Source organism: Budorcas taxicolor, chromosome X, assembly GCF_023091745.1.
Source record: "Budorcas taxicolor isolate Tak-1 chromosome X, Takin1.1, whole genome shotgun sequence".
Lineage (NCBI taxonomy): Eukaryota > Metazoa > Chordata > Mammalia > Artiodactyla > Bovidae > Budorcas > Budorcas taxicolor.
In genome coordinates, this window is record NC_068935.1 from 85,767,550 (window position 1) to 85,910,391 (window position 142,842).

Below are 142,842 nucleotides of genomic sequence, written 5' to 3' on the forward strand. Positions count from 1 at the left end.
GTGAAAAAGTGCTCTATTTTACTGACTGAGAGACTTCACTTTCACTTTTCACTTTCATGCATTGGAGAAGGAAATGGCAACCCACTCCAGTGTTCTTGCCTGGAGAATCCCAGGGATGGGGGAGCCTGGTGGGCTGCCGTCTATGGGGTCACACAGAGTCGGACATGACTGAAGTGACTTAGCAGCAGCAGCAGCAGGGACATTGTCAATTAAAACCATAATACAATGCCACTACCCACTCAAGATATTGTCAAACATTTTAAAGTTTGATGGAACTGTAAAAACCGTACCTTTATCTAATGACTTTATGGATATATACTCCCTATGACACAGAGATATAAACACATCTCTGTCAGAGTCATTCATAAGGATAAAGTGCCATAGGCTGGCTGCAGCAGTTTAATCCATGCAAGTGTAAGGATTTCCCTAAATAGTTCAACTGGTGTACATTTCCTGAACCCCAGTAATTTGACCATTGAAACCCTATTTCTAACATCCACAAACTAATAACAAGCACTTGTTTTGCAAATGAAAAGACATTTTAAATATTCATTGTGCAAATTAGTAAAGCCTCAAATGTTGATCAGAGAGACTATAAATAACCAGTAGTAGCCTTCCAGAGTGAGGCCTTCCTGAACAAATGCTAGCTCACTCTCCTTGCTCTGGGAATGCTCAATTAGAATAACTTGCTGTTCTAGGTGTCAGTTAAAATCAACCCACCTAAGGAATTCCTTGTGGTCCAGTGGCTAAGACTCAGTGCTCCCAATGCAGGGGCTGAGGTTCAATCCCTGGTCAGGGAACTAGATGCCACTTGCCACAACTAAGAGTTTGCATGCTACCAGGTGAGATGTATGGAGAGAGTAACATGGGAACTTACATTACCATATGTAAAATAGATAGCCAACTGGGAATTTGCTGCATGGCTCAAGAAACTCAAACAGGGGCTCTGTATCAACCTAGAAGGGTGGGATGGGGAGGGAGATGGGAAGGAGGGTCAAAAGGGAGGGGATATATATATACCTATGGCTAATTCATGTTGAGGTTTGACAGAAAGCAACAAAATTCTGTAAAGCAATTATTCTTTAATTAAAAAATAAGCAGATTAAAAAAAAAGATCTTGAATGCCGAAACAAAGATCAAAGGTCCCACATGATCAAAGGTCCTGGATGATCATGAAAGCTATCTTAGGAACAGCTAGACTTGTCCCTCTGTCCAGTCTGGCCTCTCTGCTTCCCCTACACATGCACCAATAACAAGAACATTCTAGTATAAAACATCTGAACATTAAACTCCATCATGGGTTGGGACTGCTTGTTAGAGAGCCACACCTGCAACATCAACTTCTTATCTTGCATGCTGTCAGGTTTTAAAAGAAATGACAAACATTGCAACTACCAGATCAGATGGATGAGTCTATGGCTTCAAGGGATATGGTTTCAACAAACTTGTGTATATAACATAGCTATATTCTAGAATACACCTCAAGTTGCAAAGCTTCAGCCTACTGTGAAATGTGTGTATTTTGAAGACATAAATGGAAAAAAATCATTTAACTTAGCTTAGATTTCAACTAGTTTTACAAATGCTAAGGTATTCATATTTTTGGATTAAACCTGAAAATCTTCCCATTAATTGTAAAAAAAGAAAGAAAGAAAAAGAAAAAAAAAACTGATGTTCTAGAAATACAAGAATTTTATCTGAATTAAAACTTCATATTGAAGGTGAAATGGTTTTTACCATCTTAGCCCTTTTTGTTTCTTATATTTTAGTGTGACATAAATTTCAAGATTAATCTGAACAGAAACATTTAAACTCAGAGTAAAAATTTGCAACTTTTTACAATTTTATGCTAATTTCAGGTATACAGCAAAGTGATTCAGTTATATATATATATGTTCAGTTATATATTAATATATATTCAGCTATATATTATTTTTTATTTTAAAAAATTTATTTATTTTTACTTGAAGGATAATTTATTTACAATATTGTGTTGGTTTCTGCCATACATCAACATGAATCAGCCATACGTATACATATGCCTGCTCCCTCTTGAACCTCCCTCCCTCCTCCCTCCCCATCTTACCCCTCTATGTTGTTACAGAGCCTTGGTTTGAGTTCCCTGAGTCACACGAAAAATTCCCATTGATTATTTTACGCATGGTAGTGTATATGCTCCTGGAGGAGGGCATGGCAGCCCACACCAGTATTCTTGCCTGGAGAATCCCCATGGACAGAGGAGCCTGGCAGGCTACAGTCCATGGGGTTGCAAAGAGTCGAACACGACTGAGCAACTAAGCACAGCTCACGGCACAGTGTATATGCTTCCATGTTGCTCTCTCCATTCGTCCCACCCTCTTCTTCCACTCCCCCAGACTTGTCCTTACGTCTGTTCTTTATGTCCGTGTCTCCATTGCTGCCCTGCAAGTAGGTTCATCAGTACCATCTTTCTAGATTCCATATATATGTGTTAATACACGATATTTGTTTTTCTCTTTCTGACTTACTTCACTCTGTATAATGGGCTCTAGGTTCACTCACCTCAGTAGAACTGACTTAATTGCATTCCTTTTTACGGCTGAGTATTATTCCATTGTATGTATGTACCACAACTTCTTTATCTGTTCCTCTGTCAATGGACATCTCGGTTGCTTCCATGTCCTAGCTATTGTAAATAGTGCTGCAATGAGCATTGGGCTACATTTGTCTTTTAGAATTTTAGTTTCCTCTGGGTATATGCCTAGTAGTGGGATTGCTGAGTTATATGGTAGTTTCATTCCTAGTTTTTAAAGGAATCTCCATACTGTCTTCCATAGTGGCTGTTAGCAATTTACATTACCACCAACAGTGCAAGAGGGTTCCCTTTTCTCCACATCCTCTCCAGAATTTAGTTTGGAGATTTTTTTGATGATGCCCATTCTGACTGGTGTGAGGTGGTATCTCATTGTAGTTTTGATGTGCATTTCCCTAATAATGAACGATGTTGAGCATCTTTTCATGTGTTTATTAGCCATCTGTATGTCTTTCTTGGAGAAATGTCCTTTTAGGTCTTTGTCCATTTTTTGATTGGGTTGTTTGTTTTTCTGTTATTGAGTTATATGAGCTGTTTGTAAATTTTGGAAATTAATTCTTTGTCAGTTTTTTCATTTGCTATTATTTTCTCCCATTCTGAGGGTTATCTTTTCACCTTGTTCATAGTTTATTTTGTTGTGCAAAAGCTTTTAAGTTTAATCAGATCCCACTTGTTTATTTTTGCTATAAATTATTCAGTTATATATTAATATATATTCAGTTATATATATCATATATATTCTTTTTCAGATTCTTTTCTATTATAGGTTATTACAAGATATATTAATAGAATATATTTCCCTGTGCTATATTTATCTGTTTTACATATAGTAGTGTGTATCTGTTAATCCCAAACCTCTAATTTATATGTCCCTTCTGCATCTTTTTGAAATAGACATTTTTTTGTGCAATATAAATGCCTAAGTCTTTGTTGAAATTCAATCCCTGGGTCAGGAAGATCTCCTGGAGAATGAAATGGCAACCCACTCCAGTATTCTTGCCTGGAAAATCCCATGGACGGAGAAGCCTGGTGGGCTATAGTCCATGGGGTCGCAAAGAGTCGGACACGACTGAGCAACTTGACTTACTGACTTACTTACTAGAGGGCCTGCACCTTAGGAACACTTGGTATAGTAGAGATTGCTAGGTTTAGCAATTGATGGTTTTAAGAGCCTTAAAAACTTTAAGACAGAAAATAACCTGCATGAAGTAAGTAAGAAAGAGAGAGATACAGAGAGAGTTAGATAGTGACAGCAAAGGATTAGGTGTTGATGGGTTACAAAGTGTGTTAATTGCTCAGTCGTGTCCAACTCTTTGAGACCATGGACTGCTGCCTGCCAGGCTCCTCTGTCCATGGGATTTTCCAGGCAAGAATACTGAAGTGGGTTGCCATTTCTTCCTCTAGGGGATCTTCCCGACCCAGGGATTGAACTTGGGTCTCTTGCATTGCAGGCAAATTCTTTACCCTCTGAGCCATCAGGGAAGCTGATGGGTTACAGGAAGGATCTTAAATGTCCTAGGGCCTAACAATGCTAATAGTGCTCTTCAGAATTAAGAAGTACCATTTCTCATGGGAGCCTGAAATTTTAAAGAAAAAAAGGTTAAAAGAAACTCACCCTTGGGGACTTCTCTGCTGGTTCATTGGTTAAGACTCCACACTTTCAATGCAGGAGGCTTGGGTTTCATCAGAGAACTAGACCGACATGCCACAACTAAGAGTTTGCATGCCACAACTAAAGATCCTGAGTGCAGCAACCAAGATATGGTGCAGCCAAATAAATTAAGTATTTTAACAAATAAAATGTAAAAGAAACTCACCCTTCTTCGGCATCTTAGAAGCTTTGGCACTGTCTCTAGCATCTGTTAGAATTCTCCTAATATTATAATGCAAATTACATTAAGAGCAAGATTGGGAATAAAGAAGTGGACACAGGTTTAGAGAGCTAGGCTAGGCCCTGCTGGGAAAGGCAGATCTAGGCCCCCTCATTTAGTCCCTGGGAAGTTTGGCCTCCTCATACTTAGGACCAGGGAGGGAAGAAATGGGATCTGATTCTTCTCACTTGTTCCAACTTCATGTTTGCCAGCCTCTGCCTAGACTGACTCCAACTTAGGACACCTCACTCTACATTAGTGCCTTAAGACATCACTTTTCTCTTTTGCATTGAAAAAGGCTTCCCATGAGGTAGAATAACATTTAGACTAGAAAATTTGGCATCATCTATAAAATTGTAAAGATTTTCAAATGTGTGTGCATTTGTGAATGCCAAGAATTGTTATTTTTCAGTGATTTCTCAAGGGAACACTGATAAGAAGATGTTTTGAATATTTTCCTTCCATGCCCTTCGCTAACATCATCTTTGCTCACGCATTTGCTGAGAACATGAAACAGAGACAAAAATGTTGTGCAATTTAGAGGAAAGAAATGTTCCCAGATCCTTATCCTTGAATGAGAAATATGGTGTATTTAGCTTCTGGAGTTGCCATAACAAAATACCACAGACTAGATGACTTAAACAACAGAAATTTATTTCTCACAGTCCTGGAGGCTGGAAGTCCAAGATCAACCTGCCTGTGAAATGAGTTCCATTCTGAGACCTCTTCTCTTTGTTTTTAAGCAGGTGCCATCTCACTGTGGGCTCACATGACCTCTTCTTTGTGAAGAGGAGGGGAGTAAGAAGAAGAGAGATAGGAAGAGAAGGAAGGAGGGAGACAGAAGAGATAGAGGGAGAGAGAAAGCTCATGAGCACTTTCTGATGTCTCTTCCTATAAGGACACTAAACCAGCAGATCAGGGTTCCATCCTTATGACCTCATGCATGCTTGCTAAGTTGCTTCAGTCGTGTCTGACTCTTTGTGACCCTTGGACTGTAGCCCACCATGCTCCTCTGTTCATGGGATTCTCCAGGCAAGAATACTGGAATGGGTTACCATACCCTCCTCCAGGGATTTTCCTGACCCACCCAGGGATTGAACCCACGTCTCTTAGTTCTCCTGCATTGGCAGGCCGGTTCTTTACCACCAGTGCCACTTGGGAAGTCCCCTTATGATCTCACTTAACTGTAATTACTGCCTTAGAGGCTGCATCTTTAAATATAGCACATTGGGTATTCAACATGTGAATTTTGAGGCAACACAACATTCACTCCCTAACATATGATGAAGATGCCTTCATTCTCTTCCATGAATAAGGAGCTGAATGTACTTGATATACTTGTTCCTAATAAGTATATTGGTAAAATCTCTTTAAATATTAAAGCTAAGAATGGAATTTTACAGCATAGTAAAATTTTTTTCAGAAGGCTCAGAGAATATTCTTTCTATGCCTAAAGGTATTTATGTTTCCCATAAAAGAGCTGATTAACAGAACTATTGTGCTGAAGCATGTTATATACCTAGACTATTTCTATATTAAGCATTTAACTGCTAACCTAGAATTAAACCCAAGAATAACAGACAGGGCTTTTCAAGAGGAAAGATGCTGTGTGTAGCAAAACTTCTCCTGTCAACGTGAAAAAAAAAAATTCAGGGAAACAGAGCTTTTAAAGAGACTTTAACTGGACTTATATCATTATTTTGGGGAAAGCTCCAAGATTTTAATTTAGGGGTTTACGTGAAGCCACTAGGAAAAGGAGCAGGCACTTCTTATTCCAGCCAAGATGAAGTAACTGGTAATAGATATAACCTTCCATCTAACAGAACCAGAATAAATGAAACAATATACATGAAAATGGATAAAATAAATAAAACAATGGGTTTTTAAGACACTGGCTATCAGGCAATGAAGGAAAATGATCCATGAGATATGGAACATAAGGTGAGACCTGTGATTGCCCTACCTTACTGCCTTGAGAGAGCTTCCATGCCCAGCAAACCATCAGAGAAAGAGATGAAGCCCAACAGACTCCTTGAGTTGAAAAGATCTCCTGGTTGTGATAGTGTACTACAGTTTTGCAAGATATTACTATTGGGGGAAATTTGGAAAAAGGGTACACAGACTTCTCTTTATTATTTCCTACAACTGCATGTGAATCTACAATTATCTCAAGATAATTTGTCTTAAATTTTAAGTTTTAAAAATCTTACCTTTAAAAATAAGAGAAATAAAGGTGCTTCAGATATAGAAAAAATTAATCGTAAGTAGACCTGTAGTATGAGAAATGTTAAAAGCATGTCGTTAAGGCAAAAGGCAAATGATGTCAGATGGAAATCAGGACCTACACAAAGGAATGATGAACACTGAACATGTAACTACATATATAAATATATAAGATTTTGCATATTCAAATCTCTTTAAAAGACAATTGCCTGGGCTTCCCTGGTGGGGGTGGCTCAGTGGTAAAGAATCTGCCTGCCAATGCAGGAGACATGGGTTCAATCCCTGGTCTGGGAAGATGCCAGATGCTGCAGAACAACTAAGCCCCTGCATCACAGCTATTAAGCCTGTGCTCTGGAGCTCGGGAACCACAACTACTGAAGCCTGCGCCCTAGAGCCCATACTCTGCAACAAGGGAAGCCACCACAGTGAGAAGCCCACACACTTTAATGAAGAGTAGTCGCTGCTCACCACAACTAGAGAAACCCCTTGAAGCAACAAAGCCCCAGCACAGCCAAAAATAAATACATAAATAATTTTTTTAAAGACAACTGCCTGTTTAACCCGGAGAAAGCAATGGCACCCCACTCCAGTACTCTTGCCTGGAAAATCCCACAGGCAGAGGAGCCTGGTAGGCTGCAGTCCATGGGGTCGAGAAGAGTCAGACACGACTGAGCGACTTCAGTTTCACTTTTCACTTTCATGCATTGGAGAAGGAAATGGCAACCCACTCCAGTGTTCTTGCCTGGAGAATCCCAGAGGCGGGGGAGCCTGGTGGGCTGCTGTCTATGGGGTCGCACAGAGTCAGACACGACTGAAGTGACTTAGCAGCAGCAGCCTGTTTAAGCAAAAATATTAATACATGCTGAGGTTTATAACAGTTGTAAAAATATAATGCATGACAACAATAGTATAAATTTCAGGAGGGCAGAGATGGAAGTATACTGTTGTAAGGTTATGGAAGTATACTGTTGTAACATTCTTATACTCTATATGAAGTGGTATATTGTAACTTGAATGTAGACTATGATAAGTTAAATATGTTTACTGTGAAACCTAAAGCAACCACTAAAATAATAAATAATTATAGCTGGTAAGTCCACAAAGGAGATAACATGGAATCATCATAAAACTATCAATCCAATAGATGGTAGAAAAAGAGATAAAAGGGCACAAAGAAAAAGAGACAAATAGAAAATGATTAGCAAGAGGATAGACTCCAACCTAACCGTGTCAATAATCACACTGAACATAAATGGTCTAAACAGCCAAATTAGAAGGCACAGATTGTCAGACTGGATAAAAAGGCAAGACACTGCTATATGCTTGCTACAAGAAACACACTTTATTTTTTAAAATTTTTTATTTTTTTAACACCAAAACATTTGTATTGGGGTACAGCCAATTAACAATGCTGTGGCAATTTCAGGTGAATAGTGAAGGGACTCAGACAGACATATACATGTATTCATTCTCTCCCAAACCCCACTCGCATCCAGACTGGCACATAACACTGGGCAGAGTTCTATGTATTATACAGTATGTCTTTGTTGGTTATACATTTTAAATACAGCAGTGTGTACATGACCTTCCCAAAGTCCCTAACTATCCCTTCCCCCTTGGCCACCATAAGTTCATTTTCTAAGTCTGTGAATCTCTTCTGTTTTGTAAGTAAGTTCATTTGTATCAAGAAACACACTTTAAATATAAAAACAGAAATAGGTTAAAAGTAAGAGTGGGGACAGATGCACTGTTCTAACACTAGTGAACACGAGTGGAGTGACTATATAAATATCACACAATGTAGATTCCAGAGCAAATACTATATCACAGAAAAGGTCATTTCATAATGATAAAGTAGTCAATCAAGAGAACATAACAATCCTAAACATTTATGTACCTAATGACCGTGGATCAAGACACATGAAGCAAAAACTGACTGAAATGCAAGAAGAAATAGAAATTTCAATATGTTTCTTTCAAAAGGTGATAGAACAAGTAAGCAGACAATTAACAGGAATACAGTAGATGTGAACAACAACTGTATTGTTCTGTTCAGGCTGCCATAACAAAAAAAGACTAAGTGACTTAAACAACATAAATTTATTTTCTCACAGTTCTAGGAGTTGAAAGTCCACGATCAAGGTGTTTGGCAGGTCTGATTTTTCCTGAGGCCTCTTTCTTTGGCTGCAGATGGCCATCTTCTTTCTTACTGTGTCCTCTAAATCCACTGTCATAGTTTGGAGATTTAAAACACCTTTCTTTCAGAAATGGACAGATCCAATAGGGAGAAGCCAGTAACTAAAAGATCCTTGGAAAATCCCCCAATATTTGGGAACCAAATAATACACTTCTAAATAACCCATGGATCAAAGAGAAATCAAGAGGAACATTTTTTTAATCTTAGAATTTGTGGGATACTGCAAAAGCAGTATTTAGGAGGAAATAACCTATATTAGGAAAGAAGAAAGATCTCAAATCGATGAGCTTAGCTTCCACCTTAAGCAACTAGAAAAAGAGGAGCAAGTTAAACCCAAAGTAAGCAGAAGGAAGAAATTTGTAAAGATCAAAGGAGAACTCAATGAAACAGAAAACTGAAAAATTAGAAAAAAAACACAGTGAAATCAAAAGTTGTTTTTTTGAGATCAATAAACTTGATAAACCTCTAGATAGACTGAGAAAAAAAAGGCACCACTTACAAAAATCAGGAATGAAAGAGGTGACATAACTACAGGTTGTACAGATATTAATAAAGATAATTAGGCAATATTATGAACCATTCTATGGCAATAACTTTGACAACATGGATGAAATGGGTTAATTCCTTGAAAGACATAAACTACCAAGGCTTATTCCAGAAGATAACCTGAGTAGCCTTAAAGAAATCGAAACTGTAGTTAAAAATGTTTCTATAGAAAAATGAAAATCTCCAGGCCATGACTTTACTGGTGAATCGACTAAATATTAAAGAGGAAATAACTCTTCCAAAAAATTGAAGAGGTGACAATACCTCCCAACTCATCCTATAAGGTCAGCATTATCCTCATATTAAAATCAGACAATGACATTACCAGAAAAGAAAACTACACACTAATATCCCTCAGTAATATAGACACAAAATTTGTAAACAAAATTTTGGCAAATAGAATTCCATAATATGTTAAAATCGTATTACCTTGTGGCCAAGTGGGATTTATCCCAAGAATGGAGAATTGGTTTAACACTTGAAAAGCAATTAATGTGATTCACAGTTACCACAATGACAAAGTAGAAAAGAAAACCATAATAATCTAAATAAATGCAGAAAAATATTTAACAAAATCTGATACTTATTTTGATAAAAACTCCAAGAAAATTAGGATAACAGGAAACTTTATAGGGTATCTGGGAAAAGGAAAGGAAAGGGAAAGAAAGGAGCAGAGCTTCTGAAGGCCATAGCACTGGCTAAGCAGGGTAATTGCAGGCCACCAGGATTGCTAAAACACCTATCAGTGCTGGGAATGAGCCTTCTGAAATGAAACTAGCCTTCGTACTGGATTCTTGGAGATATTTAATCTATTGTAATCCTGTGAGAATCCTTGAACTTGGATCATACGTCAAGTTCTGCCAAGGGACAAAGATCTTTGCTTTGATATTTTATTAATATCAGCAGTGATGATAGTGATAATAGGAATAGCTAACAATTACTGCACAGCCAGTATGCACCAGGCACTTGATATAGTTTGATATAGATTAGTTCACAGAATTTTACAACAACTCTATCACGGAAGTACTTTTTAAAAATATATTAAAGATAAGGAAACCGAGACATAGAGAAAGGAAATAATTCATCCAAGGTCACACTATTACTTACCAGGACATGGAGATACTCACACACTCCGATTAGACAAAAGGTCAACTCCTAAGGCATTCTGGGTAACTTCACAATTGATTTTCTCATATCACATGATATGACACAACATTTATATGGGTAGCACAAAAACTATGAGGAATATTTATATACACGTGTGTGCTAAATGGTTTCAGTCATGTTTGACATTTTGCGATCCTATGGGTTGTAGCCCGCCAGGCTTCTTGGTCCACAGGATTTCCCAGGAAAGAGTACTGGAATGGGTAGCCTTTCCCTTCTCCAGGGGATCTTCCCCACCCAGGGATCGAACCCAAGTCTCCTGCATTGCAGGTGAATTCTTTAGTCTGAGACACCAGGGAAGCCATCCCCTTTTATATACACAAATGACTAAATATAATACATATGTCAAGAATGATATAGCAAAGACCACATGTTGGTCATTTATGCAGAAATAATGAAAATTTATTTGGAGCATATTTATCTGAAATCTAATTTACAAAGGTTTTACAAATTGAATAAAAATTTATTGAATAACTGTGAGGTAAACCTACAGATATTAAACTTTTTTTTTTCACCCTTGATGGGCCTGTGGATCAGCGTACATGCGTTTGGAATAAATATGCTAACCTTGAGAATTTTTTTACCAAATGCATTTCTGATCAAAACCAAAAGCAGACATTTCAGGACCACTTCTTTTTGGGAAATTGCTTTTTGTTTGTTTAATTAATTGATTAAAATAAAAAAATAATTGCTGACAATATTGAATTGCAGTCCCTATGGAGGGAGCTACCATGGAGGGTCAGAGGTGTGTGTCACTGTTTATGGCATCTCAAAGATGGCTCCACTGATCAGTTTGTAGATTTATATTGATCCCTTTGCTCAACTATTAAGTAATTTTCATATTTGAGTTTTGCTTTATTTCTGAGAAATAAACATACCCACCAAAGGATTTCCTTATCAGAGTAAACTTAAATTACAAGGCTGTTATTTGGTTTATTTTTTTACCCAGCTTTATTGAGAAATAATTTATCTTTTTAAAAACTCATCTGATCCTTGCGTTTGGAAATTGGAAATATATAAAACTGCACGTTTGATTTTACAAAAACACAGAAGTGTATATATATATATAATATAAAGAACTTAAAAAAAATTAAGAACCCTGTCTGTTGGTTTAATAGTGTGGTTTCCATCAATTTGGTTCACAGAGATAGCAAATTAAAATTACCACCCATTGCATTTTGTAGGACATTGTAATAAGGAATATTAATGTTACAAGTAGCATTTCGGTTCACTTGTAAATTTCCCACACCTCTGACCCCAACGTTGTACATTAAAAAAATCTCTTCAAGGAATGTTCAGAAGTGGAAATTTCCATACTCTGCTGTAGATGGAACAACTACAATTGCATTGGCACTCATTTAAAAGCAACATTAAATTGCTGGTTAGTAGCAAGTCTCAGTCCAGCACCACCTCCCATTGGCTGGGACCGCCCCAAACCCACCTCTTATGCCTAACTACTGGTCTGTCAGTGGCTCCTAGGTCTGGATGGCCTCTCTCTCTTTTCACTCTTAAACGCTGGCGGTGAGGTAGGGCCTATCAATGGCCCGCGGCATCCCAAAGCCCGCCCCCCACTCCATTGCAATTAGTTGATCTCGCTGCCTGTCGGAGGCCTGGGGCTCAAAGTGACTCCCTTCAGAAGAGCCAACAGTTGAGGGCGCTGAGTCAGGGCTTTGGGACACCTAGCAAATTTTGAATTGTCGCTCAGCAAAATGTATACGCAGTCACATGTGAGGTACATGACTGAAGTCGTGTTAGTTTGGGATGGGTTTTCAGTGAGCCTACGACTCTTTGGAGAGAAAGGATTACCCTTGAGTGAGCCTACCCCCCTCCTCCTCCCTACACAGCACCTGTGCCAGTGAGCTTACCCTGGAATTTTGCTCATCTTTTTGTAAACGTTGAGCAATGGAGTCAGAAATCTGTGTTCAAATACTGCCTAGAAATTAAAGATTTTAAACAAAGTAAATAATATTTAGATGAAATTAAATTTAAAATACACTCTCCCCATCCATGAAATTATTCTTTCTCTTGGTAAGCATTTTGGAGCCCTTCACTGAGCTCCAACTGAAGTTGTTCCTGACCCTATGTGGTGCTGAGGTTGCCACCAGGGCTCCTGCACTGGGAAATGGGGTGCCTGGTCCAGGGATTCAATTTCATAATGGAGAATTTTTTTAAAAAATCCTCTAACCAATTAGAATTTATAAGAAATCAAATGTTTAGAATTACGTTGAAGCCTTTTTTTTTTTTGCTGTGAATTTTCTAAAATCAAGGTATATTTTACATACAATAAATATGCCCATTTTCAGGGAATTCCCTGGTGGTCCAGTGGTTAAGAATCCCTCTTCCAATGCAGGAGATGTGGGTTCTGTCCCTGGTCAGGGAACTAAGACGCCACATGTGAGGGTCAACGAAGCCCACAGGGCCACAACTACTGAGCCTGCAAGCCACAACTAGGGACTCTGTGTGTCTCAACTACTGAGCCTGCATGCCCCAACAAAGTTCCCATGTGCAGCAACTAAGACCTGATGAAGCCAAAAATAAAACTAAAATATAATAAATAAACATGCCCATTTCCAGTACAGATTTCAATGAGTTTTGACAAATACATACTGAACAGCCCAATCACTTCCAAAAGCTCCTTCATGCTCATTCCAATCATTCTTCCCCAAGACAACGAGTTTGATTTCCTTCACTACAGATTACTTTTCCTGGCTTAGAATTTCATACACACAGAATAATAACAGCATTTCTCTTTTGTCTGTGGCTTCTTTCACTCAACTTTATGTTTATGAGCTTCATAGACATACGAAGTAGTTTGTCTCTTTCATTTGGTAAATAGTATTCTATGATCCCATTGTTGTGTTTGTCAGTTCTTAAGTTGTTGGACTTCTGAGATGTTTCCAGTTTTTTGCTATCATGAAGAAAGCTAATGTGGGATTTCCCTGATGGTCCAGTGGCAAAGACTACGCTCCCAATGCAGGGGGCCCGGGTTCCATCCCTGGTTGGGGAATTAGATCCCACATGCCGCAACTGAGAGTTCAAATGCTACAACTAAAGATCTCGCCTGCCACAATGAAGATAGAAGAACTCACGTGCTGCAACTAAGGCCTGGCACAATCAAATTAATGTACAAATTTTTTTTTTTAAAGAAAGCCAATATGAACATTTGAGCACAAGTTTTTTGTGTGTGTGAACATATTACAGTAGTATGCTGTGGCTGGCTCACCACAGTCAATTTTGCCAATCTCTTCTCAACTCTGGTTCTGTGATGTTATATTAGTACACAGCTTGAAATAAGCCAAGATGGGAGTATTTATACCATAGTTGGCAATCGCTACAAATTAGAGCTTTATTCCCCTGGAGAGCTGGTTGGTAAACATTTACCAGCACACCATCAGACATATTTGTTTTCACTGTTTTTTCCTTTTTTTTGAGTAAATACCTAGGAGTGAAATTGCTGGACTGCATGATGTATCTATGTTTGACTTTATATGAAGCTGCCAAACTGCTTTCAAAGTGGTGTAACATTTTACACTCCCAAAAGCAACGTATGAAAGTTCCAGTTGCTCCACATTCTCATCAGTGCATGGTATTGTCAGTCTTAATCTTAGCCATTGAATGGAGAAAGCCCTCAAATAAATACAAGTAGAAGCATGTTGAGATCCCCTCACATAATACCCTTTTTCTGATGTTCCCATTTCACTGCAGAGGAATGTTGATGCTACCAAGGGGAGAAGGTGGTCACTTCAAACATAGCAGGCCATGTTCATGATGTGGGGGAATAATTAAAAATGAAATCTCGTGCCAACTCAATGAATTCTCTCCACAAAGGTAGAAAAGAATGAACTCGTTTTATTATCGAGTAAGCATTAAAACAGACAGTGAAGTGTATCACAAACAATTCACTAAACTGATTTAGGAGAAAGTAACCTCATCCTTTTATATAGCCAGGCAGATACAACCCATTTCATACATGTTCTTAAGACATGATAACTTGCCTTCAAGAGAACTGGACAGCACTATTTGCTACACAGTTCATCTCAAATTTACCTGGTTATTGGTGTAGCCATCTGCCTTTAGGCAAAGGAAAAACAAAACACATATCTCTCTGACAAACAGCGACTTGGAGCCAGCCGGCTAGGTCAAATTCCTAGGGACCAGAAGATAGGGCGCTATCTCCGCTGACATTTACATTTCAAAGAGATGGCTCCCAGGGCCTCAAGAACGACATTCCTGAGTTGTAAAACTGGCAGGAGGCCCATTTAGCTTTTATTAAAAGGAGTTACATACATCTTGAAGGGAGGGAGAAAAAATTTACAATTGAAAGTTTTCTAAGGGAACTACACCAAGAAAAGGGAAGATGGAAAGTCTCATTTGTGACACCAGAGACAATTTGACTTTACCTCCACATGCTTCCCAGCGTTATGCACCATTCCAGGTCCACAATTCCCCTACACGTCTAGGATTAGTCTTTCAAAACCCTTATCAACTCCATTCCTAAAGGAAGGAAGCCTCCTCAAACAGCAGACCACAGCTCTTAGGGTAAGACCTCCAGCCCCGGCCACACTAGAGACTCGCTGTTATCAAAAGCTTATGACTACAGTCTCTCAATTGGGAAACGTTGCAGATGTTTGGTGTGATTCCAACCCATTTCAAAGACGGTAAAACTGAGACCCAGGAATGGTACTTAGGGCGCTGGGTCACTGGAGCAAAAAGAGCGCTTAAGGATCCCCCACCCATTTTCGGGAACCCCTAAAGTCAGCCCCAAGTGATCAAAAAAATAAGAGCCCTGCCTTATTCCATTACGGCAAGATTGGGGTTAAAGCCCTTGGCACGCAGGTCTTTTCCCGACTGCGCCTGCGCGAATCCGGACGAGCGAATTTGCCCTAGACCCTGACGTTTCAGGCAGCCTCTCCTAATCCGGAACACGACCCACATTCCGCCAGCCCTGCCTTGACAGGCGTGTACCTAATCCAATAAGGATGGAGGGCTGAATCCTCCGGAGCCAATGGCTAAAGTCCGAGGGGCGGTGGAGGTGGGCTCTGTAAGGAAACAAGAAGACAGGCCCAAGATGGAGGCGGCGGCGGCTGTAGCGGCGTGACAGGTGAGGGCGGGCCCGGTAGGGTTAGGTTTCTGGAGCTACTGTCGGGCACGGGTAGGGAGCCGGGAACGAAAGCTCAGCTCCAGGATGACTGCGCCTGGGCCCTGACGCCCCCCACCCGGAACCGGAGGAGTGGTTTGACCCGGGGCGAAACCATTGTCGACAGCGGTGGGGGGGGGATTGGAATGGGTGCAAGGCTGCGGGGGATGGTTTCGCCCGTCGCGTGTGGCAGCGCGCCTGCGCAAAGCTGGAAGGCCCTCGGTGGGCGGAGCCGGGCCAAATGTACCTTGGGTTGTGGTATCTGTCTTGTGGAGTTCTTCTTAATCTCTTTAAGGTATCTGATGCCCATTCCTTACCAACAACGGGGAATGCGTGAAGACGCGGCTCATTCCTCGCTTTCCTTATTCTGGATCAATGTCTAACCCAATAGGAGAATGTTTGAGGATTCTCACATTCCTCCTCTTTAACCCTCTCCAGCCTCCATCCATTATCACTAGTAATATGTCTGCGATCCTTTCATTAGCTGTCAAGGGGAATTTTGGAGTGCCCTCTGCCTCATCTATGCTTTTACTCCTGCTTATCTCACTTCAGCCACATCTGGTGATGCTCCATAACCCTCATTTACCCCATTACAATGTCTGGTGGTACCTGTTATCCACTCTTCTTCCCATTACAGTCTCTCAGTTCAGTTCAGTCTTTCAGTCGTGTCCGACTCTTTGCGACCCTATGGACTGCAGCATGCCAGGCCTCCCTGTCCATCACCAACTCCTGGAGTTTACCCAAACTCATATCCATTGAGTCGGTGATGCCATCCAACCATCTCATCCTCTGTCGTCCCCTCTCCACCTGCCTTAAATCTTTCCCAGCATCAGGATCTTTTCAAATGAGTCAGCTCTTCGCATCAGGTGGCCAAAGCATTGGCGTTTCAGCTTCAACATCAGTCCTTCCAATGAACACTGAGGACTGATCTCCTTTGGGGTGGACTGGTTGGGTCTCCTTGCAGTCCAGGGAACTCCTTACAGACTCCTTACAGTCTCTAGTGATGACTATTACATCTCCCCTCAGCATAGTGTCTTTGAGCCTTTATGAACTCCCCATCACAGTCTGGTGACTCCCATTAGGCACCTAGTACAGTACCCGTGAACCTACTGTCATTACAGTCCAGGGCTTTGGGATGCCCACAGTGTCCTTACAAACACTGTTTGGTGCAATTCCCATTTTCCCCAAGCTAAGGGCAGTGTCTGATGATCCTCGGTTAGTTCCCCATCACCCTGTCTGACTCCTCCCACACCACAGTATCTGGTAACCCCCTTCTCCATTCAAAAGCCAGGACAGCCTGTTCATGTCCATTATGTACTTGACACGCCCCAGTGTAGTGCGTGCTGACTTCCCCATTAGTCCCCAGCACAGAGACTTATGTACTCCTATGCCCTGCGGGACAGTGTGTGCTGCCTCTCACTATGTCCTACCCCCACCCCACCCCACCCCGCCCTGTGCAGTGAATCTGAGACCTTGGCACTTAAGCGTGAGACAAACAACTGGAGGGGCTGAGCAGAGGAGGAACTGGATCCCTTGAGCGGTGTGGAAATTAGGCTACAGAGGGTGACGTGAAGTCTGGAGATTGAATTTTTTGTCTTCTGCCACTTTGCTTCCATACTATCATTATAGGACCTCTGAATTCTTCCTCTGTCTTTTAGGAGCCCCATGGCACCTGCCCAGCCCCACCTTAGCCCGTCTTGACAAAGTCCTAGGCTCCATGGAGCCACCACGGGGCCCCCCTGCTAACGGGGCCGAGCCCTCCCGGTCAGTGGGCACCGTCAAAGTGTACCTGCCCAACAAGCAGCGCACGGTGGTGAGTCTGATGGGAGCAAAACTGGCCGGGGGTGGGCATGGACCTAGTTGTAAATCTGGGATAAGAAAGGTGACAAGGGCTGGGAGAGTCCACTGGGGACCCCTCTGGGTGCTGACTCCTTACATGTGTGCACACACACACAGGTGACTGTCCGGGACGGCATGAGTGTCTATGACTCTCTAGACAAGGCCCTCAAGGTGCGGGGTCTCAATCAAGATTGCTGTGTGGTTTACCGGCTCATCAAGGGGTAAGTGTGGCTCTCCCACCCTCAACTGGGTGCCCAGCCTTCTACCCCCTTCTCAGAATCATCCAACTCCTCCACTCTGCTGTGCAGTCTCTGTTAGTCTTCCCTTCACTTAGTGAATCCATGAGTCCATCCAGCTTTTGTCTTATTGCTTCATTAGTTCATTGGCCTGTAAGGTCAGTGATTCATTTTCTTCTTAGATCCCGAGTCCTCACCATGCTCCATCGTCTCCTCCTGGAATTCATCTGTTTCATTCTTTCACTGTTTTATCAACTTGTCAACTCCCTCCTTCCTCCGTCTCCTCATTCTCTGTCTGCTGTGTGGGCCTTGCTGACCTTCCATTTGTTCCTCTGTTTTAGAGTTCCTGAACTTTTGTATTCAGTTCACACATTGTTTTTTTTTCCCCCATGCATTGCTTTTTATTTGTTGTTTCAGTGCCTCACCAGCTGCTTTGTCAGGGGCTTGCTTAGCACCTCGGAGATTTAGTTGTTTCTTCACTGTCTCATTTCCTCCTCCTCTTGTAGCTAAGAACATGGACTCTTCACACTGTCCTTCCACTCACAGTCCCTTGTGGCTCTGGGCAAATCATGTCATCCCTCTTTGCCTCAGTTTCCCCATACATAAATAGGGGTAAGGATAGTACTAGTTCCTAGAGTTGCCATACTAAAAATGCAAAATGTCATCTGTTATTCCATGGATGGCAGGCTTGGAAGGACTTTTGGTGGATTTCCTTTCTCCTTGTGGCCCCTGGCCACCCTCCCACTCACTCCGTTTCATGCCTTCTGCAGGCGAAAGACTGTCACTGCCTGGGACACAGCCATTGCCCCGCTGGATGGCGAGGAGCTCATTGTGGAGGTCCTCGAAGACGTCCCCCTGACCATGCACAATTTTGTGAGTGGAGAGTGGGGGCAGACCGTGGGCATGGCGGGAGGGTCCGTGACCAGGCTTCAACCTTCTCTACTCTGTGGCAGCAGGTACGGAAGACATTCTTCAGCCTGGCCTTTTGTGACTTCTGCCTTAAGTTTCTGTTCCATGGCTTCCGCTGCCAAACCTGTGGATACAAGTTCCACCAGCATTGTTCCTCCAAGGTCCCCACAGTCTGTGTCGACATGAGTACCAACCGCCGACAGTGAGCCTGGCCTGGGGTGGGTGGGCAGATGGGGAGAACAGAGGCCCAGCCACAAGGCTTTTACAAACAGCTGACCCATGTTCCCTTGCTTTATACCCCAAATGCCCTCAAGGTTCTACCACAGTGTCCAGGATTTGTCCGGAAGCTCCAGACAGCACGAGGTTCCCTCAAACCGCCCCCTGAATGAGCCGCTCACCCCTCAGAGTCCCAGGTAGGGGATGCCTTAGCTGAAGGGCTACTGTCGGAAGGAAAAGATCTGGAGGCCTCGGTAGAGATCAAGCCATACTTAATTCTTTTGTCTACTCAATGAACATTTAGTGAGCACCTGCAAGTGTAAGTAAGGGCATGGAGCTGTGGGGCCTCAGGCAAGTTCCCTAGTCTCTCTGGACCTTAGTTTTCTTATTTGTAAGGAAAAGATAATGATACTTTTACCACATAGGGTTCTGGTGTGGATTAAATAAGTTAAGGTGGGTCCAATGCTTAGAACATGATCTAGCACAGGATAAGTTCTTCTTATTAATTATATATCTATGTATATATTATCTAACTACTTTGTTAATTCTCAAAGCCTTTCCACTTTGGAATACATATTATTTTTCTCATAAATTCACTTTTACCTCTCCTTTAAGTATAATAATACTATTATCACTCTAATATATCATGTTTATATGATAATGCATTTTATATGTATATGTATTTTATAATGTCAATATTTATATGATATGCTATCGTATTATGTGTTATGTTGATAATATTTTCATACAATGTAGAATATTAAACATTTTTATGTAATATATAAAATAGTAAAGTTAGGGCATTATGTTATTTTTAATTATGGGCACATGTGAATTAATTACCTATGAATTGCATTTCAGGATAGTGAAGGAAACATTAAAACTATTTTTATGACATAATATATTTAATATATATCATATATCACATGTATATATGTAAAATTAACATTATTATATGTACATGTAAAGCATTGCCATTTTAATATAGATAACATTGTGTATTACATAATCCATAATATATTTGAGTACTGCATATAGTTATACAATATTACATATTGCTCTTCCCCCACTATTTGTGTGGCTTGCTGTCCTTCCTTTAAGTCTTTGCTCAAATGTCACTTGCTCAGAGAAGTCTTTCCTGACATGATCAGGGACACTTCTTGTCTTCTTATGTTGCTTTATTTTTTGCTTTATTGCTTCTATGAAATATTATTTGTTTTTTATTTGTCTCTCTCCCTACTGCAGTTAGTCCCATGAGGGTGAGAACTTTTGTTTTTCATTTCTTTTTTTTTTAATTTAAAAATGTTTAGTACAGTTCAAATCAGCATGCGTGTAGAACCTTTATTTGTTTTGTCCAGTTTTATTTCCACTGTCTAGAACGGTATCTGGCACACAGCCGGCATTTAGTCAGTGTTTCTTAAACAAATGCATAATGTAATGACAATGGACATTTACTCTATGTGAGCTAAACACATACCTAGGAAGGGGCAGTGGGTTGGGGGAGGCATTCTACTGGTTCTCTCATTCACTCAACAGTGATTTCACAGCCTTTCCCCTGCCAGCTCCTGCACCCAGCACCGCGACCCCGAGCACTTCTCCTTCCCTGCCCAGGCCAACACCCCCCTCCAGCGCATCCGCTCCACATCCACCCCCAATGTCCACATGGTCAGCACCACAGCCCCCATGGACTCCGGCCTCATCCAGGTTGGTGTTGAGGCAGGCAGTCACCAGGGAGCACGAGGCAGAGGGGAGGGCCATTCCTGTTGTCCTCCATGTCCTCTCTCTGACTCCCAGCCCTCTTCTTCCAGCTCACTGGCCAGAACTTCAACACTGATGGTGAGCCCCCCGCTGCCCGTGCCCTGAGTCCCCAACCCCACCCCACCCAGCTCCACTCACATCCTCTCTGTAACTGCAGCTGCTGGGAATAGAGGTGGTGGCGATGGAGCCCCCCGGGGGAGCCCCAGCCCGGCCAGCGTGTCCTCGGGAAGGAAGTCCCCACATTCCAAGTCCCCATCAGAGCAGCGGGAACGGAAGTCCTTGGCTGATGACAAGAAGAAAGTGGTGAGCTCCAGGGGACACCTTTGGTGGGGGCACCACAGGCTAAGTGATGAGGGGTGTGGGCAGGCCCCTGAGATGCCGCCCATGTGGCCCACAGAAGAATTTGGGGTACCGGGACTCGGGCTATTACTGGGAGGTGCCACCCAGTGAGGTGCAGTTGCTGAAGAGGATCGGGACGGGCTCGTTTGGCACGGTGTTTCGCGGGCGGTGGCATGGCGATGTGGCCGTGAAGGTGCTCAAGGTGGCCCAACCCACAGCTGAGCAGGCCCAGGCCTTCAAGAACGAGATGCAGGTGCTCAGGTGAGATTGCTCGTGTGTGTGGATGGGGCGGGGGCGGCAGGCATGGCCTCCGTGCCTCTCTGGGGAAAGGCCCTGCTGGGGGTGCTTCCTCACATCCCCCATGTTTATGTTGTGTTATAACCATAATAGTAAGTTGTTTCTTTATCAGAGAAGTGCCTTTCCCCTCTGGGAAACGGGTATGTTTAAAGGACCTCTGATGAGGCTGTTGTTTGTGTAAATAACTGATATTAATTAATGGCCCTGCCTCCAAAATGTGACTCTTTTTGCTTGCCTGTTGTGAAATGAGTATCACTGCAGTGTTATTGTATGCACTGACATCAATAGCATAATGTTAGTTAACTGCATCGCCCGACAGGCTGGCAGCCTTCCTTCTCCTCTGCTTGTTCTGCACCATTACTATGTGTTTACTGTGTTATATTCTTGTTATTGATTATAATAATACTATTCTTTAAAGAACAGTATTAAAACTATAATCAGAAGCATAATGTAATCATTGTTTGGTTAATGATTGTGATTGCTCTACTTAATATATTATTCCTACTATATTAATTCATTCACACCAAGAAGCCCTGGTGCTCCCTTTTGTCACCCTAGTTACTACCACTCTTGGGGTTGCTGGTGTGGGCTTTCCCCTCTTGACAAGTGGACACAATTATGTTGCAGAGTTGATGTTTTCAGTCTCTGTTCCTTTCTGTCAAATGGCAGTGATTTGAACAGGCTGTGAATTTGCATTGTGTTTGTACTGAAACCGTAACCTAACTACTATGAAGAACTCATGTGCTATTATCCAGTCTGATGTGTGCAAAACTGTGGACCATCATTGATGCTCTTTGCATGTATGTTACCATTGTAACTATAGTTAATCCTTCTATAAGGAATGAAAATTTTCTTCTAAATGAGGGTGGCTGTTCGTACATGGCAGAGTTTCTATAAGGTAGATCCAGGTACCCAGTAGCAATAACAGCAGGGACAGTGGTGTTTTTAGGGTGCTTGCTTGTGTTTGGCCATTCAGAGCACCGTACAGGTTATTCTGTAGTCCTCCCCAAACCCGTGCCAGGTATCTCATAGAATAATCAGTTTTTCAGTTAAGGAAAATGAGGCACAGAGAGCTTAAGTGTCCTCCCTGAGATTGCACAGTGAGTATCTGAGGAAGCCCGGATTAGAACATAAGTTTAGTCCAAACCCCAAACTCTTTACCTCTAAGCCTCTCATGGTTAACAGGACATAGTCACACATCACTGATGTTTTTACCCAGCAGTTATCAATGTTATGTTGATATATCACTGATGAAGGTTGGCATTCCACTTTCTCATCTTATCTCAAATGGTCACAGGCTCAGGCCATGGTCATGGTCAGAGGTATGGCAAGTTTGATCATTAAGATGCTCCTGGTCAGTAGGGAGTGAAGGGTTATCCCTCCCTCCTGCTTTTGTTGGGAGATTTGGATGAGGACGTTCAGGACATAAATGCTCAGCCCAGTAAACATCTCACAAATTCACTGAATTTGGCCATCTGAGCCTCCTGAAAGACAGGGTGGAAATGATGGCAGAAGGCAGCAGTGAATAGCACCCTTCCAAAGGCTCAGAAAGTTGCTGTTTGCTCTCCCTGCCCTGATACCGCCTGCCCCACCTGCAGGAAGACACGTCACGTCAACATCTTGCTGTTCATGGGCTTCATGACCCGGCCAGGATTTGCCATCATCACACAGTGGTGTGAGGGCTCCAGTCTCTACCACCACCTGCATGTGGCTGACACACGCTTCGACATGGTCCAGCTCATTGATGTGGCCCGCCAGACTGCTCAGGGCATGGAGTGAGTGTTCTGGCTCAGGGACTAGGGAAGGGGCTAGGGGGCTGGGGGTAGGGAGATGAGGTAGCCCCCAGACAGTCTGACACCTGCTTGTACCCCTACAGCTACCTCCATGCCAAGAACATCATCCACCGAGATCTCAAGTCTAACAGTATCTACCTGTCCCTCTGGGGCTGGGCTGGAGCAGACGGCATCACACAGGATGAGGACTTGGAGGGATGGGTCTTGTGGGGGGCCTTTCTGGGGGCAAACAGGGAGGGGCACCTGTTGCATTTCCCTTTGCCAGGTGCCAGAGTTGTGGCTGGTTCAGGTGGTGTTCTTTGGGACTCTGGTCAGGGTCTGAGGAGTGACAGTGGTGGAAGGCATTATGGGAGTTCCTGATCGGTGTCACAGGCATGGTGAGTGTGGGTGCCATGAGAGGAGCTTCCTAGTCAGGAGTTGCAGGGGAGCCAAGTATAGGGAGTGTTAATTAGAGCTCCCCTCCAAGTCAAGATTGTAGCTAGTTTGTGTGACACTGGGGGGCTTCCGGTCAGGGTTAGAGGCAGTGACTGGTGTGGAAGCGTCAATGAGAGCCTCCCAGTCAGGGCAAGAAGCATGGCTATTGGGAGACCCTGTAGTGGCCCTTAACCCCAGTGGACATCTTCCTGCACGAGGGGCTCACGGTGAAGATCGGGGACTTCGGCCTGGCCACAGTAAAGACGCGGTGGAGTGGGGCCCAGCCCTTGGAGCAACCCTCGGGCTCTGTGCTATGGATGGTGAGTTGGACCAGGCTGGACTGGGGGTGTATAGGGACATGGGCTGCTGGGCTAAGATGTGGAAGGTGGAGTGGGGCCAGGGTTTCCTGCACCAGGTGTGGGTGTCTGGATCACTCATGCTTCACCTCGTGGAGGTGGCTCTGAGTTATACTCAGTGTGGCTGGTGGGATCTGGGCCTGCAGGTCAGTCACTTGCTGACCTGTACATTCCTCCTGCCCGGTCTGGTCTGCTGAAGGCAGCTGAGGTGATCCGTATGCAGGACCCGAACCCCTACAGCTTCCAGTCAGATGTCTACGCCTATGGGGTTGTGCTCTATGAGCTCATGACCGGCTCACTGCCTTACAGCCACATTGGCAGCCGAGACCAGGTGAGCCCCATATCTCACCCACTTTATCCCAGGCCAAGGGATCCCCTTAGTCTCCAAGCCTCAGATCTCCTTTGCACAGACCACGAATACCACTCTGCCCCCAGAAACCCCAAATTTTCAGAGCTGAGGACTCCCAGACTCCTCTGGGTCTTCTGTACCCAGAATTATTTCCTTCACTCATATCTACTTCTCTGGGTCCTCAAAGTCCAGAATCTCCTGAGTCCCCTATACCCAGAATTCCCCAGGTCCCCAGAAGTCCCCCTAGACACATACAGTCCTCTGACCTGGGTACTCAAAATCCTCAAAGCCCAGAATCCCATTTCTCCCAGAAACAATCCCTTTGTGCTTCTGGAATCCCCACAGATACCCACAATCACTGAGGCCTTGGGATCTGTCAAGCTCCAGGGCCCTTGAATGCACAGTACTCTAGGCCCCAGACTCTCATATTTCTCCAGGTTCAAAGACTAGAATCTCCCAGGCCCTCAGAAACCCGAGATCCTCTAGGCTCCAGGTACCAATAGTCTTTGGTTCTTGAACACTCACTGTCCTACAGGCCACTTGGACCCATAGTCCTCTCAGCCCTGGACCGCTACAGAAATACAGGTTCCTGAGGACTACCAGCCTTTAACTCCCTCCAGACCCAGAACTTCATGTTTCCCCCAGGCTCAGTTCTTTCCAGGCCCCTAAGCCCCCTAGAAACCTGTGGACCCATAATCCCCTGGGCCCCAGACACTTAACCATCTTTGATTCCCCCAAGCTTAAGTCCTTCTGTTCTGTTAAGCAGAGAATCCTTCCAAGTCCTCAGGGACCCAGAATCTCTAGATCCACCAGATACCCACAGTCCTCTGGGCCCCAATACTCAGAATACCCCAGTTCTCCCAAAAGGAGTCCCCGAGGTCCCTCAAGACCCAGAATTCCCTGGGCTTCCCAGCCCAGATCACCCCATTCCTGTCCCCTTTCCCAGATTATCTTTATGGTGGGCCGTGGCTATCTGTCCCCGGACCTCAGCAAAATCTCCAGCAATTGCCCCAAGGCCATGAGGCGCCTGCTGTCTGACTGCCTGAAGTTCCAGCGAGAGGAGCGGCCCCTTTTTCCCCAGGTGGGCTGAGGAGGAGGGCTGGACACCCTGGGGAGGGAGCCTCTGAGGAGCAAATGTGAACTGTGTGTGTTCAAGGCTCCGAAGTGTACAATGTGTGTGTGTGTGTTTCCCCTTTAGACTGGGGTTTGGGGGTGTTTGGATGCCCACGTGGCTCTGGACACCCCCTCCTCACCTGCCCCTGCCCCCAGATCCTGGCCACGATTGAGCTGCTGCAGCGGTCACTCCCCAAGATTGAGCGGAGTGCCTCCGAACCCTCCTTGCACCGTACCCAGGCTGATGAGTTGCCTGCCTGCCTACTCAGCGCAGCCCGCCTTGTGCCTTAGGCCCCACCCCCAGCCACCAGGGAGCCCATCTCAGCTTCCCGCCAAGGAGCCCTTCCCACCAACCAATCAATGTTCTGCCTCTGCCCTGATACTGCCTCAGGATCCCCCATCCCCATCCTGGGAGATGAGGGAGTGCCCATGTACTTTTCCAGTTCCTCTGGAACTGGGGACCCTTGAAGACCAAACCCATAATTTGGTTTCCTCTTGGCTTTGGGGATACTTTTAAATTCAGGAGCTCCTTCATCTCCAATGGCTGGGATTTGTGGCAAGAATTCCACTGAGCACCTCTCTGTAATTTGTGCCTGATGTGCCTTCCACTGGATTTTGGGGTCCCAGCACCCCCTGTGGATTTGGGGGTCCCGTCTGTCTCCTTTCCACCATTCAAGGACTCCCCTCTTTCTTCACCAAGAAGCACAGAATTCTGCTGGGCCTTTGCTTGTTTATTTTGCTTCCCGACTCTTCTCATGGGGTTCAGAGCTGCTGAGGGGTGAGGGTGAGTCCAGGCAAGGGTGGAGTTTGGGGGGAGGTGCGGATCACACAAACTGCCACTGCACGCATCACCACAGGCGGCACGATGAACGAGGACCACATATGCCAAGCACGGGCACGAGAGGAGGCCACGTCAGTCACAGACACAGACATCACGGCAAAGGTGGGGAAGTGGGAGACCACTGGCCTTCTGTGTGCACAGGATGCTGGGAGGATGGGTGGAGTTTGCATATTTAAAGACAGCTTTCAGAGGCAGGAAGGTGAGGCAGGGGTCCCTGGGGAATTGAGGGGTCCTAGCAGTGGGAGGAGCTCTCAGTGTGTTGAATAGGGTTGGTGGGGGGAGGACTGAAGGGAAAACCTTAAGGGGCTTGGTGGGGACAGTTGTACAGGTGGATCCCCAGAGATGGGAAATCCAAAGAAAGGGTATCAAAGGGAGGAGTTTCTTAAGGATTGGGGAAATTTTGCTGGGGAACAAGGTGTGCTGGAGAGATGTGGGGGCAGAAGTGGGGTTTTCCAGGAATTTCAGGGCTCCAGGAGTGGTTGCCTGGTGTTTGGAAGCTTTCAGGAAGGAAAATGCACTCAGAGGGCACCAGGGGTTGAGGTCTTCAGGGATCTGGAGGTTCTAAAACTGAGAAGTAGTTCTTGAGATGACTGAGAGTGGGTTTGTCAAAGGACGTGGGAATTCCAAATGTGAGGACTGGATTTAGGAGCAGTGAGGTTTCCCCAGGGACTTGAGCATTCTGAGGAGTGAGAAGAGGGATCTTGACGATCCAGGAGAGGACTTCTCAAGGGATGAGATTTCCAAAAGTGAGAAATAGATTCAAGGCCCAGACAGGGGTTGCCCAGGGATTTGGGGGTTCTCAGAGTAAGGTGTCAGTCGGAGAAGAGGCTCGCGAAAGACTTCCTCAGGCTGCGGATGGTCTCAGCTTTCACCTCGTCCTGGCTAAGGCTGGGCCTGGGCGGGGCTGGCTCTGGAAGGTTGAAGGCATTGGTCAGAGACTGGGATTTGCTAGAGAGAAACAAGGTGGAGGCGTGGGAGGAAGGGGGAAGAGGAAGGGAGGAGGGGGAGAGAAACACAACGTTACCCCAGGCCCGGCCCCAGCCCTGCCCCTCTGGTCCTGGGGCTGTGCCTGTTACCCTCCCACCCAGCAGCACAGGCCTGGACCCTGAGGGATTCTCAGGAGGAGTGGGGGAGTCCTGGGCTGGGTGGGAGGATCTGGAGCCAAGGTGAGGAAGCCTGAGATGTATGGGAAGAGTTCTGGGCTGAATCTTCTCAGAATTCTAGACCAGATTGGGAGGTATTTGATATAACGTGATGATGGGCAGGAAGGTTTCTAGTCCAAGGGTAAGGAGTCCAGAAAGAGGGGTGGTGTAGGGCTTGGACCAAGGACAGGCTGGAAGGGGAAGATCTGTTGGGGGAGCAGTTGGATGGGGCAGGGAGGGCTTTTGAGGTAACGGAGGAGGTCTGGAATGGACCAGAAGAGGCAGAGAGGATAGTGTGATTTGGGAGGAGACTCAGATGGACCAGAAGGGAGCCTAGACTCTAGAGAAAGTAGGAGGACGACTGGAAAGTGAAGTAACTTAGGAGGATTGTGGATTGGGCTGGGAGGAGTTTGGGGGTTCGGTTGCAGGGAGGTTGGGTAGGAGAAAAATGAGTTGGGCAGGGAAGTACTGAAGAAGGGTTAGCAAGGCTTCTGGGGTAGGCCAAGAGGAGCTGGGCTGGGGGGCTTTCCCAGGGCCTACAGGGAGGATTCTGAACTGAAAAGGGGATTCTCTGGGATGGAGGGTAGGAGCCTCTGAAGGGGGAAGGGTCTGGCTCAGACTAGAACCAAAGAGAGAGCTGTTAGGATCCTGTGCAGGACCAGGGTCTGAGGAGCCGGGGATCCCAGGGTTGCCCTCCACGTGCAGGAGACCATTTTGTGAGCAGCAAGGTGAGGGCTGCTGTGGGGTCCTCTTACTTGAGCTGGGGGTGTGGGGGTCCCCCGGCAGCAGCAGTGGCAGGTGGTGGCACATCCTGGCTGGGTTTCTGGGCCAGTTGTGGCTTGGTGGGACGTCCAGCGGGGCCTGGGCCACTGGGTCGCGGCTGCTGCGTAGTGGGTGGCCCAGTGCGGGGCATGGGACCAGCCTGGCTAGCCTGGCGTGTGGGGCCAGCAGGGCCTGGGGGTTTCTGGGGTGGGCCCTGGCGCTGCTGACCACCCGCTGGAACTCCTGAGGCCTTTGGTGGAGCCTGACCAGAGACTGATGTCTGACGAGTAGCCTGTGGGGGGCCCGCCTGGCGCTGGGGAGATGGGGAGGCGGGTGGGCGGGTAGCTGGAGGTGCCCCAGGTCCTCCAGCCACTGGCCGGGATTGGCGGCCTTGACCCTGGGTCAGCGGTGTGGCCTGGGATGCAGGCTGCTGGGGCACTGATGTGGGACTTGGTAGACGCTGGGGCAGGGGGCTGCCAGCTGGGGGTCCAAGGCCCGAAAGGTGCTGCTGGCCCTGTGGGGTCGGGCGCTGCTGCAACGGGGGTCCCTGGCGTTGGGGGCCTGGGCCCGGCTGTGGAGGGCCGCCTGAGGGACAGAGAGAAAGTGCACATGTGAGAGAGAACCAGTGAGAGGTAGGAGGCTGCCAGGCAGAGTCGGGGCCCAGGAAGCTGGCTCCTCACTTACCCTGTGGCGGGGGTCGTTGCTGAGCTGGGGGCCCCGAGGGCTGCTGGGAGATCTGGCGGCCCAAGGGCAGGGCCCCTGGGGACGGAGTCTGCGGCAGAGGAGTGGAGCAGCAGAGGTTAAAAATAGTTACCAGCCAGTGGGGCATCAGCCAATCAGAATGACACGGGTTCCCTGTATGCTGGGTGTTGCCGCATTTGTGGCTGAGCTGAGGGATGGCAGGTTGTGGGGTTGGGGGGGGGGATTTCTTCCCAGGGGAGGGGTCAGGAGGTATTCAGGGAAGTCAGGGTAGCAACTATTTATCAATTTTTAAATTATTGGGCAATTTTTAAAAGTTGTTCATTGCCACAACACATGCGTGTCCCTGTGTTACTCTTAGCCTGCTGGTTATCAGCTCTATGACACAGCATGACCAAGGGCTGGCCTGCCCACATCTAGCCCCTGAGGGCCAGAGCCAGGGGCCTGACCTGGCTGTGGGAGCCCCTGCCAGGGGAGGCATCCCGCTGCCGCTGCCGGGGCAGTGCCTGGGCCATCTTGTTGACCACGAGCTCTACGATGAGCTGCTTGTCTTCATCCTGGTGGTCACCGATGAGCGGCATGGAGGAGCCCACCACCTGGGGGAGGAGAGGGGATCCGGTGAGGAGAGAAGCAGGAAGTGCATGGGAGGGCAAGGATGACAAAGTTCTTGAAAAGCTGGAAAGAGGCATGACTGGCAGCTGCCCAGGAAACAAACCGGTTTGAGAGGCACTGATTATGCAGTGTGGGAAGGCTTGTCTTTTACAAGATACCTTACAGCTTAGGATATACAAATGGGTGAGCAAATGAGGGCTTACCTACTGGCCAAATCTGGCCCAGCACCTGTTTCTGTAGAGTCCCCTCTGCCCCTCTGCCTCCTGGGCTAAGGGTGGGTTTTATATTTTTTAATGGCTGAGAAAAAAACCCAAAAGATTTCATGTCCTGAGAAAACTATATGAAATTTAAATTTCAGTGTCCATAAACCAAGTTTCATGGTAACACAACCCCCTTTACTTTCTTGCCATATTGTCTGTGGCTGCTCTTGTAGAATTGAGGAGCTGCAACAGACATTATATGACCCACAAAGCCAAAAATACACACTGTTTGGCCTCGATAGAAAAAGTTTGCCAATGCCTGCTTTATAGTTTGCTAGGTGCTTTGTCCTTTACAAAGAACTTTGTGGTTTATGTGCTGCTTTACAGTATACAAAGCTCCTTGTCTTTGACAAAGGACTGTTGCATATATGGTGTGTTTAGGCTTTAGAAAGTACTTTGCAAAGGGCACCACTGTTTACAAGATGCTTACCATTTATAAAGCGCTACCATTTACCGTGCACTCTGAACTTTCAAGGTATTTTACAGTTTACGAATTGCTTTACTGTTTACTGGGGACACTGCTGCTTACAAAGAGCTTTAGAATTTTAAAAGCACTTTGCTATTCATGAAGCAGTACCTTCTCAAGGTACTTTACAGTTCACAGAATGCTTTAGTATCAGCCACCACTCTCTGTGAAGTTTTTTATAGCTTACTAAGTTCTTTGCTGTCAGCCAAGTAAAAGTTCACAGAATACTTTAAAGCTTACTAAGTGCTTGGTCATTCACCATGGTGTCTCAGTTCACAGAGGACATTATAATTGAACAAATATTTTGCTATTCACTAAAGATGTCCAAGTTTCACAGAGCAGTTTAGAATTTACTAAGAATTTTGCCACTTGCCAAGGAAATCCCAGTTCACAAGGCACTTCACAGTTTTACATATTGCCATTCATTCAGGGCTTTCTGGGCCCTGGCATGCTTCAGAGTGTTGCTGCCCTGCACCTGCTAGTGTGTCTGTACCCCTACCAAATTCTGGGGTGCTCCCACCTCAATGATGTGATCTCGTCCATCCTTGCCATGCAGCGCTTCCACTGCACAAATGTCCAGTCCCCCAAAAATCTCTGAGCACGTGTCCACCCACAGCTTGTACCTGCCAAAATGCAAGGCAAGGAAGCCTGTCAGTACCTGTCTGGGCAGCCACACTTACACTCTTCCCCCCATCAGCCCCCACCAAGGTCAGGCCGCCCACCTGTCAGACATAGCAATCTGCTCAAGCATCGCAGAGCCAGTGTTGGTCTTCCAGTTTCCTGACACTGATGTCCTCCTGGAGAACAAAAGGAGACAGGAGAGAGACTCAGGGGGCCTGGACTGCACAAGGCAGGGCAGGGGGACCCCCTCCCCAGGCCTTGGTCTTTCCACTCACATGTAGGCCTTGTAGTTCTGCCCAATCTTCTGGATGCGTACATCGTATTTGGCATCAATGAAGGGCTCGGTGGTGGCATACGTCTTGGTCAGTGCCACGACACTCGCGATGTCCTGGAAGTCATGCTGGTTGTCCACCTTGACCTGTGGGAGTGGGGTGGGAGTCAGGGCCCGGTTAGGATGGGGCGGTAGTGGGCAGTGGGGGTGCCTTGGGGCAAATGACACAGGTGAGATGAGTGCACAGAAATTCAGTGGATACCCCCAAGGCAGTCAAGCATGTATTAATTCTGGGTCTCCTGGTTTTTACATGTGCATGCAGATACCTCATGGGATATGAGTACATACAACCTGATTTTTAGACTCTTACTTTAAATGGGTCAGTTTATGGTATGTGCATTATATCTCAATAAAGCTGTGAGAAAATTGTGTGTATATACAGTATATGAATATGGGCACCCAGACACAAAATCCATTGTATATACAATATGTAAACAGAGAAGCATGGACACAAACATAAAAATTACAAGTCTGCTTTCTATGGACATACAGACAAAATCAGATGGGTGGCCAGCACACAGGACCCCGAGACCCTTGAATGTAAAAGATGACATAGTGTGTGTTCAACAGAGGCCTGCCCACATACAAACAGTGCTGGAAACACTAACAAATAACAAGACACACAAAACTGGCTGAATGCAGGATAGAAAAATGGGCCAACAAATGTAAGCATATGTGGAAAAATACAAATAGATAAAGGGCACACATACAAAATTATTTTATTCACTGAATACACTCTATACTTCTTGGAGATACTGTGGATTTAGTTCTAGACCACCGTGATAAAGTGAAGGTCATAATAAAGCAAGTCACAAATTTTTTGGTTTTCCAGTGCATATAAAAGTTGTATTTATACTGTATTCTGTTAAGTGCAATACATATCTAAAAAAACAATGTACATACCTTAGTTTTAAAATACTTTATTGCTAAAAGATGCTAGCCATCATCTGACAATGCAGGGTTGCCATGCACCTTCAATTTGTAAAAAAAAAAAAAAAAAAAAAGTACCTGTGAAGAGCAATAAAGGGAAGTGCAACAGAACGAGGTATGCCTGTACTTACACCTGCACAGTGCCGGGAACATGCATCAGTTACAAGCACACAGGTCCAAACCCCACCTGGGGACTTACCTTGCCCATCCCAGAGTGTGCGTGCCCCATCTTCACAACCACAGGGTACGTTGTGCTGCTGAGCTGGTAGGGTGGAAAGGCGGAGTGTGGTCAGTGGTCAGGGCAGGGGTGAGGGGAGCCCATCCAGTGGGAGCCACACAGAGCCATTCACAAGAGGTGGGTCAGAGATAGCCAGCTAGCAGCTGGGGTCACACAGCACTTGGGAGCTCAGACTCCAACTCAGAGCCCTGGCTGCCTGTCCCTCCCTCCACCACCCCCAAGTCCCAGACTTCCAGCCTCTGCTTTCCCGGGCAGAGGCATGGGTAAGGGGTGGGGGACTTTTCCGGAAAAGGGAAAGTTTATTTTTACAGTGAATGGATGGATGATAGAGGAGTGAGTATGTGCATGTGTGTGTGTAGGGGTGTGGTGGTGAGCATGTAGCAACTGGACCCCTCAGCCAGGAGGCCTTGTGTGTGCATCTCCTCCACACACATACACAACCCAGAGACACACAAACCCTCACAAACCCTCAGAACTCAGATCTCCACTGCCACACCCAGAGGTTCCCACACACACTGAGACCCAGGCAATGGAAAGACCCACCGCCAACACAAGCTCTGGAGCACGCCTTGCTCTCTGGCCACACAGCCAGCCAGCCAGCCAGCCCAGCAGTATACACTCAACACTTGTAGACACGCTGTCCATACTTTTGGGCACAGACGTACACACAGCCCTCCTCACCCAAAGCCATGTAACAGAGGACACATACGGAAAGACCCACCCTACATCCAGAGGTACACACACTTCTAGGTATTCACAGAAGCACTGAGACCCACAACAGAGACACACCACCCTCCTGGACACAAAATGTATCTAGGGATACACATACATACAAAACGTGCCTTGCCATACATACAAACAGGCATGTACACAACCAGGGACACCCACAACCTCTTAAGTACATGAACAACACTCTGGGGTGTGTATGTGCACGCACACACACATTTAGGTGTGGAGATACCTCAAGTCTCCCCCAACCCTGGGCAGGGTAGAGGGAACTGAGTTAGCTGACCCCAGCCTCACCACACATGGATGCACGCGCAGGGTTGTGCCCTCCCTCCACTGTGTAGACGGGCGACAGGGTAGGGAGCAGCATTCCCGGAGGGGCTGCTGGGGTGGTGGTGGTTCTCAGTTCCCGACACAGGCACAGGAAGCCCGCAAGGTCAGGGTGACCGACTGACCTTCAGGCTTCACCCTCTCTGCACTGCCCCCCACCTTCCTCATTTCCCAAATGAGTGGCGTCACGATGGGGTGCTGAGAAGCACGAGTCGTTATCTTGTTGCCAGGATGCTTTAGATAGCGTTCCAGGCAAACCAGGCAGAAATGGCAGGTGATGTAACACAGACGCACACCCAGCTTTCAGAGGTGACCGCAAACCCTTAATTCCATGTGCAACCCAGACCTGCTTCACAGAGGCAGATACAACTCGAGAAGCAACACAAACATAGTGGGCTATCCAAAGCATTCAGGTACACACCGCACACACAGCACACACATACCGCACACCACACAGAGGAGCACATGCCACCTAAAACCACACACACAACCCTCAGAAGCAGACACAACAGGATGCTTTGTGTAAGCGCATATGCACACTCCCCCCTGAAGTCTTTAGGCCCCTTTTATAAACCTTGTTTTCTCTGGACCTGAGCCTGAACACAACACTGTGTGTATGTGTGTGCCCACACATGCTGTGCCTGTAGGGATCTCTGAACACTGGGGTCCCCGAGCCAGCCCTAGGTTTGAATCTTGGCCTCTCCTCTTCCTAAGGCCATGTTTAACCCCAAGCAGGTCACTAAACCCCCTCCAGGCCTCAGTTTCCTGATCTGTACGTAGGGCACAATCAGGCCCAAGCACTCGGTGTGTGGGAGGACTGTCAGGTGTCTGCACAACCAGCTGAACCCCACACCCCCCACACCCATCTCACCAGGTGGCTACACCAGCTGGACTACCCGTCCAGGAAACCCCACTGGTTTTGAGATCTGCACAATAACCCGCATCCACACAACCCTTCACATGTAGACAGTGGGCAAAACTCTGTGCTGACTCTGGTTTCAGACTAACAGCTGGTGTCAGAAGCAGGGTTAGCGAGGGGCTGCAGCAGGACTTCCCCTGCCCTCACTTCTCCCTTTGCCCCACGACCAACTTACTCAGCCCCTGTCTCATCACTCTCACTCCCCACTTTCACAATCAGCTTCTCCAAATTCCTGGTTTATGTCTCTTCCCCCTTATCTAGTCCCCCTACCACCACCTCCCCCCTAACCCAAAGAGTCATTTCTTCACTCTCATTCCTGGGCAGATCACTCGACCCCTTTGTCTGTTTCCTCATCGGGATAATGAGAACATGAACAGTCTCTAACTCACAGATTTTGTGAGGAAACACAACAGCTATTTCAGACAAAACATTTAGCACTGGCATGCTAAAGCCTGTGCTGGCTTTAGTATCTGGCACACAGGAAGCCTCCATCCTCAAAAAGTGTTGAGCACTATTATTATTATTGGTTTTAACATCCCTAGGTTAGCCATTATTAATTGACAAGGAGGTAATCGGGATTGATGACAGATAGAGTAGCTACAAAGATTTCAGAGCAGTGTTTGATGTGTAGTAATAGTAAGAACTCCCTAGTGCTGGCAGTAGTTTCTGTTGTGGTGGTATTGGTGATGGTGATGGTTGTGCTAACCTTGCTGACATAATCAAGCTTAGTTAGCAAGGAGGTAACAGAGATCTGATGACAGAATTACACGAAGGCTTCAGGGCACAGTATATAGTAAGTGCTCCGGAAGAGGCTGCTATCATCATTATCATTGGCCTGTCCTCCCGGGACTAACCAAGGATGTTAATTGGCCCTCAGAGCCCTTTCCCAGGACCCCAGGGAAGATCCAGGCAGCATCTGGAAGCTGTTGGACAGATTGTCTCACCCCACCCCCCACCAGGGGCATGGGAAGGTTGGTGGGGAAGGGGGAGGGCAGGATGGGAGGGGATCTGTTTTCTACTGACTCACTGGCCTCTTTCACCACCTTTCAGCTCCCCCCACCCCAATGCTCATTCATTCACTGGCAGCTTCCCTGCTTGCCAGGACTGTGCTCTGCCTGGGTTAAGATCCTGGCACTAGTTAGCCTAGGTTCAAATCCCAGCCATGCCCTGTGGTCCTGGGAAAGTTCTTCAGTTCCTCTGTGCCTCCTCTGGGAAATGGGAATAATATCAATAACCATCCCAGAGGCTTATCATGAGCTTGAAGTGAGTTGTGTTAGTTGTTCAGTTGTGTCTGATTCTCTGTGACCCCATGGACTGTAGCCCGCCAGGCTCCTCTGTCCATGGGATTCTCCAGGCAAGAATACTGGAGTGGGTTGCCATTTCCTTTTCCATGAAGTGAGCTGGTGCTATATAAATGCTGTTTGCCTGTTTTTGTTTTTGTTTTTGTTTTTTTCTGAGAGGGGTTAAGATCCAGGCTTTGGCTCTATGACCTGAGTTCAAATCCCAGTTTTGCCACTTATTAACTGTGAGCTTGGATAAATCAGTTAACCGCCTGTGCCTCAGTTTCCCCACTGTATTCTTCCTCCATTCATCTGCCCTATCTCCCTCCACTGTTTCTACTTGTTTGCTCTCTGCCTCCCCCCACAGTAGTTGCATACCAAAGTGTTTATTGAAGGAAGGAACCATTTGGGCTTCACCCATGAGGGGTTTTGGAGGATGTGGGTGATCAGATTCTGGAGACTTTAGGGAACTGCATTGGGCGGAATCTTGCCTGTAACCCTTGGCTGAGACCGCCTGGAGGGATGGTGCCTGACGTGGAGACGGGGGAGGGGGTGGTCAGGGCGAGGCTCTGGGGGAGGGAGAGGAGAAGGATGCATCTCCTTTTCGGCAGCCCAGGGCCCGCCCCTAGGCCTCCACGGATGGTGGGCGGATGAGTAATGCATCCAGGAAGCCTGGAGGCCTGTGGTTTCCTACCGCTGCTGCTACCCCGCCCTCGCGTGGATATTTATCCTCCGCAGCTCAGGCCCTGCCGCCATCGCCGCAGACCCAGCGCCCAGAGAGGCTACACCAGAGGTAGGCAGGGGCTTGGGCGGCCCGCGGGGCCTGGAACTGGGCTGGAGCTTTCCTGCCTGATACTCGGCTGCTCATCCTGGCCGGCGGGTACCAGGACCCTGGGCTGGAGCAGGAGAAAAGGGTGGGGACGGGGGAGGGGGGCTGGAATCGCTCTTTCAATCCCAACACCCCCAACTCCTTTGAACCCTTGACATCCATCCCCAGCTCCCCGAAAGCCACGAGCCCCTAAAGTCACAGCTGCCTCCCAAGCTGCCAACTCCCGTAAATTCCCTCTTTGTCCCCCAGCAACCCAAACCCCCGAAGCTCCCTCAGCCCCCACAATCCCCAGCCTCCCAAATTCCCAACTCCCTAAACTCAAAGCTTTCTCTGCACCCTAATTCCTCAGGCATCCCACCCCCTTAAGCCCTCAAACTCTGTCAACTCCTTAATACCCCAAGCTCCTCCAAATTCCTCAACTTCCTTCAACTGCCCCACCTCCCCTACCACTCAATATGCACAACCCCCAAACTCCCAACCTCCCCGCAAACTCCTCCAGCTCCCCTAACCCCAAATTCTTCAGCCCCAACTCCTCAACCCTCCCACTTCTTTAACACCCCAAAATTCTCCAACTCCCCCAGCCCCCTAAACACTGCAGCCCCATAACTCACCCACTTACCTAGTGCTCAAAGTTTAAATTGCTCAAATTCCACGACTCCTAAACTCTCCTGACTCCCTATCCCCCTAAACTCTCCTGGGTTCTCAAATCCCCAAGCCCCTTAAAATCCCCACTGTGTGTGTGTGGAGGGGTGTGGTGTAGAGTGGGGTGGGAGGCCTGCCCAGGTATGTGGATCAGCTGGGCTGGGGGCCCTCTGACCCCTCCTCCCCACCCCCCACAGAACCCACCATGGCCCTCTTTGCACCCATGGCCTCTGGCATCCTGTTGCTGCTGTGGCTCACGGGCCCCAGCCGAGCCTGTACCTGCGTCCCACCCCACCCACAGACGGCCTTCTGCAACTCCGAAGTCGGTGAGTGTGCCCACCTTGCCCACACACTCCCAGCTTTGGTTTCCCTCTCAGTCCAGTGGGGTGCACGAGGGTGCCCACCTCTAGAACAATTCCACTGAGCACACTGACTCTGCTTTAGCTGCTCTGCATCCTCATGCTTTCTTGATTACTCAAGGCCCAGACCAACCTCAGAGCCCTTGTACTGGCTGCTGCTTCTGCCTGGTATACCCATGCCCCCAGGTATCCACATAAGTGGCTGCCTTAAATGTCACCTTCTCAGGATGACCTTCCCTGACCACCCTATTCAAAACTTGAACCCCTGTCCCCTAGTACTCCTGATCCCCCTCACCCAGCTCTGAAGTTCCCTATCACACTTACTACCTTCTAACTTCCCATATACTTATTTCATGTGTGTTTAGTCTCTCTTCTCCTAGCTAGACTGTGAGCTCCACAAAGGGAGAGATTTCTGTGTTTTGTTCCCTGCTGTGTCCCTGACACCCAGAACAGTGCCTGGCACGGAGCAGGTGCTCTAAAATATTTGTTGTGTGAACGAACACAGGATGAATATAGGACAAAGGGTTGAAGCAGTGCTTGGCCAAGAATAGGCATTCAACATACACATGAAGCAATTAACAAATATATAAATCTCTAGGGTGCTGTCTGGCATCCAGCAATCCCTATTTAAGTATGTGCTTTGCTAGTATTTTTGTGATTATTTGTATTGGCCCCTTGCAGTCCCTTTGACTTTTTTTAATTTCCCCTCTTCTTTTGCAGTCATCAGGGCCAAGTTCATGGGGACCGCAGAAGTCAATGAGACTGCCTTATACCAGCGTTATGAGATCAAGATGACTAAGGTAACCCTTCAGTTCTTGCCCCAGCAGTTCCTAACATCTTCCTCCCCATCAGAATAAAAGCCTCTGGCCACCAGTTTAGCGGGGAAGTTAGCTGTGATCTCAGGATGCTATCTGACTTCAGGGAAGAATGTGGAGTGGGAGGACTGTGTCAGTAAAAGACTCTTCCCCTCATCCACTGACAGATGTTCAAAGGGTTCAGTGCCTTGAGGGATGCCCCAGACATCCGATTCATCTACACCCCTGCCATGGAGAGCGTCTGCGGATACTTCCACAGGTCCCAGAATCGCAGTGAGGAGTTTCTCATAGCTGGTGAGGTCCCACCCTATCGTCCTGTGCCACGCCAACCCTCCGCTGCTGCCTGGCAACTACGCAAGTGCAAGGGAAGGGAGGCTCTAAAAGAATGGTCCCTGTTGAAATGAGGAATGCCCCAATTTCAGCCTATCAGAAGGCTGGGGCTTTGCTCAGCGGGTGTCAGTGGTCCTGGGACACCAATCTGGTGCTACTCTGTCCCTGGCTCAGCCAATCAGAAGCTGCCTGTTGACCCCCCCCCCCCAGGACAATTGTCGAATGGGCACCTGCACATCACCACCTGCAGTTTTGTGGCTCCCTGGAACAGCATGAGTTCTGCTCAGCGCCGGGGATTCACCAAGACCTATGCTGCTGGTTGTGAGGAATGCACAGTGAGTGCCTGGAACCTGCCCACCTCCTGGAGAGCAGTCCTTGGGCTTGTCCCCAAACCATGGCTTGTTTCTTGCTCCCTCTAGCTATTCCTTGTCCCCATGGCTGCTCCCCAAACCCTAGGGATATTCCTGATCTCTCTTGCTGTTCCCTCAAGTCTGAGACTGTTCCTCTGGACATTCTGCTTGTTCCTTTGCCCTGTGTCTGATACCTGGGGATTCACAGTTCCCTGGACTGTCTGCCTGCTTTCTGTCCCTCTCACTCCCCCTTGTGACTGCTCTGCCACTCTGAGGGTTCCAGGATTGCTCTGATGGCCCTGGAAGTCCTCTGACCCCAGTGACTGTCTCTGAGCCCCATGTTTCCTTCTTAGGTTTGTTTCCTGCCTGCCAGCTATTCCCCATCCAATGGGACGGGTCCCCCCAGGTGACCTGCCTGACTGCTCCCCTACCACCATTCCAGGAAACTGATCTTTGACACGGATTGCTGTCATCTCACCAAGCCCTGACTGTTCCCCACAATGGGAGGGACTGTTTTTGAGTCTGTACCCACGTTGGGTGACACCAGGTCTCCCTAGCAGCTCTGTGTTAACAGCTGAGGAGTGGAAAGTTCTCTGGAGGGGCAGGAGGAGAAGCCCTCAGAGCTGTTCCGCCTTCCCCTCCTCCAGGTGTTTCCCTGCTCATCTATCCCCTGCAAACTGCAGAGCGACACTCATTGCTTGTGGACGGACCAGCTGCTCACAGGCTCTGACAAGGGGTTCCAGAGCCGCCACCTGGCCTGCCTGCCCCGGGAGCCAGGGATGTGCACCTGGCAGTCCCTGCGGCCCCAGGGGGCCTGAACCCTGCGCAGCAGAAGCCGAGCTTGCACAGTGTTCACCTGTTTCCACTCCCACCTTTCTTCAAGAGGATGAAATAAAGAACTACCACCCAGCAGGCAGTCTCCCTGTGTAGTGTCTGGGGACAAACCCACGTCACTTGACCTGGTGGGGGTACCCTGGGACCAGTGCTGAGGAGTGACGGGTGTCCACTGCTTTTTATATTTTATATACAGTTTGAGGTATTGATAATTATTCTCTACATTGGCATTAGCACTGCTGTCATGTAGCCTGCCTTACCAACCATGACTTACTGGATTATCTCTCTACTCAATACTTTAAAGTATTTTACCAGACTAATTTGTAGTTCCTACTGCATTGAGCTTTCTAGTTCAGAAATTATCCTACTGCTGCCACATGGCAGGGGCTTCCCAGGTGATGCTAGTGGTAGAGAACCTGCCTGCTAATGCAGATGTAAGAGATGCAGGTTCAATCCCTGGGTCGGGAAGATCGCCTGGAAGAGGAAATGGCAACCCACTCCAGTATTCTTGCTGGACAATCCCATGGACAGAGGAGCCCGGCGGGCTACAGTCTATAGGGTCGTGGAGTCGGGCACGACTGAAGTGACTTAGCACACATGCGTGCATACCAAATGGCAACCTCACTGGCAAATTCCCCTATTCACAAATCCCTCCAGTGGACCAGCTCATTGACAAATGCCCTATCAATCATTTGTATACAGCTCTCCTCGCTTCAGGTGCTGTCCTGATGTCATCCAGGGAGGACGTTTTACCCCATCCAAGCCTGTGGGTGTCACTGTTGCAACCTTAGGTTTTGTACTGTGAGTCTGACTTGAGTGAACAGGAAGACTTCCAGTAGGCCCAGAGGTCCCCCCCAATCCCTGTCAACATAACTCAGCCAGGGCCTCTGGAAGAAAGGGCAGCCCTGCCTCCCACCCATGGCCTATGGGAGATTCCTTGGAAGTGTTCATCTGGGGACAAGGAGGGAGGGGGAGAAGGCGTGATCTGAAAATCCCCAAGTTCTGCCCTTCTTCCCTCCCCCCTATTTCTGCTCCCCTCACTCTTTTGATCAACTGAAGCAGTGAAGTGCAGCTAGGGTCCAAAATCAGGACCAACCAGGTGCATTAGCTCACCCGCACCTCCACCTTCCCCTACACAGCTGTCCATTCACCAAAACTTAGGCCTCTAGACTCAAGCCTCAGCTTTCTGGTTCATCTTCCTTCCAAAAACCTGAGTGAGAGGCCTTCCAAACACTCCCTTCCTCATGACTCCTTGCTTACACAGCTTGACCCAGGCCCTTCTCAGTCCCTAAAACCTGCCCCTTACACTCCAAAGATCCAACTGAAGTGAGGCCCCTGGGAACTGGGCTTTCAGATTGGTGCAGACATTCAGTAGAACACTCAAGTGTCCTGTTGACCAGAATCTGCTTTACGTAGATCTTTGTCAAAGGAAGGGCTTCCCAGGTGGCCCAGTGGTAAAGAATCTGCCTGCAATGCAGGAGACCCAGGTTCAATTCCTGAGTCATGAAGATCCCCTGGAGGAGGAAATGGCAACTCACTCCACTATTCTTGCCTGGAGAATCCCATGGACAGAGGACCCTGGCAGGCTATAGTCTATGGGGTCGCAAAGTTGGACACAACTAAGTGACTAACACTTTTACTTTGTTGAAGGAAAAGACTTCCAAATTCCCTCCCATCAGACTACCTACTGGTGCTACCAGTAAGAACCCAGGTCTCCTCCAGGACATTCTGGGTCATCTAGTATGGCCCCCTGGATCCTCTTGGTCCATGTCCTTTTGTACTCCTGGAAGGTTCTACCAGGTCTCAAGGTATGTCCCAGGGATGGATGTGCAGATATTTCCAGCAACAATTTTTGTCTTAACATTTACATGTTGGTTATGCCCTGGGAGGATTGAACCCTGTCCACCAAAAAGGGCAAATGGCAGCCTCTGCTGATGGTTACAAAGAAAGGACCTGACAGTTCACTAAACCCTAGTACCAGCTCCCTGCACTCTTACACTGTTTCCTGACCCCAGGGCCTGTTCTCTGCATGTATGCATGTGTGTTCAGTCATGTCCAACTCTTTGCAACCCCATGGACTATCACCTGCCAGGCTCCTCTGTCCATGGGATTCTCCAGGCAAGAATACTGCAGTGGGTAGCCATGTCCTTCTTCCAGGATCTTCCCGACCCAGGGATCAAACCCACCTCTCCTGCATTGGCAGGCAGATTCTTTACCGAGACACCTGGGAAGTGCCCTGAGCTCTCCATTAGTTTACCCCTGGGAAGAAGGTGAAGTGGAAAGTGGCAGTAGAAGGATGAAGCCTATTGTGGAAATGGTTCTCCTGCCAACCTGCCCACCTACAGGTAGTGCCCTGGATCAGGACTCAATACTTTATGGGATAACCACCAGGCCCTACTGCAGCCCTTTTCACAGTCTCAGCATACAAGATCACCTCCCCCAGACCCCAGCAGGAGCTCCAGGCAAGATACATGTAGTCCTGGGGTCATTACACCCCATCATTCTTCTGGAAAATCAACTAAAGGACTTCTCTGGTGGTCCAGTGGTTAAGACTCCACACTCCCCATGTAGGGGCCACAGGTTCGATCTCTGGTTGGGGAACTCAGAACCCGCATGCTGCACTGCACCGCCGCACCCCCCCCCCCGCCGAAAAAAGAAAATCCACTAAAGTGAGTAAACTGAGTTGCCCTTCACCCCTAGCATTCCACATGTCTGTGTGTGAACCTCTGATTGGAAGAGACTCTGATGGCTGAGAAGAAGCAAGTCAGGGCGGGTGGCAGTCTGGAGAGGTGTGCAGCATGGGGTCCAGCTCCACGGGTAGCCTGGGGGCTGGCCCTTCTCACCCAAGCCTCAGTTGTTGTTCAATCGCCCAGTTGTGTCTGACTCTGCAACCCCATGGACTGCAGCATCTGTCCCTCACCATCTCCGGAAGTTTGCCCAAGATCATGTCCATTGCGTTGATGATATCATCCAGCCATCTCATCCTCTGACACCTCTTCTCCTGCCCTCAACCTTTCCCAGGATCTCCCTGAAAGATGGGCCTTGCAGTCCCTACCCAGAATCCTTCTGAAGTCTGTGCTAGCGTTAGAGGATGATTAATGAGTGCATTCACCCACTGGGTATTTTGGGGGTGTCAAAACACATGAAACTCTCATAACAATAACTTCCTGTATAATGTTACAGTAATTTAAATTTCTAGACCGGTAGACTTCACTTTCGCCTTTCACTTTCTTGCACTGGAGAAGGAAATGGCAACCCACTCCAGTGTTCTTGCCTGGAGAATCCCAGAGACAGTGGGCCCCCGTCTATAGGGTTGCACAGAGTCGGACACGACTGAAGTGACCTAGCAGCAGCAGCAGCAGCAGTGTAGTGTAGTGATTAAGAACCTAAACACTCAAGCCAGGTCATTTGCATTCAAATCCTGCCCGTTACATGTACTAGCTCTGTGACCTTGGGGAAATTACATTACCTCTTTATACCTCAGTTTCCACCTCTGTAAGATTGGTATAAAATGAATGCCTAACTCATAGGCATGTAACTTTACGTGTAAAGTGCCTGGAACACTGCTAGGTACATAGCACTTGTAAGTATTAATTAGGAGTAGTATGATAAATGTAATTTGCTGTTTAATAGTGATTATCTGTATCACTAATGATTATTTACAATATTTAAAATCATGTTTAATGTTGGGAATGATAATTTACAATATTAGAAATAATGTATATTATCAGTAGTAATAATTGAATGCACCCTGGAAACCTTAGTTTAACTCATCATCCTGATAATCTTCCCCAGAGATGTAACAAATATTTAATATGCTCATGTGTTACTTTTGCTTATTATATGAGACTTTTACACTGCTTCCCAGTGTCCAAATCACACTTACAAATACTGACATTTTCAAAGACTTCTGAGGACAAGCCCTCCCCTCAGTGATAACGTTGCCCACTATGAAGTCCTCACTGTGGACAAATCATCACATTTATAAATCTCTATTGCTGCCAAAACTATAGGTGACAAGTCTCTAAGCCCTTGGCATATTTCTCCTTTGAAATGTCCCCTCTCTTCACTGCACAAATTCCCTTTTCCACAAATATCCCAGTAACGAATACCTCTGTTGAGCTACCTTCTTTATTCATAAACATCTGATTGATGTATCTCCATTGATGACCTCCAACTGACAAATCTCCCCATTCACAAATACCCAGGAGCAATCTATCATCCACTGATGGACTCTAGTGACAAATATCTCTCTTGATGATTACCCAATCCGTTGGCACATCTCCTATGACCACTTAGTTGACAAATCTCTCTATTCATGAATACCTTTCTATGACATAATTCTCATTGACAACTTCTATCAACCAATCTTCCCAAGAATACATTCTACTGGCATATCTCCCCATTCAGGCATGCCTATCAAAATGCTCTCATTGTCAAATCTTACCATTCAGAACCATTCGGAAATACTCACCATTGATATCTACCTCATTGCTAAACTCACCTGAAAAGTCTTTCTATTCATAAAGCCTCATCCATCCATATAGCCCCTACTGAGTGACCACCCTTCCCCACTGACACATTTCCCCATCCTTAGATATCTCTAGTTGGAAAATCTCCCTGCTGAAACAACTCTCAATATATTACCCTATATGTTGAAACATCTCTCCATACTCCCAATGACAGATGAAGAGGTAGAACAATTCTTCCCTTTTCATCAATACTGACTGACACTTAGGTCTCACTCTCCAGCCTGGGACACCTCCTAAGCCAGTAGTGATGAAATCTGAGGACCAACCCTAGTTATAACATAGAGCGTCCACCAAAGGAAATGATTAGGGTACACATACTCTCTGGATGTAGAGGTGAAGGTGGAGCTTGAAAAAAGAGATTAGTTGAAAGTCTGCATAGGAAGTTGTTAGAATCCCAGACACTCCCCAAATACCAGTCCCCACTGCAATAGAAGGCTGAAGATATGAGCGCTTTAAAAAGCAAAATAGAGAGTTCATGTGGGCAGGAACGCCCAGGCCACACCTCTTTGTTGTTAACTATTTATCCACCACTGAGCCTGGGCCTCCTGCTGAATCTTTGTGAAGAGTTACAGCTCTGATGGGTGGAGGTGGGGCCACTGGTACCAGAGGGCAAGTCTCAGTGTCCTTTCCCACCATCACATCATGAGGGCCTCCTCTGACTCCAGGCCCCTGGAAAGCAGTAGTATTAATTAAATGTTCCTTGAATCTTCTCCTGATTGAGGGTGAGCTGGGCCAGGAAAAGCTCATGCTTCAACTCCACTCACCCTCACTGTGTCTCCAGGTCCCTGCCATGAGTCCCAACTTCCTGCTGGTCCCTGCTTTGTTCCTGGCTCTGTCCCTGACCAGCCTCAGGCTGGCCCTCAGGTGCTACCAACCACACCCCCACACTATTTATTGTAACTCAGATGTGGGTAAGTCTGGGCAGACCTCAGGAAGACCTCTAATGCAGGGACTCACAGTGAGGTTCCAGAAGAGTGGATAAAGCCCTGTGAGGTGGTTGAACCTAAACAACAGTTGTTCCGCCAACTTTTTTTTTTCCCAAGTCTTGGGACAGGGAAAATCTTGAATGTTTAAAACTCAAGGGATCCCCTGACACATTTCTCCCACCGTTTATCCCTGTGGCTTAATTCCTGGGTCTTCTTACTGAGACCATGAAGCATCATGAGTTCAAAACATCAAGGCACCCTGCTCACCTCCTTCCCCATATCCGTCTCCTCACCAAAATACAGGCCCCTGACCTTGTTCTGGCTGAGGGAATAGGGTGGGTCTTTGAGGCCCCAAAACTAGGGGCGTGATACTAAGACACAACCCCTCATCCATTAAGTATTCTTCAGTCCCAGGGTCCCTCTCCTTTCCCCCCCCTCACAGACAATCAATGTTCTAAAAAACCCAGAATCAACGTTTCTGGGTCGTGAAAGTACTCAAATATAAAGAGCAATATGGTTATATCTATCTATCTACACACCACAGCAGTGGTAACATCCCTGGGGAGAAGTTTTCTTCTAGGAATTCCTTATCTCAGGCCAGCCTGCATGTCCCTACCCTGCATGGATGCCTCATCTTCAGGCCTCTCTCTGTCCCAGCCCTAGAACAAACTGTCCCCTCCCTGGAGCATTTTCCACCAAGTACTCCTAATCCCAGCATGCTGTGCTCCTGATTTCGGCCATCCACAGAAAATTCTGTCCCCAACCCATGGTGTCCTGGATCTTTGGGACTGAGCACTTGGGGATCACAATCTGTCCCAGCCAAGGGACATCTGGTCACACTTTACTGACCATCAGGGAATGGCATTCACCCCATTTAGGCTCTCTGATGGATGAGAAAGTGCACTGAGTTGTGTAGTCTTGGAAGGGGCTCAGGGAGGAGTATATCAGGGAGGGGTCCTGATCATCTACAGATATGCCTGCAGGAATTCCAGCAGAGCTATTTAAAATCCTAAAAGGTGATGCTATTAAAGTGCTGCACTCAATATGTCAGCAAATTTGGAAAACCCAGCAGTGGCCACAGGACTGGAAAATGTCAATACTCATCACAATTCCCAAGAAGGGCAGTACTAAAGAATGTTTAAAACACCAGACAACTGTACTCATCTCCCATGCTAGTAAGGTTATGCTCAAAATCCTTCAAGCTAGGCTTCAGCATTATGTGAACTGAGAACTAACTTCCAGATATTCAAGCTGCATTTAGGAAAGGCAGAGGAACCAGAGATCAAATTGCCAACATTTGGTGGAACACAGAGAAAGCAAGGGGATTCCAGAAAAACATCTACCTGTTTCATTGACTACACTAAAGCCTTTGGCTGTGTGGATCATAACAATCTGTGGAAAACTCTTAAAGAGATGAGAATACAGGACCATCTTACCTGTCTCCTGAGAAACCTGTATGCAGGTCAAGAAGCAACAGTTAGAACCTTGAATGGAATAACTGATTGGTGCAGGATTGGGAAAGGAGTACAACAAGACTGTTTATTGTCACCCTGTTTATTTAACTTATATGCAGAGTACATCATGAGAAATGTTGGGCTGGATGAATTACAAGCTGGAATCAACATTCTGGGACAAATACCAACAACCTCAGATATGCAGATGATACCACTCTAATGGCAGAAAGTGAAGAGGGACTAAAGAACCTCTTGACAAGGGTGAAGTAGGAGAGTGAAAAAGCCAGCTTAAAACTCAATATTAAAAAACTAAGATCATGACATTTGGTCCCATCACTTCATGGCAAATGGAAGGGGAAAAGGTGGAAGCAGTGACAGATTTCCTCTTCTTGGGCTCTAAAATCACTGTGGATGGTGACTGCAGTCACGAAATTAGAAGAAGATTGCTTCTTGGCAGGAAAGTTATGACAAATTTAGACAATATGTTAAAAAGCAAAGACATTACTTTGCCGACAAAGGTCTGTATAGTCTAGGCTATGGTTTTTCCAGATGTGAGAGTACTGTACATAAAGAAGGCAGAGCACCAAAGAATTGATATTTTTGAACGGTAGTGCTGGAGAAGACTCTTGAGAGTCCCTGAGACAACGAGGACATCAAACCAGTCAATCTTAAAGGAAATCAACCCTGAATATTCACTGGAAGGACTGATACTGAAGCTGAAGCTCCAATACTTTGGCCACCTGATGGGAAGAGCTGACTCACTGGAAAAGACTCTGATGCTGGGGAAGATTGAAGGCAGGAGAAGAGGGTGATAGAGGATGAGACGGTTGGATGGCATCACCAACTAAATGGACATGAACTTGGGCAAACTCTGGGAAATGGTGAGGGACAGGGAAGCCTGGTGTGCTGCAGTCCATGGGGTCACGAAGAGTCAGACACGACTTGGCGACTGAGCAACAAAATGCCTGCAGACACAGATCCAGCTCTTCCCTGTTCTTTCTGTTCCTTGCTCTTGTTTGCTGGTCCCTTGTTCCTCTCCTGGTCCCCTGCTCCTGCTCCTTCTCCACGTTCTATCCTTGTCTTCACTCCTGCATCTTCTCCTCATGCTCTTCCTTCTTTCCTGATTCACACTCTTCCTTGTTTCACTGCTGTTTGCTAATTCCTTTCACAGGTCCCTGGTGTCTGGGCCTATCCTTCATCCTTGCGGCCCTTCTCTTCCAAAAGCAGAAGCTATGTAGAGAAGCACATGGAGCAGTGTTCTGCCCAATCACCCCCAGGTGCCTCCCTGCCACCCCTGCAAAGTCACATACCTGAGTATCAACTTTGCACAATCCCTGTGGAGGGACCCTGAGTACAATGATATGAAGGCATAAACTTTGCTGTCTTCCTTGGTGACCTGATATCTGCTATTGAATCTTCATGTACAACAGCCTCTGGCCTTGGACCCAGACTTCTACTCAGCCACAGTGGGCTGGGGATGCTTCACCTTCTTCAACATCATAAACCAGTCTAAGCCCTTCAACCTCCAATCACCACCTCCTCAAGCCTCCGAAAGACTCCCAGCTCCTAACTGTGCTGGGGCTCTATCTGGTTCATGTTCTGTTTCTTGATCTGGATGCAGAAGAGAGGACTATGTTCACTGTGTGAAAATTCAGTGAGCTATATACTTATGATATGTTCCCTTTTCTGAACTTGTTACACTTCAATGAAATTGGCCCCTCAAAAGAAAACCCTGCAAACTACAAAAATATACTGTGCAGCACAGAGAACATAGCCTTATTTTATTATTACTATAAATGGAATATAATCAAGAAAAATTGTGAATCACTATGTTGTACACCTAAAACTAATATAATACTGTAAATAACTTATACTTCAATTAAAAAATAAGTTAAAAAAGAAAGGGAATAAATGAAGTCCCCCACCCTCTTAACATATCTCCCTGGCTTTTTCCTTCAATTGCTCCCTCACTCCTGCACTCTCTCTTTCACACAATCCCAAAGTCACTTACCCTGCTGATTCTGACCGTGAAGCACCCTCTCTTTCCTTATATCACAGGGACCATGAATCCTGGGCCCAGAGAAGGGACTGGATCCAGAGAGGCCTTGGGTTCAGACTCTGCCTGTCACATCATGAACCCTCTACAAACATTTGCTGAGCCATAAATCGCCTGGAGTGCAGGTAGCAAGGAAAGAGAAGTCCCTATTCCCATAGCAACCCACCCTCTAGGTCTGCATAACCAAGTTGATGTAAGTAGATCACCAGGCTAGGGAAGTTTGGGTGAAGAGAAGTCAAACTGTACCCCACACTTGACTAGTAAATATTTAGACACACTGAGCTAAGCATCCTAGAGGATTCCTGGTGGTCTGCAAACTGCATGGAAGTAGATAAGGTAGCGGGGACAGAGTTCTGATGTGTCTGCCATCTCAGCTTCCAAGTGTGGGGTTGGGCAAGCCTGTTCCCACAAATCCAGGGCCACCTTTTACCCCTCCATGTTGTACAATGTTGTTGAGAAAAGAGGAAATAGGGCAGGCAAGCTGGCTGACAAAATGTCTAATGCTTCTGCCATCACCTGCCACCATTACCCACCATTAACTGTCTTCCTCTGAAGGCCCGTTCTTTCTGTCCCTGACAAAAATAGCCTTTGTATAGCTATAAAACAGCCAGGAGGTACTATCAGGAATTAATGAGAAAATATAGCTATTAAGATAGCACTGAATTGGAACAGGTATAAAGAAAGTGACCAGTGGACTAGAACAGACTCCTGAACTTGCCCACACATACATAGGCATTTAGGATATGATGGAGGTGGCATACCAGATCAGTGGGGAAAAAGGGTTATCTATAAAGGAAAAGATGAAACTGGATCCCTACCTATCTCATACTGTATACAAAAATCAATTTTAAAGAACATATGTAATAAAGATGTTTGGAAGACTGCTAGGATTGCTATATTGAGAACAGCATTATGTAAGTGAATGGATGCAACAGCCATTCCGTAATGCATGTAGAGAAGTGTTAAAGAAATGTAATAAAGACGTTTGTAAGAATGCTAAAAAGAGAAAGGAAACCAATTTCAGATGGATGAAGAATTTAAATGTCAAAAACAAATCTTTCTCCTTGTATCATCTACTAAATTTCCATTGTACATGGATCTAAATCTGGACTTTGCATTTTTCTTCCTTTAGCCTGTTAGTTTGTCTATCCATGTGTGTCATATTGTTTGAATTAGAAAAGCTTCATAAAATGTTTGCTTGCAAAAGCATTAAACTCCTTGTAGACTGGAAAGGCTAGTCCCCCCTCAAAGCTCTTTTTTAGGATTTTCCTGGCTATTCTTGCATGTTTGCTTTTTCATATGAACTTTACAATCAACTTCTCCAGCTCCAGATAACAGCTTATTAGGGATATTTGGGGAGATCATATTACATTTATAATTAAAAAATAGAGACCTAAGAAGGGAAACTGATATCTTTATGATCTTAATTTATCCTATCCACAAAAAGGAATGCCTTTCCATTTGTGTAAATCTACCTTTGAGTCTTTCAGGAGTGTTTTAAATTTTTCTTCATAAAGTTTGCACATATCTGTTAAACTTATTCTGAAGCATTTTATCTTTTTTGTTGTTACCTCAAATGGGGTTTTCTCTTCTGTCTGGTTAGTTGTATATATGGAAACTACTGACTTCTGTATGTTGATTTTATATTCTGCTGTTACTATTATTGTTTGAATTTGTTATTGAATCTCCAGGGAATTTCTAGGTATACTATCATGTAATCTATAAATAGAGATATTTTTACATCTCATTTACCCATTTTTACATCTATAATTGTTTTGCCTAGTCTAATTGCATTGGTCTAATACCTCTAAATGCAAAAAGGCAAAATGGTTGTCTGAGGAGGCCTTACAAAGAGCTGCGAAAAGAAGGGAAGCTAAAGGCAAAGGAGAAAAGGAAAGATATAAGCATCTGAATGTAGAGTTCCAAAGAACAGGAAGGAGAGATAAGAAAGCCTTCCTAAGTGATCAATGCAAAGAAACAGAGGAAAACAATAAAATGGGAAAGACAAGAGATCTTTTCACGAAAATTAGAGATACCAAGAGAACATTTACTGGCAAGATGGGTACAATAAAGGATAGAAATGGTATGGACTTAACTGAAGCAGAAGGTATTAAGAAGAGGTGACAAGAATACACAGAAGAACTATACAAAAAAGATCTTCATGACCCAGATAACCATGATGGTGTGATCACTCACCTAGAGCCAGACATCCTGGAATGTGAAATCAAGTGGGCCGTAGAAAGCATTACTACAAACAAAGCGAGGGGAGGTGATGGGATTCCAGCTGAGCTATTTCAAATCCTTAAAGATGATGCTGTTAAAGTGCTGCACTCAATATGCCAGCAAATTTGGAAAACTCAGCAGTGGCCACAGGACTGGAAAAGGTCAGTTTCCATTCCAGTCCCAAAGAAAGGCAATGCCAAAGAATGTTCAAACTACTGCACAATGGCTCATTTCACATGCTAGCAAAGTAATGCTCAAAATTCTCCAAGCTAGGCTTCAACAGTACGTAAGCCAAGAAATTCCAGATGTTCAAGCTGGATTTAGAAAAGGCAGAAGAACCAGAGATCAAATTGTCAACATCTGTTGGATCATGAAAAAGGCAAAAGAGTTCCAGAGAAACATCTACTTCTGCTTCATTGACTACACTAAGGCCTTTGACTGTGTGGATCACAACAAACTATGGAAAATTCTGAAAGAGATGGGGATATCAGATCACCTTACCTGCCTCCTGAGAAACCTTTATGCAAGTCAAGAAGCAACAGTTAGAACCAGACATGGGCCAAAGGACTGGTTCCAAATTGGGAAAAGAGTATGTCAAGGCTATATATTGTCACCCTGCTTATTTAATTTATATGCAGAGTACATCATGCGAAATGCCAGGCTGGATGGAACACAAGCTGGAATCAAGATTGCTGGGGGAAATATCAATAATCTTAGATATGCAGATGACACCACCTTTATGTCTGAAAGCAAAGAGGAACTAAAGAGCTTCTTGATGAAGGTGAAAGAGGAGAGTGAAAAAGTTGGCTTGAAACTCAGTATTCAAAAAACAAAGATCATGGCATCTGGTCCCATCACTTCATGGCAAATAGATGGGGAAACAATGGAAACAGTGACAGACTTTACTTTCTTGAGGTCCAAAATTATTGCAGATGGTGACTGTAGCCATGAAATTAAAAGACGCTTGCTCCTTGGAAGAAAAGCTATGACCAACTTAGACAGCATATTAAGAAGCAGAGCCATTAGTTTACTGACAAAGGTCCATATAGTCAAAGCTATGGTTTTTTCAGTAGTCATGTATGGATGTGAGAGTTGGACCATAAAGAAGGCTGAGTGCCAAAGAATTGATGCTTTTGAACTGTGGTGTTGGAGAAGACTCTTAAGAGTCCCTTGGACTACAAAGAGAACAAACCAGTCAATTCTAAAGGAAATCAATCCTGAATATTCATTGGAAGGACTGATGCTGAAACTGGAGCTCCAATACTTTGGCCACTTGATGCAAAGAGCCCACTCATTAGAAAAGACACTATGCTGGGAAAGATTGAAGGCAGGAGGAGATGGGGACGACAGAGGACAAGACAGTTGGATGGTATCACTGACTCAATGGATATGAGTTTCAGCAAGTTCCAGGAGATGGGGAAGGACAGGGAAGCCTGGCTTTCTGGAGTCCAGTCCATGAGGTCACAAAGAGTTGGAGAAGACTGAGCGACTGAACAACAACAACAATACCTCTAAATACAGTACTGAAAAGGAGTAGAAAGAGTGGGCACCTTGCTTTGCTCCTCTCCTTAATGGAAACGCTTTCAATGTTGTCCTATTAAGTTGACAGTAACTTTTAGATTGAGGTATACAAATTTGATCATGTTAAGAAGGCATGAGTTGATTTCTATTTTTGAATGATTTTATTAGAATGGGTGCTAAACTCTGTTAAAGGCTTCAAAAATATCTATGAAAATGATCATATGACTTTCTCCTCAGATCAATTAATATGTTGCATTATATTGGGTTGGCCAAAAAGTTCATTCTGGGTTTTCCATAAGATGGTACAGAAAAACCCAAATGATCATTTTGGCCAACCCAGTGTATTATCTATAACAAATCATTCTTGCATTCCAAGGGGGAAACTTACTACACAGTTATATTATTTTCTTAATATAGTTTTGGATTTGTTTGCTAACATTTTCTTTAGGATTTTGCATTGATATTCATGACTGAAAATTGCCTATGATTTCTTTTTTCTGTTGTCAAAGTTATAACTGCTTTAGAAAAGTAATGTGGAAGTTTCTCTTCATTTTATGTTCTTTGGAATAATTTATGTGCCATTGGGATTAACTGATATCTAACAGTTTGGTAGAATTCCCCTTTGAAATCGTTTGGGCCTGATGCTTTTTTAAGGAGGTAGTTTCTTAATAACTTTCTTCATTCAGTTCAGTTCAGTTGCTCAGTTGTGTACGACTCTTTGCAACCCCATGAACCATAGCACGCCAGGCCTCCCTGTCCATCACCAACTCCCAGAGTCCACCCAAACCCATGTCCATCGAGTCGGTGATGCCATCTAACCATCTCATTCTCTGTTGTCCCATTCTCCTCCTGCCTTCAATCTTTCCCAGCATCAGGGTCTTTTCCAATGAGTTAGCTCTTAGCATCAGATGGCCAAAAATTGGAGTTTCAGCTTCAATATGAGTCCTTCCAATGAACACCCAGGACTGATCTCCTTTAGGATGGACTGGTTAGATCTCCTTGCAGTTCAAGGGACTCTCAAGAGTCTTCTCCAACACCACAGTTCAAAAGCATCAATTCTTTGGCAGTCAGCTTTCTTCACAGTCCAACTCTCACATCCATACATGACCACTGGAAAAACCATAGCCTTGACTAGACGGACCTTTGTTGGCAAAGTAATGTCTCTGCTTTTAAATATGCTGTCTAGGTTGGTCATAACTTTCCTTTCAAGGAGTAAGCATCTTTTAATTTCATGGCTGCAATCAGCATCTGCAGTGATTTTGGAGCTCAAAAAATAAAGTCTGCCACCGTTTCCCCATCTATTTGCCATGAAGTGATGGGACCAGATGCCATGATCTTCGTTTTCTGAAAGTTGAGCTTTAAGCTAACTTTTTAATTCTTCTTTTTCACTTTCATCAAGAGGCTCTTTAGTTCTTCTTCACTTTCTGCCATAAGGGTGGTGTCATCTGCATATCTGAGGTTATTGATATTTCCCCCGGCAATCTTGATTCCAGCTTGTGCTTCCTCCAGCCCAGCGTTTCTCATGATGTACTCTGCATAGAAGTTAAATAAGCAGGGTGACAATATACAGCCTTGATGTACTCTTTTTCCTATTTGGAACCAGTCTGTTGTTCCATGTCCAGTTCTAACTGTGGCTTCCTGACCTGCATATAGGTTTCTCAAGAGGCAGGTCAGGTGGTCTGGTATTCCCATCTCTTTCAGAATTTTTCACAATTTATTGTGATCCACACAATCAAAGGCTTTGGCATATTCAATAAAGCAGAAATAGATGTTTTTCTGGAACTCTCTTCCTTTTTCCATGATCCAGTGGATGTTGGCAATTTGATCTCTGGTTCTTCTGCCTTTTTTAAAACCAGCTTGAACATCTGGAAGTTCACAGTTCATGTATTGCTGAAGCCTGGCTTGGAGAATTTGGAGCATTAATTTACTAGCCTATAGCAGATTGAAAAGCAGAGACATTACTTTGCCAACAAAGGTCCCTCTAGTCAAGGCTATGGTTTTTCCAGTGGTCATGTATGGATGTGAGAGTTGGACTGTGAAGAAAGCTGAGTGCCCAAGAATTGATGCTTTCGAACGGTGGTGTTGGAGAAGACTCTTGAGAGTCCCTTGGACTGCAAGGAGATCCAACCAGTCCATTCTGAAGGAGATCAGTCCTGGGTGTTCTTTGGAAGGAATGATGCTAAAGCTGAAACTGCAGTACTTTGGCCACCTCATGCGAAGAGTTGACTCATTGGAAAAGACTCTGATGCTGGGAGGGATTGGGGGCAGGAGGAGAAGGGGACGACAGAGGATGAAATGGCTGGATGGCATCACTGACTCGATGGACATGAGTCTGAGTGAACTCTGGGAGTTGGTGATGGACAGGGAGGCCTGGCGTGCTGCAATTCATGGGGTCGCAGAGTCGGAGATGACTGAGTGACTGAACTGAACTGAACTGAACTGAGATGAGTGCAATTGTGCGGTAGTTTGAGCATTCTTTGGCATTGCCTTTCTTTGGGACTGGAATGAAAACTGACCTTTTCCAGTCCTGTGGCCACTGCTGAGTTTTCCAAATTTGCTGGCTTATTAAGTGCAGCCCTTTCACAGCATTGTCTTTCAGGATTTGAAATAGCTCAACTGGAATTCCAGCACCTCCACTAGTTTTGTTCATAGTGAAACTTCCTAAGGCCCACTTGACTTCACATTCCAGGATGTCTGGCTCTAGGTGAGTGATCACACCATCGTGATTATCTGGGTCATGAAGATCTTTTTTGTACAGTTCTTCTGTGTGTTCTTGCCACCTCTTCTTAATATTTTCTGCTTCTGTTAGGTCTCTACCATTTCTGTCCTTTATCGAGCCCATCTTTGCATGAAATGTTCCCTTGGTATCTCTAATTTTCTTGAAGAGATCTCTAGTCTTTCCCATTCTGTTGTTTTCCTCTATTTCTTTGCATTGATCGCTGAGGAACGCTTTCTTATCTCTCCTTGCTATTAGTTCTATGGAAATTGTTGTGGTAAGCTCAAATGGGGTAAATTTTGGTAAACTATGTTCCCCTAGAAAATTATCCATTTCCTGTAGGCTTAAATTTTTATCTGGGAATGCCTTTTTATATTTTGACTTTTGGAATCATGCTAACATATTACATTTAAATACATAAAATTAAGTCAGTATAGATAGTAAAAAACCTAAAATTTAATATAAAGGGAAACAAACTATATTTGAAATAAAATAAGTAACACAACTGTTTTGAATGACAAAATGAACTAAACCATGTAGCATTTAAATATAGTACTTTGTATATTCTCATCTAAAGATATAAAAAGGGCAAACAAATCTCAAGTTATACCTTACTGTGGTTGTTTTTTTACAGTGGTAAGGGTGTTGAAATTCTAAAAATATTTTTTGTGTATTGTAAGATTGAGCAAATGAGTAAATATGTTGATGATGTTGGAAGCTAGGGCTCTCAATGTTAGAGAAGAGAAATATAAATATGGAATGGGGAAAGGCTAGAAGGAACCTTATATTGTGTTGGATTAGAATTGAAAGTATCCATGGAATTCCCTGGTGGTCCAGTGGTTAGGACTTGGCACTTTCAGTGCTGGGGGTCTGTGTTCGATCCCTGGTTGGGGAACTAAGATCCGAGAAGCTGCGTGGCATGGCAAAAAATAAAAGTATCAGTATGAGCACACTGCATACAATTTCATATATGTGTATATATAAAATTTCATATGTATATATGTCATAAACCACTCCAATAATCTTGCCTGGAAAATCCCATGGACAGAGGAACCTGGTAGACTACAGTCCATGGGGTCACAAAGAGTTGGACATGATTGAGCAACTAAACAGCAACAAAAATATATTTCCTAGCTCGGCACAATGAGACAATTTAGAAGCAAGGGCGTTCCAATAGCAATGATCTAGCTTAGCTCCCAAATCCTGACTTTGAAATACCATTATCCTAGGGCAGCAAAAGAACAAGATATACCTGGAGGAGAAGTCAGCAGAAATGCCAGAGTAAGTGCCTATAACAGTCCTCTCCTCTGTAAAAGCAATGAGAATACTGGCAAAAGTGGTCACAATGAACTTTGTCAGAACTCTGAAAATTGAGCATAGGTTTACAGTAATTCAAGAAGTATTTATTCAAGAAAAAGGCTGAATCTCACTAAGAACAGTTAAGTTTTGTGACATTTGAACATTTTCTGTTCTTATTCTCTTCTTTCCACCTCCCGAACAGATTTGAAAATCAACAGTCTTGCGATGCTGAAGAAAACCGGCAGGCTATCAGTCAATGGAAGAAGCAGAACAGGGTTGGAGTCCTCCAAAGCCCCATTCCCAAAGAACTATCTTTATTTGACCTGTCTTGGACTTCCCTAGAAAACTTCACACACAGGACTTGTCTATTTGACCTGACTCAGAGTTCACCTGATGTGAGGAGTTTTTTGTGGGGATGCTTTTCAAAAATAATCAGCAGCAATTATTTAACACAGCAGCTGCTTGAGGCAACAATTACAGTTAAGACAAACAACAAGGTGACCAAAAGACTTAACAGAAAAATTTGGGGACTAAGACATCCATAGGAGTCTTTGAAAAGTTCTGACATATTCCTAGGAATCTAAAAAAACCTAAATATGCTTAAGGCTGTGTGCTTGAATAGGATCTCTGGCTGACCCCAAGGCTCTGCACAGGCAGGAAGTGAAGGCTAAGCAAAGTTGTAAAAACATGAAGAAATGAGCACCTGTAACGGTATGAATGCATACCGTTATGTTTTTTTTTTGTTGTTGTTTCTGACACTTTCCCCCACCTATCTGATTTAAAACACAACTGCATCAAGCAATAATTCATAAGTCTATATTCATGGGCATATGATGTGTAAAGATGTAATTTGTATGGCAACAATAGCACAAAGGCAGAGTGAGTGAATAAAGCTATAAAGAGGCAACTTTTTTTTAAATACTATTGAAATTAAACTGGCTTTAATTGAAATGAGAGTGGTATAAATTAAAATGTTAATTGTAATCCCCAGGGAAACTACAAAGAAAAAATTTTTTAAAAAATATGGAAAAGAAATATCAAGAAAATTATAATGGCACACTGGAAAATATCTATTTAACATGAAGGTATGCATTAACAGAGAAATACAGGAACAAAAAAAGGCACAAGAAATATAGAAAACAAATAGCAAAATTATAAACATAAATTTTACCTTATCAGTAATTATATTAAATGTAAATTAATTAAACACTCCAATTAAAGGGCAGAGATAGGCAAAACAGATGAAAAACATGACCCAATATATGCTATCTACAGGAGATACACTTTAGAAACAAGTTGAACTACACTTTCAAATAAGTTGAAAGTAAATGAATGGAAAAAGATTTACCAGGCAAACAGTAACCAAAAGAGGACTGGCATGGCTATACTAACATCAGATTAAATAGACTTTAAAACAAAAATTGTTACTAGAGATAAAAAGGACATTTTATATTGATAAAAGAGTCAATCTATCAAGAAGATTTAACAATTATAAACATAAATGCACCTAACAGCAGAGTCATATTGAAACAAAAAAAACAGGCATAACTGAAAGGGAGAAATGGACAATTCAGCAATAATTGCTGGAGATTTTAATACCTCACATTAAATAATGCATAAAACAACTAGACAGAGGATAAACAAGGAAAGAGAAGACCAGAACAGCACTATAAACCAACCAGACTTAACAGACGTCTATAGAACACTCCATCCTACAACAGCGGCATAAATATTCTTCTCAAGTATACATAGAACATTCTCTAGGACAAACTATATGTTAAGCCACAAAACAAATTTCAATAATGTAAAAGGACTGAACCATACAAAATATGTTCTCTGACTACAACTGAATGAAATTAGAAATAAATAACAGAAATAAATTTGGGAAATTCATAAATATGTGGAAAGTAAACAACATACTCTTAAATAAACAATGGGTCAAGGAAGAAATCATCATGAAAGTTAGAAGATACTTTGAGACAAAAGAAAATGAAGACAACATACAAAAATTGCTTATAGGGAAATTCATAGTTGTAGATTTTTATTCTTAAAAAGAAGAAAAATATCAAATCAGTAGCCAATAATCTTCCTAAGAAATTAGACAAAAAGCAAAAACAAAAACAAACACCAGAGCAAGCAGAAGAAAAGAAGAGATAAAGATTAGGGTGGAAATAAATGAAGTTGAAAATAGAAAAAAAAAATAGAGAAAATTGGTGAAACCAAAATTGATTCTCTGAAAAGATCAACAAAATAGACAAACTTTTAGACTAAGATTTCAGAAAAGAGAAAACTAGCTACTAAAATTAGGAATGAAAGAGACATAATTACTAACCTTATGGAAATAAAAAGGATTATAAGAGAGTACTATGAACAATTCTATGCTAATAAACTAGAAAACCTAGCTGAAATAGACAAATTCCTAGAAAGACACAAACTTCCAATACTAACTCAAGAGGAAATGAAATATCTGAATAGACCTACAATAAAAAGAGATTGAATCAGTAAATAAAAAAAAACTTCTTCACTGGTAAAGTATACCAAAAATTTAAAATAAAATTAACACCAATCTTTCATTAACTCTTCCTAAAAATAGAAGATGAGGGAACACTGTCTATTTCATTGTATGAGGTTACTATTACCCCAATACCAAAACCAGACAAAGACATCATAAGAAAACTACAGATCAATGTCCCTTATGATTACTGACAGCATAATTTTCAACAAAATACTAACTGAATCCCACAGCATATAAAAAGGATTATATGCCAGATCAAGTGGGATCTGACCCAGGAATGCAAGTGTGGCTTAATTCAGATAAAAATCAATTAATGTAATACACTATATTCATAGAATAAAGGCCAAGAGCCATATCATATTAACAAACACAGAAAAAACATTTGACAGAGTCCGACATCCTTCCATGATAAAAACACTTCAAATTCAGAAGGGACAACAAACAGTGTTCATCAACACTAGGTAGCAGTTAGTACATATGCCAGATGCACTGTTCTAACCACTTTATGTTTGTTAAATAATTTAATTCTCACATTAACTCTATGAGGCAGGAACTGTTATTACCCACATTTTACAGATGGGAAAACTGAGGCGCAGAGCATTTAACTAATGTTTCTTATGTTCAGAAGTTAGTAAGTTGTGGAGCTAGGATTACAACACAGAAATTCTGACTTCAGGGTCTGTGTTCTTAACCATAGTTTCTCAATGAATATAAGATAATAATAATGATGAACAAATTTGGTTTCAAAGTAATGATTTGATTTTCATCTACAAGTAAGCTTAATTCATGACACTGCTGATTTGTATCAGTGACCATAATTTGTAATACTTGTAAGAATTTTTACTACTTTAATCAGTGTTTATTTAAGTTGATAAACCTGAGTCAATATTGATATTTAATTGTAATTTAATTCATAAAACTGGTGATGATAACTTATATAAGTAAACATAACTTGTAAAATCATAAAAAATTTGTAAAATTAGTTATAAAATTTGATGGCACTAGGCACAGTGACTCAATTTCTATTTGGAACTAAAATTTGATTAATAACTGCTGTATTCATAACATATTAGTAATCATAACTTTAATATTAGTAACTATTTATGATATCAATAGGATTATTAACCATATTAATAGTGATATTCATAATTTATATTAGTAATATTAATTTATAACATTGGCAATAATTTATAACAGTATGTTACAATGTTTGTACTAATAGGTTAATTTCTTTTAGTAATTATACCTTAATTCACAAAATAGGTTCTAATCACATATTGATAACCTTAATTTATAATACTGGTAATAAATTATAATCTTAGTTATAATATTTGATGATATTAGTAATGATAATTTAATTTTTATTATTAAGTATGACATAATTCAAAACAGGGATTATAATTTGTATTAGAGCATAATTTATATATTGATAATAATTTAAATAATAGTTATAATCTTCAGTGATACTAGAAACGATTACTTACTTCTATTTGGAACTATAATTTATAACACTGGTACTCATAATTTACATCAGTAAGAATAGTTTGAAATAATGGGTATAATTTATGATGTTAGTGATTATATTTGTGATAATAGTAGCCAACAGTCAAATTTGCTATTTGAATACAATTTAATTTATAACATTGCTACTGATAATCTTTATTGGCAACCCTAATTTGAAACACTGTTAACATTTCTATAAGGAGGAATATTTGATAATGTTAGTAACAATGCCTTGATTTGTATATGTAACATAATCTGAATCATTACATTAATTCTGTTTACATTGGAAATCAGTTTCTTAATACTGGTGAGAATAGACACTATAGCAGGATCAATGATTTAAATCATACTTGTAACTACATACATAAATGTATGGTATTAATAAGCCCTATCACAAAGCAACATCGCCCTCCATGTGCATGTGTCAGCTGTACTCTCTGATGGCATTCCACCAGCAACACATCCATTGGCAATATTATTGCAATAGGCATGATGCTTTTCCCTCCTGCCCACTCCCTTCCCCTAGACTCACCATCTCTTTGTGATTGGGGTAGAAGGTCTGATCGATTAGAGGGAATTCCTCTGTTCCCAGTTTCTTGTGCAGTCGAACCATCTGGGCAAACTATGAGAGCCAAAAGAGATGAGTCAGCAAGTCCCTTCACCTGGAGGGAGTCTGTAAGCTGGGACTTCAAGGCTCCAAGCTTCCTCCGATCCCCCAAATCACAGTGGGTTCAAGCTCCCACGTGCATGTATGAGCTATTCCCTCTGCCAGTAGCACCCTTCCTGTCACTTACCACCCAGGGTTTGTCACAGAAGTTGTAGACAGAATGCAAAGAGTTAATGCTGGGGATCCCAGCATACTGCAGCCCAATAACCAAACTGCGGTAGTCTCCATTCCGTGCCATGCTGAAGGCATGCTGGCGGATCAGCACGAAGTCTGGCTTCAGAGACCTGGGGTGGCAAGGGTAAGAGTGTTGAGGGTCCCCCCAGAAGCTCCCCACCACCTTTAGAATAAAGGTCAAGTTTTGAAATCTCCATGGCTCCTAGAAATGGCATAGTTTCTTACCTCAGCCATATACACAAGCTATTCCCTCCACCACATTCACCCTTCCTAACCTCTCCTCATCTGGTGACCCCCTTTTAAGCCTTTCCTGCCTGCTCTTTTACCTCACCAAGATAAGCTTGCAGCTTGCCTACTCAGCTCTCACACTTTCCCCATCACTATCTCTCAGACTACCACTGTACACAAAGGATGCTGCCCAGAATAAATTGCAGCCTCAGGGCTCTACATGGGCTATTCCCTCAGCCTGAAATGTAGCCTCCCTAGGTTTCTGCATGCACCACTCTTCTACCTCCTTCAGGTCTTTCCTCAAATCTCTCTCACTCTTTTGGTCTACACCAACCAAACTGCAGACTCTTCACCATCCAACAATCACTACAGCCCTTTGCTGACATACATATATATTTTTTTTAGCACTTTGACGTTTTCTTCTTTGTTTATTATGTGTATCCCACAGTAGAACGTAAGCTTCATGAGAGCAGAGGATTTTTTTTTTGGTCTTTTTGGGGTCTGTTTTGTTCACTTCCAGGACCTCAGCATGAAGAATAGCTCCTGGCACACAACAGATACTCAGTAAATATTTGTTGAACGTGAAATCCTGAGAGTAGCACCCAGTATGCAGTAGATGCTCAAGAAACGCTTGTGGAATTAGTCGCTGAAAAATTTGGCTTGTTGTCTTCTGAGATCCTTGGCTCTTCTTCAGAAGAGAGGCTATCTCCTTTCTTCAGAAGAGAAGCTATCTCCTTTCATTCTGTCCCTAAGTTCTTAAAAAAAATTGGAATATAATTGACATGTTATATGTGAATCATAATATAAGTATAAGATGTATTATTTAGTTGCTAGGTTGTGTCCAACTCTTTTGCATCCCCATGGACTGTAGCCGGCCAGGCTCCTCTGTCCATGGGATTTCCCAGGCAAGAATACTGGAGTGGGTAGAAAATCCCTTCTCCAGAGGATCTTCTCGACCTAGAGATGGAACTCGGGTCTCCTGCATTGCAGGCAGGTTCTTTACCACTGAGCCACCAGGGAAGGTGTATAACATGTTATTTGATACATTTATATTAATATATTATAACATGACTGCCATTGTACCATTAGTTAGTAACCTTACCATGACACATAATTATCATTTCTTTTTTTCATAGTAGGAATAATTAAGATCTAGTCTTTTATAATAGGAGATTTGCTGATTATGATACAGTATTATTGTCTTTATCATGCATACTGTGAATTAGATCTCTCGGACTTATTTATCTACCAGTTGCAAACTTGGACTCTTAAACATCTCTCCTATTCTTACACACCCTCCCCCAGCCTCTAGCAATCACCTTTCTAGAAAGGTGATTTCTATTAGTTTGGGTCTTTTAGACTCCACATATAAGTGATATCATACAGTATTTCTCTTTCTCTGTCTGATTTATCTCACTTAGCATAATAGCCTCAAGATCCATCCATGTTGTCACAAATGGCAGGATTTCCTTCTTTCTCATGGCTGAATAATATACCTTTGTGTGTGTGTGTGTGTGTGTGTGTGTGTGTGTGTGTACCACTTCTTCTTTATCCATTCATCCATTGATGGATACTTAGGTTGTCTCCATATCTTGGCTACTGTAATGTGCCTAAGTCTTGTTCACAGAAAGATAGGAGAGGAGGTGGGGAATCTCCCTCAGCTCTAAGGGAGCCCTTATGTCTCTCCGATAATACCAAGGTAACCTTTTTACACTCACCGCACAACTTTTACCCCATTCCGAAGAACTTCCATGTCCACAGAGAATCCACCATTGGCATGAGCCACAAGGTTGAGATCAGAGAATTCAGCCTAGGAAGGAAAAAAAATCAGGGATTCACTCACAGTACACACAAAAGACCACTCAGTTTACAGTATGGACAGTTGACCCCCCAGGTCCACCTGCCCCAACTAACCTGTTCTACTTTAATGTCAATTTCTCCATGGATCTTTTTCCCTTTGAAGTATTTCGCCCTGGAGAGGAAAAGCAGAGCACATCTGTCAATGCTCAAATCTCAGAAAGACAAAACCCAGACTGGTCCTTTGACCCCTTTGCTCCTTCAGTGCCACTACAGAAACTATAAAGTGATTTATTATGGTTGAAATATTTTGAAAAAACCTAACAGTTGTTTGTGAACAATGAAGTCTGTTATAATCCTTGTGGAGGTATGTAAATATCAAGGTACTAAATTGCTCAGTCGTGTCTGACTCTTTGTGGCTCCATGGACTACATAGTCCATGGAATACTGGAATCGGTAGCCTTTTCGTTCTCCAGATCTTCCCAACCCAGGGATCAAATCCAGGTCTCCCACATTGCAGGCGAATTCTTTACCAGCTAAGCCACAAGGGAAGCCCTGTAAATGTCAAAGTAAAAGTGAAGTTGCTCAGTCGTGTCCAACTCTTTGCGACCCCATGGACTGTAGCCTACCAGGCTCCTCCATCCATGGGATTTTCCAGGCAAGAGTACTAGAGTGGGTTGTCATTGCCTTCTCCAGAGGATCTTACCAACCCAGGGATTGAACCCGGGTCCCTGCATTGTAGGCAGACGCTTTACCGTCTGAGCCACGAGGGTGACTTAAATGTCAAAGGACACTGCAAATTATAAGTTCTTAAAACAGAGTGCAGGCATTTGCCAAAGTATGGTTTGCTTGTCACAGTGCTATTTGAAAAACTTCTCAAAACAAGGAGTCCTTTGTACACTGTAACATACTTTGAAATAGCATGGAGGTTTGTAAAATGGCATAGATTCTTAGAGGACATATCTATATCTGTGTGTGTGTGTGTGTGTGTGTGTGTGTGCATACTCAGTTGTATCCAACTCTTTTGCAACCCAATGGACTACAGCCTTCCAGGCTCCTCTGTCCATGGGATTCTCCAGGCAAGAATACTAGAGTGGGTTGTCATTTCCTTCTCCAGAGGATCTTCCCAACCCAGGGATTGAACCTGCGTCTCTTGCATTTCTGCATTGGCAGGCAGGTTCTTGACCAGCTGATCCACCATATATATATATGGTGCCTGTCTGTGTGAGCTGCAGCATCTCTTTGCTTGGGTCCTTTCCCAAGGAGGAACACATTTACCATGTGTTGTTGTGCACCGAGAGGGACACAGCAGCCATGAGTGGGCAGCTGCATCAGAAAAGGAAGAGCAGACTAAGGGCTGCAAGCTGGTGAGGGATCAATAGAAGCCAGAGTCAACCATGATAAGGGTGGAGGGAAATGCCGCTGAGGATAAGGGGAAACTACAGGAGGGAAGAGGGGTAGGAATGGCAGTAGACATATCACGAATTGCTAAGTCACTGTCCCTGGGCCCATCCCCAGCTAGACTCCTCCACCAGGCCCAGGATTCCTGTCTGACAGGCTTGTCCACAAACAGAAGCTCATCACCAATCAGGTTTTTCATAGACAGGGATTGAGGGGAGGAGCCACTCCTGGGATTGCCTACATGCATACCATCAGGGTCTCTGATATACATGCTGTACAACTGGACTCTGGTGATTTCACTGACATACCCCAAAGACCACAAGCTATTTTCTTCTCTCTTTCACTCTTCCCTCCTACCTCCCACCTCATCTCTGACACTGTCCCCTCACAGATGTTGGAAGAGAGTCTCTTAGACCTGTGCATTTTTCATTTAGAAAATGATGATGAGTGTAGACTATATCATCACTTTCTTTTTCAAACTTTTTTGACCATATATGTAGTGGATACTATGGTACTCTTCTTGGGTCTTCTCTTCAGGGCCAATGCACCCTGACTATCAGCTGTTGACAGATTGCAGCTGTGTCCTTTGGGGAATTATCTTCTACCACAGGGAACTTTCCTGCCCAAGGTTATACCTATTTTGGACAGCCCATGGATTATGTCTGGTCTGTGAGTGAGTATGAAAGCCAGCCTCTTAGCCTCAATTATAGGCTGACTCTGAAGGACTAGCCTAGGATCTCCCTAGAAGCTCTCCCTAGGATCAGCAGACGCCTCAGAGGCAACTGCACTGTGGACCCGCTTCTCCAACTGCTCAACTCTGCCTTCCTTACAGATGTTGATCCCAATGCATGTATGCTAAGTTGCTTTAGTTGTATCTGACTCTTTGCGAGCCCACGCACTATAGCCTACCAGGCTCCTCTGTCCATGGGATTTCCCGGGTAAGAATACTGGAGGGGGTTGCCATGCCCTCCTCCAGGGGATCTTCCTGATCCAGGGATTGAACCAGCGTCTTACATTTCCTGCATTGGCAGGTGGGTTCTTGACCACTAGCACCACTTGTTGATCCCAAAGGCACTCCCAAATAAGCCTATGCATGCAATTCTCTGCCTGGAAAATCTGTTTCAGAGATCCCAACCTAAAACAGTGGGTCAGAGAAGTCAAACTACAAAGAAAACTCTACTGCCTTTCTGGAGCTGGGCCACCCAGCAGCCCGCAGGCAAAAAGGAGCCATCATTTGTGCTGGTGGAGCATAGATGAGGGCTTTCCTGGTGGCTCAGTGGTAAAGAATCCACCTGCAATGCAGAAGCCTCAGGAGACATGGGTTCGATCCCTGGGTTGGAAAGATCCCCTGGAGGAGGGCATGGCAACCCACTCCAGTGTTCTTGCCTGGAGAATCCCATGGACAGAGGAGTCTGGTGGGCTACAGTCCATGGGGTTGCAAAGAGCTGGACATGACTGAAGTGACTTAGCATGCATGCATGCAGCATAGATGGCCTCTGACATGCTGTAGTAACACAAAGTGCCCTGTGGCATGTCTGGGCTGTGGTACAAGCAGGATGCCACTTGCACCATAAGATGTAGCAAACCCTATGATGCTGGAGATGTCTTCAGGGAGAAGATGTGGCATGGAGTGGATTCTCCTGAGTGGGAGAATTACAGTGCAGGCCCATTGGGTTTTGAAGCAGCAGTAACTTAACTGATGGTGGACTGTAATGAGATACTAGTGGAAGGGAATGCACCAGCTGGTGAAATATTGCTGGTACTTGACAGGTATGAGGGAAATGATAACCAGACTCAGGGGACTAAACACCATTTGATTAGCTGAAGAAATATATGACATGCTTAGGGTGAATAATCAACAATTCAAAGCAAAATGTAGGGACGTGCCTGTGGTCCAGTGGCTAAGAGTCTGTGCTTCCAAGACAGAGGGCCCAGGTTCAAACCGTGCTCAGGGAACTAGATCCTACATGCTGCAACTAAAGATCCCATGTGCTGCAACTGAAACCTGACACAGTCAAATAAATAATTTTTTAAAAACAGCAAAATGTAAAAGACAAAAGACCTCCTTGGGTGTATTTAGTTCAGTCCAGTCGCTCAGTCGTGTCCGACTCTTTGTGATCCCATGCACTGCAGCACACCAGGCTTCCCTGTCCGTTACCAACTCCCAGAGTTTACTCAAACTCATGCTCATTGAGTCGATGATGCCATCCAAACATCTCATCCTCTGTTGTCCCCTTCTCCTCCTGCCTTCAATCTTTCCCAGCATCAGGGTCTTTTCAGATGAGTCAGCTCTTCACATCAGGTGGCCAAAGGATCAGAGTATCAGCTTCAACATCAGTCCTTCCAATGAATATTCAGGACTTATTTCCCTTAGGATGGACTGGTTGGATATCCTTGCAGGCCAAGGGACTCTCAAGAGTCTTGTCCAACACCACAGTTCAAAAGCATCAGTTCTTCAGTGCTCAGCTTTCTCTATAGTCCAACGCTCACATCCATACATGACTATTGGAAAAACCATAGCCTTGACTAGACGGACCTTTGTTGGCAAAGTAGTGTTCCTGTTTTTTAATATGATGTCTAGGTTGGTCATAACTTTTCTTCCAAGGAGTTAGTGTCTTTTAATTTCATGGCTGCAGTCACTATCTGCAGTGATTTTGGAGCCCAAAAAATAAAGCCTGCCACTGTTTCCCCATTTATTTCCCATGAAGTGATGGGACTGGATGCCATGATCTTTGTTTTCTGAATGTTGAGCTTTAAGCCAACTTTTTCACTCTCCTCTTTCACTTTCATCAAGAGGCTGTTTAGTTCTTCTTCACTTTCTGCCATAAGAATGGTATCATCTGCATATCTGAGGTTATCGGCATTTCTCCTGGCAATCTTGATTCCAGCTTGTGCTTCTTCCAGCCCAGCATTTCTCATGATGTACTCTGCATATAAGTTAAATAAGCAGGGTGACAATATACAGCCTTGACGTACTCCTTTTCCTATTTGGAACCAGTCTGTTGTTCCATGTCCAGTTCTAACTGTTGCTTCCTAACCTGCATACAGATTTCTCAAGAGGCAGGTCAGGTGGTCTGGTATTCCCATCTCTTTGAGAATTTTCCATAGTTTATTGTGATCCACACAGTCAAAGGCTTTGGCATAGTCAATAAAGCAGAAATAGATGTTTTTCTGGAACTCTCTTGCTTTTTCAATGATCCAGTGGATTTTGGCAATTTGATCTCTGGTTCCTCTGCCTTTTCTAAATCCAGCTTGAACATCTGGAAGTTCATGGTTCACGTATTGCTGAAGCCTGGCTTGGAGAATTTTGAGCATTACTTTTTACTAGTGTGGGTGATGAGTGCAATTGTGCGGTAGTTTGAGCATTCTTTGGCATTGCCTTTCTTTGGGATTGGAATGAAAACTGACCTCTTCCAGGTCATGGTGGAGAGTTCTGATAAAATGTGGTCCATTGGAGAAGGGAATGGCAAACCACTTCAGTATTCTTGCCTTGAGACCCCCATGAACAGTATGAAAAGGCAAAGAGATAGGACACTGCAAGATGAATTCCCCAGGTTGGTAGGTGCCCAATACGCTACTAGAGATCACTGGAGAAATAACTCCAGAAAGAATGAAGAGACAGAGCCAAAGTAAAAACAACACCCAGTTGTGGATGGGACTGGTGGTGGAAGCAAGGTCCAATGCTCTAAAGAGTAATATTGCATAGGAACCATGAATTGAGGCAAATTGGAAGTGGTCAAACAAGAGATGGCAAGAGTGAACGTCGACATTCTATGAATCAGCGAACTAAAATGGACTGAAATGGGTGAATTTAACTCAGATGATCATTATATCTACACTGTGGGCAAGAATCCCTTAGAAGAAATGGAGTAGCCCTCATAGTAAACAAAAGAGTCTGAAATGCAGTACTTGGATACAATCTCAAAAATGACAGTATGATCTCTGTTTATTTCCAAGGCAAACTATTCAATATCACAGTAATCCAAGTCTATGCCCTGACCAGTAATGCTGAAGAAGCTGAAGTTGAATGGTTCTATGAAGACCTACAAGACCTTCTAGAACTAAAACCAAAAAAAGATGTCCTTTTCATTATATGTGACTGGAATGCAAAGATGTCCTTTTCATTATAGGGGACTGGATGGGACTAGGAAGTCAAAAAATACCTGGAGTGACAGGCAAATTTGACCTTGGATTACAGAATGAAACAAGGCAAAGGCTAACAGAGTTTTACCAAGAGAACACACTGGTCATAACAAATATCCTCTTACAACAACACAAGAGAAGACTCTACACATGGACATCACCAGATGGTCGACACCGAAATCAGATTGATTATATTCTTTGCAGCCAAAGATGGAGAAGCTCTATACAGTCAGCAAAAACAAGACCGGGAGCTGACTGTGGCTCAGATCATGAACTCCTTATTGCCAAATTCAGACTTAAATTGAATAAAGTAGGGAAAACCGCTAGACCATTCAGGTATGAACTAAATCAAATCCTTAACGATTATACAGTGAAAGTGAGAAATAGATTTAAGGGACTAGATCTCATAGACAGAATGCCTGATGAATTATGGATGGAAGTTCATGACATTGTACAGGAGACAGGGATCAGACCATCCCTAAGAAAAAGAAATGCATAAAAGCAAAATGGCTGTCTAAGGAGGTCTTACAAATAGCTGTGAAAAGAAGAGAAACGAAAAGCAAAGGAGAATAGGAAAGATATAAGCATCTGAATGCACAGTTCCAAAGAAGAGCAAGGAGAGATAAGAAAACCTTGCTTAGTGATCAGTGCAAAGAAATAGGGGAAAACAATAGAATGGGAAAGACTAGAGATGTCTTCAAGAAAATTAGAGATAACAAAGGAATATTTCATGCAAAGATGGGCTCAATAAAGGGCAGAAATGGTATGGACCTAACAGAAGCAGAAGATATTAAGACGAGGTGGCAAGAATACACAGAAGAACTGTATAAAAAAGAGCTTCACGATCCAGATAATCACGATGGTGTGATCACTCACCTAGAGCCAGACATCCTGGAATGTGAAGTCAAGCGGATCTTCGGAAGCATCACTACAAACAAAGCTAGTGGAGGTGATGAAATTCCAGTTGAGCTATTTCAAATCCTAAAAGATGATGCTGTGAAAGTGCTGCACTCAATATGGCAGCAAATTTGGGTGTATTTAAGGAAACCTCAATCTTCTGTGACCAGAGGGCAGACGGAGAAGATCAGACTTAAGACTTAACTGTAAGGGTAGCAGAACTTCAGAGAAGGTTGAATTCTCAGGCCCAGTAAATCCCCTGTTCCATGCTCAGGGCCCTAATAGGATATGAGTGGAGCCCTGAGATTGGGATGGGGCTATCTGGGAAGATGCATTTAACACCCTGACCTTACAGATTCACCTGAACCCACTGGGTCTGCAGAAGTAGCCCACTTGTCTTTGTTAGAATATAGACCTTCCCTTTGCCTGAAGATGATGCACAGGCCTTGAGTGAAGCATGTGCCTTATAAAACAATTCTTCCATACAGAATCAACTTCCCTTCCCCTCATGGCAACCAGATCAATAACCAGGGTCAAATCCTAGCACAACCTGACTGGAGAGGTTCTCAGCTTGCAAAGAAAGCAAAGGAATGATATGTGGAAGCTAAAGAATCTGGCTAACATGTATCGGCAGGAACTGGGAAAGCAAGCCTGAGACTGGATGCTGAGGACAATGGATCAAGGGAATGAAGCATGAACTTGGAGCACTGTCCCAAGACACAGAACTTAAAACCATGGTAAGGACTCTAGGAAATGTTGCTGATACAATTTTTGGATGACTTGTGGAAGCCTGGCAAGAACAGTGGCCCACATCAAGTGAAGTAGAAATACCAGACTTCAATGGCAGATTGTGGAGGAAAGGATCAAAGGGCTCAGAGAAGCTGATGTGTTAGAGAAGATACACTACTCCAGTCTGGAAAACCAACTAGCTGACTATATTCTATGGGAGGGCCCAGAGCGTATACCCAAATTACAAATGAGGAATACGCTGGTGAGAGTAGCAGCAGACATGTTGAGAAGCGCAGTGGAGGTAAGGTCATAAGTGAAGTCCCAGCCCAGGTCCTGCTCACAGTGGGTCCACTGGGTCCACAGGTCCACCTAGTGATCACTTCACCAGCCCACAAACACCTAATTGGAATGGACATATCTGTAGTTTTCAGAACCCCTACATGAGTTCCTTGGCCTGTGGGGGAAGAGCTATGGTAGCTGGGAAGTTCAAATGGATGCCTTGGAAACTATTCCTGCCTTCCCTGAGCAAAGCTATAAATCAAAGACAATACTGTATCTATCCTAAGGGTGATGGTAGAAATTAGTGTCCCTCTGAAAGATCCAAAGGATGCAGGGGTGTTAGTCCCACCATGTATATGTGCTTAGTTGCTCAGTCGTGTCTGATTCTTTGTGACCCCATGGACTGTAGCCCGCCACTCTCCTCTGTCCATGGGGATTCTCCAGGCAAGAATACTGGAGTGGGTTGCCGTGCCCTCCTCTAGGGGATATTCCCAACCCAGGGATCAAACCCAGGTCTCCTGCATTGCAGGTGGATTCTTTACTATCAGAGCCACCAGGGAAGCCCAAGAATACTGGAGTGGGTAGCCTATCCCTTCTCCAAGGGAACTTCCGGACCCAGAAATCGAACAGGGGTATCCTGCATTGCAGGCAGATTCTCTACCAGCTGAGTCACCCGGGAAGCTCAGTCCCATCATATCTCTGCTGAGTTAACCAATTTGGGCCCTGAGGAGGCTGGATAGATCCTTGAGAATGTAGACTACTGCAAGCTCAACCAAATGGTAGCACTGATTGAAGCTGCAGTACTAGTCATGCTGACATTGCTGGAGCAAATGAAAAGATCTCAGGTATGGCAGGTGGCCACTGATATAGTGAATACCTTTTCTATTTTGATCAGAAGATCAGAGACGTTTCACATTTATCTGGGACTGACCACAATATACATTGATGGTCTTGCCATAGGGCTAAGTTATCTTTCTCACCCTATGTTATCATATAGTCGAAGGAGGAATGGACTATCTGGACATCCCAGGGACTATCACATTGGACTACTATAACAATTACACCGTATTGATAGGCAAGATGAGCAAGAGTTGGTTAGCACACTGCATTGATAAGACACATGCACTCCGGAGGGTGGGAGGTAAACCCTACAAACACTCAAGGCCCTGCCATATTACTACAGTTTTTAGGGATTTGGGGGTACAAGGTATGCCAGAACAGCCCCTCCAAATCATAGGGCAAAGCATCGCATCACACACCTCCCACTATGATGAATAAAAACACGACAGATGGGAAGATTCCTCAGGTTCTGGAGGCAGCATATTCCACACCTGGAAATACTGCTCTGATCCATATTTCAGGTGACATCTAAGGCTGCTAGCCCTGAACAGGTCCAGGCTGTGGTGCAAGCAGTCCTGCCACTCAGGGTATATGATCCAGCAGATCCTACGATACTGCATTGTGGGGGAAAATGCAGTGTGGAGCTTATGGGATGCCTGACTGGGAGGCCCCTGGGGTTCTGGAGCAAGGCCATGCCATCTGCAGCAGAGAATTACACAGCTTTTGAGAAACAAATCCTGGTACAGTACTGGACCCTGGGTGAGACAGAATGCTTGACCACAGGGTACCAAGGAACCACGTATCCTGGTGCCTGTTATGAGCTGGGTCGCACCAGGCCCACCAAGTAATGAAGTCAGGCCCAGCAGCCAGGATCGATCCCAGATAGGACCAAGCATGCTGTCTGAGCAAGTAACCCGGATGCCTGTGTCATCCACACTGTTGTGTTAGTGCCTCCCTCAGCTCACTAAGAGAACTCCTTAGAACCAGCAGATGAAGGGAGAAAAATCTTAAGCTTGGTTCACAAATGGGTTGGCTTGCTATGTGGGTGGAATGGACAAAAATGAACAGGGGTGATCCTATAGCCCCTTTCAGAGTGGCCTTGAAAAACTGGCAAAACTCTCAAGGGGCAGAGCTTTGGTCTGTGCACCTGGTCATCTATTCTGTTGGGAAAGAGAAGCAACCCAAGATTCAAATACATATTCACTGATGGGCAGTGGTAAATGGCTTGGCTGATTAGGCAGAGGCCCTGAAGGAACAATATTGGAAGATCAGGAAAAGGAGGTCTGGGACACCAAAATATGGCTGGACAAATGGGATTGGAGATGAAATGGAGTGAAGATCTTTGTATTGTGTGTTAACACCCACCAGATAGCATCCACCCTGAAAGTGGCACTAAGCAACCAGGTAGGTAGAATGACTCAGCCAAATGCTGTCAGCCAGTTTCTAGAATCAGCTGCCCCAGCACTGGCAGATGGGCACACATATGAAGTGGCAAGGGTAACAGAGATGGAGGCTGAGTGTGGGGCCTATGGCATCATTGCTGAATGTCCAACCTGCCAGCATCAGAGACCAATATTGGGTCCCCAACACAGCACCATCCCTTAGGAAGGAAACCAGCCACTCTGTGGTGAGCTGACTACACTGGGCCTTCTACTCTGGAAAGAGTAATGATTCATTTTGACTGGAATATTCTATATATGAGTTTGCTTTTCCTGACTACCAGACCTTAGCCAGCATCACTGTCCAAGGGCTTACATAATATTTGATCCACCAGTATGGCATTCCACACAACAGTGAAACAAACTGAAGGACACACTTGACAGTAAAGGAGGTGTAATCAACTGACATTTTATACTGCTGACATTCTATACCACACCATGCAGAAGCTGCTAGTCAGACAGAGTGATGGAACAAATTGGTATATCCACAGCTAAGATTTCAGCTTGGAGGTGACACTGTGCAAGATGTGGGGTACCATCCTCCAAAACACAGTATACACCCTAAATCAATGAACATTGTTTGGGCTATGTTCCTTACAGGTAGAATACTCTGGTTTGGGAACTCAGAGGTGAAAGTAGGAGTGGCCTAGCTTACCATCAATCCCTGGATCCACTTTTGGAATGTGTGTTTCCTTTTTCCTTAGGGCTCTGCAAGGTTAAAGGTCCTGATTCTCCAAGGGGGAACACTGCTACCAGGGGACACAGCATTACATTCTAAGCTTTGACTGTTACCTGGACACTTCAGGTTTCACAAGCCAATGGATAAGAAGATGAGTCTGTCTCAGCAGGTCCATAGACCCTGATCATCAGAAGGAGATAGTTGCTGTTGTTTAGTTGCTAAGCCGTGCCTGACTCTTTGTGACCCCATAGACTGTAGCCCACCAGGTTCCTCTGTCCATGGGATTTCCCAGGCAAGAGTATTGGTGTGGGTTGCCATTTCCTTCTCAAGGGGATCTTCCCGACCCAGGGATCAAACCCAAGTCTCCTTCATTAGCAGGTGGATTCTTTACCACTGAGCCACCAGCGAAGTCCAGGAGTTGATAGGGCTGCCATTAAACAATGGGGGCAGGGAGGAATATCTCTGACCCTCAGGCTGTCTGCTTTGACATTTTGTTGGTATTCTTGTTCAACACTGAAGGCAAATGGACAAGTACAGCAGTCATAGCCTGAGCAGATGGGGACCAGGAGCTCAGGGATCCCTCAAGGATGAGGGAATGGATCACTCACCAGGTAAGCCACTGTGACCAAGAGAGGTGCTAGCTGAGGGTAAGGGGAATCTAGATTGTGTAGTACAGGAAGGAAACAATGTATCATTTATTTATGCCACATTTATCAAACTACAGTGGAGGCTGTAGTTTGTCCCACTAACTGTGCTCTTTCAAGTGCACCCCAGAAAACAAGACCAATTAGAATCCTAGAAACGCTGTTCCCAGATGGAATGAACTTACTTCTGAAAAGCAAGTGAATCTGAGAAGTCCTGGGGGTTGCCTATGTGCTCTACTCAGATCTTCAAGCCCCTCCTTCTTGTCATAACTGTCCTCCAGCTTCCGGGAATATCTGCTGCTGAAGGCTCACAGTGCTGTCCATCATTGGGAACTGCCCCCTACAGCAGGGACTCACCTTCTGCAAGATTATGCCTCCTCCCAGAGGGCAACCTGTAGTCACTGACTGACTAATGCAGGACTACAAAAGCCTGGCCATCCCATCTCAATTGGGACAACTCTGAAGGGTCATCCCATCTCCAGAGCTCCCCAGATGATTGGCTGGAGCAATTGTTGCACAGCATCACAGCTGCTCAACCTTTCCATCTGCCAAGTCCTGCTTCCCCCACTCCTCCTCTGCAACACGCGTTGTTCCCAAGAGCTCTCCCCGATCAATCTGCACACAAATCTCAGAGTCTCAGGGTCTGCATCCAGGGAAGTCTAAGAAAAGAAGCCACAGTAAGAATGTTCTATATATATAACATATATTATATAAGACACATATACAGAAAATTTAATATAGGATGTCTTATATAACATATTGCATGTTATATATTATGTGTTGCAGTATCTAGAATGTATATAAATATGCACATAGTGGAATGAAAGTTTCAGTAAATAATTACCTTTAATATGTACAGTGGGGTCATATTTCCTATTCTATTTCATTTCATGAAAAGAAACATTCATTTCATGAAAAGAAACATACACATATATATGTATGTGGTATTATAAACCCATTGTATAACAAATATATTACAGATACATATAATATGTATTAATACATATTACATTAATACATATGTGATACATATTACATATAATATGTAATAATACATATAATATGTATGGTACACATTAATGATTATATTTCTTATTGGAGTAAGTTTCACTAAATAATAATTCCACTTACTATGTACAATGTACTCTCATTTTTTATTTTCATGTATCAATATTATCATTTATCATAGTTTTATTTTCATTTCATGAAAAAAATGAAACACTGGTCACAAGCCAAGAGGTGACCTACAGCTGGAAAAACACTGGATTAAATGATCTGTAAAAAGAGGTGATGAGTCTCAATTCTGAGTTTTCAGCTTTAAAGCACACAGGACTCAAGACCCAGGAAGGAAGGAGAGGGGTGAGGTTTGGTGGGGAAGGCACCAAACTGTACTTAGGTGTACAACCCCATTACAGAATTTGTATGATTCCTTTTATTCCAGGCTGAAATCCCTAAGCTTGTGTGGTTCTGAATGTCTGCAAGCTGGTGATGCAGAGTCTCTGTTCCTCGCACTAAACCTGGTGTACACAGGCTCTCTCCCTTTACCCATCCCACCCCATCTATACCAGGCACTAAATAATTAGTTGCTAGGTTGACTGGAAGAAAAGACTGAAGCAACTGCTGGGATAAAGGAAGGTTTTCGGGATACAGAAGTGGAAGGGAAGAATATTTCACAGAATTCAGCAGGTGCTCAGTAAGTGCTTGCTAGACAAATTAGAAGAAAAAGTAGAAAATACAGGAGTTGTGATTATGGAAAGGGGAAGGGTCTTGTCAGTGGTCTGTAGATAATTAATATATGTTTAATGGAATGAAGGAAAAGGCAGCAGCAACCTGCCTGGAGGGTTGGAGTGAAGAAGGTAAGTCGAAAGGAGGGTGGTTACTAAAATATTCCAGTGGATCTTTCCAAACCAGGGATCAGAACCGCATCTATTGCATCTCCTGCATTGGCAAGCAGATTCTTTACCACTAGCGCCACCTGGGAAGCCCCCAATGTACAGCAAGGGCTTCAATAAGGTTTGTTGACTTCAATAGAGTAAATTTAGCCAGGAAGATGGCATCTGTGCGAGTGGGTGTTGGTGAAGGAATTAAAACACGTGTTCAATAAATGCTTTATGGATTGAAGGAGAAAAGAGTGGAGGAGTCTGCTGCAGGGATAGGAATGTTGTTGTTTGAGCAGAACACAGTAAGAGAGGGATAAATCCTTTTTGGATTAATTGGGGGGAAAGGGCAGTGGGGAAGATGGCTACTATATGGGAGAGGGTTCCTAGCCAGAATGCAGTAGGTACACATCGTGAGTTTTTGAGATTGTGTCATGTGAAAGGCAGGATGTAGATTGTTGAAGGAGGAATTAGGGCTATAGGAGGGGGAGAAGAGGCACTGACTATGGGTTCTCAGAGTATAGAATAAGTGCTCATTAAAAGATTGTTGGGGCTGAGTAGAGGAGAAGGTATGAAGAATCCAACTAGTGGTTGGGATTAGAAGGAAAAGAAACTGAGGGAGGCTTCTTCCTAACGTATTGCAGTGCATAATAAATGCCTCCCATAGTTTAACACATGAAAAGTATGCAACAACTATCTGTAGAATGAACAAATGGCTCTGAATAGAGAGAAAGCCTGCTGGGTAAGGGCTCCTGGCAGAGGAGAGGTAATTAACCAGTAAAGAGCTGGTACTCCATATATTTAGGCTGAAGGGGACCCCTGGAGAGAGAGCTCTTGAGACAAGGACAGGAACTGCCAAGCTTGGAAAGGGGAAGTTGAGAATGTCTCTTATGTAGTAAGTCCTCAGTTAAGTGTTTATTGGCTTAAATAGAAAAAAAGCCCTTCGGGGTCTTAAGATTGGGAGAGGAAATCCTAGGGAGACTGAAGAGAGTGAGAAAAGGGTAACTCTTCTAAATTTAGTTCTAGATTTATCGAAGGAAAGGACTCTGTGGAAATGTTGTATGACTGGCACAGGTTATCCTAAGAGTAAAGAAGGGGAATCTACTTCCTACACACAACAGGTACTGCAAATGTGCTCATGCACCCACTGGAAGAAAAGCACTTTGGGGAGGAGGTGTGAATATAGAGCACACAGGAAGCACTACACAAATGCTCACAGGAGCTGCTGGAGGAAAATGCCTTTGGGGGAAGGTGATCTAGAATCAAGCACCTGGCAGACAGTGACCAAATGCTCACTGCATCCATTAAAAGAAAAGGTCTTTGGGGAAGATTGGTGGCGGTGGGGGGGGGGGGGGAGGCTATGGAAGAGCATATCATCACCAGATCCATTGGAGGAAAAGTCTTTGGGGGAAGAGAAATGGGGATACAGTAACTTGATTTATGTGAGCTTGATTCTCCATCTTTGGGAAGAAAGGCTTTTATGGAGAAGGCACAGAATCGGCACACAGTGGGTACTCCACAAATGCTCCAGGAGTGATTTTTTAAAGAGGTATTTGGAAAGACAGATTGAAATGTTCTACACAGTAAGTGCAGATATATGATCACTGTATTAATTGGAGGCAAAGGTCTTTATGGAGAAGGTCTGAGGTTGAGTCAGGCAGATGGTGCTCAATATATACAGACTGAAGCCACTGGAGGAAAAGGCATTAGGGAAAGGGTCTGGGGTGACGTAAACAGTGGGCAGTCAATAAATGCTTGCTGAATACACTGAAGGAAAGAGTCTTTAGAGAAGGCTCACACCTTCAGATCAGGCAGTTAGTAAAGGCTTGGTGGGTCCACCAAAGGAAAGATCGTTGAAGAAGTAGTTGAGAATAGGCTGTAGGGGAGGCACTCAAATGAATGCCTTCTAGATCCTTCTGCTGTAGGAAAAGGATTTAGAGCAGAATGTGAAGATAAGCCTCACACAGTAGGTTTAAAAATGCTCATAGAACTCATTTAAGGAAAATATGTTTGAGGAAAGGGCTTGGGGATGGGGCATACACCAGGCCCTTAATAAATGCTTCTTAGATCCTTTGGAGAATTAAGCCCTTAGGGGGACTGAATTGGGGCACACAGAAGGAATTCAATAAAAACTCATAGGATCCATTAAAGGCAACGCTTTTGGCAAGAAGCTGGGGTGGGATACACAGCAGGCACTCAATGTTCAGTGAATAGTTTAAAAGGTTTTTGAGGTGAGGGCTGGGGTAGGGCACATAGTGCACTCTGGATACATGCTCACGAGATCAGAGAAGGCCTTAGGGCAAGGACTGAGGAGGACAAAACACCTATCAAGCTCCCAACAAATGTTCACAGAATTCATGTAAGCCAAACGCCTTGAGGAAGGGCTCCCCACTGAGGCACACTGCCGGTACTTGATAAATGCTCACAAGATCCATTAGAGGACAAGACCTTTGGGGCACGGGTTGCGGGGTGCAGGGCACATCAGACTCTTGAATGCTCACAGGATATACTGAAGTCAGGTTTGTGGAATGGAGGCACACAGCAGGCGCCCGATAACTGCTCCCTGTATGGATCAAGAAGGCCTGGGTGAGGGCAGCGGGGAAGCAAGGGCGGGGAACACAGGAAGCGCTTCGTATAACAATTTAAAGGAAGAGGGTTTGGGCAAGGGGGGCAGACAGAGGGCAAACAAGCGGCGCTCAATAATTGCTCATCATGGGATGATCTGGGGACCCAGAACCGCGGGGGCACGTCCCCAGCAGTGGCTTACCAGTCGGTGTGGGGCTCGTCGATTACCAGCAGCACCCTGGCGGCGGCGCCCCCACGGCCTGCGCCCCCAGAGCCGCCGCCCACCTGCTCGCTGAAGGTGGCGGCCGCGGCCGCTGTGGTCTGCTTGACCGCATTGGACAGCGACGAGAAGAAGCCACCGCCCCCCGAGGACCCGGGGCTAGGGGCAGCTGGAGAGGCCACGGGGGCGGCCGAAGAGGCCCTCTCGCCAGTGGCGGTCGCAGGACCGGTAGTGGCCCCGGGACTAGGGGCAGCGGGCGGCGGTGGGGGCGGCTGCGGGCGCTGCAGGTCTGTCATGTACCCATTTGGCAGATTGGCCATGAAGTTGCTGTCCGACAGGCGGCGCCGTAGGTAGTTCATGGCTGCAGAGCGGGGCAGGGGGTCTTAGGAGCAGTCTGGTCAGGAGCCGCGGGGGCGGACCGCGATGGGCCCAGGAGCACCGCTGCGCTCTCAGGCACGACACGTCTCTTCCGCTGCCCGCTGCAGACTGAGGCAGCGCTGAGTCGCCGCCGCCGCCGCAGCGCGGTTGGTCGCGCCCGTGACCCCCTATTTCGCGCCCCGTGTGGTGCAGTCCGGCTGGGCCGGCGGCAGCGCGGACGCGACCAAGGCTACTGCGAAGGGGAGTTTGGAGAGGCGAGTGACGTCAGCGCGCCTTCAGTGCCGGGGCGGCGGCGGCGCGCGCCGGCAGGCGGGGGCGAAGGAGCTGTCCGCGGTGCTGAAGGCATAAGTGCGCAAGCGCCACGCCGCATCCTGTCTCCCCTCCCCCGCCTCAGACTGGGGGTGCGCAATTTGGGGATGGGGGCGGGGTGGGAGCCTGTCCGGAGGGTCGGGTGGGTGCATCAGGCAAGCCTCCCACCCTGTCTCATCCTGGTCTTCACATGCACTTGCACCCACACCTAGGACCCTCTGCGGATACTAGGTTTCCAGTGTTGATATTCACCACAGGAGGCATTTGGGGGGTGGGAATGGAGTTATACTCGGAAACTCAAAAGTAGAGAAATAACCCCTTCACAGCGAGAGCCGAGGGTCACACGCAGTACTCTGCAAGATCAGTTTCCCACGTCCACATAGGCAGAGAGATGGATGCGCGGGTGGTGTAGACAGCATCAGACAGGCGGAGGTGGACACTTGGGCAGAGTGTACTCTTGCCCAGGGTTGGGGGGCGTCCTGGAGGCACACTGGGAATGACATGTACGTGGAGATACATATAGAAATACACAAAAGTAGGGAAACATACGGAGGCATGTACAGAGATAGAACACACCGATCTAAGTATCTATACTGACACAAACAAGCCCAGGGTAATACTCATGGGCATACATGCACATGAATACGCCTACACACACACACACACAGAGGCACCACACAGACACACAGAGACCTAGAGAAACTCACATGAGCATGCACCCCCGGACAAAACGCACCCACAATCATGGACAAACCCAGATCTCCACACAGACACATTCTCTGAAGTCTAGTCCTGATGTGTGTTCATCTCTCCCCACACACACTCGGCCAACAAGCCTCCATCCTTTTGCCCTGGACACAGTCAGAAACCATGATATCCACCTGGCATTGTCAGTGCCCAAGGCTATCATCCTCTGTACCAGAAAGCTTCCCACAGGCAGAGGCAGACCCATTCTAGGGTATGCAAGCTGTAGGTGCCAAATAGTGTTCACCACATGCACAAATGATCTTTGTAGTCCAGGCAGCGGTGGGCTATGAAAGCTCCTATAGGATCCTGATTACAGTGAAGACACAAATTCATTTAAAAATAATAATTCACTAACTGATTGTACCCAATTCTCATAAAACTATGGAGTGGGTAATATGATTTCCATTTTACAGACGGAATCCAAGAACTCCAATTCATTCCCAAAGGGTCATGTTCACTTTGTGATCCATACTTTTTAAAAAAGAATGTGCCAGAAAGGGATGTCAGTGTGGCTGGAGCAGAATGAATGAGGGAGATTGTGGCAGGAGAAGGGGTCAGAGTGGTTAGCAGGGTCCAGATGGAGCAGGGCCTTGTGGGCCATAGTGAGTGATGATGGTGGACCAAGTGAGATGGAAGAAGATATGGCAAGAAGTAGGCAGATTTGAAGTCTTTTCTGCCTGAAGAAAATAGAGATAGAACACACCAATCTAAGTGTCTATACTGACAAGCCCAGGGTAATACTCATGGGCATACATGCATATGAATACGCCTACACACACACAGAGGCACCACACGGACACACAGAGACCCAGGCAGATTTGGAGTCTTTTCTGCCTGAAGGACTTTCAAATGAATCATCCACTTATTCATTTGTACATTCTCCATTTATTAAATCTTTGGCATGTTCAAACAAGGTCATGGTGTGAGGTCTGGAGTCAGAGTGCCTGGGTTCAAACTGGCCCTCTACTATACTCTTGGGAAAATGACTTAACATCTCCGAAACTCAGCTTCCTCACCTGTAAAAACAACCACCTGACCAACTCTAAAAGATAGGGGTGGAGGAGTGCTGTGCCTTTCTCTCTCAAGGATCACTTTTGGCCAAGGTCTCCAGGAAGTCCCCTCTCCCCTTAGGCTCCTACTGTCCATTGCCTCTGCTCCCTCCTCCATCTCAGCCAGCTTCAGTCCATCTGCAGGCCTTTGCTTTGGCCATTCTTTCTCTCTCTCTCATGGATGCCCTTTGGCATCCCCATTCCAGTGTTCCCCAGATGGGGAACTGCCCAGAAATTGGGTATTTCCCAACATTGTGAAGTATATGCTCCCCAGTTTTTGCTCAGTAATGGAAGCAAACAAGTTCTGATGGGTCTGTGGTGACCTCTCTGAGGGACAGGAGCAGCTGCAGGTCTACAGACCTTTTTGGATCCTCTAGGAGTAAGAAGTCAGGCTCCTTAGCAGTCTGTCTCTAGACTGCCTCTTCCCAGTGGCCCTGTTGCCAGGTTTATAGTACCATGCCCCTCAATGTCATCCCCTTTCTCCAGGTAGCTCATTTTCCAGAAATTAATTTTTTGTAGAAGAATGAAGAGTTTCCCACCCCCACCCCCAAGGAGTGTCTCAACTCCCTGTGGCAGAGGTCTCAACTCCTCTGCACTAGCTTCATCTTCTCCAGCAGGAAGGAACATACAGAAGGGGCTCCAAGAATGTTTTTCTTTGTTGTGCATTGGTGAGCAATGACTCTGAAATGCACACCCTTGACATATGTTTGTAATCAGTATTGTACCCATGTTTATGGGCTTCCCAGGTGGCTCAGTGGTAAAGAACCCGCCTGCCAATGCAGGAGCTGCAGGAGACATGGGTTTGATCCCTGGGTCAGGAAGATCCCCTGGAGGAGGAAATGGCAACCCACTCCAGTATTCTTGCTAGGATAATCCCATGGACAGAAGAGCCTGGTGGACAATAGTCCAAGGGGTCCCAAAGAGTCAGACACAACTGAGCACACATGCACCCATGTTTATAACTCACAATACATATCCACACCACCTGTGTATGTGTGTATGAGCATATGCACACATATACCCCCACACCCTTATAACTCACACATTGTTATGGTGCACATAGTTGTAACTTCACATGCACTCCACACATACTCGATATATCCTTAATTCTTGCAGAGACCCTACAGGTCTTCCTATCACACATACACAAAGATATGTGCCTCATAATATACACATACAGCCAAATTTCCACTTTCTTATAGACGTATAACTTTCTCATACCCTGCAGTAGCAATCAGACTCCCTCACTTAGGCTCATTCCTCTTACGATAACTAATATTCATTGATTTCATCTTTACCCCTACCCATCAATTGATCCATTTTACACAAGGGAAAATTGACCTAGAGAAGTGAGCAGCCTGACAGACTCTGGGTGTCACAGACCTCCCATCTGAAGCCTCCCACACAGAGGCGCCCCTCCACTCACAGGACAAACTCCTAAACTCTGCTCCTGGCATGGTGTTTCCCAAATGTCTAGCCCATTACATTTCTATGCCTGTTCCCTCCTGGGTAAAATGCAGATAATAATATTGACCTCATATGTTCGTTGTGGGTTAAATGAATTCATGCTATGGAAAGTCTTAAAACACTACCAGGCACACATCCTTGCTCCCTTCACTGGGGAAATACATATCGCTCTGACTCTTCTTCCCCATTTCCCATGATGTCCAACGCTATTGTTAGTACACAGTAAGCATTGATAAATGTTAAATAAATGTTCGAATCCCATTTTGGTCTGTCCTCTCTACCAGCCTTCCTTCACCGGAAGCCCAGACTTAGCTCTAGTATACAGTAGATGCTAATAAGTGTTGAATGAATGAACAAATCCTAAAGAAATGTGTCTGAGTGTCTTGGGGGCTCCTCCTGGCAGATGCTGACTATACCTTCTCTTTGCTACTGTCCCAGTTCAGAGCCCCTCATAGGCACTTCCTCGGTCCCCCACCTCCCCACCTCCGCCTCGCGGAGCTATTTGTCACCGCTAATTGTGGTGTTGGAGCTGGGCTGTTGGGAGTGGGTGGGTGCAGATGTTCGCTTTGTGGGGCTCCAACCCCAGCCACGCCTCTTTGCCGGATTGACGCGGAATTTGCCAGCTGAGGGAGCCTTTAGCAGGGAGAAGGAAAACAAGCACGCCAGCCAATCAGAAAGTGCCTGGCAAGGCATATAGCCAATCAGAAAGCTCGTAAATCAGAGCTCTGCAGAGGGACGTGCTGGGTGCCCCGGGGCACTGACAGACAAGGGGACAGACATCAAGGCTACAGCAGGGATGGGTATTCGGATACGCACCTTCACTTCTGTCACACCATGGCCACAGTGGAAAATACTGTTTTCCACCACAGGCCACTGAGACTTTGCCTGTGCTGCGCTCTTTGGCCTAGAAGATGCTATGGCCCCACTCCTGGGAAAGAGGCTGGTTTATTGAAGTCTGAGAGGTCAGGGGGTCAGAGTGGAACAGAGAGATGTAAGAATTCTCATCCTCAGGGTTCTTTGCAGGGAGGCACGTGTAGACATGGCCGTTTCTCCTCCACCATCACCTTCTGCCCCTGCAGCACATCGCACAGTACCAACGGTTTCCCCCAGAAGGTCACATTCTTCTCACCCTGACCTTCGACTGTGGTAACGGTGGGCCTGGTGCGTTAGTGGGGGTGGGGATGAAGAGGAAAAGCTCAGTGAAGGCAAGAATGCGTTCAACAAACTCTTACTGAGTGGATACATTTATACGTATATTTTTAACTGGGAGATACTGGGCAATTTATCTCCTCTGTGCCTCAGTTTTCCTCATCTGAAAAATGGGAATAATAATACTCTCCTCACTGGGCTGAGGATAAATGAGTTGATTCAAGTAAAGTGCTCAGAGTCATGTCTGGTACACAGTAAGTGCTCAATAAATGTTGGTAATTATTGATATGAACTACCATCTCTTACCTTTAAAACCTTTTATTTCTTTCCCCATTGCCTACTGGAAAGAATCCAAATGCCTTGCTTTGGCATTCAAAGCCTTGTTGTTGGGCCCAAATCTCTGCCCCCCAGGTCAATCTCTAGTTCTTTCTTCCACTTTATTTAGACTAAGCCCCATATCCAAAATGGTCTTTGCTTGGGTTATTTCTTCCATTAGGCAAACCCTCCTCCATTCACTCCCATCCCGATTCTCTCAATCAGTCCTTTCTCCATTCATTCCCTCCCTCTGTCAAGTCCTTTGTGCCTCCATTCAACACCCGTAACGCTTCTTCCAGACCCACTCTAAACCCCACACCTGATGACCAGGTGGCAGGCCTTCCACGAGTTGGGAAGAGGCCACTTAACCTAGTAGTTTGATGTTCGTGGAAATAAGGAAAGGATAAGTGTTTTAACCCTCTCCAACACCTGGGCCACCCTGGCCATCTGGAAACATTTCAGGCAGCTGATTACCTGTGTCCAGGACTCTGCTCACACAGTTTTGATGGTGGGAAAGTGTTTCCCAACCCCTTCCTGCCAGGGGAGGCCCAATCAGCTTCCTGGACCCAGACCCAACATGCCAACCATTCCTCAGATGTCTTCTGTCAGGGTGGAGTGGGCCTGGATCCCTTAGGGGAACCCATGGGATCTGGGTTCTGTGTGTTTGCAACTGTTGCCAAAAAGGCCTTAGAGCGTCTTGGGGCACAGGTGACAGAGGGAATGAGAGGGTGAATGGAGGCATGAGTGACTGAATGGGCAAATCAAAGCTTGGGTAACTGAGGAAGCAAAGCATACGGACACAAGAAGGACAGAGTGAATGGGAGAATGGCTGAGTGACTGAAGTAGTGACTGAAGGGCACAGATGTTACTGATTCTCCCCTCAACATCCTCTTTCTCAGCTTCTTCTTTAGTTTCTCCCCTCTTCCTACAACTGGAAGATGGCACTCAGCCAGGCAGGCACCTTGGACCCAGTGACAGAAGCCCTGTTTGGTGGTGACCAACCCTCCTGCCTATCTCCTGACATATCACTATCATAACCCCCTCCAAGGCACATTGCCCCCTCACTCACGAGAACTTGGGGAGCGTGGCCTGGCAGAGGCGCTGGCGGGTGCGGATGGGGTTGGGTCCACATGGGGGTATGCACAATCCCCAGGTACTCCACTCTGACCAGGAGCCTTTCCCTGCAAAGAGGGGAGAGGTTCCTGAGTCAGAATTAGAGGTCTTGGTTGGGGGGGGGGGGTTGTGAGAGAGAGGCTTCAGGGACATGGGGTCTGCAGCAGAGAGTCAGAAAGCCCCTGTCCCTGGACGGGCTGCCCCACCCTCGCAGCATGGTCCCTGGGGGCACTCACAGGGGCAGCGCTGGATGTTGTAGCAGTGCCGGATATCCTGCTGTTTCCCAACACATCGTTGTCCGTCAAATTTGCGGCCCTTGCAGATCCTGGAGCGTGTCTGCTGGCCTGGGATCTCCTGGCAGCTGATGTGTTTAATGTTTGGGCGGATGCAGTTGCTCCACTCTCCCCAGAGCCCCCACTGTCCATTCACTGCAGAGACAGGGGCAGCTGGGCTTGCACCAAAGAAGGGAGTCAGTGAGGAGGTTCAGAGGAAGGAATGGGGGCTGAGGAAGACAGTGGGAAGGATTGGATGTGGGAAAGGGGGATCAGACATGGAATCAAGGCACTGGGACCAGGAATGGAGGGATTAGAGGCAGGAACAAGTCATTAACAGCAGGAATTGGGCAGCAGAGATGGCCGGGCGCCTTAGGCATGGAAATCGGGCATCTTGGGGTGCTGACCAGGGCAGTGCACAGCCGTGTTGCAGACGTGCGTCCGGGTGGCATCACCGACACAGAAGGGGCCCCCATGCTGGGGTACAGGGTGATCACATGTCCGTTGTTCCTGGATCTGACCCAGGCCACAGGTCACAGGGCAGGAGCTCACAGCACCCCATGGCCCCCAGCCACCAGCCACTGTTGGGAGGATAGAAGTGAGGAGAAAGGCCACCTCAATCTCCCTGACTCAGCCCCTAGACCCATGAGGCAGACTGCTCCCAAACGAAAAGCTCCATGGTCACATGGTCTCAGATCTCTGTCTCTTGAAATGTCAGAGCAATCTGCACGTAAGTTAAGAGCAGAGGTCTCATACCCCAGTACCTGGGCAAGGTGGCAGGCTGGTGCAGACCCGCTGCTCATAGGCTGACCCTGGGCAGGGATTCCCAGGAGGCTGTGTGGAGGGCTCAGGTGCAGAGCATGTGCGGCTTCGTCTCTCCACAGCTGCATTGGGTCCACCTTGGCAGGTGCCTGAGCAGGGGCCCCAGGGGCCCCAAGCAGCCCAGGCCCCGTGTGCTGTGATGGGGGGGGGTGGGGAGATACCAAGTGTGGTCATGCATATTGAAGTCTTCACAACATGGAAGTTCCCTGCTGTAACCCCTGGACCCACCCTGGGTGCCCGCATCATTGCCCAGGGGTTGCCCTCACTCACTGGGGCAGACATGTTTGGTGTCACAGGCCTTCGACTCTTGTGCCTCTCCTGTGCAATGGCCCCCACACTTGGGGGTGGGGCGATTACATGCTCGACGACGAATCTGGGTCCCTCTAGAGCAGGTGACAGAGCAAGCTGTCCAGGGTCCCCAATCGGACCAGCCACCCAGCTCTGTGGAAGAGAAAAGAAGGAACAAGATGGAGGTGGTAGTATTATTCAGGGGTCCAGGCTTCCTCATGTACCCCACATCAGCTTATCCTATCCCCACAGTTTCTGCCATACTTGGCCTACCATCATTGCTCATCTGGACTATTGCAGTAGCCTTCACACTGGTCCCTTTGCTTTGCTACTCAGTGCATACAGTTTGTCTTCCTAACAGCAAAAGGGATCTGTCACAAGCCAAATCAGATCACATTTTTCTGCCATCACTACATCACTCAGAATAGAAGCTGACATCCTCACCATGACCTACAGGGGTCAGTCCCCCTCTGACCTCACCTCTCATCACTCTACTCCAACCACACTGGCCTCCTCCTTGACACCTCACAAACATCAAGCACAGTCCCACCCTCAGGGCTTTTGCCTTGATTGTTCCCAGTGCCAGATAACTGACAGTGCTCGCCCGCCTTGCTGATCCTCCTCACCAGGACAGCATGGCTGGTCCTCACAGGCCTGTAGCTGCCACTGGAGGGTTCCAGGCTCCACCTTCTCGGGGAAGCATTGGTCATCCCAGCCTATGCAGTGCCGGTGCCGCAGCTGGGAGCCCTCAGTGCAGGTCACTGAGCAGGGGCTCCACGCGGACCACGGTGACCACTGTGGGAGCCTGTAGGGAGAAGCACACGTCCCACTCTGGCAAGGATGGTATATGGGACCAGACTGTGTGTAGGCACAGGCGGGAATGCAGGATAAATGTATGCAGAATGGAATGATGGGAGTATCTACCTCTTAGTGATGTTGGGGGATTGAACAGGAAGAGGAGAACACACAGTAAACACTTATCATTTACCTTCATGATCAGGAATCTGGAGTTACCCTTTGAAGTCTCCCAAGGACAGTGCCAGGCATGCAGTAAACAGGATAAGGACTAAGGGCCCAGAATTGCTGTCAAAAGCCCACCAGGCCACAACTATGCATGGTAGCAGGCAAACAGGAAGTGCTTAATAAATAGCAGCCATCATCCCAATGAGCTCAGAAACCCCACCCCCACCATGGCATAATGCTAAACAGATCTGTTGGCAACTAGGGGCCTAGAGCCGCCTTCAAAAGTCCCCAAGCTACACATCCCTGTAGCTGTGTGTATCTGGTATATACACAGTGTATCTGGTGGTGTATCTGGGATATATAGTAAGCAGTTAGAAAATATGTCTGGCATACAGAAAGGGCTCAATATATGTCAGCAGGCATTATGATTAAGAGACTAGAGCTACTCTCAAAAATCCTCTACTACTCCCAACATCTGCAGTGAATTGGGATGCTGGAAGTAGTCGATGAATGTGAAGTGTCATTTTAATTTTGAGCCTGGAGTTGCCCTCAGAATTGCCCAAACACTTCCCTTCCTGCAATGTGTCTATACAGTATGAACATGCCTTATGAGCTGTCATCACCATTTATGAGGGCTTGAGCTACCCTCAGAAATAGCCGAGCAGCAACCCACCCACAATGCTTCTGGTATGCAAGAAGTGCTCAATACGTGTAAGCCATCTTGGTTCTCAACCAGGGAGGGGTCTTTCACCTGTCTGGAGACACTTGAGTTGCTGCAGATTGCTACTGATAACTAGTGGGAGGCCAGTGATGCGATAACACATTCTGCCCTGCACAGGTCAGCCCCCCACAACAAATAATTTTCTGGCCCCTAAGTGTCAACAGAGCCGAGGCTGAGAGACCTGGAGCTACAGTTGTGATCAGGGCCTTGGAGCCATGCTGGAGAATCTGAGAGAAGGCAAGAGCCCAGGTTCTGTGTTACCCCGCATACAGTCCTTTTTGCCTCCCACAAACCCCAGGCTCCCCCTGACCTGCACGCCATACAGAGCTTGCTGCCAGGCTTCTGGAAGGCATAGTCAGCATTGAGACAGCAGTTTTTCATGCTGACCCCTCCCCCAAGGAGGCCCTTGCACTTGCCCGTAGATTCCTCATACTGGGCGAAGCAGAATACAGGGTCTGAGCCTGTAACAGGGTGGGGGAGCATGGTCAGGGTTGTGAAGGGCCCAGGCACCCCTGGGGGCCAGCTGGACCCCCACCCACTTACCTGTGGCTGGGGTGAGCAGCAGCAGTGGCGGCAGCAGCAGCAGCAGCAGGGCCTGCGCTTGGGCAGGCATGTTGAGCACTGTACCCCTGCAGCCCCGCCAGGGAGGAGGCCTGGCTTTATGTGGGCTGACCTGCTCCCAGAGTTAGTGGAAAAGAGGAACCAGGGGCAGGAGGAACTAGGAGGGCGAAGGGCAGTGTGGGAGGGGAGGAGTGGGGGGAGGGCAGGGTATTGTGCTGGTCTCTTCAGCTCCAAACTCTCCTGGCCACCTCTGTCCCTGAGCTTCCTCCTCTCTCTTCTCCCCTCCCTACTTCCTGCCTCACTCTTGTGAGGTCCTGTTGTGTTTGTCACCATATCCCCAGCACCCCAGGCCCCGCCCAGCAGCCCATGGGCACTCAATCAATGCACCTTGGACAAGTTCTGAGGGGGAAATGCAGCCTGGCAGTTGGAAGCAAGATAGAACTTCCTTACTGTGTGACCTTGAACAAGTCACTTGAACCTCTCTGAACCTGTTTCCCCACCTATAAAAAGCATGCCCTCTACCACAATGACAGGGCCAACCCCATGGGGGTGCTGAACATTAGTGAAGAGAGCACGGTGTGCTCAGCGTGTCCTGCCTCATTGGGCGGAGCGGGCATCGAGGTAATTGCTTCATCCTCCATCCTGCCTTCACCACCACCCTCCTCTTTCCTGAAAGTGAAGTTCTTCGTGGTCAGCAATGTGGAGGGGAGGTCAGCACAAAGGAAGTGAGAAGGGGAAGTGGCAAGAGTGCGGGGAGAATTCAGGACTGAACTGGCGCTATCCACTGCCTCATGGGCAGCTGGGGGTACCTTCAGGTCCCAAGGAGGGGGTGGTTGGCTTGGCCATGTTCCATCAACTATCTTGGATAGGTAATAACTGCCCCCCTCCCCAACCCATACACAGCCTACATCATAGGGCATTTTGAGCAGATCTGGAGTTAAGGTATTTAAAAGTCCTTAGCCTAGTACCTGGCATACAGCAGGTGCTGTTTGTTAAATACATTGATTAAACATTTATTGAGTAACTACTGGGTGCCAAGGGCTGTTCTGGGCATTGGATGGAGCAGACAATAAGAAGCCCCAAATGCTAGCCCTCAAAGGACTTTTGTTCTAAGAGAGGGAGACAAGGTCACCTCCCTCACAGAAGAGTATCTGTCACTCTCTAGCCCAGAGGCTCTCAAATCTAAGTACGCATGAGAATCATCTGGAAGGTTCGTTAAATCCAGATTGCCAGGGCCCACCCCAGTTTCTGATCCTATAGGTTTGAGGTGGGGCTCAAGAAGGTGAATTTCTAATAAGCCCCAGCTGACACTGATGTTGCTGTTCGGGGACCACACTTTAAGAACCATCATTCTAGTTCCTGACCCTTTTCTCTGTGGGTCTCATGTAGGAAAACTGTTTGTTGTAGTCCTTATTTTACTGTTAATAATTAATTCCAATTCAGCCTAAGATCCACAGAGCCTTTTTTTTTTAAATAAGCCTAATGAGTGAAACTCCAGAGCCTGCTTTAAAAACAGAAATCTTTTTAATTAACAAAAAGGAGTCTAAGAAAGCTAGAAAGGCAATGTTTCATTTCCTCTGCATCCATGCAGGAGCACTATTCTGCAAATTAAAACAAGGTTGAATGATTTGATTCGGTCAGGTGTGTTAAAACAGAGCTTTCTCAAGAATATTCGTCTTACTTTACGGGTGATAAGGCGTGTTGACAATTCATATCCGTTACAGATGTGCTGTTTTCTGATAACATAAGCCTGTCTTTGAACAAAGTGGTCTTGTTAAGTTTCCAGGACTTCAGTGCTGTTATCCTATGAAAACAAACTCCTCAAGAAACCTGTAATTCTGGTTGCTTGCTTTATCTAATCATCTGTTGCCCTGGTAATGATGTTATAATCGATACTTCATTTATTCCTAAACTCTGTACCTACTTACTGGTTCCCCTGGGAAGAGGATTGTCGCTACTTTCATCTTCTCCCACACGTTTAGGCAATAAAATGACTGCAGATTTCTTATTTAAACAAAGACTGAGAGTCTTATCTCATGTAATCATTGCAACACCACCACGATGCATTTGTTTCTTGTCTGTTGTCCCCACTACAATGCCAGCTCCACAAAGGCGAGATTTGTGTCTGCTTTATTAACCGCTGTATCTGCAGGGCCTGGATGGGCACCAGCAAACAGTAGGTGCTCAATCAACATCTGCCAAATGAGTAAGTAAATGCAATAAACAGTGCTTTCAAGATTCTGAAAAGTGCTTAGAGGAATAATCTGGATTGAAGGTAAAAATGTGATCATCATGGCGGGGAGAAGCAGTGTTTCAAGTGCTGGAACTGGATCAGACAATCTGGAGAGGGCTTGGCTTGTGAGAAGAGGGAAGGGAAGCCCAGGCTAAGCCCTGGGAAAGTCCAGCATTTCACCTTTTGGAGAACTGGGAGAAGCCAACCCAGGGGCCCGAGGAGGAAGAAGACAGCCAGAAGAGAGCTTTTCCCTAAGCCTGGCACAATCCATCCACCAGCTCTCACCCACTAATTCAGTTTCAGTCATTCTCTCTTGAGATCTCTTTTCTTTTTTACATATTTATACACACACTTCAGAATTTACAGCTTCTACCATAGCCACATGCAAACAAGATCACATACATACTCGAACACACAGCCTCTCTCAGCCACTATTTCAGGGAGTCGGTTGCTGTCATTGACATCAGCCTGACTGTGGTCTTCTTTCAAGAACAGTTTCCCACACAGTCACGTCATCTAGCCTGTCTCCTTCAGCCAAGGCCACAATGACTCTCACTGGTCAGCTTTGTACATACCCACAGTCATGCGTTTTGATGTTTCAACTGCTCATTCGGGCCATCATTTTCTCATATACACAAATGTTTGGTGATTTATAGCCACCGCTAGTCCCTCTGGAAATTCCTTGAACACACATGATCACTCTCTCTCCCACCTCTCCATACTCATGCCCATTTCACACACCTAGAGTCCCTGACTAGGCTGAATTTCACTCATGCACAATCAGTGTCTCAGACACTGTCTTAGTCACCTAGTCTCACATTTCTTTGCAAGCAGCTTTCAACATGCCCAGTCTTTGTTCTACAGTCTTTAAAGTCTCTTTTAGAGTTTTTCACAGACCCTCAGCCTGTCAGACATTCTGTCACAGGTTCAGTGTCATAGTCACTTGCCCTCATTCACCCTTTGACATCCTGTAGTCACTAATTCACAACTGTTACTAGGCTCTCTGCAAGTCTCACACACACAGTTTCTCACAGCTCATCTTAGTTGTTTACACCATCCAGCCAGAGTATCCTGTACATTCAAACACAAGTAGAGCCTCCCTGACTTCTTGCACAAACTGACCGCATAGTCTCTCAGTGTCTCATTTGCTCAGCTTCATTTTCTGTTTTTCACCAGCATGTAATCTCTGGTTTACTATATGAAATGTTCCACTCTCACACACTGCTCAGTCATCAGTTTTCTCTCATGTGGCGCTAACTTCCTTCTTTTTACTCCTCGCTTCTCACTCACAGTGAAGTGGTCTCTAGCATACTTCCACTCACTCTGTCTCACCATCATCTTCTCTTATATTTCCATGGTCCCTGAACCTGTTGGCTAGATTGGAGTAGTAACTGCATCCATATGCCACTAGGCTCAGGAACACACACACACACACGAACACACACATGCACACGCACACACACATTACAGCCTCTCACGCTCTTTCAGCTGCAGCCACTTTTTCTGTTTCTCATGCAGTCTTTGCTAGTTTAATCTCACAGAAAGTTTTCATACATACAATCACGCATTCTGGTATCTTAAATCTCAGGCACCCATCTGGCCTCACAGCTATTTTCTCTCATACAATCAACCTCTCACACACACGCTCTCATTACTTTAGTTGATCCAGCAGCCTTGCATGATTGGTTTCACACACAACCCATCTCCTAAACACTGAGTCACCTGCCTACTTACAATGAAGTTTCTCACCTATACACTGTCCCTGACAATCTCTACTGCACTTTCATGCCTATACAGGCTCTCACATGTTGTTTTGGTTACTCTCTCTTGCTCACCGTCAGCTTGTCCAACAGTGACTGATGTGCAGTCCCCACTTCCTTCTCGTAAACATTGTTTCACACAAAGCACCAGTTTCTGGCATAGTATCTTAATCACTCATTCAGTCTTTGTGTTTTTTTACCACCCAGCCACAATTTCTCACATAGACACAATGTCAAGTTTGTGGTTACAACTTCTACTCTCTCAATACATGACTTCACAAATGTACATGTGCAATCACAGCTTGCCAGAGTTTTCTCTTTTTCACACACCTGGTTACCAATCTGTAGTCTTTACTCTTTCTGACACACACCATCATGCTCTCTCTCCCATGATCAATCTCACACCCTTATGGCCTTTCACACAAAGTTGTGCCTTTGCACACAGTTATTCCCAACGGCTTCAGGGAAAAAAATGCTACCAGCCTCCAGCATCACCTTTAAAAATATATATTTACAGGAACAATTCCCCATTCTCTGGGACTCTTAGAAAAAAAATGCATTTGGGAGGAAGTAAAACAAACAGTGGAGACAGGTGTAGCACCGTCCCCCAAATCACCAAGACCCAGGTCCCTAGGCCCGGGGTTGGGACGGTGCTGATGGGAGGTGAACCCAGGAGTCCTCTGAACCCACCCTCCTCCAGCCTGGAATTCAGATTGAGCAGGCTTTATGTCCCTTGTTCCTCCCTCCCAACTCCAGGGACACATAAAGGGTCCTTTGTACCCGCCCGCAGGAAAATTGGGGGGCTGGGAGGGAGTTGAAAATACACATTTGGTATCAAAAATAAACACTTGGGGGTGGCAGGGAGATCCCCCAAATCCCTTCCTTCCCACCCACCCCATCTCAGATATAGGAAGAGATACCTCCCTCTCCCTTATTGAAAAGCCCTGTTTAAAAATAGATTATACTATCAAAATGGCAGGGGGTGGGGGACAGGGAGACCTGGAGTACTGGCTGGAGGGGCCCCCCAGACGGGGACCACTCCCCAAAAATCCCTCCATTGGGAGGTAACAGGCAGGACCCCAGGAGTTTGGCAGACACAGGAATGGCTTCTCAGGGGGGAGAAGAACAAAAGGGGCATTCCTCCCTGGCCAAAAAGGTGGTTGAGGAAGGACAACCTGTCTGAGAGAAAGGCTGGGGAAGTGGAAATTCCCATCTCCAAGGGTGTGAGTCTTCCTTGGCCAAGACACCCAAACCATTAAATGGCACAAATTCTTCCTGGACCCTTGGGGAAGGCCAGGAATAATAAACTACAACAAGCTAGCTCTTCTACCCATACCCCAAAGTGAAGACAGGGCTCCCTCAGCTCCCCAAGGGCAGGCTGAGAAATAAATAAAGAAAGGCCTGTCTCAAGCCAGACCCCGATTGTCTCATCTTGGGGAAAAAATGTGGAACATGGGGGAGATGCCCTTGCCACCCCCTCCAAAAGAGTTGGGCCAGGCTCCTCCCAGTGGCCTTCAAAAAATAAATAAATAAACCGTCCCCACCACTGTAGCAAGAGACGTATAAGAGCGGCCACTGGGGGACTGATCAAGAAGAGAGAAGTTGTATGTTTTTTTTGTGGAAGGGTTATTGAGAGATCCTTTTTCCTAAGAATCCCTACCCAACCACAACCGGAGCACGAGTCTGTCAGCTGAACTATGTTTCTCCTTGAGACAGCTGGCTGGAGAGAAGTTCAGGGCATGGAAGGAGTAACCCCAGAAAGGGGTGGTGGTGGTGGTGGTGGTGGTGGTGATAGTCATGGCTTCTGGGGCCCTGGGGAGAGCACCACGGGGGTTGAGAGGCCATCCACGCTGATGGAAGGGATGTGCACCTGTGCGCTGCCACTGGACGGAAACTGAGGACAGAAATAGGGAGAGGTCATGGATGGGGACCGTGCTAGGGTCACTCACCCTTTCTGAGATCGGGGAGCTGATCCTACCTGGAAGGAGAGCTTGGCCGGGCTACGGGGTGCAATGGGACTCAGGGTGCTCCAGAAGTGAATGCTGGGGGGCAGCGAGCTGGGCGTCAGCAGCACCGGGGTCTGTGGGGAAGGGGTGGTCAGAGCACAAGTGAGCAAGAGGGCGGCTGTGGGAAAACCAAAGGAACTTGGTTCTGGCCCCACCTGATTTCCCACTCATACTTCCAAGATCACTCCTCAAAAGTGCACAGGCCTAGACCATAACTACTGAGGCCATGTCTGTGACAGCTCTCTGACTTCACACAGACAACTCTAACTCCAGAGGGCCCACCCCAGGCAAGACCACCTCCAAGAGCCCACCCGCTGTTTTCAAACCTCACAATCCCAGTAGCTCAGGATCAACTTCCAACTCTTATCCCTGACCTGCATGCTGCTGCTGCTAAGTCACTTCAGTCGTGTCCGACTCTGTGCGACCCCATAGACGGCAGCCTACCAGGTTCCCCCGTCCCTGGGATTCTCCAGGCAAGAACACTGGAGTGGGTTGCCATTTCCTTCTCCAATGCATGAAAGTGAAAAGTGAAAGGGAAGTCACTCAGTGGTGTCCGACCCTCAGCAACCCCATGGACTGCAGCCTTCCAGGCTCCTCTGTCCATGGGATTTTCCAGGCAAGAGTACTGGAGTGGGGTGCCACTGCCTTCTCCACCGACTTGCATAACCTCACAGGAAACCCGCTGAGAAAATCTCAGACCCCAAAGCCCCACTCAGGTTCCTCAAGCCATGCCTCAACCCAGAAACAGTTTCTGCAGAAAGCCTCTTGGTCCCCGCCCACAAAACTCCCCAGAACGGCCCTTCTTTGGACACCTGATCCTTGGCATTGCAGACTCCTCCATCCAGTAGCAATCAAGCCTGTCCCTCCACGCAGCCAATCCCACTCGAAGGCTCCACCCCCTCACTCTTTCCGAGGTAATCGCATTGGCCTTCGCGTTGTCTCCCTCCCCCACCCCGCGCCACCCCGCCCCAATCCCATTTGTTCCAGGTGCCAGCCCCGCCCCTTCAAAAGTTCTCACCAATGTGTGCGTAGGTAGCAGGGAAGGCGTCAGCGCTGGACCTGGCGCCTGTAGACCTGAACCAGTTCCCGATCCCGGAGTCCGTTCGGGTCCTGGTCCACCCAGCAGGCTCGGGCTGAGTGGAAGCTCCAGGTCCCGGGGCTTCCGGCCCTTCTGAGGCTGGGCAATCTCCGCGCTGGGTGTTGTGGAAGCCGTGAGGCCGCCCACCTGCGCCGCAGTTTCCATTACGACAGCGGACAGCCGGGCTGGCACGCCCTCTGCTGGAGGGACTTCTGGGTCGACTTTGGGCTCAAAGGGCTCGGCCTTGACGGCTTCCAGCACAAACCCCGCCTCCCCACTGGCTGCAGCTTCTAACTCTTCCTTGGGCTCTTCCACTTTGACTTCTGGGGGCAGTGGCCGGCCCAACCCAGGCTCCATATTTGGCTCTTCGGATTTAAGGTTTGGGGCCTCGGGTGGGGTCAGGATGACCTGGGAGAGGAACGAGTGCAGAAGGGATGCCTAAGGATTCCTGGGGTAGTGAAGCCAGTTATTTCCCATGGAAAGTGGGACCTGAGAATAGGGGCAGGTCCTTTAACAAGATGTGGTACTTTGCCAAGAAAATGGGGGTTCTGGTCCTCCTATCTGGGTTGCCTTCAGAGGTGGGACTCCAGGAGATACTGCCCCCATTTATAAAAGCAGTGGTTCTCAAAAAATTTGCTTTATGGACCAGCAGCATACACCTCATCTGGAAATTTGTTAAAAATGTAGACTCTTGGGCCCATCCCCAGACTCACATAAAGAAAAACTCTGGGGGCGTCCCTCAGCACCTCTGGCTTAAAAAGCCCTCCAAGTGCTTTCTGATGAGTGCTGAAAGTGTGAGAGCCAGTGCATTAAGCAAATACATTCAAGGGCACCTACTACATATTGGGTGTACTGCTAATTGTAGTGCACTCAATTTCCTTCTTCCTTCCCAGGGTTTGAATAGTTTTCCTCCCCATCTCTTTCTCCAAGGGGACTTCTGTGTCTCTCCTTCCATTATATCATCTTTAACAGGACATTATGTCCCTCCTCTTCCCAGTCCCTCTCTTCATTTGGGAACTGTACATCCCTCCTCTTGCTGAAATTCCATATTCCAGTCCTTACCTGCAGAGGCAGGCCAGCCTCCTCAGCTTCCAGGCAGGCCTCCAAGGGGTTTGGACTGGTGCTCCTGCTCCCCGAGGGAGGCACTGCTACTCCTGCAGGGCCGGTGTTGGGGAGCACTGTGGAAGGTCGAGGGTGAGAGGGTGGTTGTGGCTGCAGGGACTGGATGGTGAAGGTGGAATAGAGGCCTGAGCGCATGTAATCATTTCGGCTGCTGCGCGCCAAGCCGCCTGGGCCTGCCATTCCTGCACCCTTGAGTGTGCCTGGCTTCCCAGAGGCAGTGTCCCCGGGGATGGCGTGTACAGCTGTGGCGCCTGCATTTGCCAGAGTGGAGGTGACAGACACCTCAGGCTGAGGCGGGCAGTCCTCAGTGGAGCACCCTGCGACCTCAGGGTAGGACACAAACTTGTAGACAAACTTCTGGCCGCTCACTTTGCGGATGATGTTCTGGTAAGGGGGAAGAGACAGGATAGAGTGTCTTAGAAGAAAGGGCTAGAGAGAGAGAGTAGATGGTGAGGAGTGTCTCCTGGTGTTTTTTCCCTTCATGCCTCTCCTGTCCTTTTACATATACACTGTCCTTGCTCAGTGTCTGTGTCCCCATAGGGTCCTCTTCCCAGCTTCTTTCACATCTCACTCACCTCTTCATCTGAGGCCTCCTCCCTTCTCCCCTACTTTCTACTACTCTTCCCCAACCCGATTTCCCTGTCTTCTCCTCCAGCTTCTTCCCCTTCTCTGTCTCCCCACTGCATAATCCTTCCTTTAGTCTACTGTCCTTCTCCCTGCCACACCTCAGTCCCATCCATCCCCGTCCAAGTCTCCCTCTGTCATACTCTCATCTTCTGTTAGGTTCCCCCACCCTACCTTAGATACACATGGCCACACCCACTGGCTCCTCTCCACACTGGGACCCAACTAGGGAAGCAGATCTAGGAACAGGCTTTCCTCTTGGCTCCTGGAACCAGGGGTGTCTGTGGGCTAACAGGGCCAGGCCCTGGGGGTGGCTGCCAGGACACAGTTTTGGAGTCTAGCTAATGCAGTAAGACAGGGAAATGAAGTCACTGATATAAATGTTGGAAGAGACTAAATGAATATGGAAGAATATGGTGATGAATTGTTAATAAATATGAATTATTAGAGGATGATTTAAAGCTCTTGACACAGCCGTGAAACAGGGCAAAGTCATCAAGGTGGAGAGGATGAGGAGCCTTATTCTTAATACCACTGGAGAGGTTTAAGCTGAAACAATTGGAAAATGAAGTAACTGATAGCAACTAACAAGAATTTAAAATACTGGTATAAATACTGTGGGAATCTTAAGGCTGGCTTGGGTGGGTCACAGAGCACATTTGGGGTATTTCAGGATAGCCCTGGAGGATCTCAGGGATGTTCTGGTGGTTCCAGTGCACAGAGTGAGGCAGACTCATTAAGAATAGTGTTCTGGAGGTTTGAGCTAAAGGATTAAAATATAAAAATATAAAAAATATAAATATATTAAAAAAATGAAATAAATGCTGTGAGTTAACGGTGGGCAGCAGCACCGGTCTAGGGCTGTTCTGAGGGACAAGAGGCATCTGGGGGGCATTAGGGCACCCTGAGGACATCTTCATGTTGGCCACGAATGTCACAGGGTGGGTTTGTGTTTCTCAGAAAAGGAATGAAAAGGGAGACTCATTAATATTGTCTGAGAAGTTTCAGTGTGGGGTGAGAGGAAAGGGAATTGGATGAAGGCAGTCAAAAGGCACAAACTTCCAGTTATAAGAAAAGTAAGTACTAGGGATATAATGTACAACATGATAAATGATTCACACTGCTGTATGTTATATAAGAAAGTTAAGAGTGTAAAGAATTTTTTTCCTTTTTATTTTGTATCTGTATGAGCTGGTGGATGTTTATTTAACTTATTGTGATAATTATTTCTTGATGTATACAAGTCAAATCTTTATGCTGTACACCTTAAACTTATACAGTAATGTGTGTCAATCATACTGCAGTAAAACTGGAAGAAGAAAAACATTGTTTTGGAAGTTTCAGGTAAAGAAATAAGAAAATGAAATAACTGGTATAAATGTGAGGGGGGATATCTAGCACTGGTTTGGCAGTCTGAGAGGAAAAGATGAGCAAAATTTATAATTTTAGCTACAGGAATAAGATGATAAAATAAAATAACTGATATAAATATTGGAGAGGACTAGTGTTGCTCTGGGAATACAAGAGGATGGGGTGTGGAGCAGGCATTATACACGTTGTTTTGGAGGTCTTAGCTAACGAAATCAAATATGAAAAGAATTGATAAAAATGTTGAGGGTCTTGGAGGATGAGATAAGCAAAGGTTAGGATAATGCTATCATGGAGACTTTGATTCTAAGAATAAGGCTATTCAAGAATTCTTATTCTGGGATAAGAGCAGACCATGAAATACCTGGGGGAACCCAGGACTGTTCCAGGATGAGGAAGACTCATTATTAATAGTGTTTACAAAAGTTTTGGTCAGAGGAATAAGGAATAAGGCAAGAAAATGAAATGTTGTGTGGGGTGTGGTTGGGACAGAAGGACTCTGGGGATCTCAGAAAGAATGGAGTGAGTAGGGGTCAGTATTAATGTTGCTTTGAAGGTTTTAGCCAAAGTTAAAATACAAGAAAATAAAATAACTGGAATAAATGCTTGGGGGCCCCAACATTGGTCTGAGAGTACCAGAGGATGGGGTAAAAAATGGTAAATTTTAATACTGTTTTCAAAACTAGAGCTAGATCAAATTAAGACAAGAAAATGAAATAACTGGTATAAATGTTTGCTGGTGTGGGGGGCGGGGGAGTGGGGTCCCAGCCCTGGTCTCAGACACCTTACCTTGTCATAATAGTACCGCAAGGCCCGGCTGAGCTTGTCATAGTTCATGTTGGTCTTATTCTTGCGCAGCCCCCACAGCCGGGCCACCTCCTCAGCGTCCACCAGCTTGAACTCACCGCCATCCCGTGAGGTCCAGGAGATGATGTGGCCATTGCCTTGCTCTCTTAGCAGCTGCAGCAGAAACTGCCACAGCGTCACAGAAGGGTCCATCGCTGGGGAAGTACTCACGCCATCCCAGGGGTACCTGGAGGGCAGACAGCTCAGAACTAAGAGGCTGTGAGTACATAAAGGGGAAAAGGTCAGTAGGAGAAAGATTCCTTTCTTTCCACCTTGCCTCCACCTCTGTCCTCAGCTACCACCATCATTCCCTGAGTACCCTCAGCCTGGCTTTGGATGATGGAAGGGTGGGATGAGAATTTTGGAAATGATACAACAGTGTGAATGCGTTCTGCCTGTGGGACAAATGTGAACCTCTGGGGGCCAAAGGGCAGACTGTGCTAGGCAGAATAATGTCCCCCACCCAAATATGTCCACGTTCTAATTTCTGGAAACTGTGAATATGTTACATGGCAAAAGGAACTTTGCAGATGGATTTAAGGTTATGGACCTTAAGCTAGAGAGATGTTTGGGTGAGCTCAATCTAATCACATGAAGCTTCCAGAAAGGAAAGTAGCCCTGCTAACACCTGGATTTTAGCCTGGTGAGACCTGTGCTGACCTTCGGACCTCCAGAACTCTTAAGAGAATAATTTGTGTTGTTTTAAGCAGTTGAACACAAGCTGGAATCAAGACTGCTGAGAGAAATATCAATAACCTCAGATATGCAGATGACACCACCCTTATGGCAGAAAGTGAAGAAGAACTAAAGAGCCTTTTGATGAAAGTGAAAGAGGAGAGTGAAAAAGCTGTCTTAAAACTCAACACTCAGAAAATGAAGATCATGGCATCTGGTCCCATCACTTCATGGCAAACAGATGGGGAAACAGTGGAAACAGTGACAGACTTTATTTTGAAGTCACTGAAGATGGTAACTGCAGCCATGAAATTAAAAAATGCTTCCTCCTTGGAAGAAAAGTTATGACCAACCTAGACAGCATATTAAAAAGCAGAGACATTACTTTGCCAACAAAGGTCCATCTAGTCAAAGCTATGGTTTTTCCAGTAGTCATGTGTGGATAAGAGTTGGACTATAAAGAAAGCTGAGCACCAAAGAATTGATGCTTTTGAACTGTGGTGTTGGAGAAGACTCGAGAGTCCCCTGGACAGCAAGGAGATCAGTCCATCCTAAAGGAATTAGTCCTGAATATTCATTGGAAGGACTAATGCTGAAGCTGAAACTCCAATTCTTTGGCCACCTGATGGGAAGACTGACTTATTTGAAAAGACCCTGATGCTGGGAAAGATTGAAGGTGGGAGGAGAAGGGGATGACAGAGGATGAGATGGTTGGATGGCATCACCGACTCAATCAATGGACATGAGTTTGAGTAAACTCCGGGAGTTGGTGATGGATAGGGAGGCCTGGTGTGCTGCAGTCCATGCGGTTGCAGAGTCGGACACAACTGAGTGACTGAACTGAACTGAAAGCAGTTAAAAGTTTGTGATAATTTGTTACAGCATGAATAGAAAACCAGAGCAATGCCCCTCACCTGAATATTTTCATTTGCACCTTCTACCACATCAAATACCAAGTTTCCCAGGAGGTTCCCTCTGTCAGCATCTCATAAAGGCTGTTTACTCCATGCTGGGTTCCCTTCCTCTGCTTTCAAGTCTTCTCCTTTGTTCAAGTCTCAGCCCCAAGGAGCCTTGACTTTATGAAAATTCCTGACACTGAAATGTCTGCTCTCTTCTGTCTGTCTACCCCATGCTCCTCTGACCTGTTCCTTTCCTTCTGATTCTCCTTCTTGACAACAGCAACAATGAACATCTACTGAGTGCTAAATATGTGCCAGGCATTGTACCAATCAGAGGCAATATGGCCTATTGGACGATCACCCAGGCTCCAGAGCCAGACGGCCAGGGCTGGAATCCTCATTCTGCTACTTATTAGCAGTGTGACCCTGGGTGTGTTCTTTAACCTCTTTGGGCCTCATTTCTTCCATCTCTAAAATAGATGATAACACCACCTAGCTCACAGGGTTATTGTACAGTAAATATACTATGCCTGGGGTATGATAAGCTCTTACAAAATATCCATTTCTAATTTGTTCCTAATTCTTTATCTGCTATACAGAATATCCATTTCTAATTTGTTCCTTACTCCTTTTCTGCTACTCTAAAACCTGATTTGAAACAAAGTAAGGCCTTTTGTGGTCTTTATGGATCTTCACTTGGTGTGACTGTTCATACATCTTGCTACAGAAATCTGAATGTAGCTGATTACAGAGCCCACTAAGAGTATTATGTAACATCTCGTATGTGTACCTTGTTACTTTTCTAAAATCTGAAAAATTCAAAATTGTGAAACACATCTGGCCCCAAGGGTTTTAGATAAGGGCATGTAGACCTTGATTGCTATTTTTATAGCTATTGACTCATTTCTCTCTCATCACAATGTTGGGAAATAGGTACTCTTATTATCTCTAATTTATAAAGGAGGAAGCTGAGGCACAAAATGTCTAAATGACATTTACATACCACACAGCTCTAAGTGGCAGAGTCAAGATTTGGACCCAGGCAGCCAAGTCCCAGTTGTCTGAGCTTTTTAACCATTAGACTAAACTGCCTCTCATACTGACTATTCCCTCAGCATGTCATGCACAGAATAGGACCTTCCCTGGCCTTCTTCCCCCTAACCTATTAACTGCTCCTTTTGCTGAGTGTGAATTGGAAATAAACATGAACTTCCTATTCCTTAAGGAAAGAGTTTTTATCAATCACCCAGCCGGGACTGCTGGGTTAAGAAAGAACTTCTTTCTATAATTTATAGCTTGAGTCTTTAATCTGTAATGAAATACAGTCTGATCCTCTTATGTCTGAGCTGTTTTGAAGTTCATTTGGCAGACACAGTTTCAAGCAATTATGTAAGTCATAAGGCCACAAAGTATCCAGATTACAGTCCCGTCATCAGAAACCTTGCTTGGTTTATTTGGAAGGCCTGTTTGTTTCAGAGGCAGAGAGTCCACTGTGACTCCTGGTGGTGACAACAGGCAATTTTACCAGTTCCCCTTTCAGCAGCCACAGAATCTATCACTTAAGGTGAAACCTGACAGTTGGCTTCAAGCCTCAGCAGCACACGAGGTTTTGTATTTTGTTTATTATCACATCTCCCACATAATCCCTAACAAGAGTTCTAGTCATATGCCTCGCTCAGATGCATTTACTTCTCTTTATTTCATTCATTTAGCAAGCATTTGTAGAGGGCTTGCTGTGGGCCAGGTGCTGGGGAGACAGCAGTGGATACAACAAAAATCCCTGCTCTGGCATAACTCCCGTTTTAGTGGGGAAGACAGACAAGAAGCAAGATAAACAAGAATTCTTCAGATGGTGATAAGAGCTCTGGAAAAAAAACAAAGAAGCAAGGAGAAGTTATTTTCTGAAAAGGTATTCACTGTGGAGGTGATATTTGAGCAAAGACATAAGAGAGGTGAAGGTGTCAGTTTTGTGACAACCTGGAAAGCAGTCATCCAGGCAGAGGAAATAGCTCGGGTGAAAGACCCTGAGGCTGGAGAGCCTGGCAGGTCAGAGGAAGGCAAAGAAATCTGGCACGGTCAGAGAGAAAACAGTGAAGGGAAAGTATCAGCAGTAGGAGCTGAGAGCAGAGGGGCAATAGAGGCCAGACTGTGTGAGGCTCTTTTAGGCCAGGAAGGGCTTTGACTTGACTGAATAAGATAGGAACCATGAGATGGCTGTGAGCAGAGGAGTGACAGGCTGTGACTTGGATTTTAACAGACCCTCAGGCTGTTGTGAGGAGAACCAGCTGTAGGGGCTGAAGAGGCTACTGCAATAGTCCACGTAAGAGATGGTGGTGGTAGCAGTGGAACTGGTGAGAAGCGGCTGAGTTCTGGATAAAACCTGAAGACAGAACGAATGGAATTTGTTGACAGATAGCACTAGGGGTGGGGTGGGGTGGGGTGAGAGGTGACTCTAGGTTTGTGGCCTGATCACCTGCGATAGGGGCCCTGCGGGAGAGCATGTTTTGAAGGGAGAACATGGGGTCAGATTTAGAAACGGTCAGTCTCAGAGGCCTGTGAGACAGCTACATGTATGCCAGGAATAATATTACCAATTTAAAAAACAGGAACCAGCCACATAGCCCTTACCATTTTAGTCATTTGACTCATTCAATCCTCAAACCAACATCATGGGTGGTCACTCTTATTACCCTCCCATGTTCCAGATGAGGAAATGGAGGCACAGAGAAGTAATATAACTTGCCTAAGATCACAAAGAGACAGGGATCAAACTGGCAGTTTGGCTCTAGGCAGTGATCCTAGCCACTTTGTTCTACCAGCTCTCCATAGAGCAAAACTGAAGGGTAAGATCCTCGAGGGGGACAGGAATGCTATTTTACACAGGGTGTTCAGGGAGGGCTTCCCTGAGGAAGTGACATATGAGTAGAAATCTGAAGGAGGGGAGGTAGCAAGCCATGATGACATCTGTGGGAAGGGTCTTTCAAGCACAGGGAACAGAATGTACAAAGGCTCTGAGGTGGACTGAAGCTTGGCATGTTACATCGTGGGCACCCTGAGTTCATCCAGTTCCCATCTCTAAGGATATGCATGTGCTGCTCTCCCTGCCAGGAGTGTCCTTCCCTCTTTTCAACATACGATGAACCCTTTATTACACACATCATTAAGTTCTGAGATCTCCCATGCAGAATTAATTCTTCCTCTGTGTGATGAATAACCTGTCTACCCCAGCAGATCTTTCTTCTCTCTGGCTTGCCAGCCTCATACTCCTCTATCCTGTTCTAGCTCTGTGACCATGAGCAAGTTACTCAACCTCTCTGGGTCTGTTCCTGTACCTATAAAATGGGGGATATGCCACTCTCAAAGTTAAGTATCTTCAAGATACACCTACTCTGAAAGGTTTCCCGGAGGATTAAATGTCAGTATATGCCAACATCCGCTGGATCATGGAAAAAGCAAGAGAGTTCCAGAAAAACATCTATTTCTGCTTTATTGACTATGCCAAAGCCTTCGACTGTGTGGATCACAATAAACTAGGGAAAATTCTGAAAGAGATGGTAATACCAGACCCCTGACCTGCCTCTTGAGAAACCTGTATGCAGGTCAGGAAGCAACAGTTAGAACTGGACATGGAACAGGCTGGTTCCAAATAAGGAAAGGAGTACGTCAAGGCTGTATACTGTCACCCTGCTTATTTAACTTATATGCAGAGTACATCAATAACCTTAGATATGCAGATGACACCACCCTTATGACAGAAAGTGAAGAAGAACTAAAGAGTTCTTGATGAAAGTGAAAGAGGAGAGTGAAAAAGTTGGCTTAAAGCTCAACATTCAGAAAACTAAGATCATGGCATCCGGTCCCATCAATTCATGGCAAATAGATGGGGAAACAGTGGAAACAGTGGCTGACTTTATTTTGGGGGGCTCTAAAATCACTGCAGATGGTGATTGCAGCCATGAAATTAAAGTAAGGTCAGAGAAGTTATTTGTTTTATTAATTCACAAGGCAACCCACTCCAGTATTCTTGCCTGGAAAGAAAGTTATGACCAACCTAGACAGCATATTAAAAAGCAGAGACATTATTTTATCACCAAAGGTCCATCTAGTCAAGGCTATGGTTTTTCCAGTAGTCATGTATGGATGTGAGAGTTGGACTATAAAGAAAGCTGAGTGCCGAAGAATTGATGCTTTTGAACTGTGGTGTTGGAGAAGACTCTTCAGAGTCCCTTGACTGCAAGGAGATCCAACCAATCCATCCTAAAGATCAGTCCTGGGTGTTCACTGGAAGGACTGATGTTGAAGCTGAAACTCCAATACTCTGGCCACCTGATGGGAAGAGCTGACTCATTTGAAAAGACCCTGATGCTGGGAAAGATTGAGGGCAGGGGGAGAAGGGGATGACAGAGGATGAGATGGTTGGATGGCATCACTGACTCAATGGACATGAGTTTGGGTAAACTCTTTGAAGTTGGTGATGGACAGGGAGGCCTGGCGTGCTGCAGTTCATGGGGTCACTAAGAGTCGGACACGACTGAGCAACTGAACTGAACTGATATGTAAAGGACTTTTGCTCCAGCCACGCTGGCCTCCTTCATGGCCCTTGAACATGCCAGGCACAATCCCTCCTCAGGGCCTTTGCATTGGCTGTTCCTTCTGCCTGGTACACTCTTCCCTTACACATCATGGGTCCCTTCCTGAACTCCTTTAAGCCTTAATTCAAGTGTCACCTTCTAAATGAGGCCTGCCCTGTGCCTAAGATTCTAACCACCCTGATACTCTATTCCAACCATCCCTTCTTCACTTTCCCTCCTTAGCACTTGTCTAACATACTAATTAGACTGACTTATTTATATAGTCTGCACTCTTAGCAAATGTCTGTTCCAGAAAGGCAGGGATTTCCGCCTGTTTTGTTCCCTTTCATATCCCCAGCACCTAGAAGAATGCCTGGTGCTCAGTGTTTGTTGAATAAACAGCCCTGACTAACTAGCCTCTTAACTAACTCTCTTATGCCCTCTTCATCTCCATCTGTCCCCAACTCTGATTTGTCTGAAATTGTTATTTTCTCCATTCATTTGTGCAATGAATTCTTATCAAGTACTAGGTAAGAATTTTAGGTGTTGGAGACCTAGCAGTGAATAAGCAGACAGAAAGAGTTCCTCATGGGACTCCCATTTTAACGGGGAAAGACAATAAATATGATAAACTGGTAAACAGAGTGCCTGACAGTGATAAAGGGCAAAAACACAAATAAAGCAGAAAAAGGGCCTGAGTCCTGCTAGGTGTGCAGGTTCAGATGGTCAGGGACAGGTGACATTTGAATAGAGTCCTGAAAGGAACCATGCAGAGATGGGGGTAGACTGTTCCAGGCAGAAAAAATAGCGAAGGCAAAGACCCCAAGGCTGGATTTCTCCTGGTGTTTCTGAGGATGTGTGAGGTCATTGTGGCTGGAAGAGAGTTAGGGGTGGGTAGGAGGTAAGGTCCAGAGAAGGCAGTGGCACCCCACTCCAGTACTCTTGCCTGGAAAATCCCATGGATGGAGTAGCTAGGAGTCGGACACGACTGAGCAACTTCACTTTTACTTTTCACTTTCATGCATTGGAAAAGGAAATGGCAACCCACTCCAGTGTTCTTGCCTGGAGAATCCCAGGGATGGGGGAGCCTGGTGGGCTGCTATCTCTGGGGCCGCACAGTCAGACACAACTGAGGTGACTTAGCAGCAGCAGCAGCAGCAGGAGGTAAGGTCAGAGAAGTTATTTGTTTTATTAATTGACAAGGCAACCCACTCCAGTATTCTTGTCTGGAAAATTCCATGGACAGCGGAGCCTGGCAGGCTACAGTCCATGGGGTCGCAAGAGAATAGGACATGACAGAGCAACTCCACACGCACATTCTTTATTTACCCTGGAGGGGATTCTAGTTCTGATGCCCCCACTTTACCAATGAGGAAACACGAGAAGAGAGAGAGTGGTTAAATCACAAAGGTCACATAGCTGCTGGAATCGGGTGTGGATATGTCCTGAGACAAGGTGTGGAATGGAGACAGCTGAGGGAACAGCAAAAACCAAAGCGTGGAGATAGGAACTAATTTGGTTTTTTAAAGAATGAGGCCTCAAGTGGGGTGAGATGAAGTGAGAGAGGAAAGCATCAAAAATTATCCTATGTTCTGAGGAGCAATCTAATCTGATACCTACTGGATCACCTTTGAGTAAGGTATCCCTATGCTGAACTTCCCTCAATACCTATCTTAAAGGTTGCATTAAATGAGCTCATTAACATAAAGCATTTTGCCTGGTACAAGTAAGGTGCTCAATAAATGTTAGCTTCTATTGGCAATATCACTATCACTAATGTATTCATTTACTGGAGTGAGGTAGGATGTCTCAGTGGTTAAAAGTGTGTATGAGAAAGTGTGTTCTAGGGTAAAAAGGACCTAAGTTCAACAAGCACACAGGCTGATCCACGATTAAGGAGGGAGGGTGGCAGGGAAGGCCATGGACTGATCCACCACCATGAAAGAAGGGGGAAAATAAAAGCACACATGTTGACCCTCCTGGAGGGATTACAAGGCACTGGACTCATAGGATGTTATACCAGAAGGGAAGGGTGTGAACGCAAGCACAAGGGTGGCAGGAAGGCCAATGGACAGATCCACAGTAAAGGGGTGTATGTGTGTAAAGGCTCACCTTATTTACTAGGAGCAAGGAGATCAGAAAGCACATTGACTCCTGCACAATAGTGGAGAGCCATCCCACAGACTGATTAAAAGGAGAGGAGGACAAGGCCATGGACTGGGCTACTGAAAATGGGGAGATAAAACGCATTAAACTGATCCACTCTTAAGGAAGGGAGAAGCCCAAGGACTGGAGTGACAGTCTACAAAAAAGGGAGAATAGGGCAACGGGCTAATAAGCAGGGGCACGTGAAAAACAAGCATGTAGACGGATCCACTGTAAAGTGGTGTGTGTGTGATAAATTCATGAACTGATGCACTGGAGGCACGAATACAAGTTCACAGATTAACTCATTGTTTGGTGGGGGGGGGGTGTACAACGCTACGGATTGACTAACTACAGGAACAGTAAGGGTGGAAAAACAAGGCCACAGAAAGGGCCCCTGAAAGTTGAGGACAGGAGAAATACAAACACTCAGATGCACCTACGGTCAAGGAGTCGGACACTGCCGGAAACTGGTTCCCTATAAGCGTGGGGTGGGGGGCAAGACCACAGACCAGTCTACTGTAAGGTGGGGTGGGGAGAAACACAAGCACGAAGACTGATCCATTATAAAACAGAAAGGGGGGTTAGGCCACGGTCAGATCCACTACAAGGGGCGATGGGAGGGGACAATGCCACAGGCAAGTCCACCAGCCGTAGTGGCGGCGGTGGGGAGCCGAACACCAGCAGGGCTTGGGCCAAGCCACATCTCCCCCCCCACCCCGCGGGGGCGGGAAGGATACTTGGGGTCATGGACCGGGCCCTCCAACCTCCAGGCCCCGGACTCACCTGTGCGTAGAGGAGCGGCGGTGTTGGCAGCTCCGGGGGGCGGGGGCTCCATGCGCTGCCCCACCGCCCCCCAGGCCCGGGCTTCCGAGGCGGAGGCGGCGGCGGCGGCGGCGGAGGTGGCGGTGGCGGCGGCGGCGGCGGCGGCGGCAGCGGCAGCACCTAGAAGCCGCCCCTGCGTTTCTTCACCGCTCACGTGGGCCCGTGAAGGAGGAGCCGAGCGTTCTGCCGCTCGCTAATTGGCCAAAGTACCATGGATCGACCGCGCGGCTTCCAGGGCTAGGGAGGCGGACACTGCTCCACAGACCTATGCTGTGATTGGCCCGAGGGGAACTGATGGAACGCTGATGGCCGCCTGGGTTCCGAAGAAGAGAGCTCGGCCCTGCGGTGCTTCACGCTGATTGGCTCAAGACAGACTGATAGGCCGGGGGCGATTGACAAGGTTTTGGGGGCGCCTGCCTCGCATGGATTGGCCTATATGGGATTGATGGAAGACAGCCAGCCTCTGAGGATACGGGTGATTAGGTCCTGCTTTCTGCTGATTGGCTACCGAGCGACTCCTAGACGGCTGCCAAAACCCCAACGGGGCGGTGCCGAACTCCACGCAGCTCAGCGGAAGCAAGACTTGTATAGAAGTACACAGGCATACCAGCCCGCAGGGAGGGGGTCTGGGTACTGCGTAGGCGGGCAGGGTAACTGTGTAGTGATTGGCTGGAAAAGACGAATTTAGAACGGAGCAGCTGCCAGACATACAAAAGTGTGTGCTGAGTGGCGGAAACTAAATACCTACGGGGGAGGGGTCGAGCTGCAACCAGTTACAAACAGGCGGAACCTGGCTTTGCATGGATTGGCAGAAGCTGGACTCAACCTAGAAGAGAGACCAGACCAGGGAGGGCGGGATCAGCCCTAGACCCATTGCTGGAAGCTGGAACTACTTAGCGGCTGGGGCAAGGCCAAGGTTGAGCCTAGATGGGCGTGAGTGTAATTTAAGGTACCTGAGGAACGACTCGGGTGTGGGAGAAAGGTAAACCTTCCGGCCAGGAGTGAAAGGCTGAATTGCTTTGGGGAGCAAACCTCCACCATGAATCGGCCCATTCTCTGGTAATTCATAGTAGTGTACATGAAAAGAAATGTGTCAGGTGGGGACCCAGGTTGCCAAGGCAACGGTAGAGCGAGCACAGAAGTCAAATAGCAGGACTTCAGTGGTGCATTAATGGTCCCACACAGACCGGATTTCTGGGCCTCCTAGTACTTTGTGCTTTAGAAACAGGGCACTTTAGCAAACAGTAGGGGTTAAGGGGGGAAAGAAGGGCCGTGTGACTCAAAGACATTCAGGCTCTTTAATGTCAGGGGAGGTAGGAAGAAGTCAGTGCTGAGTCTCTGGGAAATTCTGCAGACCTTGTAGCTCTCTAAGCCCCTGAAAAAGAGAATATAAGAGACTGAACAGAGACTGGGTCCAGGCCCCATCCCAGGCTTGCTCAGAACTCTCTTCCCTCCGAGCCAGCCTGGCTCCAGTTTAGAGGAAAATATGGTCCTTCCCATCTCTGGCTCTCTCTCCTTCTCAGGTCACCACCCTAAACACTTGGAGATAGAGTCTGGGAATGGAGTGAGCTACTCTCACCTCTAGCAACATGTGGATATGGGCCTTGATATTCATGGAGTCCTTGGTGAGGTTGTCGCTGAGCCTGGAGAAAAGAAACAAGAAAGGTGAAGTGGGCAGGAGGATTATGCTTCTTCATCACTTCAAGAACTACCTACATTATGTATGACTTCCACACGGTAGGTGGTAGGACATCCTACTACCTGAGCTGCTCCTATGCAGAGATGCCTGGCTGCCATCTGGACTGCACTGATTCAGAGACATTTATTGAGTGCCTACTCTACACCAGGTCGTTTTAGGTACTGGGAGATAGCAGCAAACAGAGCAAACGAAAATCTTGGCCTTGTGGAACTCAAATTCTCATTATGGGGAACAAATGATGGGAATAAAATATGCAGTATGTCAGATGGTTACAAGTACAATGAAAAAATTAAATGTTGAGAGAGAATAACGAGTGCAAGAGTGGGGGGTTGTAATTCTAATTAGAGTGCTTAGGGATGGCTTCACCAAGAAGCACGTTTGAGTAAAGACTTAAAATGAAGAAGCGAATCGGAGGATGGAGGATGAGTGTTCCAGACACAAGGGGCAGCAAATGCAGAGGCTCTGAGGTGGGAGTGCACCTGGCATGTCTGAGGTACAGCAGAGAGGCCAGCAGGACTGGAGAAGGATCAGTGAAGGGGGTTTGTAGAAGGTGAGGTCACAGAGGTAAGCAGGGGAGAAAGATCATGTAAGACCTACCAGGCCATGGTAAGGACTCTGGCTTTTATTCTAAGTGAGATGGGAGCCAGAGGAGGATTGTGATCAGAGAAGGGATGTGAAATGACTAGGGTTTAAGAGGATCCATCTGGCTGCTGTGTGGAGAACTGACTGGGGATAAGGACAGCTAGTGTGGAAGAGGAAGTCCAGTGAGGAGGCAGTCCAGGTGAGAGAAGCAGACTCAGACCACAGTGGCAGCAGTTGAGGTGATGAGAAATGACTAGATTTGGGATACATTTTGAAGGTAAAGTCAACAGGATTTACCAAAGGAGGGTGTTGGGTGTGAGAAAGAGAACTCAAGGTAAAGACACCAAGGCCTAAGTGACTGGGAAGCAAGAGTTGCCTGAAACCATGCTGGCTCTGGGCTGTTCAGTTACATGAAAGAAAAAAAGTGGAAGTGTTAGTTGCTCAGTCATGTCGGACTCTTTGCAACCCCGTGGACTGGGGCTCACTAGGCTCTTCCATCCATGGAATTCTCCAGGCAAGAATCCTGGAGCAGGTTGCCATTTACATGAACCAGTCACTTTTTTCTCTATATGCCAACTGGCACCAGTCTCACCCAAAGAATCCTAATTCACCCAAAGGATCAAGGAAGGCCTTTGAAGAATGAGTAAAACAGTAGGATATACTCTTTTCCACAAAAAGTCCAAAAGGCAGGAAAGAGCTTTTTAAGGAGTAGTCAGGAGGCCAGAGTGTTAGAAACTAAGTGAATGGTGGAAGAAAAGTGGCACAAGTTAGGATCCAAGAGGTAGGTAGGGGACAGATCATGTAATCTTGATATTATGAGAGGAATATGGATTTTACTGTGTTGAGCTATCTGTCAATGTAAGAGTTAGTTTCAGGGAAATGAAATACTGTTAAGAAAAGTAGAAGGCAACAACAAAGGATATTAAATTGGGAAAAAAATACTATGAACCCATTTATATATCACTATCTCTCAAAGTTGTATTTTCTTTTTTTTTTTTCAAAGTTGTATTTTTAGTCTAGCCCTCTCTCCCGAATTCCAGCCTTGGGAGTTTTTTACTACATCTTCAGAAAACTTACTTCAACGTTTAATGATCACCTCACACTTAACAGGTCCCAGACTGAACTGATTTTCCCCTCCAAATCTGCTCTCCCCTTATCTTCTCCATCTCATAAAAGGGCAATTCCATCCTTTGCTCAGCCAAAGACCTGGACTCCTTTTTCTCACACCCCACTTCCAATCAAGCATTCTATTTATAATTGCAACTGCTCCATCCCAGGCAGTGTTTCTAGTCTCCAGTCCTTACTGTTCTCTGCACCACTGTCCACCTGTGACATACTATATCCTTTACTTGTTTATTGTTTGTCTGAATAGAATGTAAGCTGTGTGGGCAGAGATTTGGTCAGCTTTGCTCCCCCGCCCTGTATTCTCGGGAACCAAAAAGTATGTGGCACATAGTATACACTCAGTGTATAAGCTTAGTCTATGAAAGGTTTCAGCACTTTAAAAAAAGGAGAAAAGTATAAAGTTCACCAAATGCTAGTTGTAACAAAAGGGATATGTTTAATTTATTGCTACTGATTTAATATGTAAGGCTGTGTTAGTCAAATGGTTATTCTGTTTTTTTCTGTAATCATGTCTACTTATGGGTGTGGATGTGTACTCCTTTCTTTGTTATCAGAAAGAATATATACAGAGACCTGATCCCCAAACAGAGACATAGACTGAAAACAGGAAGTATTGATAGGCCATTTTGGTTACATAAAATAAGCTGAAGGAAAGTTATTTAAAGTGTTTCTCAAATAACCACACATTTTAAAGAAGAGAATGAGCTACACAGACTCAAATCTTCATCTCCTAGAAAGATTCAATTACTAGGGAGTCCTACTAATTATAATAAAATAATAACAGATTCATGGGCTTCCCAGGTAGCGCTAGTGGTAAAGAACCTGCCTGCCAATGTAGGAGATGTAAGAGATGTGGGTTCGATCCCTGGGTCGGGAAGATCACCTGGAGGAGGGCACGGCAACCCACTCTGGTATTCTTGCCTGGAGAATCCCATGGACAGAGGAGCCTGGCCGGCTACAGTCTATGGGGTTGCAGAGTTGGACACAACTGAAGCGACTTAGCACAGTAAGGAATTCACATTTCTCATCACACTAATAGACCAGATCAATAAATCAGAAAGACCAAATGGGGCTGACAATGACAAATACCTCATTCTGGGGAAAGACATCAAGTCTCAAAAAATTAAAATCTATTTGAAAGGCTTAGGAATCCGGTGACATAATAAGGAAGGCTTTGTCACTAAAAACAAAAAACAAAAAAACAAAAAACAGACTTGGTGTAAATGGCTGCTGGTTCAGAATTATACTGGCCTATTAAAGCAGGCCCCTCAATCAAACTATTCACCAACTGATCTGATCACTAAGATTTAGAAATCTCCACAGGTCTGAGGCTCATTTGAGTTTATGAACACTGAAACCTCGAAAAGGTCTGAAAAGAGAAGAATTACTGAAACCTAAGGTAGGCAACTGTGGAAGAAATGAATGAGACATAAAGTGAAATATAACCTAGAAGGTAGAATTTTACATCAGTAGTATTCACACTTGTGAGATGTTAATCTAAGTGTATTTGCTCAGCATCCCCTCACTCACTCCATCTGAGTGACTGAATGCTCACCATTCTCAGCAGTTCCTCTATCATGGCAGGCACACTGGTCCCCTTGCCAGGAATGCTCTTCCCTAGAGAGCCCTATGGCTTGTTCACTCAACCAAGTAACTCAAATGCTGCTTCCTCTGGAAGGCCTCATTTCAGAAGTCTCTCCACAATCACAATTCCCCTTCCCTGCATAGAACCTTACACTCAGTCAGAGTTCATCCTTTATCCCCACATTACCTCCATCACCACCAACAGAGATCTACTAATCCTTCAATCCCCACTTAAATCTATTTCCAGCATATGCTTTGAAATTCATTCAACAAACACAGGATGACTCCTATATGCTTTGTGCTATTTTAGTGACTTGAGACGTAGAGAAAATCTCTCCCTTTGCAAAGCTTATATCCTAATGGGAGCAGGCAATGAACATTATAAAAAAGTAAATCACACAGTAAACATTAGGAGGTCATAAGTGCTACAGAAAAAAAGAAAAAGTAGAACAAGGGAGGGGAATCAGGAGTGCAAGGGTTGCAATTTTCAAGTTAGGTTATAGGAAGTGACATTTAAGCAAGACTTCAAGTGAATAAGGAGAAAGGAAGCCATGCATATATCGGGGGGAAAGTGCTGTAGGCAGACAGAGAACAGTTACTGCAGTTGTGCTGAGGTGGGATCACTTTGTGGGCATTTAAAGAAGCCTGTGAAGGTTAATGTGATGAGAGCACAGTGAATGAGCAGGAAAATTAGCAGAAGGTGAAGTCAGAGGTAACTTGTTTTACTGTTACTGATTTACAGGCTGAGACCTCCAGGATCTGGTCAAAACTGTGCTGGTGTGTAACAGTTATAGCCCTTGTAGAATGTAAGCTTTCAAGGAATTCTTCTATCTTGTTCATACTGCCTCCCCAACACCAAGCACAGAGCCTGGCATACAGCAAATGCCCAATAAATTTTTGTGTGAGTGAACAATACAGAGACCATTTATTGAGTACTTATTATGTGCTACACCTGGGGCTAAGCTTTGCATCCCCACTGTTCTCTCCCCTACAGAGAGGGGAAAGTGGTTCCTAGGTACCATCCCAGGTAGCCAGGGTGAAAGGGGGAAGAAGGATGTTACAAATGGTGTTGTTTTAGACAGTATCCTCATGCAATGGACTTACTCTGTGAGGAGATTGCTCTTACGATCAATGAACTTGAGAGCTTCTGCCAGTGTCAACTCCAGGAAAAAACCATATCCAAGGGCCACATAGATCCGTGAAGTGTCTGGGCTAAGGAAACAGTGGTGATCAGAAGTGGAGAAGTCCTTGTCACTGTTTAGCATACTACACAGTTTAATATTTATTTTACTCCCCATCCCCCACCTTCCCCAAACTGAAGGTCAGGGTGGGCAGAGAATTTGTCCTATTTTATTTACTGTCACATCTTCAGCACCGAGCAGTGTCTGGTTCATAGCAAATACTAACAAAAGTATTTGCTGAATGAAGGAAAAGGGAAGCTGAACCCTGTGGGCTCAGAGGGGCAGGTAGACACTCACACCACTGTGTCAACGAAGAAGTTACAGCCCAAATCCACTTGCATATATAACTCCGAGTGATTAGCTTCCTGTGGGGCCAGGGAAAAAGAGGTAGGGATCAGTGGTCAACTTTTAGGTCAGGTGACAGGTTTTGGTCTTGGGTATCTCCTCTCTTCCCCCTCCTTTGCCCACAAAAAGACTACCTAACCCTGGCATCTTTACCTGGAGTCGCTCAATGACATTTCTCAGTTGAAGGTATTTGGCCAGCTGCTCATATACCTTGTCGCGATGGTCCAGGACCTTTCTGATGGGACATGACAGGACAAAAGTAAAATGGTGACCAAGAGGAAACCCTGTCCCTCTTGGAATATCTCACACCATGAACCCCTGAGACTCTCCTGTCACCAGAGTCTAAACAGGAATTTTAGTGCAGAAGTCAAGGTTTGGCCTCTGGGTCAGATTGCTTCAGTTTGAATCCAGGCTTTCCATTTTACTAGCTGTGTGACTTTGGCAAGTGAGTAACCTCTTTGGAACTCAATTTCCCCATTTTAAAAATAGGAATGAGGAGTATTACTTCATAGAGTCATTAGGAGGATTAAATGAGTATTTACTATAAGGCATTTAGAATAGTGCCCTCCAAACAAAGTTCTCTATGTGAGTTAGCTCTTATTTACGAGTATTATTATTACACTCTACTCCCAATGCCTCCCTCCAATCAGAATATGACATTCTCACCCTAGAAAAAAATCCTCCATCTCTTTTAGGAGCTCATAATCCTAGACCTGAACACTCTCCTTCCTGCTCTGATTAATAATGATAGTAATAATAATTTTTTATACTCATTGAGCCTCTAGTATCCAAGTTAAACCCTTTGCAAGGACTGAATACACTGAAAACACAAACCCACTGCCGTGGGGAAGGTTGCATTAACTTCCCCATTTCACAGATGAGGAAACTGAGGCACAGCAAGTGGAGGCGAAGTATGTATTCACACGGAAAGCAAAATGGTCAAGCCAGGATTCGAACCTGAAAACTCCAGCTTCAGAACTCTAATTCTTAACCCTTTAAGGTCATCGGAAGCCGCGCATGAGCGTACACAGGCACCATTGAATCACCAAGTCTCCCTCCTCACCCGACGCTGCACCCCGGATATCGCCCCTCCTTCCTCCTCGAATGGCGCACGGGGCCGGGCTCTGAACGCCTCACCCACCAATCAGAAGGCCAGACCCTGACTTCGAACGCCCCGCTCACCACGTGGACCGCTCCAATAGCTCCGCCCCCCGTTCTGTCACTTACTGCAAGTCCCGCTGCAGCACGTCAGAGATGAAAGCCTCGTAGCGCAGCACTTTCTCCGCCGTGGCCTCCACCGCCCGCCGTTTAGGGGGCGTCGCCATGATGGGCTCCTGAGGAATGGGGAGGGAGAAAGACCACGTTGAAGACCACTGGTCTCAGTTTGGTCTCAAGCACAGTACAACTGCACCTTTTCAGTGTTGGGAGTTGAGTCGTCCGGCTTATGCCGAGGGTTCAGCCTTCCGCCCCTCCCAGCTCTGGGACCCCATCACACAGGGACACCCAAGCGCGGCCGTTACCTGAAAGCCGCCGGCAAAAAGAAGTGTTAGTAAGAACCGTGGCTTCCGGGTGGCGCGGGTAAATGACGTACGGCGGGGGCGCTGGCCAACCAAATAACCAGGGTGGGTTAGGCAGTCCTGAACGGAAAAAAACGCCGGAGAGAAGGAAAGGGCGGGGCTTTAAGAAATCCGCTGATTAAGGAAGGCTGAAGAGCGTGGGAACCTGGACTGCGCAACAAGCCTATGGGGATAGTGCACTGTTGCTGGGGGTGGGGTTTAATGGGATTTGGCGGGTTCCGGAGGTGGCGGTACACACAGAGCGAGTACAGCTTTTGGTGTTTAAAAGTCAGAGCTTCAGAAGCAGCCCGGCAAGAAAAGATTATGAATGTCGTCTGTAAAAAGGAAAGTATATCCTTGCATCGCCCTGGATTTTGAGTTTTCACAAGGGAAGCTTGGGTTTGACTTCCAATAATGGAAATAAATGTCAGCATTAACATAAGTTTTGAAAAGAAGACAAATTTTCTGATATGCACCTTTGACGACTCCAGCTCTGTAGCCCGCAGTCCATGACTGGAGTTCAAGCAGAGGTTGATAACGCACTATGTCTAATCAGTTCAGTTCAGTTCAGTCACTCAGTTGTGTCCGACTCTGCGACCCCATGAACTGCAGCACGCCAGGCCTGCCTGTCCATCACCAACTCCCGGAGTTCACTCAAACTCATGTCCATCGAGTCGGTGATGCCATCCAGACATCTCATCCTCTGTCGTCCCCTTTTCCTCCTGCCTTCAATCCCTCCCAGCATCAGAGTCTTTTCCAATGAGTCAACTCTTCGCGTGAGGTGGCCAAAGTATTGGAGTTTCCCCTTTAGCATCAGTCCTTTCAAAGAAATCCCAGGGCTGAATACCCAGGGCTGATCTCCTTTAGGATGGACTAGTTGAATCTCCTTGCAGTCCAAGGGACTCTCAAGAGTCTTCTCCAACACCACAGTTCAAAAGCATCAATTCTTCTGTGCTCAGCTTTCTTCACAGTCCAACTCTCACATCCATACATGACCACTGGAAAAACCATAGCCTTGACTAGACGGACCTTTGTTGGCAAAGTAATGTCTCTGCTTTTGAATATACTATCTAGGTTGGTCATAACTTTCCCTCCAAGGAGTAAACGTCTCTTAATTTCATGGCTGATCACGTCATTTAATTGGGGCGTCAAATGGAGGGTTGCTGAAGTCCTCTGCCCAAGATAGGTTATCTTGTCATTAGAAAGAGTTCCTATGTTTTTATTTAAATGTGTAAACTTTGTATTTATTTTTATGTGCTCAAATTACCGAATGGATTTATTTCCTATGTTAGATTTTCAAATAGCCTCTAACTCAGTAAGTCCAGGCCTGAAGAAGAACTCCAATGCTGGATCCCCCAAATGATACTTCTGGCTGCAGGCCCTAGAGCACCCACCATATCAGGGAAGTTTTCCCAGATAATTTGTGGGTTTGCGGTCTAAAACCAAGCTTTGTTTCAAATGCTCAAAACCTGAGCAAGTCAAACTTTTCTTTACCCTTAGAACAAGACGATTGCAAGGAAAACTTTGTGAGTTTAAAAAATTATTTTTGGTAAATCATCTCATGTTACATATAGTTGCAATTATATTTAGTTTGATCAAAAGAGACAGTAGGTAGGTAGACAAATATTATCGAGTTAATCTATACAATTTTCCTGTGCAGAAAAGGGTGTTACATTTATTATCTTTATTTAACATGGAGAGCACAGAGTTCTGATGAGCTGGAGATGGTTTATTAGCTTACATTTCACAAAAAACATTTTTTATTATGGAGTCCATGTAAGATTTCTTTTTTAAAACTTTTTTTCTGTTTCAAAATGTTTTCAACTTCATTTTAAAATGTCAAACCTACACGAAAGTTGGCACTGAATGCCCATATAGCCTTTACTTAGATTCACCAAATGTTAATATTTGACAGCATTTGCTTTCTCTCATTTCAGACCATCCAATAATTGTTGATATGGCTGCATAGCATTCCATCTTTTGGATGACCTCAGATTTTTGAGCCAGTCTTCTGTTCCTCGATGTTTGGATGTGTCCAGTTTTTTTCGTTCTTATAATCCAGAATGAGATAACAGTTTTTGTTTTCAAAATTTTCTGTGCAACCATGTTTGTTTTCTTGTGACAAATTTCTAAAACTTAATTTGTTGATCTAAGGGAGATCATTGCATTGTAAAGCAAGTGTTAAGTGACAATTGTATATCTACTTCCAATAACAAACTTCCTCATCCAAGTTTTACATCAAGGTCAGCACACTGTGGCCCACTGTTTGCTGACCCTTGTTTTACTACTGTCTGCAAGCTAAGAGTACTATTTCCATCTTTTAGAGGCTTGAAAAAAAGTAGAAGGAGTATTTTGTGACATATATGAAGGAGTTACACGGCTCAAAATAGCCTGGAGTTAAAACTCCCCTCTGGGTCCTCCCCACCATTCTATGCAAAACAAAGAACTCTCACCTGGAAAAAAAAAGAAAAAGAAAGGACATTAAGGTTGATTACGCCCAGCTCCCAGCAGGTCCCAGCCTCTGGCAGATCTCCAGAATTCCTTGCCCAAGCTGTTTAAGAGATAACCAAAGCTGGTGGAGTTACTTCCAGCAGGGGTTTCCCGCCCCCGCCCCCATTCTAGCTAATTAAACCTCCCCACTTCCCTAGCTTTGGGAACCTGGGCCCTGAAGGGGCCCAATAAGGCAAGAGCCTTGAGAAATGCACTGTGCAAATATATTGACTTTATTGTCTCCTTTCGGGAGCCTCACAGACATATCTAGGTAAAAAGATCGTTAAATAAATGCTGTCAGTCATTGCAAAAAAAAAAAAAAAAAAGACAGAGAGAGAGAACTAATCCGAACAACTTTGGAGAAGAACAGGCCCCCTTAAGACAGTTCAGTTCAGTTCAGTCGCTCAGTCGTGTCCGACTCTTTGCGACCCCATGAATCGTAGCACGCCAGGCCTCGCTGTTCATCACCATCTCCTGGAGTTCACTCAGACTCACGTCCATCGAGTCAGTGATGCCATCCAGCCATCTCATCCTCGGTCGTCCCCTTCTCCTCCTGCCCCCAATCCTTCCCAGCATCAGAGTCTTCTCCAGTGAGTCAATTCTTCACATGAGGTGGCCAAAGTACTGGAGTTTCAGCTTTAGCATCATTCCTTCCAAAGAAATCCCAGGGCTGATCTCCTTCAGAATGGACGGGTTGGATCTCCTTGCAGTCCAAGGGAATCTCAAGAGTCTTCTCCAACACCACAGTTCAAAAGCATCAATTCTTCGGCACTCAGCCTTCTTCACAGTCCAACTCTCACATCCATACATGACCACTGGAAAAACCATAGCCTTGACTAGATGGAGCTTTGTTGGCAAAGTAATGTCTCTGCTTTTCAGTATGCCATCTAGATTGGTCATAACTTTTCTTCCAAGGAGTAAGTGTCTTTTAATTTCATGGCTGCAGTCACCAGCTGCAGTGATTTTGGAGCCCAGAAAAATAAAGTCTGACACTGTTTCCACTGTTTCCCCATCTATTTCCCATGAAGTGATGGGACCGGATGCCATGATATCTTCATTTTCTGAATGTTGAGCTTTAAGCCAACTTTTTCACTCTCCTCTTTCACTTTCATCAAGAGGCTTTTTATTTCCTCTTCACTTTCTGCCATAAGGGTGGTGTCATCTGCATATCTGAGGTTATTGATATTTCTCCCGGCAATCTTGATTCCAGCTTGTGCTTCTTCCAGCCCAGCGTTTCTCATGATGTACTCTGCATATAAGTTAAATAAGCAGGGTGACAATATACAGCCTTGACGTACTCCTTTTCCTATTTGGAACCAGTCTGTTGTTCCGTGTCCTGTTCTGACTGTTGCTTCCTGACCTGCATACACATTTCTCAAGAGGCAGGTCAGGTGGTCTGGTATTCCCATCTCTTTCCGAATTTTCCACAGTTTATTGTGATCCACACAGTCAAAGACTTTGGCATAGTCAATAAAGCAGAAATAGATGTTTTTCTGGAACTCTCTTGCTTTTTCCATGATCCAGCAGATGTTGGCAATTTGATCTCTGGTTCCTCTGCCTTTTCTAAAACCAGCTTGAACGACAGTAGATTTCCACATACATGCCTATATATACTTACTCTTTTCTTGGGTTAGTTAGTGCAGCAGCTCACTAATCTGACTGCTGCCCCTTCTTGCCTCATTGAAGGTGATCTGTTCCTGTAAAGTGCCGGTCTCGTTCTTTCTCCAAACTTCACTTTCTCTAATTCCCTTACCCTACATTTTTTGGTGCCGAAACCCGGGAGGTTGAGGTTACTTCTCGTTCTCCATGGCCAGCTCTTCGGAGCATGGAAGCCTGCCAAGCTCACTGTTCTGCTTGGGCTTTGAAGACCTCCTCAAGAGGATGTCCTGTGCCTTCGTGAGCGGTACAAGTCATGTGTAAGGGCTTTATTGGTTTTCCATGTACCCGAGGAATACTGGTCTTTCTCTCTCTCTCTCTCTTCCTCTTTTCTCTACACTTTCTTTTTCTTGAGACCAACCAACTCCAGGATAGAGGCCTTCTGCCATTCGACTTCCCTCCATCCACCATGAATTCTCGCCTGACCCAGTAGCCCAGGTAGACTCTAGGGTGCCATAGACTATTGTCCTTTCCCGGTTACAGGGGAACCCTCCGGCCTAAAGGCCCTCTGAGGAGGTACTTGGGGGATGCCCCTCCCTCCTTCAGAGTCTCTCTCTCTCTTTGCCTAGTCAAAAGATTAGGTGACATCTTTTCTCTCGACCGGACAGTTGCTAGCCATTTGCTATGGGGTCAAGCCAATCCATCCCATGGGACTCTCCCTTGGCCTGCATAAAACGAAACCTCAAACCTCTACTCTTGACCGATCTCAAGGTTCATAAACTCAAGTCACTTCGTACTCAAGTTTGGCCCCAATACAATCTAGATAACCAAAACCGTTGGCCTGAGTTCAGGACTTTTGATTTGAGTATTTTATCAGATCTCACTAACTTCCTCAAACAGAATGGCAAATGGTCGGAGGTCCCCTATATTCAAGCCTTCTGGGATCTTAGAAGCCATCCTTCTCTCTGCAAGGACTGTTCTACCTATCAAATCCTCCTCTGCTCTCTTTCCCCCTGCATTACAAAAGAATCCAAATCTAAAGCCCCTAAAAGGCCCCCTAAACCCTCAGGCTCCGATTTTGACCTGGCAGACAAGCCTCCTCCCTACCGCCCCAGAGAAGAAACTTCCAGAGATGAGATCCCATCCTCTAGCCCTTCCTCCTCCAAAACAGTAAGCAATGACTCCAAAACCCCAAAAGAGAATTCCACCGTGCCCCCCCCCCCCCCCCCCGCAACATTGGCCACAACCCGAAGCAAACATGTTTCCCTTCAGAGAGGTAGCAGGACTGGAGAGCCCTACACGGGTTCATGTGCCTTTTTCAATTTCTGATATGAGCCAAATTGAAAAAAATGGGGATCCTTTTCAGAAAATTCTACTACATATAGAAAAGAATTCCTCCGCCTTACACAAGCATATCATTTAACCTAGAATGATCTTTACTACATCCTAAATGCCACTTTAACCCCTGATGAAAAGGAACGGATATGGCAGGCAGCTCAGACTCATGATGATCAGCTCCACAACCAAGATAGGACTAATCTGGTGGCTGATGATGCAGTCCCTTTAACTGAGCCATGGTGGACATATCAAGCAGGTAATGCCAGCATCCGGTACCTGCATCATATGATTACTCACATTCATGTTAAAGCTCTCACATTCATGTTAACTATGATAAGATTAGGGAAGTGACTCAAGAAAAAGATGAAAATCTTGCTCTTTTTCTTTCACGGCTTACTGAGGCAGTCCAGAAATATACTAATTTAGATATTTCCACCCCTGCCAGACTTCTGTACCTACACGTCTAGTTCATAAGCCTGTCAGCCGCTGATATTCACCAAAAACTACGCTAGTTAGAGAAGGGCCTCAAAACCCCTCAGCGAGATCTCCTAGAAATAGCCTTTAAAGTTTTCAACAATAGGGAGGAAGAAGCGAAGAAAGAAAAATAAAGAAAAAGAAATGGAAAGAATGGCCACATATGCTTTATTCACTGCAGCTATTCAAGAAAAAAAATTCAACCCCTTTAGCCCATCAACCTAGGCCCACCCATATGGGACCTTACCCTTCAGGCCCCTGCTTCAGACGTAACCAAATGGGACACTGGGCTAAGTCCTGCCCAAACCCTTGGCCACCCACTAAACCCTGCCCCACCTGCAAACAATGGGGCCACTGGAAAGTGGATTGCCCTCAGACACTACCCACCAAGTCTCGGGGTCCACCCCAGGCCCAACAACAATGGGCCAGAAACCAGACTCGGGGGGCCTTGACATCCCAGACCATGGTTCCTCAGATGAGGTGGGAGATGATCCAGTTGTGCTTGAATTATTCCAGTGATGGAGCCCAAGCTCCAGACTCCAAATCTGCCCTGTACAGATGGACTTGGAGCTTTGGGCAATTGGCATGGTGGCTATACCCAAAGTCTCGTTCCTAATAGACACTGGAGTGGCCTTTTCACTTGTAACCTCCTTTAAGGTCCCTCTCCAACATTCAGAAGTGGCCATCGAAGGGGTCTCAGGCACCCCCTTTTATCCCAAAATAACCCCTCCTCTCCTTTGTTTCTTTGGTAAGGCAACACTAACACATTCTTTTATAGTAGTTCCTCAATGCCCAATGGCATTGATGGGACGTGATCTTCTGGCTAAGTCACAAACTTCTATAAACCTCCCATTCTTAGATCCCCTATCAATTCTTTGCATCCAAATGGCACCCAAACTCTTGGCCAACCCTCACTCCCAGAACGTGCCCATTAATCTTCCCCCAATAGATCCTCAGGTCTGGGACACTGAAGCCCTGTCAGTAGCCTGACACCATTCCTCCATACAGGTTTTTCTTAAGAATCCCTTTCAGGTAATAACCCAAACTCAATATACCCTGACCACAGAATCCCGACAAGGACTTAAACCAATAATCTCCCACCTGCTCAAAGCCGGTTTTTGTGGCCTATCTGTTCTCCTCATAATACTCCTATACTGGCAGTCAAAAAGGGACCCCACTCCTGGCATCTAGTCCAAGATCTTTGCAAGGTCAATGAGGCCGTAATACCTGTACACCCCGTGGTCACTAATCCCTATACCCTTTCCTCGCATGTTCCCCCCGACACACTGTACTTCACGGTATTGGACCTCAAAGATGCTTTCTTTACTATACCTCTACACCACTCTTCACAGCCCCTATTTGCCTTCACCTGGACGAACCCAGACACATATCAATCTCAACAATCAACTTGGACCGTTTTACTGCAAGGGTTTAGCTGCTGCTGCTGCTAAGTCGCTTCAGTTGTGTCCAACTCTGTGCGACCCCATAGACGGCAGCCCACTAGGCTCCTCTGTCCCTGGGATTCTCCAGGCAAGAACACTGGAGTGGGTTGCCATTTCCTTCTCCAATGCATGAAAGTGAGAAGTGAAAGTGAAGTTGCTCAGTTGTGCCCGACTCTAGCGACCCCATGGACTGCAGCCTACCAGGCGCCTCCATCCATGGGATTTTCCAGGCAAGAGTACTGGAGTGGGTTGCCATTGCCTTTTCTGAAGGGTTTAGAGATAGCCCTCATTTTTCGGTCAAGCCCTTCAAAGGGACCTACAAACTTTAGACCTAGGCTCTACTACCTTACTCCAATATGTAGACGATTTATTGTTATGTAGTTCCTTTTGCCATAACTGCCTAGTCCACACTGCAACTATTAAATGCCTTAGGCAACTGGGGCTACAGAGTTGGGCTCTACAAAGCACAAATTGCTTTCACCACTGTCAGTTACATGGGATTGCTTCTCACTCCCACATCCAAAATAATTCCAGCACAGAGACTTCGAGCCTTGACACAGACCCCCAGGCCCCAAACCAAGAGGGAACTTCTTTCTCTATTAGGTCTATTAAACTTCTTCCAAATATGTGTCCCAAAATTTGCCCTCCATGCAAAACCTCTCTACCAAGTTACTCTAGGAAACTTAGATGAACCCTTATTGGCCCCCACCTCTCTCCACACCCCAATACAGACTCTTATCAAACACTTACTACAGGCTCCTTCTCTTTACTTACCTGATTATGCCAAAACTTTTTTTCCTTTTTCTACATTCTTGACAAGGACATGACTTAGGGGAGATGTATGGGGGCCTCTAGCTTACTTATCTAAACAACTAGATCTTATCATACTCGGATGGCCACCTTGTCTCCAGGCCTCAGCTGCAACTACCCTCTTAATACCTGAAACCCAAAAATTAACCTGAAATGCTCCTCTAAATGTATGCTCACCTCATTCCTTCAAAAATTTACCCTCTCATCGGGCTTTCCTTTCTCTGCCCTCTGCTCAATTACAGATCCTCCATGCACACCTCCTAGACCCATCCCTTTCTTTTATGCCTTGTAAACCTCTTAATCCTACTAGCTTATCCCCTACACCAGATCCAGAAGCAGAACACCTATCTCATGACAGTGTTCAGACCTTAGATATGACACTTAATCCCTTTGAACGTATAACCAATCAGCCTCTTACTGACCCCAAAGTCCCATCCTGGTTCATAGATGGCAGTGCCCAGAAACAAGCCCCATTTGGGGCTGGATATACTATAGTCCAGGGACAGCCTGACAAAGTTATCCCCCCTTGCCTCATCATATCAGTCACACTCCCAGCTCATACATCCTCACAACAGGCTGAAATGATAGCTCTTACACAAGCTCTGACCCTAGCCAAAGACCAAAAGACAAACATTTACACTGACTCCAAGTATGTCTATAACATATTACATTCTAGCATTATAATCTGGAGGGATAGGGGATTCCTGACTCAGAAAGGCACACCTATTCTCAATGCTTCTTTTATTTCTGAACTCCTCCATGAGGCTCAGCTCCCAAAACAAACTGCTGTAATACATTGCCGGGGACATCAGCGACATGGTCCTATTTCCTTTTATAACAATATAGCAGATCACGAAGCAGAGTGGCAGGCTGCCTCTGTTAGTCCTGTCATTACTATAGCCCAAATTGATGAGCCTAACATCTACACATTACCTTCATATTTGCATTCCCTTTTCCACCCCTCTGCAAAGGTACTTAAGGCTTTCCTTCAGAACTTGATTGAACTGACTAAGGATGATGTAATTTATTTAAATAATCTGACCCAAACTTGTGCCATTTGTCAGCAGACAAATCCTAACTCCAACCTTCGCCCCCTCCTTTCCCCACCCACCAAATTCACGGACATCTTCCTGCACAAGACTGGCAGGCAGATTTCACCCACATGCCACTGTAAAAAGGGTTAAATTTCTCCTAGTCTTCATAGATATATTTTCTGAATGGATTGAAGCTTTTCCGACTACTAACAAAACGAAAAGAGCCCCTACTGTGGCTTGCCTTATTCTTACTGAAATCCTCCCCAGGTTTGGAGTGCCATCCCCGCCACCCCCCCAGCCCCCACCGCCCCACGTCTGACAATGGGCCTGAGTTCACATCCCAAATCACCCAAAATACTGCATGAGCGCTTCAAGTTCCTTGGAGGTTTCACATTCCTTGTCATCTCCAGTCTTCCAGTAAGGTTGAGAGAGCCAACCGAGTCCTAAAAGAAACTCTCACCAAATTAACGAGCGAACTTCATCAGGACTGGACCAAACTACTCCCTTTAACCCTCTTAAAGGTCTGGGCCTTACCAAAAACAAAAAACAAAAAAAAAACCTTAAAAGCAGTCCATTTGAGGCCATGTACGGGAGGCCCATAGTACCTTTAGGTCTTCCCCCCTCCCAGGACGGTCCTAAACTGCCATACCACCTTCCTTTCCCTTGTCCAGATATGAGATGCCCTTTGGCAACATATGGTTGACTTACTCCCTCAACCGCACTCCAAACTTCCATACCTATCCTTTCAAATAGACAAAGTCTATATGACAACTCAGTTCCACTCAGATCTAACCCCAAAATGGCAAGGTCCCTACACGGTAATTCTGCTGACCCATACCGCTGCAAAATTAAAAGAAATCACCCCTTGGGTACACATCACTTGGCTAAAAAAGGTTATGTAGTCCAATGATGAAAATGCTTGCCAGACTAATACTTATCAAGTTTCTCACACAGGCCCTTCAACTCTAAAGTTCTCATGGCTTCCACTGGCCCCAACTGGCTATGGATGAGCCTATTGGTTTCACAGCTGCAATTATTCCTGGAACAACTTCTGGCAGACATCTGGGTCTCAAGTGCTCAAGGATCCACATTTGAACACGTTGAAGATTTACATCTTCACCCTGTGGCTACAGGGAACCTTTAATAACTTTTACCGCTTCTCAGACCATTCATTTTTATCACCCTCTTACTCACCCTTGGGCCTTGTTTGTTTAATCTTTTTCAGGGATTCCTCCAAGATCAAATCTGAGCCATTTCCTGAGACCAAGTCAAGACTGTTCTTTTGCTCGAGATCCTGATAGCTAGAATAGAAAATCAACACTATGGGCTTTAGACTTCCTTCGTCCCAGACCACAAACCCCTGACCCTCATTTATCAGCACGAAGAAGCCCTGAACTTTAATGACTCCCACCTATCTTTCTCTTTTTATATGTATTCCTTAGGGTCTGGAATGAGGGAAAGTTACATGGCTCAAGATAGCCTGGAGTTAAAACTCCCCTCCGGGTCTTCCCCACCATTCTATGCAAAACAAAGAACTCTCTCGCCCAAAGAAAAAAATGGACATTAAGGTTGATTATGCCCATCTCCCAGCTAGTCCCAGCCTCTGGTCGATCTCCAGAATTCCTTGCCCTAGCCGTTTAAGAGATAACTAATCCGAACAACCTTGGAGAAGAACAGGCCCCTTAAGACAGTAGATTTCCACATATATGCCTATATATACTTACTCTTTTCTTGGGTTAGTTAGTGCAGCAGCTCACTAATCTGACTGCTGCCCCTTCTTGCCTCATTAAAGGTGATCTGTTCCTGTAAAGTGCCCGTCTTGTTCTTTCTCCGAACCTCACTTTCTCTAATTCCCTTACTCTACAATATGAAATAATATGAAATTCAAATTTCAGTGTTCAGTAATAAAATTTTAAACATAGCCACACTCATTCATTTACTCTGATGAAAGAAATGTTCACATATTGAGGTATGGGGAAGTCATTCTGGCTAACACATGAGTTAACTTGAATTTTATGCTAACTAAAAGAGCCTGTTTGTGGCCTATCAAATTTACATTGTACATCTGCTTTAATTATTAAAGAAAAGGGCACATTGACCAGAAATAAAGAAAATGCAAGCAAGATAAATGTTAAATACCTCTTTTTCTGGATACCAAGCAGGTCAGGAAGCAACAGTTAGAACTGGACATGGAACAACAGACTGGTTCCAAATAGGAAAAGGAGTACGTCAAGGCTGTATATTGTCACCCTGCTTATTTAACTTATATGCAGAAACATCATGAGAAACGCTGGGCTGGAAGAAGCACAAGCTGGAATCAAGATTGCCGGGAGAAATATCAATAACCTCAGATATGCAGATGACACCACCCTTATGGCAGAAAGTGAAGAGGAAATAAAAAGCCTCTTGATGAAAGTGAAAGAGGAGAGTGAAAAAGTTGGCTTAAAGCTCAACATTCAGAAAACGAAGATCATGGCATCTGGTCCCATCACTTCATGGGAAATAGATGGGGAAACAGAGGAAACAGTGTCAGACTTTATTTTTGGGGCTCCAAAATCACTGCAGATTGTGATTGCAGCCATGAAATTAAAAGACACTTATTCCTTGGAAGAAAAGTTATGACTAACCTAGATAGCATATTGAAAAGCAGAGACATTACTTTGCCGACTAAGGTCCGTCTAGTCAAGGCTATGGTTTTTCCAGTGGTCATGTGTGGATGTGAGAGTTGGACTGTGAAGAAAGCTGAGTGCCCAAGAATTGATGCTTTTGAACTGTGGTGTTGGAGAAGACTCTTGAGAGTCCCTTGGACTGCAAGGAGATCCAACCAGTCCATTCTGAAGGAGATCAGCCCTGGGATTTCCTTGGAGGGAATGATGCTAAAGCTGAAACTCCAGTACTTTGGCCACCTCATGCGAAGAGTTGACTCATTGGAAAAGACTCTGATTGGGAGGGATTGAAGGCAGGAGGAGAAGGGGACAACCGAGGATGAGATGGCTGGATGGCATCACTGTCTCAATGGATGTGAGTTTGAGTGAACTCCGGGAGTTGGTGATGGACAGGGAGGCCTGGCGTTCTGCGATTCATGGGGTCGCAGAGTTGGACACGACTGAGCGACTGAACTTAACTGAATGCTGGTACTCCTTCAATGATAAGATTCCCTTCCCAGGTGCCAAGGCCATTACTGACTTTCTCTGTACCTGCTGATCTGTGTTTTTTTAAACTTTAAAGGAATGTATCCCTGACATGTTTGTTGTTCTTTATTCTGACAAGATATAAAACTGTCCTGAAAATCAAGCTTCTCCAGAGCAGTTCCTCGCAGTTATCTAAGAGGCTGTCTTCTGGGCTGCAGTGCTCAGTTTGGCTCAGTTTTACTCTTTTCTATTCCTATTCATGGGCTTCCCAGGTGGCTCTACTGGTAAGAACCTGCCTACTAATGCAGGAGACATAAGAGACTCAGGTTCTATGTCTAGGTTGGGAAGGTCCCCTGGAGGAGGAAATGGCAACCCAATCCAGTATACTTGCCTGGAGAATCCCATGGACAGAGGAGCCTGGCAGGCTACAGCCCATAGGGTAGCAAAGAGTCAGACACAACTGAAGTGACTTAGCATGCAAACTGTGATTATTTCATTATAATTTCAATTTGTCATCACTACAATGGCAAAGTTGAGTAGTTGCCAAAGAAACCATACGGCCTGAAAATTCTAAAGTATTTACTATCTGGCTCATTCCAGAAAAAAATTTCCATCCCTAGCTTTACACAATCATATCAATTATATCAATCATATCAATACATAGGTTGGAGCTATAAGCAACGTGGGTCTCCTTGGCTTTAACTTGCATTGCAACCTGTTACCTAGCCTACGGGTGGATGTTTTCAGGCTTGTGGGAGATATGAGGCTCTCATATCTCTATTTTCTCTTCCTCCCATCCAACCTTCTATGCTGTAACCTCCCACAGGTCTGACTTAGAGATCTCTGCCTTTGCCTTTACCCAAGAAGAGCAAGAAGTGACTGAAACCCAGATGAGTTATAGTGCAGTTGTTCATTCACCATCTACTTTATTTTCCACTGGATATTTGGAACCTGACAAAAATGCATGCCATTAAATTGAAAAGTAAAGGTAGGGTCACAGAAAACACAAAGCAAGCAAATTATTAACATCAGAGAAGACTGGGACGTAGGCATGAAATTCACATCTATGTGTAGTTCTGAATTTGTCTCTGATTTTCTTACAGCTGTAGCAAAAAAGGTCAGTTATGTTGATGAAAATAATCAATAAACAATCTATAACAGGAATAGAAAAGAGTTTTATTTGAGCCATATTGAGGATGATAGCCTGGAATGCAATCTCTCTCAGATAGCTCTGAGGAACTGCTCTGGAGCAGCATGGTTTTCAGCCCAGTTTTATATCTTGTCAGAACAAAGAACATCAAACAAGTCAGGGATACTTTCTTCAAAGTTTGTAAAAAATAAACAGATCAGCATGTATCCAGCAAGTCTGCATGTTCTTGGCACCTGGGAAGGGAGTCTTATCATTGAAGGAGTACCAGCACTGGCATCCCAGGAAGGGAGGTATTTAGTCTTTATCTTATCTGGATATTCTTTACTTCTGGTCAATGTGCCCTTTTCTTTAATAATTGAAGCAGATGTAAAATGTAAGTTTGATAGGCCACAAACAAGCTGTATTAGTTAGCATAAAATTCAAGTTAACTTATGTATAAACCAGAATGACTTCTCTATACCTCACTATGTGAAAGTTTCTTTCACTGGTTGTGTGATTTGTATTGTTTATAAAGGGAAATCATACCAATTTATCAGAAGCAAATATTTCATGGCACTCAGCAGGAAACTATAAAAAGAAAACTCTCCTTCACTTCCTACACTAAAATGAATTCCAGATGGGTTAAAGATTTAAATGTAAAAATAAAACTATGAGCATGCTAAAAGAAAAAAATGAAAGAATCTTTCTTTTATTGTTTTCTTAGAGTGAAGTCCTTTCTAATCATAACAAAATTATCCAGTCATGAGAGAATATATTGGTACATTGTGTACATAAAATTAACATATGCAGTTCAGTTCAATCGCTCAGTCATGTCCGACTCTTTGTGACCCTGTGAACCACAGCACACCAGATCTCCCTGTCCTTCGCCAACTCCCGGAGTCCACCCAAACTCATGCCCATTGGGTCAGTGATGCCATCCAGCCGTCTCATCCTCTGTCGTCCCCTTCTTCTCCTGCCCTCTATCATTCCCCAGCATCAGGGTCTTTTCCAATGAGTCAGTTCTTCGCATCAGGTGGCCAGAGTATTGGAGTTTCAGCCTCAACATCAGTCCTTCCAATGAAAACCCAGGACTGATCTCCTTTATGATGGACTGGTTGGATCTCCTTGCAGTCCAAGGGACTCTCAAGAGTCTCCTCCAACACCACAGTTCAAAAGCATCAATTCTTCAGCGCTCAGCTTTCTTCACAGTCCAACTCTCACATCCATACATGACCACCATAGCCTTTACTAGACAGACCTTTGTTGACAAAGTAATGTCTCTGCTTTTTAATACGATGTCTAGGCTGGTCATAACTTTTCTTCCAAGGAGTAAGCATCTTTTAATTTCATGGCTGCAATCACCATCTGCAGTGATTGTGGAGCCCAAAAGAATAAAGCCTGACACTGTTTCCCCATCTATTTGCCGTGAAGTGATGAGACCGGATGCCATCCATGATCTTAGTTTTCTGAATGTTGAGCTTTAAACCAACTTTTTCACTCTCCTCTTTCACTTTCATCAAGAACTCTTTAGTTCTTCTTCAGTAGTTGTTGTGAACAGGCTTAGTTCACATGCTCTGCGGCATGTGGGATCTTCCCCAACCAGGGATAGAACCCTTGTCTTCTGCATTGGCAGGTGGATTCTCTTACCACTGAGCCACCAGGGAAGTCCAGGATATACATATATATACATATATATACACACACACATATATATATATATTTAATGTTAACATTTTATATTGTTTATTGAGGTAAAATATACATAAAATTTACCGTTTTAACTATTTTAAAATGTACTTCAGGGGCATTAAGTACATTCACATTGTTCTACAACCATCACCACTATCCATCTCCAGAACTTTTTCATTTAGAACATCTTTAACAACTTTAAAGCACATGTAACTCTTTGACCCAGCAATTCCAATTCTAGGAATTTATCTCACAGATATATTAGTACTATTATGTATTTAAATATAGTCAAAACATGCATAGCAGCATTGTGTGTATTAGAGAAATATTAGAAACAACCTAAATGCCCATCAATGGAGGATGGATCTAATTAAGGTACATCTATATAACAGAACATGAACAATTAACCAGAAAATTATAATCCAGGGCCTATATGTACTCAACAACATGGCCTCAAAATAATAAAGTATAAAAATAAAATTCTAAAACTTCTTTTATGATTTCTTGTAAGCCAGATCACCCAGCAAAGAATTCTCTTAGTCTCTCTTTCTCTAGAAATGTATTTTGTCTTTGTTAAATTTTTTAAATTTTAAAACAATTGTAGATTTACTAGAATTTGCAAAAATAGCACAGAGAGGTCTTGTGCACATTCACCCAGTTTCCTGCAGTAGTTAAACCTTATGTAACTATAGTATGATATCAAACAGAGGAAATTGACATCAGTATGATGTGTGTATATAGTTCTATGCTATTTTATTACATGTGCAGATTCAATAACCTCTACTACAATCAGGATACAGAAATATCCTCTTGTTGAAATTATCTGCCTCATGTCACACTTTCCCAGTTGCACCCACCTCTCTCCCTAGTATCTGTTAACTCCTGGCAACCACTAAACTGTTTTCCATCTCTATAATTTTTTTTCATTTTGAGAATGTCTTATAAATGGAATTATATACTCAATGTAATGTTCTTGAGATCCATCCAAGTTGTTGCTGGTATCAATACTTCCTTTCTTTTGTTGTTGAGTAATATTCTCTGGTCTGGATGTATTACAGTGTGTTAAACCTTCACTTTTTCAGAAAAAAAAGTTTTCAGAAAACTAACATCATGGCATCTGGTCCCATCATTTCATGGAAAATAGAAGGGGGAAAAGTGGAAGCAGTGACAGATTTTATTTTCTTGGACTCCAAAATCACTGCAGATGGTGACTGCAGCCATGAAATTAAGACACTTGCTCCTTGGAAGAAAAGCTATGACAAACCTAGACAGCATATTAAAAACCAGAGACACCACTTTGTTGACAAAGGTCCATCTAGTCAAGGCTATGGTTTTCCCAGTAGTCATGTATGGATGTGTGAGTTGGACCCTAAAGAAGGCTGAGCACTGAAGAATTGATGCTTTCAAACTGTGGTGCTGGAGAAGACTCATAGAGTCCCTTGGACAACAAGGAGATCAAACCAGTCAATCCTAAAGGAAATTAACCTTGACTATTGATTGGGAGGACTGTTGCTGAAATTGAAGATCTAGTATTTTGGCCACCTGATGGGAAGGGTCAACTCACTGGAAAAGACTCTGATGCTAGGAAAGATTGAAGGCAAAAGCAGAAGTGGGTGGCAGAGGATGAGATCGTTTGATAGCATCACTGACTCAATGGACATGAATCTGAGCAAACTCAGGGAGATCGTGAGGACAGAGGAGCCTGGTGTGCTGCAGTCCATGGGGTAGCAAAGAGTCAGACATGACCTAGTAACTGGACAACAAAAACAACATTCATTCACCTATTGAGGGACATTTAGGTTGTTTCCTATTTTTGTCTATAACCAATAAGGCTGCTGTGAGCAATTGCATACAGGTTTTTGTGTAGATTTAAGTTTTCATGACACTAGGATAAATGTCCAGGGATACAATTGTTGGATTGCATGTTAGTATATGTTCAACTTATTTAAGAAACTGCCAAACTGTGTTTCCAGAATGGCTGTGTCATTTCATAGTCCCACCAGCAGTATATGAATGACCCAGTTTATCTGCACCCTCTCTAGCATTTGGTGCTGGAAGTGAAAGTGTTAGTTGCTCAGTTGTGTCCGACTCTTTGCGACCCCATGGACTGTAGCCCGCCAAGCCCGTCAGGCTCCTCTGTCCATGGAATTTTCCAAGCAAGAATACTGGAGTGGGTTGTCATTTCCTTCTCCAGGGGATCTTCCAGACCCAGGCATCGAACCTGGGCCTCCTGCATTGCAAGCAGACTCTTTACCATCTGAGCTAGCAAGGAAGCCAGCATTTGGTGTTGTCACTATTTTAAAAATTTTTTAGCCATTCTAATAGTTGTGTGTTAATATCTCATTGTGGCTTTGGTTTGCATTTCCCTGATAGCTGAAGATGTGGAGCATTTTGTCCAGTGCTTGTTTCTCATTCGTATATCCTCTCTGGTGAAATGTCTTTTCACATCCTTTGCTCATTTTCTAATTAGATTTTTTTTTTAACTTTTCAGTTTTCAGAGTTCTTTAGACATTCTTGATACAAATCCTTTGTAATTTATATGGTTTGCAAATATTTTCTCCATCTCTCTTTTTGTGCTCTTAATGGAGTCTTCCACAGAGCAAAAGTTTTTAATTTTTGAAGTTCAAGTTATTGATTATTTTTCTTTTTGGATTATGCTTTTGATGTTACGTCTTCACAAGCCTAGCTCCCAAAGAATTTTTCTTGTGTTTTATTCTAGAAGTTGTGTAGTGTTATGTTTTACACTTAAGTTTGCAATGTTTTTAGAAACAGCCTTTCTGAGATATAATCCACATGCCATAAAATCCATACATTTGAAGTATACAATTCAATGGTTTTTAGTATATTCATAGAGTTGTGCAACATCACTGCAATCTAATTTTAAAACATTTTCAACACCCCAAATTGAACTGTTGCACCCAGCCTTCAGTCCACTCCAGCCCTAAGCAAGCACAAATTTATTTCCTGCTTCTATAGAGATGCATATTCTAGACAGTTCATATAAATGGAAACATGTGATATGTGACCTTTTGTATCTAGTTTCTTTCACTTATCATGTTTCCAAGGTTCATTCATCCATGTTTTAATATTTATTTGTATTTTATTCCTTTTTATGGCTAAAAATATTCCATTGTGTGTATGTACCATGCTTTTTCCCTACTTTGCCAGTAGAGTAAAATGTAAAGTCCTTCTCTCCGTTTGTTTCTTTATATTACTCCTTTTACAATATTAAGTGTTTCCTCTACACATATAGAAAACCACATCAAACGATGTTATAATTTTTGCTTCAAACATGATTTAGAAAACTCAAGAGATGTCAAATCTATTTTATTTATCCTGATTTTACTCCTTCAGTTGTTCTGACTTCCATTCCTGTGCTCCAAGATTTCTTTTTTTAATCATTACTTTTGTGTTACAAGGATTTCCTTTAGCCATATTTTCAAAACAGGTCTGCTGGTGACAAATTTTCTTAGATTTTTTTTCATCTGAGAATGTCTCAATTTCCCTTTTATTCCTAAAGGATATTTTTGCTGGTTAAAGACTTGTTGGTTGACATTTCTTTTACTTCATCACTTTAAAAATGCTATGCCAATTCATTCTGGTCTCCATGTTTTCTGATGAAATTCACTGTCATTCAAATTGTTTCCCCATGTATATAAAGTATTGTTTCTCTCTCTGTGCTTTCAATAATTTTTGTGTTTAGTTTTTCAGACCTTCCCTCTTTCACCTCTCCTTCCAGGACTTTGATGACACAAATGTTGGAGTTCTATTAGTTCCTGAGGCTCTACTCATTATTTTTAATCTATTTTTACCCTATTTTCAGACTGGGTATTTTCTATTGTTCTATTTTTGGGTTCACTGATTCTTCTGTCTTCTCTATTCTGTTTTTTTTTTTTTTACCCCATCCATTGTTTTTTCTTTTTTAAGCTGGAGAATTTACTTTTATTCTTGCAGTTTTATACTAGGAAGTCAACATTTAATTTAATAATCCATTTTCACAGTTGATTTATGAAAAACTTTAATCCTTAAAATTGTACATCAATATCCTATGACTCCAAATTTTATTTGTCACTCTCCTTCAAGTCTGAAGAAAACAATCATGTAATTTAATAACTTCTACAGACAGCAAGGTCCCACTGATGTAACATTTAGTCTGAAGTCCTATACTCAGATGAGAATTAAAAACAGCCAGTATCTAACTGGCCTGAAACCTGATTGTGTTCCTGGCTCAGGATTCCTGTAGTAAATCTGTTCCCAACCCAGGAATCAAACTGGTGTCTCCTGCATTGCAGGCAGATTCTTTACCAACTGAACTATCAGGTAAGCCCTGTAAGTCCACACGAAGACACAAAAATAAACTAGGGTTTGTATATCACATAAAAAACTCCACAGTAAAAATAACATTAAAATGTTATCAAATTTCAACAATATTACAGTTTTTCTCCAATTAGCTTTCAAAATGCCTGATTAACTGAATTAAATGCAATTTTTAAAAATGTTTGCCCAGCATTTCAAAATTTAAACAAATTATGCTTCATATTTTCTGGCTTAACAAAAAGCTATGATCTCTATTATCCAAATTAAGAAAAATTTTACTAATCAGAAGCTATTAATTTTCAAAAGTCTATGTATGTCTCTCTGTAGGTCCCCTTAGAACCTTTCCAAACTTTCATAAACAATAGATTTTAATCAATTATGTACTAGAATCAAATTAGGTAAGAAAAACATTTTGCCAAAATAAAATAACTTCCCAACATGCTTGACAGAAACAAGCTATTCATTTGTGTTCCACTGAAACCACTGAAATCTGTCCAGTGGTTTATTTCCAACTGGTCCACTATGAAATTCTTCAGAATGTTTTAAGATTGGCTGTAGCTAGAGTTCTGACTTCCATTTGGACCCTGTTCTCCTTCACTGTTTGGGGGAGTTTTGGTTTCAGTATCATACTAAGAATAGTTGCCATCTCTTTTCTCTCATCAAAATTTTTCCACTGCTCAGTTTTAAAATAACCCTGATTATTTCCAAAATCTTCTCCATATCCACAGAAAGCTTAGCAAACCACTGTCTGGCATCTTTCTGGTCTTCTTGGCCCATGTCCTGCACATACGGGAGCAAAGGTCTATAAAGATGATACACTATCAAACAGCAATCCATTAATTCTAAAAGACAGAATTCACATTCTAATATATGGTTCATCTTATAAGGAAATTCCTTTGGAAAAGCATATGAAAATCTAGTTTTCAAAACAGAAGTAGCAGCAGAAATCAATCTTGTATTTGAGACTACTCCAAATTCCTCTACTTTGGATGCCAAAAGCACGTAGGTAGGAGCCATTAATACAGGATCCATACTTTTCAGAGAATACCTTACATAGAATCTCTTGAAATAGACCGTAGCAGTAGCAATAACTTGTCTTAATTTAAGATGTTCACCTAATGCTTGGATAACATTTGTAAAAAAAAAATCTGTAATTTTTAACTCTTCTACTGAGAGAAACTTTAAATCCTTTTGATGTTCCTTCAGCAGATCTTGTTTATCCAAAATCCATTGCAAATAGTGTGAGCTCTGCCTAAATTTCCCTGCCATGGTACACAGCTTGCCCTGATAAGAAAGCACCAGCCGGCTGAGCAGCCCACAGAGCGACCATAGACCCAGCCCGCCCGGTTACCGTGCTCCTTGATCTGATGGGCTCAGCTCTGCTCCGCAGTAGCGACGGTGGGAGCCCCTCGAGTTGGTTTTTTTTTTTTCTTTTTTAAGTCAGTTATTGTACTTTTCTTTTTTGGTCATAGTTTTATTGAGATACAATTTACACATTTAATGTGGATAAATACCCAGAAGAGGTTCAATTTCTCCACAATCTGTATTTTTCAGTTATAAAATTTGTTTGGTTTTTATCTATATCTTTTGTTTCTTTGCCTATGCTTAGATTCTCTATTTTTTTCACTTGTTTCAAGTGTGTTCATAATTGAAGCATTTTTATGGTGGATGCTTTAAAATTTTTGTCAGATAGCTTTAACATCTATATCATCTTGATGTTGGCATCTGTTGATTATTTTTCTTCATTCAGCTTAAGATTTTCCTCTTTGCTACTATTCCTAGTGATTTTCCATTGCACCCTTCACTTTCTGGTATTATGGTATGAGACATTATGCAGATAGCAAAAAGGGAGTATTACTTCATTATGACCAGGTTGTGGTCAAAGTCCCAGTTACCCCAGAGCCTCTGTTGATACTCTGGATGGGGGTACCTCATTACTGCTGGGTAGAGATGGGAGTTAATACGAACCACTAAGCCTCTGCAGTCACTGTCCTGGCTAGGAAGGGGTCAGGGTCTCATTGCTGCTTCCCATGTGGCCTCCACTGACACCCGTGGGTAGGATCTTTGTTATTGCTGGGTGTGGAAGTCCAGGTTCCTTGGCAGAGTGTCTAGGTGTCTGCTGGCATTATAAGGAGATGCAGTCTCATTACTTCAGGGCAGGCATGAAAATCCTGGCTTCCCATACAACTTTCCCTGAAACTACAGTTTTGCCTTTGTTTTGAAGCACAAAACTTGATATAGTTATCGATTGACAGTGTTTTTCTTTCAGCACTTATAATATTACTCCATTGCCTTCTGCCCTGCATTGTTTCTGATGACGTTAGCTTTAATTTCATTGTGGTTCATTTTTTCTGTGCTGTTGTTTTTTTTCTTTACAGTTTCCTGGTTTTTCTCTTTCAGCAATTTAACTATGGTGTATTTAAAAGGTGTGGGTCTGCTTGGGTGTTCCCTTCTTAGAGTTCGTTGAGCTTGTTGGATGAGTAGGTTAATGTTTTTCATCCAATTTAGAAAGTTAGTTGACATAATTTTCCAAATATTTTTTCTTCCTTATTCATTCTCTTCTCTTTCTGAGACTCCTGTTGTATGTATATTGGTACATTTGATGTTGTCCTATAGGTCTCTGGTGCTGTCTTCATTTTTCTTCATTCTTCTTTGGTCTGTCTTCAAATTCACTGACTCGTTTTTGTACCAGGTCAAGTCTGCTGTTGAGATCCTACAGTGAAATTTTCATTTCAGTTGTTGTACATTTTAGCTCCAAAATTTTCATTTGGTACTTTAAAAAATAACTGTCTTTCCTCATGGATATTCTTTATTTAATAAATTGTTGCCATCAAACTTACCTTTAAGTCTCTAAACATAGTTTCTTTCATTTATAATAGCTGTTTTGAAGTCTTTGTCTACTAAGTGCAAATATCAGTTCAGTTCAGTTCAGTTGCTCAGTCATGTCTGACTCTTTGTGACCCCATGAATCGCAGCACGACAGGCCTCCCTGTCCATCACCAACTTCCGGAGTTCACTCAAACTCACCTCCATCAAGTCGGTGATGCCATCCAGCCATCTCATCTTCTGTCGTCCACTTCTCCTCTTGCCCCCAATCCCTCCCAGCATCAGAGTCTTTTCCAATGAGTCAACTCTTCGCATGAGATGGCCAAAGTATTGAAGTTTCAGCTTCAGCATCAGTCCTTCCAATGAACACCCAGGACTGGTCTCCTTTAGGATGGATTGGTTGGATCTCTTTGCAATCCAAGGGACTCTCAAGAGTCTTCTCCAACACCACAGTTCAAAAGCATCCATTCTTCTGCACTCAGCTTTCTTCACAGTCCAACTCTCTCATCCATACATGACCACTGGAAAAACCATAGCCTTGATTAGACGGACATTTGTTGGCAAAGTAATGCCTCTGCTTTTGAATATGCTATCTAGGTTGGTCATAACTTTTCTTCCAAAGAGTAAGCGTCTCTTAATTTCATGGCTGCAGTCACCATCTGCAGTGATTTTGGAGCCCCCAAAAATAAAGTCTGACACTGTTTCCACTGTCTCCCCATCTATTTCCCATGAAGTGATGGGACCGGATGCCATGATCTTTGTTTTCTGAATGTTGAGCTTTAAGCCAACTTTTTCACTCTCCACTTTCACTTTCATCAAGAGGCTTTTTAGTTCCTCTTCACTTTCTGCCATAAGGGTGGTGTCATCTGCAAATCTGAGGTTATTGGTATTTCTCCCGGCAATCTTGATTCCAGCTTGTGCTTCCTCCAGCCCAGTGTTTCTCATGATGTACTCTGCATGTAAGTTAAATATGCAGGGTGACAATATGCAGCCTTGAGGTACTCCTTTTCCTATTTGGAACCAGTCTGTTGCTCCATGTCCAGTTCTAACTGTTGCTTCCTGACCTGCACATAGGTTTCTCAAGAGGCAGGTCAGGTGGTCTGGTATTCCCATCTCTTTCAGAATTTTCCACAGTTTCTTGTGATCCACACAGTCAAAGGCTTTGGCATAGTCAATAAAGCAGAAGTAGATGTTTTTCTGGAACTCTCTTGCTTTTTCCATGATCCAGCAGATGTTGGCAATTTGATCTCTGGTTCCTCTGCCTTTTCTAAAACCAGCTTGAACATCTGGAAGTTCACGGTTCACGTATTGCTGAAGCCTGGTTTGGAGAATTTTGAGCATTACTTTACTAGCGTGTGAGATGAGTGCAATTGTGCGGTAGTTTGAGCATTCTTTGGCATTGCCTTTCTTTGGGATTGGAATGAAAACTGACCTCTTCCATTCCTGTGGCCACTGCTGAGTTTTCCAAATGTGCTGGCATATTGAGTGCAGCACTTTCACAGCATGATCTTTTAAAGTTTGAAATAGCTCATCTGGAATTCCATCACCTCCACTAGCTTTGTTCATAGTGATGCTTTGGACCTCTTTATAAACAGCTTCTATTGAATAATTTTTTTCATGTATATAAGTCATACTTCTCTGTTTTCTCGCATGTCTCATAATTTTCCTTGTTTTTTGGAGGAGATGTGAAAACAGGATATTTTAGATAATATATTGTAACAACTCTGTATTCTGATCCTTCTATCCTCTACAGAATGATTTTGTTTGTTTTGTGACTTGCTCAGAGTAATTCTGAAAATTGTTTTCCTCAGTGTCTAGATGCTTTTATTTCTGCTCAGTGTTTATAAATATTGTTTCCATGTACTTAAGTCTAACCTTGTTAGGGTAGTCCTTGGGTCAGCACAGATTATTTGTCAGTCAATGATTGGTCAAAGATTATACTTAGACACCTTGAGGCACTAAGGCAGCAGCTACCTTTTGCTGATGGATCTGTTATGTAACTTGGGAGAACACATTAAAAGTGCATCTATTTTCTAAGTATCTCCTGGCTTTTACTCTCTACAGTTACAGTGTTTTATGTTCAACTTGCTAGAGCTAGCTCCAGTTTCTCTTGAAGATGCACGCCTATTTGCTCGTGTGTACAGTACTTCCAGATCTCTTGATAATTAAAGTTTTTATCAGGGGGTGATGTGTCTGTGTCATTCCCTGGATCTTTCTGTTAAATTTATGACAGACATACTGGTTTATTGCATGCCCCAATCAGTATTGAGCTAGCTATGATGTTGACCCTTCCTAACTGTAAATCACTAATATCACTGATGTGTTTTGATATTGCCTTTGGGCCTGGAATTTTCCTCATTCTCCTCCTGCAGCTTAGCTGCTTGTCCTTGGGGACTGTTTGTTCCTAGTGATACTTCTGTGTCTCGGACCTAGAAGGGGCAGGAACAGTTCCAGGTTAAAACACTACAGACTCTCATCATTCTTATTGAGATTCAGGTAGATTTTCTTGAATAAGCACTTTTCAATTTGTTGTATAATTTTGGTCAATGTCCAGAGTCTTTAACTTGTCGTCTTTTGACAATTTTTTTTCCACTTTTGTAATTGCTTTTTGGGGAGAGGATTTGCCAAGCTTGTCATTTAGCCATTCTAGAAGTTTCTCCCTTCTTGAAACTTGATTTTTTAAAATTGCATCATTTAAAAAGTATTAGTATGCTTAATGAAAATTTGTGCCAGTACAAATTAACAGTTTTGATAGAAATAACTTATGCATGCTGTGGCATAGATTCTTGATCAGTTCCAAAAAACGCTTAATACCATGCAGTGTCTGTATTTTTATATGTGATGATTATGACACATAAGAATGAAGAGATACTGCATTATTCCTGACAATGGGTGATAATAGTTTGAGGTATCAATAAATGAGTAACATTATTTTTCTCCTTATATCATGCCTTTATTTCAGGAACTAGTCTTTTTCATGTGTTACTTCTGTTTGACACTCTTTTCTCACTTCTAGGGGTAAAATGTGTTTCTCCTTTAATATCCCTCATAGCAGATAAAATATTGCCTCCTTTCCATGGATATCTGCAGTTCAAACACTGAAATGCTCAATCAGATGGTGTTAAAATATATTCATACTTACATAAGGAAAGTAGATACTACTTTAAGCTTCCTATACTGATTTCTCTTTTTAAATTTTATTGGAGTATAGTTGATTTA

General features: G+C 45.0%; 6 protein-coding genes and 1 pseudogene across 7 annotated transcripts; 2 read left to right on the plus strand and 5 right to left on the minus strand.

Moving 5' to 3' along the window:
* The first annotated feature begins 15,552 nt into the window (after positions 1-15,552).
* ARAF (A-Raf proto-oncogene, serine/threonine kinase) lies at positions 15,553-26,050 on the plus strand. 2 transcript variants are annotated; one of them, XM_052663773.1, is made up of 16 exons: positions 15,553-15,674; positions 17,369-17,523; positions 17,667-17,770; positions 18,556-18,658; positions 18,742-18,896; positions 19,009-19,107; positions 20,458-20,614; positions 20,719-20,746; positions 20,826-20,971; positions 21,066-21,268; positions 22,903-23,079; positions 23,181-23,241; positions 23,727-23,831; positions 24,067-24,198; positions 25,163-25,297; positions 25,486-26,050. In XM_052663773.1, exons 2-16 carry the CDS (start codon positions 17,428-17,430, stop codon positions 25,618-25,620), a joined length of 1,836 nt encoding a protein of 611 aa, XP_052519733.1. In that variant the 5' UTR covers positions 15,553-15,674; positions 17,369-17,427; the 3' UTR covers positions 25,621-26,050. The 2 variants fall into 2 exon arrangements, with proteins under 2 accessions (XP_052519733.1, XP_052519734.1); XM_052663774.1 differs by having other exon boundaries at positions 20,473-20,614; positions 23,181-23,229; positions 23,715-23,831.
* SYN1 (synapsin I) lies at positions 26,050-79,328 on the minus strand. The gene is made up of 13 exons (XM_052663772.1): positions 78,952-79,328; positions 63,374-63,431; positions 63,178-63,269; positions 61,185-61,341; positions 60,923-61,012; positions 32,193-32,255; positions 31,008-31,150; positions 30,834-30,908; positions 30,632-30,734; positions 29,223-29,369; positions 28,759-28,846; positions 28,068-28,659; positions 26,050-27,118 (listed from the first exon to the last, which is right to left on the minus strand). The coding sequence occupies exons 1-13, from the start codon at positions 79,326-79,328 to the stop codon at positions 26,983-26,985; spliced, it is 2,121 nt and encodes a 706-aa protein (XP_052519732.1). The 3' UTR covers positions 26,050-26,982.
* TIMP1 (TIMP metallopeptidase inhibitor 1) lies at positions 36,144-39,716 on the plus strand. Its single transcript, XM_052663782.1, has 6 exons — positions 36,144-36,279; positions 37,155-37,283; positions 38,037-38,116; positions 38,299-38,425; positions 38,672-38,796; positions 39,459-39,716. The coding sequence occupies exons 1-6, from the start codon at positions 36,144-36,146 to the stop codon at positions 39,627-39,629; spliced, it is 768 nt and encodes a 255-aa protein (XP_052519742.1). The 3' UTR covers positions 39,630-39,716.
* Positions 79,329-83,864: 4,536 nt separating the features above from the next.
* On the minus strand, positions 83,865-89,229 carry CFP (complement factor properdin). Its single transcript, XM_052663776.1, has 9 exons — positions 89,106-89,229; positions 88,873-89,023; positions 87,505-87,683; positions 86,861-87,031; positions 86,533-86,724; positions 86,176-86,349; positions 85,733-85,924; positions 85,453-85,564; positions 83,865-84,077 (listed from the first exon to the last, which is right to left on the minus strand). The coding sequence occupies exons 1-9, from the start codon at positions 89,173-89,175 to the stop codon at positions 83,927-83,929; spliced, it is 1,392 nt and encodes a 463-aa protein (XP_052519736.1). The 5' UTR covers positions 89,176-89,229; the 3' UTR covers positions 83,865-83,926.
* Positions 89,230-93,614: 4,385 nt separating this feature from the next.
* ELK1 (ETS transcription factor ELK1) lies at positions 93,615-109,357 on the minus strand. The gene is made up of 6 exons (XM_052663777.1): positions 109,237-109,357; positions 100,104-100,347; positions 97,263-97,706; positions 96,141-96,608; positions 95,095-95,196; positions 93,615-95,010 (listed from the first exon to the last, which is right to left on the minus strand). Exons 2-6 carry the CDS (start codon positions 100,311-100,313, stop codon positions 94,912-94,914), a joined length of 1,323 nt encoding a protein of 440 aa, XP_052519737.1. The 5' UTR covers positions 100,314-100,347; positions 109,237-109,357; the 3' UTR covers positions 93,615-94,911.
* A 1,198-nt stretch (positions 109,358-110,555) lies between these two features.
* On the minus strand, positions 110,556-117,430 carry UXT (ubiquitously expressed prefoldin like chaperone). The gene is made up of 7 exons (XM_052663783.1): positions 117,312-117,430; positions 117,019-117,125; positions 115,945-116,026; positions 115,744-115,811; positions 115,370-115,477; positions 110,855-110,918; positions 110,556-110,650 (listed from the first exon to the last, which is right to left on the minus strand). The coding sequence occupies exons 2-7, from the start codon at positions 117,114-117,116 to the stop codon at positions 110,600-110,602; spliced, it is 471 nt and encodes a 156-aa protein (XP_052519743.1). The 5' UTR covers positions 117,117-117,125; positions 117,312-117,430; the 3' UTR covers positions 110,556-110,599.
* A 19,909-nt stretch (positions 117,431-137,339) lies between these two features.
* On the minus strand, positions 137,340-138,096 carry LOC128070478 (cyclin-C-like; annotated as a pseudogene).
* Between the last annotated feature and the right edge of the window lie 4,746 nt (positions 138,097-142,842).

Coding starts and splice junctions, on each gene's coding strand:
- ELK1 (XM_052663777.1), bottom strand. CDS start 100,313: ATGGACCCTTCTGTGACGCTGTGGCAGTTTCTGCTGCAGCTGCTAAGA. Junction 96,609..97,262: donor AGGCTGGCCTGCCTCTGCAG/GTAAGGACTGGA, acceptor TTCCTCTCCCAG/GTCATCCTGACCCCACCCGA. Junction 95,011..95,094: donor CGGCCAAGCTCTCCTTCCAG/GTAGGATCAGCT, acceptor TTCTGTCCTCAG/TTTCCGTCCAGTGGCAGCGC.
- ARAF (XM_052663773.1), top strand. CDS start 17,428: ATGGAGCCACCACGGGGCCCCCCTGCTAACGGGGCCGAGCCCTCCCGG. Junction 18,659..18,741: donor CCCTGACCATGCACAATTTT/GTGAGTGGAGAG, acceptor CTGTGGCAGCAG/GTACGGAAGACATTCTTCAG. Junction 23,242..23,726: donor CTAACAGTATCTACCTGTCC/CTCTGGGGCTGG, acceptor ATCTTCCTGCAC/GAGGGGCTCACGGTGAAGAT.
- TIMP1 (XM_052663782.1), top strand. CDS start 36,144: ATGCATCCAGGAAGCCTGGAGGCCTGTGGTTTCCTACCGCTGCTGCTA. Junction 38,117..38,298: donor ATGAGATCAAGATGACTAAG/GTAACCCTTCAG, acceptor ATCCACTGACAG/ATGTTCAAAGGGTTCAGTGC. Junction 38,797..39,458: donor CTGGTTGTGAGGAATGCACA/GTGAGTGCCTGG, acceptor CCCCTCCTCCAG/GTGTTTCCCTGCTCATCTAT.
- UXT (XM_052663783.1), bottom strand. CDS start 117,116: ATGGCGACGCCCCCTAAACGGCGGGCGGTGGAGGCCACGGCGGAGAAA. Junction 115,812..115,944: donor ATGTCATTGAGCGACTCCAG/GTAAAGATGCCA, acceptor CTGGCCCCACAG/GAAGCTAATCACTCGGAGTT. Junction 110,919..115,369: donor AAGAGCAATCTCCTCACAGA/GTAAGTCCATTG, acceptor TCTTTTCTCCAG/GCTCAGCGACAACCTCACCA.
- SYN1 (XM_052663772.1), bottom strand. CDS start 79,328: ATGAACTACCTACGGCGCCGCCTGTCGGACAGCAACTTCATGGCCAAT. Junction 32,256..60,922: donor ACCCCAATCACAAAGAGATG/GTGAGTCTAGGG, acceptor CCACCCTACCAG/CTCAGCAGCACAACGTACCC. Junction 27,119..28,067: donor CCCCCACACCCCCAGCTCAA/GTAAGAGGACCC, acceptor GTTTCTCTCTAG/CAAATCCCAGTCTCTGACCA.
- CFP (XM_052663776.1), bottom strand. CDS start 89,175: ATGCCTGCCCAAGCGCAGGCCCTGCTGCTGCTGCTGCTGCCGCCACTG. Junction 87,684..88,872: donor AAGCTCTGTATGGCGTGCAG/GTCAGGGGGAGC, acceptor TTCTCCCTACAG/GCTCCCACAGTGGTCACCGT. Junction 85,925..86,175: donor CACGGCTGTGCACTGCCCTG/GTCAGCACCCCA, acceptor CTGTCTCTGCAG/TGAATGGACAGTGGGGGCTC.